The sequence below is a fragment of the Siphateles boraxobius genome, unplaced genomic scaffold, assembly GCF_051911475.1.
Source record: "Siphateles boraxobius isolate OS27281-9 unplaced genomic scaffold, OSU_SipBor_1 35, whole genome shotgun sequence".
Lineage (NCBI taxonomy): Eukaryota > Metazoa > Chordata > Actinopteri > Cypriniformes > Leuciscidae > Siphateles > Siphateles boraxobius.
The window spans coordinates 13599929-13744107 of NW_027508975.1; the positions used below are offsets into that span (position 1 = coordinate 13599929).

The 144179-nt window shown below is 40.6% G+C and overlaps 3 protein-coding genes and 1 long non-coding RNA gene across 4 annotated transcripts in view; 3 read left to right on the forward strand and 1 right to left on the reverse strand.

The window, feature by feature from the left end:
- Positions 1-53234: 53234 nt before the first annotated feature.
- Positions 53235-99479, forward strand: pard6gb (par-6 family cell polarity regulator gamma b). Its single transcript, XM_077196469.1, has 3 exons — positions 53235-53620; positions 60214-60436; positions 96762-99479. Exons 1-3 carry the CDS (start codon positions 53546-53548, stop codon positions 97769-97771), a joined length of 1308 nt encoding a protein of 435 aa, XP_077052584.1. The 5' UTR covers positions 53235-53545; the 3' UTR covers positions 97772-99479.
- LOC143702527 (uncharacterized) lies at positions 99451-100281 on the reverse strand. The gene is made up of 2 exons (XR_013190461.1): positions 100159-100281; positions 99451-99700 (listed from the first exon to the last, which is right to left on the reverse strand). It is a non-coding gene; the product is annotated as an uncharacterized LOC143702527 (long non-coding RNA).
- A 13-nt stretch (positions 100282-100294) lies between these two features.
- bloc1s4 (biogenesis of lysosomal organelles complex-1, subunit 4, cappuccino) lies at positions 100295-108564 on the forward strand. The gene is made up of 5 exons (XM_077196470.1): positions 100295-100600; positions 106284-106355; positions 107325-107426; positions 107507-107641; positions 107742-108564. The coding sequence occupies exons 1-5, from the start codon at positions 100295-100297 to the stop codon at positions 107835-107837; spliced, it is 711 nt and encodes a 236-aa protein (XP_077052585.1). The 3' UTR covers positions 107838-108564.
- Positions 108565-140769: 32205 nt separating this feature from the next.
- Positions 140770-144179, forward strand: part of asns (asparagine synthetase) — a 25120-nt gene continuing 21710 nt past the window's right edge. Inside the window, 5 exon segments of the mRNA XM_077196710.1 lie at positions 140770-140806; positions 140809-141017; positions 142220-142376; positions 142379-142453; positions 142545-142730. Of these exon segments, the coding sequence (XP_077052825.1) occupies positions 140770-140806; positions 140809-141017; positions 142220-142376; positions 142379-142453; positions 142545-142730 (664 nt within the window).

The following is a 144179-nucleotide window of genomic DNA, read 5'->3' on the forward strand; positions in this document are numbered from 1 at the left end:
AAATAGATTTATTTCACGTTATCTTGATATTTGGCACAAGGTTTAGCCGGGAAGTGCAAGACAACCCAAAAGTGTGTGTATCGCACCAAAGTGATTTGGCAACCCTTTTATAGAGTCTAAAGCAAAGCATGCTGGGAACTAGAAATCTTCTGTGACTCATTCAGTTTGAGCTTAATGTAATCAGTTATTGTTCACATAACATTTTTTTCTGGTAAGTGCAATGAACTTAGTATGAACGTAGTAATACTTGAGTGAAATTAACTTGTTTCATTTAGTATATTTGACTTTTAGATGTAATTGCAGTTTATGCTGGCCAAAACAATGTTTGACATTTTTGTATTTTCTATTACTTTCCTTTTTTTTACCACTTACATTTTGCTTAATAAAGCACTTACTTGTGCAAATGGCTCTTCAACATAAATATGAATGTGTTATGTCTCAAAAACGTCTCGGTTACATATGGTAACCCTCGTTCCGTGAGGGAGGGAACGGAGACGTAGGTCATGACTGACCAATAGGAATCTCGCTAGAGAGGGCCAATCTACTTCGAATGAAACAAAAACAAGCCAATAGACATTGGCGTGCAATCATTTGCAACAGCTGTGCAGCCTCGCAGCGCGGGTATTTAACAAGCAGCTGGTGCGATTGCACACTAGTTTTTTGCTGAGGAGCCAAGCCTGAAAAAGCTGGCCGCCCCGGCGGGCGGCAGCAGATGTGGCGACGGGACCTACGTCTCCGTTCCCTCCCTCAGGGAACGAGGGTTACCATATGTAACCGAGACGTTCCCTATCGGTCAGTCACTACAACGTAGGTCATGACTGACCAATAGGAATCCCTACCAAAACGCCACAGCCGCTGCACCCCATCCAGCGCCCCCATGCAAGCCTCTACACCTTCTTGCCTGGAAGGACGATAGGCGGAGGCTTACACAGAGCGAGTCTGACACTGTTGTTCCGTGATAACCCATACAGTGAGATATTGGATAACACTGGCAAAGCGTGCCCTTTCTGTTTAGGATGGAACGCTGCGGAAGCCACTTCTTCAAAGATTTATGTGGAAATGCATATGGACTAGCCCGAAGGCTGTACTGCATATGAAATAATGGGTGACTTAGCCCAAGGGAAAGACACGGGCTTCCGATAGGAGCAGCCGTGGAATATACACATATGGGATCCCCGTAGGGCCACACATATGGAACCCAGCCCAGATCCGGTTCTCAAGGATTCAGCGGATAAGGGCGTGGCGCCGGACGCTCCCCCAAGTCCGGGCCGAGGGGTAATGGAGGACTCGACAGGTTTTACTCTGGAGCAATAAGGGTGCACAGTAGGGTGCAGCAAGCCGACAGAGCCAGACCCCTCAGTGCTTCTACCCGTTTAAGGTGAGAACACAGGAGGAGACCGGCTCTACACGTAGGCTATAGTATCTAGCGAACGTGTTAGGTGTTGCCCAGCCCACAGCTCTACAGATATCGGTTAGCGAGGAGCCACTTGTCAGTGCCCAGGAGGATGCAACGCCTCTCGTGGAGTGTGCATGCAACCTGAGCGGGCAGGGCACGCGTTGTGCTTGGTAAGCCAAGGCGATGGCATCCACTATCCAGTGGGCCATCCTCTGCTTGGAGACAGCCTTTCCCTTCTGCTGGCCTCCGTAACAGACAAAGAGCTGGTCTGAGGTCCTGACGCTTTGAGTTCTGTCCACGTACATACGCAGAGCGCGAACGGGACAGAGCAAAGCCAGGGCTGGGTCTGCCTCCTCCAAAGGCAGCGCTTGCAGGTTCACTACCTGGTCTTTGAAGGGAGTGGTAGGAACCTTGGGCACATAGCCAGGCCGGGGTCTTAGTACCACGTGGCTGTCACCCGGGCCGAACTCTAGGCACGATTCGTCGACCGAAAATGCGTGCAGGTCTCCTACCCTCTTGACAGAGGCCAGTGCAACCAGCAGCAAAGTCTTCATGGAAAGAAGCTTTAAGTCTACTGACTGCAGAGGCTCAAAGGGAACATCCTGAAGTGCTCGAAGCACCAGGGAAAGATCCCAAGAGGGTATGGAGGGGGGTCGAGGAGGATTTAATCGTCTCGCCCCCCTAAGAAACCTGACGACCAGGTCGTGCTTTCCAACTGCTTTGCCATCTATGTGGTCGTGATAAGCTGAAATAGCGGCAGCATGTACTTTGAGGGTGGAGGGAGACAGTCTACGCTCCAACCCCTGCTGCAAGAAGGAAAGCACAGACCCTATCGGACATCTTCGGGGGTCTTCTCGGCGAGAAGAACACCACTCGACGAACAGGTTCCACTTCAGGGCGTAAACACGTCTCGTGGACGGCGCCCGTGCTGAACTGATGGGATTAAGTACCTCAGGGGGTAAGTCACCTAAAACCTCCGCGTCCCGTCCAGGGACCAGACATGGAGTTTCCAGAGGTCTGGACGCGGGTGCCATAGGGTGCCCCGTCTCTGAGTCAGAAGGTCCTTCCTCAGAGGAATGGGCCAGGGAGGGACTGTCACAAGGAGCATGAGTTCTGGGAACCAAGTCCGGGTGGGCCAATAGGGAGCCACCAGAAGGACCTGCTCCTCGTCCTCCCTGACTTTGCACAGTGTCTGCGCAAGTAGGCTCACTGGGGGAAACGCATATTTGCGAAGGCCCCGGGCCAGCTGTGTGCCAGTGCGTCTGTGCCGAGTGTTCCCTCGGTCAGGGAGTAAAACAGCTGGCAGTGGGAGGTCTCTGAGGAGGCAAACAGGTCTACCTGAGCCTCCCCGAACTCTCTCCAGATCAGCTGAACCGCCTGGGGGTGGAGTCGCCATTCTCCCGGGAGCACAGCTCATGATAGCTCGTCGGCCACACGGTTGAGCAAGCCGGGGACATACATGGCTCGAAGCGACCTCAGATGCTTCTGACTCCAGAGGAGGAGATAGCGGGCGAGTTGCGACATGCGACGGGAGCGTAGACCACCTTGACGGTTGATGTACGCAACGGTCGCAGTGTTGTCCGTACGGACCCTTACGTCCCTGCCCTGTAGCCGTCTTTTCAAGCGGGTCAGGGCGAGATGTACTGCTAGCAACTCGAGGCAGTTGATGTGCCAATGCAGTTGAGGGTCCGTCCACACCCCTGACACTGCATGCCCGTTGTACGTGGCACCCCAGCCGGTGGCAGAGGCATCTGTGAATACCACAGCATGCCTGGACACCTGTTCCAAGGGGACTCCTGCCCGCAGGAACGAGGGGTCTGAACACGGGCTGAAGGTCTGGCGGCACTCCGGTGTGATTGACACCCGGTGAGTGCCATGATGCCACGCCCATCTCGGGACTCGGCCGTGAAGTCAGTGCTCAAGCGGTCTCATATGTAGCAGGCCGAGCGGGGTTACCGCTGATGCTGCTGCCATATGCCCCAGGAGCCTCTGAAAGAGTTTCAGTGGGACCGCTGTCCTGCCCTTGAACGTGTTCAAGCAGTTCAGCACCGACTGAGCACGCTGCTCTGTGAGGCGCGCTGTCTGGGCGACCGAATCCAACTCCATACCGAGAAAAGAGATCCTCTGCACAGGGGAGAGTTTGCTCTTTTCCCAGTTGACCTGAAGACCCAACTGGCTGAGGTGCCTGAGCACTAGTTCCCTGTGTTCGCATAGCTGATCTCGAGAGTGTGCTAGTATGAGCCAGTCGTTGAGATAGTTGAGGATGCGAACGCCCTGTTCTCTCATGGGAACAAGGGCCCCCTCCGTGACTTTCGTGAAGACACGGTGGGACAGGGACAGCCCGAAGGGTAGGACTTTGTACTGATATGCTCGAACCTCGAACGCAAAGCGCAGAAATGGCCTGTGTCGAGGAAGAATCGAGACATGAAAGTACGCGTCCTTCAGGTCGATCGCTGCAAACCAATCTTGGGGACGGATGCATTCGAAAATGCGTCTCTGCGTGAGCATTTTGAACGGTAGCTTGTGGAGGCTCCGATTCAAAACTCGCAGATCCAAGATCGGTCGTAACCCACCACCTTTCTTGGGTACAATGAAGTAGGGACTGTAGTGCCCTGACCTCATATCGGCTGGAGGGACCGGCTCTATCGCATCCTTCGCCAGTAGGACTGCGATCTCCGCACGCAAGACATGGGCATCGGCTGCTCTCACTGTAGTGGAGTGGATGGCCCGAAACTTGGGGGGACGCCGGGCGAACTGAATCGCATAGCCGAGCCTGATGGTTCGAATGAGCCAGCGAGACGGCCTGGGGAGCGCTAACCAGGCTCGCAGAGACCGTACAAGTAGGACCAAAGGAACCGTAGGCGTACCCGGAGTGGGGCAGCGAGGTGGAACACAGGGACGCGGCTCGGGAGGCTCTCTCTGGGAGGCGGCCCGTAGCGGGGTCTGAGTGTGCTGTGCAGCACTTACCTGGTTCCACGGGGCAGGAGGTGCGGGAGGCGGCTCGGTGGCGTTCTCGGACCGTACGCAGCTGCCGGCTGGCGATAGAAGAGGCGGATGAGAGTGGTAAGGATTCCGACCCCCCACTGCTCTCCGGGCCCTCTTCGGACCCAGAGATGATAGAAACTGCTCTTTTATTGAAAATTTGGGTACCGCTGGTTTTAAGGCCAGCGGCGGAACACAAACAAAACGAAACAAAGGATTTTCCAGGAACCTTTGCAGGAACGTGAGTCTCGACCTCAGCTCCGAGATGGTCATCTTCCCACAATGGGTACATGACTCATCCACGAACGCTGCCTGTGCGTGTTCGAGGCCCAGACACACAAGGCAGCGGTCGTGACCATCTCGCGACCCCAGGTAACGACCGCATCCAGAAACACACAGATAGAATGTCATCTTGAAAAAGACGCAAACTATCTGTGTAAGCTCTTTTAGAGACTGCTCTCCTTGGTGCTGAAGCACGCAGGGGAACGGTCACGGCGAACACAGACAGGAATGTGCACCTGTCTGTGCGCGATTCTCTCTCGCTGGTCTTACCAGCCTTGAAAACGGCCGTTGAGCGCTTTAATCGCGCACCTTACCAGCCGTAAAAACGGCCGTTGAGCGCTTTAACCGCGCACCTTACCAGCCGTGAAAACAGCTTTTTTGTTTGCTCAGTTTTAAAACAACAAACAAAGAAGAGAGAGAGAGAAGAGAAAAAGACCGCTCGCGCTGCTGTGCCGTCACGCCCGCACCAAAGTGGAGAGATCCAGAAGAGGCTTGCTTTCAAATTCACTCTGTTCAGCATACGAAGTGCTTGGCTCCGAAGCAAAAAGCTAGTGTGCAATCGCACCAGCTGCTTGTTAAATACCCGCGCTGCGAGGCTGCACAGCTGTTGCAAATGATTGCACGCCAATGTGTATTGGCTTGTTTTAGTTTCACTCGAAGTAGATTGGCCTCTCTAGCGAGATTCCTATTGGTCAGTCATGACCTACGTTGTAGTGACTGACCGATAGGGAACGTATTTTCTCAAATCAGTGTCAATTAACAGCAGGTTTCCATTGTTGCAACTTAGACCATATAGTGTGCCAACATGCCCAAGTTTATGATTTCTTGAACAATAAGGCTGGAAATAAAACTGAAGTCTATGTCTACAGAAACTTTAAGACTTTAAGAACCCAACTGAGAAATATAACTGGAGTAGAAAATGACAACTGTCTTCCTTTACTTAGTTGAACCTCTAAACAAAATATTCCACACCGCTCTCCTGTTTGCCCCCAATAACATCACGTATTTTCCTTTAAAAAATTTCAAACCAGTGGGGAAAAAAATAAGACCAGCATGCTGTCAAACAAGCATGAAAGCTCTCTAGCTCCTAAACCTACAATCTACCCTACTGTGATCATCAGATGTGCAGCAAACACAAATGTGCTTTAATCTGTCTGTAAAACAACAGCAATAGTTGACAACTGACAACAGAATCAGTCTGCAGAATGTTTTTCCGTCTGTATTGTATTTGTTGTCGCTTTAGTCAATGAATAGACTTCATTAAAACCCGTCTGGGCCAAATATGATGTTATAAATAAAAACCAGAACAGTGTGTCAGTAGAAAACAAAAGACATTTGTCACTGTCTATGAATAGTTTGTAAACCATTAAAATGTTTCACTTTATACAGTTGTCTAGCATCTAGACTATCAAAGACACACTAAGCAATCCATCATGTTATCAACACCAAAATAATGGGTGCTCTCAGTGTCACATGGAGAGAAACATCCAAATAAAACCTAACAAAAGATGCCTTATTCAGTTGGATACATTGTGTACAAGTGCTTGATTACAAAAATAGTGAGTTGAAACCCTATTTGGAGTGTATTCTTGTTAGTCGCTAAGCTTTTACTACAGTATGTCAATGCATGAGCTGTATTAGTTACGTCAGTTGGGCTCTTGAAGTCGGGTGAGAAACCTCAGGAATGCTCAGCACCCTCAAACGCTGTGCCTTCCCTTCACTCTGAACTCGAGTGGCCCGCATGTGAGATTGAGGAAAAATACATTTGTTGGGCACAGAGAGGACTGCATGGTTTAAAGGGTGGAGAGAAAGATTTTAAAGGAGGCTAAGAAGGGGGTGGACGGCCATTGGAGTTCAGCGGGGGTCTTTATGGTATGGGAGACTCTGGAAGTCATTAAGGTGGAGTGAGATTTGGTTTGAAAAGCATGACTGCTTTATCGCTACCCTGGGTTAATTAAGCAAGGCTGGAATGTCAGTTCAGACAATACATCATAGTTGTGCTGATGTATTGTCGATTGGGCATTATTGGAGAAGCCCCGGGCAACGTAGTTCACAAAGGTGCCGAAAAGTGAAATTAAATCTGCCCAGACTTACTGTCTGTAAATATTTTGCCTGCCTTATAAAAAAAAAAAAGCTTTAAGTGTGTGTTGTTTTCAAACCTGGTCACATGATGTGGCTATAGGCAAACCAGATGGTAAATACAACACCTATCATTCCTTATTTTGGTCCACGAGATTTAAACAAACTATCCCTTGCCCTAGTTTTTTTCCCCACATTTAAAGGGGTCATGACATGAGAAATCAAATGTGCCTTTATCTTTTGACATATAAGAGGGTTTTGTTCCATTAAAACATCCTGAAAGTTTCATAGCTTAACATGTCTTCATTATAAACAAAGCATTTATTTAATCAAGCTCCAAAAATGGCACGTTTTGATATTGCGGGATCTGTGACGTCACACGGGCAAATACGTTTGGATATGCCTGCCTCCAGAGCAAGACATCAACGAATAGTTATACATCATTGCAGCATAGGCCCCTCCCACTAGTGCTCAGTCACTTAACGAATGACATTTGCCTAAACCGGATGTGAGCGGTCATGGAATCAAGTGGATGGTTCATTTTAATGGCGTCCCGGATAACGACGGAGGATTATATGTTTTTTTCCGAGTATTTTGTTTTGTAAACGTGTGTAACGAGATTAGATGTAATGGAAGAAGGAGGCGGGAACCCGGCGAACATTCAACAAACTTTAATATCAAAAATAAAACAAATACAAATGAAAGTAAAAGACAGCAGCCCCTCACGGACGACTGCTATCACATATAACAAAACAAGTCCAGGCCTGGCCTCCCTCTATCTCCACTGTCATCGTGCCTTCTTTTACGCTTCCACTCCTCCGTGAGAGATACGAGACTGGTGTGTCGCGCAGGTGGCGCTCATCAGTAATCGCACCACCGGCCTCATGATGCTCTCTCACGCCCTTATCCTGCTCGCCACAACGTGTAATTAAGAGACTTCGCAAACAAACTTTTGTTGAAAAATGAAACAGCCAACTGTATTGGATCTGACAGCAGCTGCATCACAAACCTTAAGTAAACGATTTCATAATGCTCGGTCTGTAAATTACAGTTTAATATGGATAATCTTTTCAATGAGTGGGCGTTGATACTATTTCTTATGCAATGATGACGTTAGCCAATCATAACAGTGGTCGTTTACTGACAAACCTCAATGGGCGCCCTTTCAAAATGGATCATTTCAGACAGAGGATCTGAATGAAGGCTGAAAATAATTGTTTTTCTGCATATATATTTATTTATTTGTGGTGAAAAACTTTATTAACATTATAAGTGAACCTCAAGGAACATATTCAGTGTTCCATGTCATGACCCCTTTAATATGATAGTGCCAAATTGTCAAATGACTTTTAAAAGATTAAATGGGCAAAATAAAATTTTGCTCAAAGGAAAGTCGGTTTTAGCCCATTCATTCATTTATTTATTTATTTTTTATAAATAAATAAACAAATAAATAATGGGCGAATGTTAAGATAAATTGTATTTTTAAATTATTTTTATGTATTGATTCAGCAAAAATAAATAAATACAAATATGTAAACTATTTCTTTAGTAAAACTATACCAATCTATATTTTTAGTAAAAATAAATAAATAAATAAATAAATAAATACATAGACTATTTGTCCATTTAGTTATTTTTATTTATTTTTTATTTGAAGATTTATGAGTTTGAAAATTGTCCAGATTAAACCTCAGAACAAAATTAAAATGTTGTATCTTAAATAGTACATGTCCCACAGTGTTGTGCGTGTCACCTATCAAATATCTCACTACAGATCTAAACGGTTACTTATTCACCTCCTCTACCCTTTCTCTGTGCACTTGCTTTGCACTTAAAAGAGGAAGTTCCAAAGGCTTTTTTACACTATGCATTGATACTGTGCTTTTGCACGGGATGTGTGAAAATAGTAACGTTCACATCAACTGGAACTTTACAAAACTGTTTAACATTAATGTACAGCCTGGGGCAGGGGTCCATTTGATATAATTAAAGATGCTGCTGCTTAATTATCTGTGGTTAATGCTGATCTTCTTATGTATGTTTGCATTTTTCTGCAGTTTGCTTAGCTATATAGTTGACTCAATTTCTTGCATAATCCGTTTAGCTAGTTTTTAAACTTAGCTAACACTACTTTCCTAAACAATCAGACTTACGGTAAAATTGAGCTCTTTCGACTTGGCTCTTTGACAAGGAATTAACCACATTTATAAAAGTGAAGTTGTTGTTTTTTTGGCATCAATGTTTCCATGAAGAACTTTCCATGTATCATTTCCATTGTACAAAAGTTTGTGTGTATTGGAAAAAGGTTCTTCAGATTATACTGAGATGTTCTTCACACTAAGAAAAAACAAAATGGTTCCTTTAAGAACCCTTCACTGACGGTTTTTTGGGGAACCTAGAATGGTTCTTCAATGGCATTGCTGTACCATTTTGGAACATTTATTTTTAAGAGTGTAGCCACCAGAACACCTTGGCAACCACTAACAACCCATCATAAATCCTTAGGTACTGCATAGCAACACCATGGAAACCATATCCAAGTCATCGCAAGTTTTGTATGGTAAACCTCATGTTTCTTCAGAAAGGTATAAATCTAGTTATAGTTCACGTTTATTCAATTGTGATGCAAAACTTGTGCTGCATTAAAATACACAGATCATTCATTTAGTCAGTAGATTTACTGTGATTGAGCTTCATTTCCCCAGATGTCACCCCTCATCAGGTTGTCACGGTGTGAAAGGAAGAGGCTGACCGTGCTTCCTGTAGCAGCCCAACAAAGGAAATGAGGTCACAGCCTCAGCCTGGTGAGGAAACTCTGCTGTTATTATTAAAAATGAATATGGCTGTTTCTGGATTTGAACCTGAACCATGTGTAAATTAAATACAAAACCAATGCATTCCCTCAGCTAAACGTTTCAAGCCACGTGCTGTTTGTCAAGTGTTATTAGGCAGACAAAAAAAGTTTGAAGCATTGTTCTACTTTCAAAAGGGCCCAGGGATAAGTGACAATTCAAGGAGTTAGCGGCTGAATCTGACTGAATTAATGAGATTTTTCACAGTTATTATAACAAGCCCTGCACAGCCGGTTACAAAACACGCTACACTCGCTACTGTTTCACGACCAAATCAGGAACAGCCCCCATATGTCTCTCCTGCTCACACTCTTTATTTCGTTCTCTTTCTTGCTTCATATCTGTTTTTCACTGTTTCAGACAGACAAACAATTACTGATACATATGCCTACTGTGAAAACTGCTTTAAATGGGCTTGAAAGCAATTACTTATTCACTGGTGCTTAGGAACAGGAAACAAAGAGTGCAAAAGGGTGAATCTCACAAAACCTGTCAAAAACATGCCTGGGACATTGTTTCATCCCAAAATCAAAAGAAAAAAATGGGAAAAATACATTTTTCTTTTAAAAAATGAAAGAACATTTCATGTAAAATACATTAAGATTTTTTTTCCATTGTTATATTATCCTAATAATGTAATGACATTTGAACACATTAGCCACAAATTCACATTATAATGTAAAATGAAACATGATTATATTACAATATCAAAATTGAACATACATTTATTAAGCTAATTAAAAGTATCTAAACATTTGAATTTTATTAAATATTAAACATGACTATTTTTGCTTAAGGTGCAAAAAGTGCAAGGTCTAAAATGTGTTTTTTAAAAGTTGAAAACTACTTTTAACATGAGTGGTGCATTTTTAGAATGCACGATAAGCTACAAAAGACGCGAGGGCAACGGTTAAGACTTCCGTCTAGTGCGTGTTTACATTGAAAAACAATGGAAACTCTTGCCCGCCTTGTGATGCCGCGATCGACTTCGAGTCTTCATCTGGAGCGCCGAATGAAACACGCGGGGCATCAGAAGATGAACCCGGTAGAATCACCGCAGCACTCGCGGGTTGCAACACTGTAGAGGGGGGCGTGGTCTGGGGACGCATCGTCGGATTGTCCCACACCGTCACCCTCAAGTCACCCTGTCCACCAGCCGAAGTACAGCCTCTCGTGGAGGATGTAGATCGGGGTGTGGATGAAGGGGACTCTCACTCGAATGAGATCATTGAGTCTAGACCTTAGTGTTGCGATGGCCATGTTCCCACAGAAGGAACATGAGTCATCTACAAGCGCTGTTTTAGCGTGTTCTAAGCCCAAACACGCAAAGCAGCGATTGTGCCCATCAAAGGAAGACAGGAAACGACCGCACCCAGAAGAACACGGGCGAGACATCTTTAAAAAGACGTGCCACGTGCAGCTCTTTTAGAGGAAAACTCAGCGATGCTGAGGCGACCAGGGAGAAACACACAGACTGGCAGATCACTGCTCAGATCGCAGGCAATGTGAACTCGCACCGCCTTCACACCAACACCGGAGAGTTCGCTCGTCTCGAAGAAGATGATGTCACAGGATTTGGCTTGTGGAGTGAAGAGAAGCTCTTGGCTCCGAAGCGAAAAAATATCTGCATGTTGCCGGCGTCCACCTTTATACCCACGAGGTGGGGCGGAGATACGCTATGCAAATTCCGCAGACCCATGGCATTTCATCGCCATTGGCTCGTTTTATAATACACGAAGATTATTGGCTTTCTAGGTGAAACCCCCATTCTCCGTCATCCGACGTAACTCGGAGTGACTACGAAAGGGAACTCAAATCAACAAATTATGCGCTGGTCTCTCTTTGTCCAACATTTTAACCTGGAAATTCGCTTTAAAAAAGGCAAGGATAACGTTTTGGCCGATGCCCTATCACGGTCGTTTAACTCTGAGTAAATCTATATTCTATGTAGATTCTTTGTGTGTGAGGGTGTTACGACCTGTGTTTATGTAGCTTATTGTTTTCTTTATTGCTCTGTTCCTCTTCTCTCTCTCTCTCTCTCTCTCTCTCTCTCTCTCTCTTTCTCTCTCTCTCTCTCTCTCTCTCTCTCTCTCTCTCTCTCTCTCTCTCTCTCTCTCTCTCTCCTCTCTCTCTCTCTCTCTCTCTCTCTCTTTTTTTCTGTTTGTCTGATTTCTAATAGGTTGCCCAATGATGGGGTGTATGAACGCCATTGCTTGTCCAGTCGGGGCGTGGTCCTTATAAGGACGCTGCTGGCAGCCGTCTCGGAGCTCATTGTTGGTTCGGGTTGAGAGCTCCGGAATCCCTCCTCCGGCCGATGATCAAATTAGTGTTGTCAAATTAGTTTTAAGTGAACGTGCATCCTGGTGTAACATCTGAACCTATCTTCCTTATGTCTAACAACACATCCTTAACAAATGTGAAGCGTAGGGGTGTCCTGACTTATTTATTTTGAAACTAGTTTGAGCTCTGTTTCTTTGGTAGGGAGTTAGGTAAGCTAAAAGTATTTTTTTTTCATATTGGTTTAGGTTACTTATTCTCCCCTTTTTTCTTTTTATATTTTACAATTTGGCCTTTGGGACACCCTGAAGAGATGCTCTTTATTCCACTTGTTATCTCTTAAATAAATTTATTATCTTTTCTGCTTAATTTTGTGTAATTTGTTTGATTATCGACCGGAGTGATTCGTTGCTGGGATTCCATACCACAACCCAAAATTATTTATTACGCCTCTTAAATGTTTTCCGATTTCCCCTAGACACGGGGCGTAATACCTTAAATGCTAAATTCAATGTACTCTACCTTAGTTTTTCATGTTATGTTATGTTGGTATGTAAAGACATAAGATCAGCAGATCTTAAACAGATTCTTAAATTTGTAATCCCACTGTCACGGTTTGGGTTTGAGGAGATGAGGCGAGAACTCAAACGCAGAAGAAATAAGGCTTTTATTAATCAAAAAATAAAACAAAAACAAACAAAAACTACCCCGAGGGGGACAACATAACATGACTTGACTTGACCACAGGAAGAACACACAAGGGTAAAAATACCATGTACAAATGACAACGAGCACAGGACTGCAAACACAAGGAGAATAAATAGGGAGCAAACAAGGCAGGTAATAAGGGAGGGCGGGTGGGACAAATTTACCAATAATCAGGTAACAAGATGGGAAGGAGACAATGGACAGGAGAGCACATGGCACAAGGAAACACATGGCAAGCCATGTGCTCACACCAAACATGACAAAAACACAAGCTGCGTGCTACACAGTACAAGACAAAACATGACTGAACGCAATCACATTTTAGTGTCACTGTCACTAAATATAGATAGATCCGGGTCCCTAACACCCGAATATGTGATAGTGACTGGCAAAACATTCATGCATTTAAGGGTTAATTAAAGAGTTTGTTCAGTGTCTTTGTAAAGGCTATTCCTCTATTAGGCTATTCCACAATTGGCACATAATTTCTATTTTGATTTCCTGCCATAAAATGGAACTAAATGTGTTAAATATAAAAGCGGATCATGGCATTAATTACAGTTAATTATTTTAATATACTAATTTGTGGTTTATAGATTTAACACGGCAAAACTTAAATCTTTCCAAGAAAGTAACCCCCTGCGGTAGCCCCGGGTGGGAATGACTCTTTTAGAAACTTTTCTTTGTAAGGCACTAAGACAAAGACAAAACTGTACAAAGAAGATGTATAGCCCCACTCTGAGAACATCACATTCAAATATTTGCCTCTATTTTCTCTACATCTCCTTTTCCCCTTCATCTTTTACCACCCCAATCCATCCATTTTTCATTCAGAATTCCTCTTGACACCAAAAATAGGGGTCCCTTTAGCTCCCCTGACGACCTGAGCCCTCGGCATAATCTGTGATGTCATAGGGCACGATCCTGTCACCGTGGAAACGCCACTCTAACAGCAAGCGTTCCCAGGCGTGTGAGGTTACGCAGCCACTGTGTGCCGTGTAAGGTGTAGCCTCACTCTGCATATGTTTGACAATGTGGCCTTATTTCGAGGTTCCTCTCACACCAAACCATTAATTCTTTTTAATTAGCTCTGGCTGTCCACTCCAGAAGACCTCAGACATAACGAGAGCTTTTAGGCAGAAGAAAAGGGAAAAGAAGGGGGTGTCGTTTCAAGTGCAAAAAAAAAGAGGCACAGTCTGGCAGTCATGTGACAGGCCTCACGTATCTGAAGTGATATATGACTTTCAATATAACTTTGATATTGATTTTTTAATAGGATAAAAAATAGGGAGATTGTTTACTCCAGGACATTTTTCTTTTGAAATTATAATTTTAAAAGTTATTGCAGTAAGGGTGACTTAAATTGATCAAAAGTGACAGTAAAGCATTTATAATATTAAAAAGATAGCTTTTTCAAGTTTAATTTTTTTTGTTCTTTTGAACTTTCTATTTATCAAAGAATCCTGAAACTACACAATTACAAAAAAATATTAAGCAGCACAACTTTCGACAAAATATTTTTGTGCAGCAAATCAGAATATTATAATGATTTCTGAAGGATGATGTGACACTGAAGACTGGAGTAATGATGCTGAACATTTTGATTTGCCATCACAAGAATACATTACATTTTAAAATATATTTTCATACAGTAGATATAAAATATATAGCACAATATTACTGTTTTTATGACAGGGTGGCTGTAATGAAGCGCCCAACGAAAGGGAACAAAAACAGTCTTTGATAAAATAAACTAGGAACACTCGGAGAATAAATAACACAACCATGTTAACTTTGTCGATACCGGACAACGTACTAAACAAAACAAAGGGCTTACATACACGTTCAGGGAGTAAAGGATCAAGGATAAAACGGAACAATTGTGGGAACTGATAAACAATCAGGGGACAACAATCACTAACTAGAGAACTAAGACAGGCAAAACAGGAACAGAACACAGTAAAAACGAAAATACACATTATATTTTACAGAATTTTTTTAATGCAGCCTTGGAGATTCTGGGGTTATTGTAAATTTAGTATGAAAGACAGAATAAGACAGCAGCGGTTTTGAATTGTGCAGGACAACAATATAAACCTAAATTCCACCGAAATTACCGGGAACAATTTGTCCCAGGATTTTTTTTTCTTCCAGGCCTGTTGCTGTCAGCGTTTCCACCGCGAACTAAAGTACTGTGAAGATTAGGCAAATAGTTTGGTGACGTAGGACTGCGCGGTACTTTACAGTTCCTGCTGGATTCCATCCTCTGAATTTAGCCTGAACCTCGTCGTCGGCCCATCGTCTTATTTTTTTAACTCCATTGTTGATACGTATAGCAGACAACTGTTACTGCACGCACCACAACAGATGGTGGTTGAAATAAAATGCTGGGGGGAGTCAACCAATCAAAATGCGGCATGAACCAATCAGCATGTTCAGCGTCCAAGTCACACCCCTGAAAGTTCCTGAACTTTGAAAAAGTACCACCTCGCGTTAACAGGGACTTTCGGAGGGGGAAATATTTACCCGGAACTTCATTTAGATCCTGGTTCCTGTGGTCTTAACTCACGGAGTACCACCCCAATGTCCCTAGTTCCTGGGGAAAGTTCCTGGCTATAGAAAATTCCTGCTGGAGAAAACTTTTACTGCTAAACTTTTGACTCATAACTTTATAGGGCCTTTGTAACAACTTCTCAATATGGCAACTAGCCCCATTCCTCCATCCTTCAATATTTTCCACATGGATGACTCATTTTCCTGTCATTAGACAGTAAGCATTTCAGTGCTTTAATCTCAGAGTGACCCATTACCAATTACCAATGAAATGGACTTCTTTTTTCATTTCACTGTCTGTTTTATGCAGATAGACATAGCTGGCCCAACAGTTTAACATTGTATCTTATTGTATCAGGTCTTTTTGCAAATGTGTGTATGGTCAGCCACATGAGCACCACCCCACCCAAAACCACAATGGCCATCCACAGTTGATGATGTGACTCTTGATATACTAGTCTATTCAAATATAATAATCGTTTAATACCCTCTGAGAACAAGTGAATACAGGCAATTGTTACATAAAAAAGAACATGATATTAAAATTAGAGGTTTGTAGTTTTTTGTCCATGTATGTCAGCTTTATATACTGGTGTATTCATAAAAGTTTACATAAATCCACTTTTTTTTTAGATGAACGTTTATACAGTCTTTCTCTTCCGGGAAAACAAAGCACACATGACTCATCCTGCACAACACATATTTTTATCCAATCACTCTCAAAAAATAAGAAGGTCCCTCCTGCTAACAGCATATGCAATAACCTAATATCAGTGTTGTCACTGTTAACTAAAATGATTTAAAATTTGTTTTTGTTAATTTAAATAAAGCTGAAATAATATAAAATGTAAATATTACATGAAAAAATTGGTCTTGGCAACTAACTGTAATAAAATCAGATGAAGTACTAAAATTACAAACTAAAACTGAAATAATATAAATTAAAACTAGATAAAACTAGAACTAAGTGCTCTGCTATTTACACAGCAGCATGTACACCATTGAGAGCCATGAATCTGTTGTGCAGACACAGACAGAAAATGTCTTATATCAAATCTGTACTTTTGGGTGAAAGCACGAGCGATTGGTCTCACGTCTCATATCTCGGACTGATTCATGCTGCCTCATTGCGGGGGTTTGGAAGGACAGATGGCCACTGTGGGAGAGAGAGGAAAGAGTCTTGCGGGTGGAGGAGGATCTGTCCACCTCTCTCCCTCTCACTGCCAACACCGTCAGTCATGAAACACAGCTCCCCCTTTCAAGAACAGCCTAGAAACATTTCACCGTGAGTGACACGAGCACGTTTGCCATACGGGTTTTGTCCATCTACTCCCACTGAGTGCACATAAAAGGATTAAGGAGTTGCGTTTTTATGTTCATTCTCAAGACAATTTGAAATGATGATTGAACTTTTGGTGACCCTGATGTGTAGAAAACACCTCATCGTTTATTTTCTATGCATTTGTGAGCTTGCCTTGGAGTCCTATCTTAAGTGGGACAGAGACCTTTTAATAATTGTCAATCTGGCACACTGCACACTGCTTTGTGGGGCCACAGCAGTAGGTAACACTCTTTATCAAGCATCTAAAATTATATATGTGTCTGAATTAAGAGCATTTAATTAGCTCTGGTATCAGAAAACAGACTTCCCGAAACAGGTCAAAATATATATGGTTTCTTAATTTCTTAGACATCTCATCCCACTCCTCCATTGCTAATTCCAAAATGTAATTTTAGAGCTAGTAACGGAGGCTTGAGCCATTAGAAGCAGACTAATGCAGTTATTAATGCAGTTGTTAGAGAGAGAGAGAGAGAGAGAGAGAGAGAGAGAGAGAGAGAGAGAGAGAGAGAGAGAGAGAGAGAGAGCGAGAGAGCTTGAGCATGTGTGAATTACCTGAGTCTTTGTGTCTCTCAACAGTGTTCGGCAGCAATGTCTCTTAGCGAAACTGTAATTTTATCTGCTTCAAGAACAGAGCCGTTATGGCTAGTGAGAAATGTCAAGTAGCTTTCAAGTTGCTAAACTATTTTACTGATAAAATCTTCAGAGCAGCACTGACTGTGCGAGTGTGTGTGTGTCTGTTCTTTATGTGTGCGTTTGGGTGGGAGTGAGAGCGAGAGATGTTTTTATCCTATTGTTTACTCTATTAATTTGCTTGGTCAGTGTCGTTGTGGGTTTTGGTTCTTTTGCTGTTGTAGGCTGTAAGGACCTTTAAATAACTGAAATAATTTGGTGAAGCGATATCCACATGTGATGCAGGGCTGCCAACTCACGCCACACATGTATCATTTTCTCGCGCAGAGAGACGCAAAGAGGACACTGACACCGACAGACAAGACAGATCAGGTTACTTTTTATTTAAAATAAATACTCAGCTCTCAGATTCTGTCAATTTTATTACGAAATTCATACAATAAATACCGTTTTGGCACTTGTAAATGTGATGTGACAGATAGGTGTAGTGCCTCAGTTTATGCGGCATGTGAAACGCTCTAGTTAATACAAACCAAAATAAACAGAATGAACAATTTGTTTAAAGATATAGTACAACTTACCGAAATGAATAGGCCTCATACATCAATCTGTGTTTTTCAACCGCGGGAATAGGTCAATAAAACAGCTGGAGAACAATGTCACATTGTTACCTCAGGAAAGCCATTTAATGACCATAGCACGTTAGTTGGCTAGAAAAAAAATAGCTATAGAGAGGAGTAGTTTGCTAAATATGTGCACTACATTACATATTTATTATATTTTTTACTTGTATCATTAAAATAGTATAACGTTGTTATTATAATAAAAACGATCATTATATTTAATTTGAGTTATTTTTAACCTTTAATAATAATGCAGCTGACAGGGCTCTCAGTGTGTTACCAGCATTAGGTGAGTAATTTTTCTCTTCAGAAAAATTAAAATGTATCTACTGTGCCTAATATTTATCCACATGAATCGATATCGAATCAAGATTGGAATGAAATCACAAGAATTGAATTGTAATAGTGAAATTTGTGTCAAGTAATAATAAAAAAGTAGCCTACGAGTCATTGTACCATGTAGCCAAAACATTGTAACATGCTGTCACTAAACTTAATAAAATTCTGTTCAGTTACCACATGTTATGACAATCACAATATACCTATGAATATCAGTGTGAACATTCTTCAGAACATCTCCTTTTGTGCTCCATGCATGGAAGAAATTAGAATGTTCATTTTTAGTATAACTGTCCCTTTAAGAACATGACTGCATGTTGCAACATACTCTGACTGTGACATGACTGAGTCTCACTTAAGCCTTTCTATGAGAAAAATGCTGAAGTTGACGTTGTAAGTATATTTTATGCCTATGGGCGAACTGCCAGAATGAATATCTTTCTCTCGCTCTTCTTCCCCCTTCATAAGGGTACCGGGTGCATTGTGGAAATCCGTTTATGTTGCCCTATCTGGTGAGTGATCTGCGGATAACTTAATTGAATAATTCTATTGAAAACGTGCCATCAGGGAGTATAAGGTTTCCCTTTAAATCAGTGAACTTTAATCGGGTAAGTGGAGGCACTTCCTGTTTGGCCTGTGAGCCGTGCAGAGGCAGTGATGGGCTCTTCCTCCCACAGGGCCAAAGGCGGCCTCACGTTTCTCACACAGGAACACGCCGCCACACACTTTAAAACCCACAGACTAAGACCTTATAATCTAGCAGAACTGCAGCATTTGACACAGATTTCGATACAGGTTGTTCACTGAGAAACAAAAGCAACAGTATGTTTGTGTTGAGACTTCACAAACACTCATTTAATGTTTTTATTGTTCAATCTCCTTGAGTAATTTCCTCTTTGCTTAAGTAGATAAACCAGAAAGCTTATGGTTGTAATTAATTTGCATTCGTTTACAGTTCATCTGTATGGGCTGTCATGATTATCGTAAATTCTGACCTATATTGAAACATAACGTAGTCTGATGGGATGCCATATGTTCCTTGATGGATGGTAAAATACTCTTCACCAGGTGTCGCTAAAACCTGTATCTCCTTATTAGCAGGTATAGGTGATTTAAATTTGTATTTAATTATTTCCTTATTTTTGGAATAGCATGCATAAAAACCCATATTACCTGACAGAAATGCAGGAACAGCTGTCCTGACAAATCACAACTCACTCTGTAACTGCTGTAGACTAGAAAAGTAAGGTGGCCCAGTAGTGCACAATACAACGGAAATTTAAAAAGCAAATTTAATTCACAACACAATGAAATTAAGCCACAACACAACGGAAATGAGCCACAACACAATGGAAATGAGCCACAAGACAATGGAAATAAGCCACAAGACAACGGAAATAAGCCACAACACAACGAAAAAAAGCCGCAATACAACGGAAATGCTCCTGACCACCAGAGGGCTTTCAGAGCGCGATAACGTTAGTTTTCCTTGCCATTGTTCTATAGAGTCGGCAGTCTAAAAATATATCAACACCACGATAGTTTCAACAATATGTAGCTAACCATTGTATATAGACATTTATTAGGCTAATTCAAAATCAACTATGTGTATTATAGCTGCATATGTATACTCTAGAATGCTTTGACCAGCTTCCACAGCGCACGATCGCTAAGAGAACTACAGGTGACTTTTTTCCAATACCTCCCTTCATGTATTTACAGTAAACAATTATTTTTAGGAAATTTCTGTAATATAATATAATAATATAATATAATGTATAATATAATTTCATATATTATATGAAACATTTCATTTTAATATAATTGTAATATTTCAAAGGTTGTAGTTCCTAACCAGACTTACTAGGTGAAATTGTGCCAATAGATATGCACAGTACACAATTTGTTTTTCATAAAAACAAACATTAGGCCTACTGTAATTCACCTAAAGGTTTTTTTTTTTTTTTTTTTTTTTTTTTTTTAAAGCTTGTGGTAGGTTTCTAGTGACCAGACTGACTTATTACAGGTGAAATTGTGCCAATACCTTTATGTAATTCTGCAATTCACCAAATGGTTTTTATTTTTATTTATCAAATTATAAGTTTTAACCGCTTGGTGGAATTGCCAGACGTTTCCTTAGGGATCATGCGCTGTGGAAGCAGGTCAAAGCATTCTAGTAAATATGCAGCTATAATGCATGTAGGTGATTTTGAATTAATAAATGTCGATATACAATGGTTAGCTACATAATGTTGAAACTAATCGTGGTGTTGATATATTTTTTATTGATATTGCTGACTCTATAGAGCAATGGCAAGGAAAACTAACTTTATCGCGCTCCGAGAGCCCTCTGGTGGTCAGGGGCATTTCGGTTGTGGCTTTATTTCGTTGTGTTGTGGCTTATTTCCGTTGTGTTGTGGCTTATTTCCGTTGTGTTGTGGCTCATTTCCATTGTGCTGTGGATTCATTTTGTTGTGTTGTGGCTTAATTCCGTTGTGTTGTGGATTTATGTTTGCTTTTTAAATTTCGTTGTGTTGTGCACTACTGGGCCACCGTAATAATGAAATGAAAAATGCAAAAGAGAGTAGGTCTGCACGTCTTTAGGAAATCAGAAATGCTTTGCATGTCAATCATTTTAAACATTCTATAGTCACGTGGTGAAGGTTTGACTGCCTTTGTGAAAAATAAGTGCACTCAACTGTAATGAATGTTCACTTATAGTGCACATCAAATCTTAAAAGTATATAGATATGCAGATGATAAAAGATTAATCAAATTAAAGGCAGCTTAAGTTAAAAAAAATGTACCTTGTGATATATAATTTAAAAAATTTGCATCGCGCAGGTGGCGCTCATTAGTAATCACACCACCGGCCTCGCGCCATTCTCCCACGGCCCTCGCCCTCGTCCTGCTCGTCACAGTTTTATTTAAAGTACATTTGAATCATGTATGAAAGAAATACAGTATACTTAGTTTGGTGTGTTAATAACATAATAACATGTAAAGTAACTGATTATTATTTAACTTGTGCATTATTATTTGATATACATTTAAAGTTAATATATTTTAAAATGCACTTAACTTCATCAATACAAATGTGTAATTAAATACATGAAATAAATGAATATAATTTAAATACAATGGAAGCATATCATCTACCATTCGGCAGTACACTTTAACCACTTTAACCTTTAACCTTTAACCAAAATATAATTATGAAATTACATATAAAGGTGTACTTAAGTCTGCTTAAGTAAAAAAGAAAAATAATTTTAAAAAAACACTATGCTAAAGTGTACTTGTTTTTGACATTGGTGGTTAGTGTTAGCCTCTGCTGGTAGATTTCATAAGTACACCACCTGGTTCTAAAAAGCATACTGACAGATTTTATTTTATATTTTTAAAGGGGCCTTGTGAGCAACTGCTATTGAGATGAATGGGAATGTTAATCATATTCCCCAGGTTTTTATAGCCCTCCTTGGTTTTAATTTGCTGACATGGAGTACAGGGTTTTGAAAATATGTTTGTTGTTACGTTAGCAAAATGTTGAAAGTTACCAAAACATCAGAAATTTGTACTACCTTTAGCTTGTCTTAAAATGGCTTATCACTAACTCCACCTGCTACACACGGCCACACTAATCGTTTTATCTGCAGGAAACAGCAATAATGCCTTGCTAATGATAAATGCAATAAAAGTTAGTGGTTTGAAGTGCTGCTAGCCCTTTTTTCCTCTACCTGCAACAACATTAGCAGGTTTGCTAGTCTAAAAAAAAACTCTCACTATACTCTCTCAATAGTCCGTCCAAACAAGGGCGTAGGTTTAGGGGGGGACGCTAGGTACTTGTCCCAATCAATATTTTGAGATGACAAATTTGTCCCCACCAATATTTAGCAAGCTCCTTTGAACTGCTATTTTGATATTTGCGCTGCATTTGGATCTTTTCGCTGCTATTTGGATCGATTCCAACGGCCAGGACGACGACAGTACAAGATACGCCGTAATTTGATTGGCGGCGGGGTATCTGACAGGCAGGCTACACGCACGGGCCGGGACTACTTTTTGTGCTTGCACTCACTGGCAGCGAGCGGGTTGGGTGGTGTGTGCCTGTGTGTGTGTGTGTGTGTGTGTAGACACATGTGCTGGAAAAATATGTTGGCAATGTTAAAAAGGCAAAAGTTAACACTGTCGGTTATTCAAATATAATGAATCATTATTTGATTGATAATATCCAAATAACAATATCTGGTAGGAGGGTTAAACTTGCTAGCCATAGGATAGACTACAAAATTAATTTACCATTTTGTATGCAGGAAAAGATATAGCATCAAACCACAACAGATTTACATTTATTCATTTAGCAGACACTTTTTATCCAAAGCGACTTACAATTGAGAACAATAGAAGCTGTAAACCTAGGATAACAATATTCAAGTTTTATGACCCTTCCCAGTTTAATCTAATGCACTTTTTTTTTAAGAATAGAACGGGGGAGGGGGGGATGTCCCCACCAAACCTGAGACCAAACCTACGCCCATGAGTCCAAAAGAATTCCTTCACTCACTTGGGTTTATTTTCACTTGGGAAAGATTTCTGTGGGACATAATTGTGTTAGTCTTTGAGACCCAAACAATGTGGATACTTGATTGTCTTTTTGTTGTACACCGGATGTGCAAAGCATGTGCAGCTAAGTGTTATTGCAAGCGGCAGTTCATGTAAATAAAGCCAGAGAGAGGCAGAACCTGCAGAAATTGTGTTCTTTGAAGATCGAGAGATTATGAGACATTCAAATGTGCCATATTCAAGTACCCTGCATGTACGCATGAAAGGTTGATGGATCTCTCTCTACCAGTTAACAGGAGCGAGCATGCAGCAACGGGAAGCGGTGATCAATCGCAGGCAGCCTCTCAGAGTGCATTTATTAACATCTCCCTCACAAACCAAATTAATCCAGCAGTAATGTGGATTAATGGGCCTGTGCACAAAGCCACAGACAGATTGGGCCTCCGGTAAGCGCAGCCACTGCAGTGCCGAGTATTAACTTCACAAACGGCTTCCTTTGTTTCCTGTTTCTATCATATGTGTTAAGATCCAATTACTGTGTTTGTGCGGAGTTGAAGAGAGACTGGTGTCCTGCAAAGACAAAGGCTGAAATACTTTAGACAGCTTAGGAGCAGATTCACTGTTATTATGACTCCTTAGCACTGTTGTGGTTTATTAGCCACAGCTAGCATTGTAGCATTGTGTGTGTGTTTGTGTGTGTGTGTGTGTGTTGGGGGGGGGGGGGGGGGGGGGGGGTATACACTATTGTAAAGTGTATACACTTTACAATAAGGTTCCATTTGTTAACATTAGTTTATTCATGTTAGCATAACAATGGAAAATACTTCTATTACTCTTCTTCTATTAATCTTAGTTAATGTTAATTTCAACATTTACCAATACATTATTAAAATAAAAAATGTATATCTGTTCATATTAATTAGTGGAACTATGAACAGTTGTAGCCTATATTTTTTTTTTATTAACTAATGTTAACAAACTACTGTTACAAATGCATTGCTCATTGTTAGTTAGCATTAACTAATGTTAACTAATGGGACCTTATTGTGAAGCATTAAAAACAATTAAAAATTAAATAACTAATAAAAATATTCTCTCTCTCTCTCTCTTTCTCTCTCTCTCTCTTTCTCTCTCTCTCTTTCTCTCTGTCTCTCTCTCTCTGTCTCTCTCTCTCTCTGATTAATTGGATCAATCGATTAAGCTTATCATTAAATTAATGGAATTGATTTTAATTTGATTGTCAGTCCTAGTTATGATTAATAATTTAATTGAATAAATTTAGCTTTGTATAAAACAATCAAAGTCTGTTTCATGTGCTCATTTAGATAGTTTAATGGTTGAATGGCACTATCTGTGCTCTCAGGTGGAGAAATACATATATATTATGCAACATTGCCTTGGTATTTGACAAAGATGTATCCATTTTCTAATTTTTCACAGGGTGTGTGGCTTGTGTAGCTTAGAGATCATGCTTCTTTTCTTTTAGAGCTTTTAACAAAACCCTTCCTCACTACGGTTGTACATCATTACAAACAGACATTAAACAGCATTAAAAAGACCAAGTTATCTCCTAAAACACAGTGTCTATACAGTATTTGAGCGATTGATTTTCTGAAGTGTAAGACCTACAGCGACCCAAGCAGAGAGGAATGGGTTTCTATGGGACATGCTCATTAAATGCTCATTAATGCTGCTAAATTGTATCTGCCAAATCCAATGAAATGAGCACCGGGACGGACTTGCTGGGAATTTTTATTAATCTATTAGGGATAGCTGATATAATCCCTGTTCGCTTCCAAAATAGTTATCTGGTATTTTACGAAATGGGGTGAAATAATGGAACATGGATTAAAGCCTAATTGAGGTGTAATGTAGGTTGTATTTCAGATATATATAGCCTATGTAAAAAAAGCCTCACATCATTAAACTAATTAATATCTATGAGCTTAATAAAAAGATGCAAGACCAGTAACTACACTGAAAGTGACACACACACACACACACACACACACACACACACACACACACACACACACACACACACACACACACACGCACGCACGCACGCACGCACACACACACACACACACACACACACACACACACACACACATTCATTTTCTCTGATGAATAGAAGGATCAAAATAACTTGCTGAGTTAAACTGTTAATTTCTTTAAAAATAAAAAGAGAAAACAAAAGTAAAATCTTACTGACCCCAGACTTTTGAATGGGTTGAAATCTCACCCACTTTTTATTAGACTTTTGTTTGAAGAATTTGTCAATGTTGCCTAGGAAAAGCAACTCAGACATTAAAGTTATCTCATTTGTGACTTTTATTTCCTAGTGTGTTTGTGTGTGTGTGTGGTGCATGAAGTGTTTGCGCCCATGTTTTTATATTTAAACACTTTTTTTTGTAGGAGAGGAAACAGAAGTTTGCTTTCCGGTGCTCTCCACTCAGCTCCACAGACTGAGCCTCTAATTAAAGTGATTTGTGACTCATTTGCAGTATTACAGGTTACAGATGGAACCGTCTTGATCTGCCAAAGCTTCCTTTCAGCACAGAGCGATCCACTGAACAAGGATAGAGAGAGAAGACAAATAACTAGATTTGTAAATTTTCAAGGTGAGTATCAATATCAATCCTTGGGCTGAAACGTGAGAAATGGAAAAAGATGCACACACTCTTGACACCTGGTTTTGTTATAGTTTTATATAGTTTTATGGTTTTATATAGTTATGTTTTTTTTTTGTTGCCAAATTGGTTTGGAACAGTTGTTGAATAAACAATTGAACTGACAAATTATGCCTGCCTATATGTTTGATTGACAGTTTTATTGATCACTGAGATAGCATTGACTTGGAATTAAGCTGGTTCCATATAAAAATTAAATTTGAAAAAGTAGCTTAGATATAGTAAACTACTTTTGTCATATTGCTGTAGCTTAGCTTGCTACATTTCCCATGGTGGTAGCTTCAGTGTAGTGAAGCTACATTTAATGTAGAGTAACTGCTAGCTTAGCTCACTACATTTTCTAAGTAGCTTGCCCAACACTGATTTCTCAGTTCTGTTTTCTCATTGTTTGATCGTTCTCAGGGGTTCCTTGTTAGTCATTAGCCCTCATGTTTCCATAGTTCCTTTATTGTGTATTGAAGTATGTAATCCTTCCATGTTTCAGGTCTTTTCATATTGAAGTTTTGTTCATGGTTTGTTTCATGTTTTGGAGTTTGTTTATACTTTTGGATTTTATTTACACTGTAAATAAACTGCACTTGGGTTCCCTTTCGAGGGCTTTGCGTGACTGAGTCTGAAGCACTACTGTCAACTAGTCCAATGGAATGAATGAAGCGTCACGGGCGGGTGACGTCATGACCAGGAAGATATAAAAGCACATCCGGTGCAATGCTCGCGTTAGCTTTTGTGCCTCAGCAAAGCGCTCTGTGTCAAAACTGTCTGTTATATTTATTGTTGTCTGTCTCTCATTTATATTGTTATTATGGCGAAACAACTATTTAAAGCCTGTGCTTCTCCTTGCCCTCGTTATATCACGGGTCGAGATACACATGAGCTTTGTGTAGTTTGTTTGGGAGTGGAGCATGCGATGTCAGCCTTAGAGGGGGCTGACTGTCAGCATTGTGAGCGTCTCCCGCTCCACATGCTCCGCTCCCGTCTGTCCACATTTGAGGATGATGGACAGGCTCGCGAACCTCGGGGTTCTGGACCCGCGGCTGCCGAGGCAGCTCGGAGAAGGCTCACTTGGGGTTCGCAAATGGATCTATCGGCGGGGTTGGAGACGGGCTCTGCCTTATCTCCTCCTTTACCCGAGGGATCCATTGCTCTCTTGCCGGTGTTGGAAGCCCGTGCTGTGCCTTCTTCCCCCCGGGAAGAGAGCCCGATGCTTCAGTACTCTAGCTCTGAGGAGGTACAGTTACTGAGCATCGGTGAGAGTGACACAAACACTAGCAAAGAAACAATAAGGGGAGAGGATTCGCCATCCCTCTCCCCAGCAAATGAGGAGCTTATTGAGGTGATAACTCGTGCTGTAGATAAATTAAGCATTGACTGGCCAGCAGAAAAAAGAGATTCTTGTCCTAAAAGCAAATTAGACGAGCATTTTCTCACATCTAATGTTTCATCTCAATCACGGGCCCTTCCATTCTTTCCTGATCTACATAGTGAGCTATGTAGATCATGGAATAAACCATATTCGTCGCGTCTTTTTAGTCCCCATTTTCACACATATTCAAATATAAGGGGGCTGAAAGATTTTGGTTATGGGTCGATGCCCCCAGCGGAACAGACGCTCGTGAGCTATCTGTCTCCTGGGTCAGCATCGTCCCTGAAGGATCCCGTGTTGCCGAATAAACCACTAAAAACCACATCTAATTTAGTGGGTAAGGCTTATACGGTAGCAGGTCAAGCTGGAGCCTGTCTGCACACGATGGCAGTGCTCCAAGCCTATCAGGCAGATCTGCTGGGGGATATCGATAGGAGTGAGGGAGTTAGTAACGACGAAATTCGAGAACTTCGTCGGGCTACAGATCTTTCTCTCAGAGCTACGAAGGAGACCGCACGTGCTATTGGGCGGTCTATGGCAGCCCTCGTAGCTACTGAGAGACATCTTTGGTTAAATCTTGCAGATTTTAAAGATAAAGATCGGGCTTTCTTTTAGACGCCCCTATGTCTCTTTTCGGTGACTCGGTGAATTCGGTTGTTGAAAGATTTCAAGAAAATAAAAAACAATCTGAGAATTTTTAAAAATTCCTTCCTCGCCAAGTCCATCCCCCTGGGGATGCTGGGCGTGAGCATCCCCAGCCAAGCTCCTCGCACCTCGCACCGTGTGCATCAGAAAATAAGTGTTGCGTCTCGTGCTCCCCCGAATAAATCTTGGGGACCGAGCCAACACTCTCAGTCGAAGTCGGCTAAGTCTAAGCCGGATCTGAGGACCATTCTTATGGATAGGAAGGCTGTTCAAAAACAGTCAGTTCAGTTGTTTCCTGCCAATATGCTTCAGGTCGCCGAAGTGGCTGTTCCTTTAACACCAAAGACCACTCTCGAGAGACTGGTACCATTAGTAGATTTTCTAACAGAGTGGAAGAATCTGGCGAATATATCTCCTTGGGTCCTGCAGATAATAGAGAAAGGTTACAGAATCTAATTCGGTTCTCCTCCGCCTCGTTACAACGGGGTGTTACTCACGGTAGTACATCCCGAGCAGGCTCTGGTAATGGAGCAAGAAGTAGAGTCTCTCTTAGCAAAGGGAGCTATAGAACAGGTGTACTCCCCCGACAGAGAATCGGGGTTTTACAGCCGATACTTCATTGTTCCAAAAAAGAATGGGGGGTTGCGTCCAATTTTAGATCTCCGTTTGCTGAATCGTACAGTCATGAAAATGAAATTCAAGATGCTCACACTCAAACAGATAGTGACTTAAATCAGATCCGAGGACTGGTAGTCACGATAGATTTGAAGGACGCTTACTTCCATGTCTCCATCCTCCCTCAACACAGGAAGTTCCTGAGGTTTTCTTTCAGGGGCAAAGAATACCAATATCGGGTGCTTCCATTCGGTCTAGCTCTGTCACGTTCACGAAGTGCGTAGATGCAGCTCTGGCCCCGCTCAGGCTGCAGGGCATAGGCATTCTGAACTATATCGACAACTGGCTGATTCTGGCGGAATAAGAGCAGTCAGCAGTTCGGCATCGAGATGTCGTTCTCGCTCTTATGAAGAAATTGGGGTTGAGACTCAATGCCAAGTAGAGTGTGCTTTCTCCACTACAGAGAACCACTTTCCTTGGTGTGGTATGGGATTCAGTCACGATGCGGGCCACATTATCGCCCGTTCGTGTAGCTGCTATCATCACAGCCACAAAAGAGTTGAAGCTAGGCCAGTCACGCACTGCAAAACAGTTCGAGAGGCTGTTAGGCCTCATGGCAGCGGCGTCCAATGTGATCCCCTTTGGGAATTTTACCGCCAAGCAGAAGTGGATCTGTTTGCATCTCAGCATACGACGCACTGTCCACTTTGGTTCTCCCTCACGCAACCAGCCCCCTTGGGGTTGGACGCAATGGTACAGACGTGGCCGAGGGTACGTCTGTACGCATTTCCCCCTGTTGCTCTGCTCCCAGGAGTTCTGGAGAGAGTCCGCCAGGACGGAGTAAGTCTATTATTAGTAGCTCCACGCTGGCCAAGTCGAATTTGGTTTGCGGACCTAGTTCATCTCCTCGACGGCCCTCCTTTCGAGATACCTGTCAGGAGAGACCTTCTGTCTCAGGCAGGGGGCACAATATTTCACCCCCGACCGGAGATTTGGAACCTATGGGTTTGGCCTCTGAGGGGGCCCAAGTTTTAGAGAGTGGTCTCTCGACTGAGGTATTTGAGACCATTCTTAGCTCGAGAGCTCCAGCCACGAGGAAATTATTTATACTTAAGTGGAAAGTTTTCACATCTTGGTGTCACCAACAGCAGCGAGATCCAGTTAACTGTTCAGTCAACACAGTACTTGAGTTTCTCCAGTCTCGTTTCACGTCAGGTTTATGTCCTTCTACCTTAAAGGTTTACGTGGCGGCCATTGCGGCTTTCCACGCCCCTGTGGGTATTACATCTTTGGGTCACGACCCCCTGATTATTCTTTTCCTTCGTGGCACCTTGAGACTGAGGCCTGCAGTTCGAACTAGGGTACCGGCATGGGATCTGGCGATAGTTTTGGAAGGCTTGTCTGGGGCTCCCTTCGAGCCCCTAGAGTTGGTTTCAGAAAAATTTATGTTGTTCAAGACTATCTTTCTGTTAGCCATTTTGTCCCTAAAAAGAGTCGGAAACCTTCAGGCTCTTTCTGTGTCTCCCACCTGTTTGGAATTTGCACCGGGTACGGTTAAGGCGTTCTTATACCCTAAACAGGGTTACGTCGCTAAGGTGCCAACCAATATTCCAAGGCCTATTGTACTGCAGGCATTCTGTCCTCCTCCGTTTACATCTTCGGACCAGGAAAAACTGAATCTCTTGTGTCCAGTGCGAGCACTGGACACTTATGCCCACAGGGCTGCCCCGTGGAGGAGATCTGATCTGTTGTTTGTCTGTTTTGGTTCACCTAAGAAAGGTCTTCCTGCTTCTAAACAGAAAATCAGTAAGTGGATAGTCGAGGCTATTTCTCTTGGATATGAGTCCTCTGGCCAGCCATGCCCTTTGGTGGTCAGAGCCCACTCTACCCAAAGTATGGCGGCCTCTAAAGCCCTCTTATCAGGAGTTTCCCTTCAGGAGGTTTGTGATGCGGCGGGTTGGTCCTCGCCGCTAACATTTGTGAGGTTTTATAGCCTGGACCTGGAAGCTGCCCCAGGATCCCAGGTGCTTTTTACTTAATTTGCCGACAGTCTTATCATCTGGCATTTTGTAATTATGGCGTATTGGGTATTATCGTTCCCAAAGCGTCATCGACGCATCGCGAGTTCCCTTGAAAGGGAACTTCTCAGGTTACGACTGTAACCCTAGTTCCCTGAGAAGGGAACGAGACGATGGGTCTCCCTGCCATACTTCCTGCATCCCTGGGATCGACTTTGCTTCAGCTCTATAAGCTAACGCGAGCATTGCACCGGATGTGCTTTTATATCTTCCTGGTCATGACGTCACCCGCCCGTGCTTCATTCATTCATTCATTCCATTGGACTAGTTGACAGTAGTGCTTCACACTCAGTCACGCAAAGGCGTTCTCAAAGCGTCATCGACGCATCGTCTCGTTCCCTTCTCATGGAACTAGGGTTACAGTTGTAACCTGAGACGTTTTCAACTATAACTTGCCTCAGTGGACGTTACAACTTAAGTAGGCCTACATCTTTATATGTATTTTCATAATTACTTCTAATGTCTTTGATTTATGGTTAAAGTGTTCTTCTGAATGACCTGGCAATAATTTAGGTTAAACTAAAATATACTTTAATGTAATTTCTATTGAAATTTAAATATTGAATGTAAAATCAAATTGAACAGTTACAATTATAATCAAGTTCTCTACATGTATGTGTACTTCTTTCAAGCATGACAAAAGATTATTAAAACATAACTATTTAATATGTACTTTTAAGTAAAACATTTTCATTTCACATTACAAAGTTTTTTTTTTAGAAGTGTGTTATAAGAAACTGCCATGAATGTGCACTCTCTTTAAATGAAACTGTTTAATGAAATAAAAGGCCACCTAAGTGTACTTAATGTACTTTTAAGATTTGAAGTACACTACAGGTGCACACTCCATACAATTAAGTACACTTTTTGACAAGGGCATGACTAAGAAGAAATTACTAACACAAAATGCAACAAAACGCAAAGCACAAGAGATACAAGGAAATCATAGAAACAGCATGTAAACGAAATGCCATTCGCTGTCGAAATCATTTTCTTTCCATTAGAAACCCCCCAGGGTCGGCCTCTCCACTCAAGAGTGCATGAAGGCACTCTAACCTACTATCTACACCACATACGTGCACAGTCTCAGTGAGGTGAAGAGAGCAGCCGTGAGAGAACGACACTTCACGGGCAGCCACATCCTGAGGAAGAGAAAGCAACATGCTCAGCGCAGGCCATGAGAATGTCAGCCACTGGAAAGAGCTGGGCTCTCACACACACAAACCAGACACACCACGAGAGCAAAGGAAAGAGGTGGAGGTGCAGAAGAAAGGGAGTGATAAAATGAAAAGGTAGCAAACAGAGGCATGCTTCAAAGACCAGAGCGGAAGGGTGCAGATCGCTGCAGGGCAGACACATTATAGCCACCGTGACCAACCTCTCTCTCTCTCTCTCTCTCTCTCTCTCTCGTTTGTGAATGAGGTAAAATAACATTCTGTGACAATGATGCATTATACTACACCAATATAGAATTGTTCAAACCATTGGTACATTTGCTCAAAGGCTCAATTAGCCTGCTTGCTCTCCTTATGACTGAAGCCATTTGTCTGATAAGGGGGTGGAATCTTGAGCAAACAATGTTCCCTTCTCAATCGGGTCATACAACACTACTGAAAACCTATACGGTATGAAATACGGCTAAAACATGAGGCGTATCAGTGATCGCTCTGGGAATACTGAACATTGTAATAACAACTGGTTATTGTATTAACAGTTCGCTCCACCTGAAGGCCCCTAGAAGCAAAAATGAGATTAAAATGGTTTTGAGTGTAGTAATGTTGTCTAAACTTAAGCAGGCTTGATTCAATGCACTTCTTGCATTATTTGTTTTGAATTACAGTACATTGAAATGTTACCGAGTATTGGCAAGATTTTGTGGTGTTGACTGGAATATTACAAGTCATAAGTCACTAAAATCTTAAAGTTACTCTCATCATAACAGCATATTTTAATCAGGCTGTGAACAGAAGTCTTACTATTGAATAATGTTTGTTAGCTCCTTTAGGATAATTAGCATGTATCATTATGTTAATGTATGTCTTCTTGCTATACAAGATAATTCTACAGTATTGTAGTAAGTTTATGTTTATATATTTGAAAATCAGAGATAATTATAGTTATTTTTCAAAAAGGAAATAATAATAAAAATAATAAAATAATATCTTCCTAAATATTTATGAAAATCAGGAATAATTAATATAGTGATTTTTCAATCATTTCAAAGCTATTTTAGTGTTTTATAAATATTTATAATATATAATAATTATACTTAAATAATAATAATAATATATGACAAAAACTTCAAAACAATACTGTAGCAAAAAGCATGCATAATTATGGAAAAGAGATGATTACAAAACACTAAAAATTTTACAATGTTTTTAATGTGTTTGTAATTATCTTTTCCCTTTTATCTGCTTCCAGCTTTGTAAGAGCAATGACTAATCTCTCTAAATACATTTGCCACACTGTGAGATTTGTAAACTTTTTGATCCTAATTGGTATGCTTCATTTTGTTTTGCAAGTTATCTGTTGCTAAATATGACATAACATAACATTTCAAAGTAAAATTAAGAAAAGCTATAATCTAATGTATAACACTGTATAGTTTTCTGTGAGGAAAACCTCTGAAGCTGATCTCTTGACCTACTTCTCCAGTCCAGGCCTTGCGATGCAGTTAATGGAAACCAGACCCTTCTCGTCCATCTTCCACCACTGACACCTTGTAACACTCTCTGGAGGTGTGTGTGTGTGTGTGCACACGTTCACACCCATATGTTCCAGCAGGGGAGCTGTGGTCAGGAGAGTCGACCTATTTTCTGACTTTCTGCAGAGTCTGTAGCCTGCCGGCCTCTTTAGAGCAAGGGTAGACGGGGCCCTCGGCCATATGGGCAGCCCCCTGTTTTCCTAGTGGACCGCCCCGTGGTGTGACAGTGAGCTATGAAGGTACTCTCAGCACCACATCTGCACATGAATCAGGGGTTACCCTGAATCTGAATGCAACACAAGAAAGCCTCACTATATTGATCATACCTTTGGGATATGTTCTAAACCACTAATTTCAAAATGTTACGCTTAACTCGTCCTGAACCATTACAATAACAACGAGTTATTGAACTAATGATTTTCACCTGGAAAACAATAAAATGGACACTGAAGGAGGGACCTGAATCATATCTAGAGACCATCATGATTTCAAAACAACAATCTTTATTTTTCTTAGTTTCACTTTCAAGCTTTTTGTTTTTCAGTGATAAGTTTTCAGATTCTCTTGTGTTGTTTCTATTAGTTGTTGCTTTTCATATATATATTATATATAGTTTCCTGTGCCCTGTATTTACATAACCATTCAAATGTTTGGGGCCAGGAGGTTTAATTAAATGTTTTTGAATGTCTCTTGTGCTCACCAAAGCTGCATTTACATTTTTAAACAGTTTTGCAATGTTTAGCCAGAGATTGAGTTGAGTTTTCATGGCCTTTTAGTTGGCATGTTCCTGTTTTTCCTTTGTCTTCTGGGCCGTTTACACAACATAGTTTTCAACTAAAAACCTAAAACCTTTAATGCATTTTGGCGGTTCATTAACACAGCAACGCCGTTTTGGTGGCCTAAAAACTTTTGAAAACAAGATTCAAAGCGCAAGTTTTTGAAATGATAACGTTATTGTATCTGTGTAAACTACAAAAACGCATATTTGTGAAAACGCTGAGTGTTCAGTCTATAGGGGCGTGGTCATAGGTGGAGTGTGTGTAAGGCGGGGGGAGGCTTAGCCAGGTTTCAAAAATGAACGGGGACTTGGGCCAAAGGTGCATCTGCACATTTAAACTAAATCTAGAAATAAAATGAAAAGGTGGATTGCGGCATTAAATTTAAATCTGCTCATGTTGCATCACACTTTTTTCGAGTTTTACAGTGTTGCGCACTATAACCAAACACACATGACTCCGTTGAGCTTATGAATGCAATGGCCAATCAGAGGCATTAAGATTAGTAATTGCTGAAACGCTGGAGTTGTGTTCAATGCGCAAGCTGAACACTGAACACAAAGTATCTTGCGAATACTCTCATCATAAACCGATAAACAGATTTAGTGCGTGTGCTCCTGAGAGCTTTGAAACTAATATAAATAGTTTTTTTCTATTTACAACGTATTTTTGCAGTGTTGAGCAAAGTAGCCAATCATAAACATATCTGATGATTTCTTGAACGCAATGGCCCATAACACGTGTTTAAATTCTCAAACACCAAAAACTTTTTGTCCAGCGCTGAGATCTGCACACTCAAAGCCACTCGTTATAATTTAACTTATAACAAAAAAGTGTAGACATTATGTAGGCTAAATAAGATATTCATTGTACAGTCAGCTTAGTTGATTAGCAGATCTGTGTGATGAATTAAGATGAGTGATTGACAGATAAGTGATTATGAAACAAGAGCTTTCAAGCACGCTTTCTAGGTGATAATCTATTCATAATTTGAAGAAAATGTATGTTTTTCTGCATTAGGTAAGGCAATGGTTAGGCTATTTATTATTCGAACTGGCTTTTCAAACTATATGTTCTTTCAGTTCATTGTCTGGTATTATCTTTGTGTTATTTATCATTTTAAATGTTTAAAGAGGCATTTTGAAAAGTAGAAAAGTAAAAAAAAAAAAAATTTACATCTAAGGAAAAAACAAAGAGCGTGTGAGAGAGTAATGAAAACACAAAGAGAGGGATTCTGGGAGGAGAAGGAGCAGACATGAGTGTTGTGTTTACCTCTGTCCTCATGGGGCCTCTGCTATGTGCTCTCTGGGAGCCACGAGGATTTAAGGGAGTACTAGAGAAAGATGGGTGGGGGAAAGCGGGATGAACAATGTTCACTCGTCCACTGCACTCTTTCAGCTGTGCTACCCCTGGCCTGTTTTGTTCGCCGGAGGCCGCTGTGAAACCCATTAAGAAATGGCAAGTCAGGCCCCAGTGAGACAACAACACAAACCCCTTACCCCCACACCAGCTCCTCTGTACCCCAAAACCCCTGGCAACAAAGACAAGGGCAGGAGGGGAGTGAAGCGAGGGAGAAAAGAGGAGGAGCACTGAGAAAGAGGACTGCACGCTTCAGTGGCTCCTGCATTCAGGCGCCATGGCCCCGCGCTGCGTGAATGCGGCCGAGTGTTTTCAGTTCCCCAGCAAACTTTCACCTCGACGTGTCAGAATAAACCGTACAAATGAGCGCAGGAAAGTGACAGGCTGTGAAAGACATCCTGAAAAGAGGGAGAAAGGAAACAACAGCACAGAGAGGACATAACTGGAACGAACATTTTCAAAATGTACCCAGAGGAAAATTGTATTGCTCAAAGTTTGCTCTTTCAGAGCTCAGGAGACTTAATGGAGTACTAAACTATTATTTTTTTCTTTTTCTGAGAAACACAAAATTCTCATTTGTTCTTCATATCTTTGCTATCGCTGATGTTAAAAGAGAACTCAGTTGGAAATTTTAATATGTAAAATCTGGCATATTTGAGCACAGTTTGAAACATTGTTGAGATTTTTTTTCTAATATTTTTATTCACAGGAGAAATACCTGAGAATTACGAAAAGGCAAAAGTCTCAATTGTTCTCCATTTGATCTCACTGACTAGGAGAAACAATTGAGATGTTAAAGAGATCTCATTTGCGACTAGTAATGTGTGAAATCTCTAACTTTGCAAACTTGTGTTGATGTTATTGAGGTCTCTTCTGATACTTAAAAGGAGACATTTTTTAAAATCTGTCTTTTGATTGCAAGCATGCTGGCAGATCTGAGCACAGTTTAAGACATTGTTGAGATCTCCTCTGAAATTGTAAGAGACACATCTCACACAGAGGTCTTTTTCACAGAAGAATGAGATAATAGTTGAAGATTGATAAACAGACATGGCATGGATAGAGGAATTATGACCAGACTCCTGTGAACAGATGGAAGAGGACTCATGAAAATGACCACATGTTTGTGCAGGCCTAATGGAGAACACATGCAATAGGCTACTTTAATGAGCCCAAACAAGAAGCATTTAGAGACAGCATGGAAGTGATCAGAGCTACACAGTGTTTGGTGGTCTGTGTGTGATACAGTGGCTGTATTAAAGGGTTTGTAAAGTGCCTACGACTCTTGAGGCTGAGAGAATGAGTAGTTAAAGACTCTCTGGGAGTCTCTCTGTCTCTCTCTCTCTCCTTCCCTAAATAGCAGGGCACTTATTTACTGCCCTGAGCTTCTGGAGATTTATGTTGCTTTGTTGCAGTCAGACTGGCGGTGTGGGACACGTTTCAGCTGGCTCAGACAAATACACACATGCACAGACTGCTTAGATTAAACACTGCTCATTGGAATAGGACTCAGGCCCACCTATTAAGAAAAATTAAGAAATGCTGGAAAATTGTTGAGAATACAGTAATAATACTGTGAACACAACTAAACCTACAGTAACATATTTTACGCAAATTCTACTGTATGGGAACTGTTGAGGATACAATAATATTACTGTGAAAACAGAATTAAAATATTTTATTAGTGGATGTCTTTTAGATCTTTTATTCCTGAGGATGGTCTGTTTACCGAAATGTTGCGTATTAAAGCAATAAGTGATTCAGCAAGTTCAAGTGGTGTACAAGATTTTAGGTTAACAAAAATATTATGCAATTTATCGGTCACGAAAAAAAATACCTATCAGCTGGTCTCTAGTTTAAATGTAAGTTGCTTTGGATAAAAGCGTCAGTCAAGTGCATTGATGTACTGTAAATTAAACAGTACGCTGCTGTTCCACCTGTATCTGTTTAAAGATGCAGAAATACAAATATGTTTCTAATTGAGTCCACATCATAGCTTTCACATTTGGTCTGAGTTTGAATTTTGTTTAAGTTGTATTCTGAGTTAGTGTTGCACTGTTTTCTATGAAGAGCCAAACAAGACAAAATTCAGTCTGGCACTCTCACACACTTACATTCTCCTTTCACATACATATATTTCTACTTCACTTTGCATTTGGAGAGTCCTTAGTTTACTATGCACAGACTTTTTTTTTTAACAATCAATAACTCTTAGAAACAGCAGAGAGCGGAGAATAGCTCTAACCCATGTGGGACTCCATCCATGCAGCTCCCCTTCAAACAAGAGGTAGGGTGGTGGGCAGGTCACTTCCTGTCCTTCGATAGACTTTCACGATCAGCCCTGCTGGATCCATGAGGTGAGTAATAATGCGTGTGCCAGCCGCGCCCTTGTCCTGCCATGAGTCTCTGCTGCTTACCTGTCTGACAGCAGGTCTGTCCCACTGAGAGCTCCCTCCTTCACATCTTTATTAGTCCTATAAATCTACCACTTGGATGGATCTAGGCTGCTTTAGGGTACTGATTACTTGAGGTGTGTGTGTGTGTGTGTGTGTGTGTGTGCGTGTGTGCGTGTGTGCGTGTGTGCGTGTGTGTGTGTGTGTGTGTGTGTGTGTGTGTGTGTGTGTGTGTGTGTGTGTGTGTGTGGTGCGCGCGTGCATTTGTGTGATTCAGGTATACCCTATATTTTATATTATACGAGGGCCGTTTCCTCAGAGGAAGCAAGGAATATGCAAGGAAAAATTGGATGAGAAAATAATCTATAATTAAAAAATAAAACAACACAAATATTACCAAATGTGACATTAAAAAGTGTATAAATCACTAATTATTCTATAATGACACCACGAGGTAAAGGTACACTGGGAGTCTCTCTCTCTCTCTCTCTCTCTCTCTCTCTCTCTCTCTCTCTCTCAATATTATTTATACTGGTAAAAATGAATAACTGGGCATTGATGGGAAAGGGCAGAACTGCAAATTCAGTAGTATTGACAGCCAGCGCAACACCAGTATTGATGAAGGCAAAGGCAGCAGGAGTGGGCCCTGTGCAAAAACGTATATAACAATAAACGTTTCTGTATCTAAAAAAGATTGTTTCGATCAAAAGTTTGGAACAATTACGATTTTTTTATGTTTTTGAAATAAGTCACTTGGAGTCCTTAGCTCGACCGACTGTGGTGATGGTATGATCAATTAAGACCTAGATGGAGTCTGACTGCCCGAAAGACAAGGCGACGCAGAAGGACCCAGAGACCAAGGCAGAGTCGCGGTAATGATCAGCCGAGGTGTAGCCAGGGTAAGTGAGGACTGGGGAAGGAGGAGCCGATGGAGCCGCAGGGGTGGAAGTCTGTGTTGAACGAAGCGACAACTAACGAGGTGGAGCCAGAGGGACGAGGGAGTCCGGTGGAGCTGGAAGGACGAGTAGGATCTCTTACACCACGTTGGAGCTGAAGACTGGGAGGCTTAAAGTGCCCCTATTATAGATTTTTGAAAATGACCTTTCATGTAGTGTGTAACATAGCTCTAAGTGAATGAAAACATCCTGCAAAGTTTAAAATCTGAATGTGCACCGTATATAAAGTTATTGTCTTTTAAAAGTAAGAGTCGTCTCTGAGTCAATGAAATGAATCATTTTTCAAACGAGTCATAAGGCATTTCATTGTGACGTCAAAGCGAAACATTAACATATTGCCCGCCCACTTATTGCGCACGCAGACACCAGGGAAAATTTTAACCCCCTCATTCCTGTGGATACTGGATTTCCTGACGACTGCTTCTCAAATCTCGGAGTTCAATGCAGGATTCGCAAACCGCTTGCTCTTGAAAGATGGTGTTCAAAGTACTTTGTTTTGAGTTTTATATTGTGTTGGTCTCCTGCTAACTGGTTAACTCACATTATTACCATCTTACTGAAATACTTCTGCTAATCAGTTGTGGGCCACCCTTACCTAAAACTGTGTCTATTCATTCAGATTGTCTGTCATTCTCACTACTTTCAGGAAAGATTAAGCATGGAGCAAGATTTGTTTTTCCAAAGTTTGTTACATCAGTCATTGACGCTAGAGCTCGGCTAATGTATACACTGTTACTGATACAGTTTCCACGTTCACCGCAATAAATTAGAAAAAAAAATCGGTAAATTAATAAGTACAGTTAAAATAATGTTATTGCTGATGATGAGGAATTGAGGAAATTGCAACATCTCATAATGTACCTCAAACTGAGTAGTGTATCACTGAGAAACGTCCTGCTCAAGTCATCCTTGCGATGGAGGTTCGGGTTGACTATTTCTTTCAAAGTATCATCATCGGACAGGCGCTCAGATTGATATGGTAAAATCAACGTCATTGTTCGTTACTGTTTAGTTTACGGGGTAAGAAGCCTCAGGACAATCAGAGCTGGCGTTGTTATGGCAATGGGCGTTTTTGTTTTCGACACGCGTGGTGTACGTGGTAGACCAATCACAACAGACTGAGCTGTCTGGCCAATCAGAGCAGAGTAGCTCGCAGGAAGGAGGGATTTAGAGAGATTGCTTCATCTAAGAATCATTTAAAATGTGGTGATGTGCAAATGTATATTATAAGAAAAAGAAACAGTTGTTTACCTTTGATGCATGTAAACCTGTTGTAGGAGACTCCAAAACAACATTAGGAAACTTTAAAATAGCATAATAGGGGTACTTTAAGGCATTGTAACATCACTGGGCTGAGTCAGCAGAGGAGAAGGAGCCGAGGAGCTGTACCGGACCAGCATAGCTTACACAGAAGAACTGGATGGCTTACATGGAGGAGGAGGGAATTGGAGGATGAGTGGGACCATCAGTGACGATGGAGACTTGGCGCTGTGTGAAACCATCAGTGACAATGAAGACTTGGAGCTGGGCAGGACCAGTGGTGATTAAAAAGACTTTTGAGTTGGGCAGTACCAGCGTCGACAATGAAGATTTGGAGCTTGTCAGGACCAGCGGTGATGAAGCATGTCTTCTTCGTAGCTAGGCAATACCAGCGACAACGAAGGAGAAGACTGGAAATTTGACTGGACCATCAAAGAAGGAAGAGGTTCATGGGTGCGGACAAGGGTGGGAAGTGGCTCTGCCGAATCCCAGTCAATCAGACACTCTTTGTCATCCAATTCCGCTAATACTCCCACAGGCACAGATATATAAACCGGCTCGCACACCTGTGGCTGCAGGCTCTGGCTCAGTTGCGGGCATTGGCTCAGGCACAGGGTCAGTGAATGATGACATTAACATTGGGTGGGCACACTCCAGACACCAGAGAATGGCTTCTCTCCATGTTCTGTCCTTCAAGTCTGGTAAGTCTGTTGGTCCGTAATAATTAGCTCCAACTCACTATATAGATTTAATAGTCTCATCATCAACATAAGAGCGTAGGGCAAGCCTGCAAATGCGAGTGGTGTACACCAAAATAGGGAGCTCTTCACGGACGAGGGAGATAAAGTCAGCTGCTTGATTTTATTAAGCCTCTTTTTTGGAAACAAATTTTATTTATTTGTTTTTTAAGATGAAGGGTTTCCTGTGACACAAGCTGGTGTTCGAAACTGGATCAGCAGTAGAATCAACTTGCATCATATATGTTTTAGTAACATTCGAGAGAAACCCAGCAAAGCATGTTATTACCTGATCATCCTCTTTAACACTTCTTTCCTTGCTTTTGCCATCTGAAAAGGACTTCCAGGCTTAGTGTGGCTGCTTGTTTGTATCATTCACCCCTTGAGATATTTGCCGCCTCTCATCTGCCATATTGACCCAGACTGGCTCGTAGTACAGCACACATTTTCTGCGAGAGCTTTGATGTTCTCTCTCTGAACAGTAAGCTGCACTCAAACAGCGCCAGCTCGGCCTGCATGAGGGCGTCAGGAGACTGATGAGGTTGTCGTGATGATAATGAAAGAAGGCCGCACTGAACATAAGATAATCTAGATGAGCCAGACGGAGATCCTCAGAGAGAAAGAGAGTGGGAGAGAAAGTCCGAGAGGTAGAGAGGTAGAGAGAGAGAGAGAGAGAGAGAGAGAGAGAGAGAGAGAGAGAGAGAGAGAGAGAGAGAGAGAGAGAGAGAGAGAGAGAGAGAGAGAGAGAGAGAGAGAGAGAGAGAGAAAATGAAAAGAGAGGTATGTTTGTAATTTACAGGAGGGCAAAGAGAGAGCTAATTAACCCTGCTTCCTAACCATGTCACAGGCCCCTGGAGTATCAAACAAGAGGAAATGGCCTTCTACAGTGAATTAGACTACACTTAGGAAAAATACCCTCCTTTGAGTTTCTGACATGAGTGACTATTTAAAACTATCAGGGAAGAGTTGTTTTGAATTTGAATGAATGTGCTTTGGTTGATAACACACTTTGTTTTGTGTGGTTATTGGCAGACTAGGAAATGTAAATCATTGAGGTTTTAGTGTCCATGTCACTAAATGACTCATAGTATCAATAGGCTTGGTCTACTTGGTCTTGGGCAACAAATGTCAGAGCTGAGGCCTGGTGGTTACTGCATGTGAGATGATGTGATCATGCTAGTGATGCAGGTTGGAAACGATTTCAGACTGAAATAAAACCTCATGTGGCTGATTTGGAAGGAACAATCACAAATGATTCTAACAGAGTTTGATGTTAACATGTTGCTAAGCTAAAAATCATAAAAAATAAAATGCACAGACAAATGTTCCGGACAAAAAATATTTTTAGGTGAACTATCCCTTTAAGTGAACTTTCATGACTTCTTTTGAATTCACTTTTAAAAAGTGTGCACTTTGAAATTAAAACTTTTACTTTAAAGAAAATTATAAATCATTATGTTTTAATTATCGTTTGTAGTGCTTAAAAGTGCATTTATTTTGATGTGAACTGACATAATAAAGTACATAAAGTACTGGACACTTTAGTGTCTTTTTTAATTAATATTTAAATTATGTGTTAAATTGCAACTTAAATATATTTAAATACAGTTTCAATAGAAATTACATTAACATCAATTTTAGTTTACCATAAATGCTTATGTCAGTATATTCGGGAGTACTCTTTAACCATATTTATATATAGACAATGATTATGAAATTGCATATAATGATATACTTAATTCAAAAAATGTGTCAAAAAAAGCACTCCAGAGTTCAACTAAATGCATTTATTATACATTTAAACTATAATACATTTTCATTCAATTGCAATGTGAATTAAGTGTCTGAAAACATTACATTCATGCACTTAAGTATATTATTTCTATAATAAGTATGCTAAACAATACAAACCATTGCTGAACAATACATTTACAGTCTCTGATAATCTTGATTAATTTTAATTTCTATACAGTTGTAACATTTCACAAACAACATTGTATTTATAAATTAACATTAACCTAGACTAATAAATGCTGTACAAGAAAAATGTTCATTGTTAGTTCAAGATACCTAATGCATAACGTTAAAAAAAAATGAACCTCATAACGTGTAGGCTACCGTTTCTCTCAACTCCTGGAGGAATTGTCACACTACATTGTAGGATTGCTTTCTCTATGCAGCATGCATGTGATTTTGCATTTTAATTTTACCTAGAGAGTGTGTCCGAGGCAGCAACTTTTAGAACAGCTCTCTTTGTACCCATCATGCCTTAAGTGAAAGACGAGTACTGAGGAATGTGAAGGATACCTCAAGAGAAAGAGGAAGGCATATCTGAGATTGTGTAGTGCTGTTAGTGTTTAATGTTCACTCCAGTGGCAGACAGACCCACTGCTGTGTGTTCCACACATCCTCCAGCAACAAGCATCCTCATTACCATGCCTAAAATTACCCTTTGACCCCTGCTCCAGATGGCTTGTGTTTTCATTCTTCGGGAAAAAAATGGAGAGTGTTTTGACACCATCAGGCTTCAGGCACGGGAACAAACCCTGACAACGACAAGCTAGACGTGGCATCTAGACATATTGTGCACTGCTGCTTCTCTTGCCTGAGCGTGTGCATATTGTTACCGTTCATTAAGAGAACATCTGCATGCTGTTTGTTTGTTGGCAATATGTACAATGGGGAAAATATTCAGAAATAATGACCTTGAGCTTGGGAAAGGTACTATACAAATAAAACATGTTGCTAAGGCAAACATCACAATTATTATTGTGCAAAAAATCTCTAACCCTAATTATTAAATTTGACATGATACCTCAAATCATGTGACTTGTTGAGAAGAGGTGCTGTTACTTTTCTAAGCAATCAGACTGTGATAAAATGGATGATAAAATATTACCCTGATCTGGTGCTCAAGAAACATTTCTTGATTACCAATGCTGAAAACAGTTGTGCTGCTTCATATTTTTCTGGATTTTTTTTTTTTTCAGGATTATTTGATGAATAGAAAGTTAAAAAGAACAGCATTTTGTAAATGTCTTCTGTCATGGATCAATTTAATACATTCTTGTGACATACAAAACACAAATTATTGAACAGAAGTGTACATACTTATAATGATAAACGATGCCATATAACTCTTATCCTTAATGCTCGCCAAGGTTGTATTTAATTGATACAGTAAAAACAGTAATTTCTTCTTCTCTTTTTTTTACAATTTAAATTTTCTATTTGATTATATTTTAGAATGTAATTTATTCGTGTCATTTTCAGCAGTCATATGATCCTTCAGAAATCATTATAATATGCTGATTTGCTGCTCAAGTAACATTTCTTTATATTACCACAGTCAGGACATGTTTTATGAAGGATATGAATGTCAACAAACAGGAATTTACTCTTAACTTTGCCATTTAAAGCTGGACATTTCGACTAAGCAAATACAACCAATGCTCCATTTGTTCTTCTACGTGTTGAGACAGAGAATGCTCTTCACAGGGGATTGGATGGTGGTTGTGCCAAAAACAAAGAGGTCCCATTCAAAAGTCTTCTCACGCCATCATCGCTTCATTCATCCCTCTGTCAGGACAGACCATGAGCGCCGCGGTGAAGAAGAACTAAAGTCAGTGGAGCATCAGCTGAAATGTGGCCCTAATCACAGCGGCCTGTGTAAGAGTATGAAGACGCTGAGATCATCTATATGCTTTAAACAAACTCAAGGTTTTCAAAGAAAGGAATAATTTTTTCCTTCCTCTTTCGATTGTAATCATTCTCTCCCACTAACCCCTTTTTGCTTTTGCTCTTTGCTGACGTTCAGGAATGTCTCTGTGTGTGTAAGTTCGAGGGGATATTTACTTCTGAAATAAATGGTAAAGAACAGCGTCTTCTCTCCAGGAACCTTCTGACAAGAATTTATCACAGAGGTTCTTTCATTCTTCTCCTTTTGGATACGCATTCATGTGTGCAGCTCAGGGCAGCTGGCCACAAGTTCCTTTAAAGTCAGCATGAAACAGAAGTTGAGATAGTCTTTTCTTCCCTATGTGCAACAGCTTCTTGATCAAGGGAAATGAGGGCAGAGCTTGATTTGGTCCACTGGGAATTGATTGGTTTGATACTGCTGTGATGTCATGTGATTGACAGGTTGTCCCGCCCTCACGCTATAGTAAACACATCATCAGAGAAGAGAAGTGATGTTGTTGCAGTAGGGAAGGGGGAGTTGTTTTGATTAAAGATAATTCATTAATTGATTGATTGATTAAAGAAAATAATAATGTGCACAGATAAATCGTTTGTAATAAATATCCCATCCCCCCCCCCCCAACAAAAAATTAAATGATTTCATGGTGACTTTAAATCGGCGTGTGTTAACTATCAGCTTGTGCAGCTGGCTGAATGAATCACATCAACACAAACAATAAAACACAACTCACTGAGACACATTATCAAGTAAAGTCTTCACCAGTTATCAAAATATGACTAATTACATGCAAATTGTAGTCTGCGTACTGTAATCCATATGCCCTCTGTATGCCCTAGCCTAGATACCTGCACGTGAGGAGTAAATATTGTAGAGGTATCTAATTGTTTCAGCGGAAAGTGAATGCTAAACATCGCTCATGGCGCATGTCCCGTTCCTGTCAAAGATTGTTTTGGTCTACATTAGCATCAGAGGCAGAGGAAAATGTCATTGCTCTGTTATTGCTCTGTGATGCTCTTCCATAGATCAGTAGACATATTAGAGTTTCATTGACGTTTCTTAGTTTCAGATGTTTGTCTTTAAATTTCTTAGAAATAAAAAAATGCAAGAGACAGTTGTTGTCATACAGTAACAGAGCTAGGCCTATACATTTAATTTGATTTGCACAGATCAAAATTTGGTCTCGGGAGATTTTGATGGGATATTTGGGATGTTGGGATACTTCTTTCTAAACTCCAGAGGATGTAAGATTCCTGGGGTCTTTCTTTATGATAAAAAAGTGTAGACTATATATTTACACTACAGTTCAAAGATTTGAAATAATTAAAATGATTTAATGATTTGTTTTTTTTTAAATTTGTTGTAAGTTTTATTATTTTTGGGAAATAAATACTTTTATACTAAGGACGCATTAAATCAAAAGTGACAGTCCTAAAGACATTTATGCTTTTACAAAATATTTGTATTTCAAATAAATTATGTTCTTTTGAACTTTTTATTAATATTTTATATTCTATTTAAAGAATCCTGGAAAAAATCTAGGCCTATCATGTTTTCCACAAAAATATTAAGACACACAACTGCTTATTGATAATAATAATAATAAGAAATGTTTCAATAAGCAAATCAGCTCATTAGAATGATTTCTGACAGGAGTAAATGACTGCTGAAAATATATTGGCAACCAAACTCGCAATATGACAAGATTGTTCTTAACCACAATATTACAGTATTTAACATTAGTTTAGTAAAAAAAAAAAAAAGAGAGAGAATATATCCAGTAGGCCTACTTATTTGCAAGATCAATAGGGATTGATTTTTTAACCAGGCTAGTAACTATATATATATATATATATATATATATATATATATATATATATATATATATATATATATATATATATATATATATATATATAAAACTTCAGACCATTTATTCCTATGTAGATTATGTTTTAAAGGTCTCTAAAAATATGCCAGAAAGCCCCCCATCTCATGGTTTTATGTGGTGTTCTTTGTCTGATATGTGCTTTATCTTATAGGATCTGTCTCCCCCTAGTGGTGCGTAAGTGGTTCTTACGTTTCTCAAACAATCACGAGGAAAGAACATAAATATTTAATATTTGATTAAAACAGTGCTTCAATTTCATGGTTAAACAAGGTAAAAAATAAGTTCCTCAAAATAACACTAGTTCTTCTGTGTGTGCTGTCCAACACTTAAAGCTGTCTGAACCCTCATTTCAAACATTGACAGTCCAGTAACGTAATGGCATATTTGTATGGATTTTGCAGGCACTAAAATCTATTATGGAGCCACAGCCTTCAAGACGAGCTCCTAAACGCTGATATCCCTAATGATGAGCTTCCCGTCGCTGTTTACAGAGTCCAGCAAATGCCTATTAGAGGCTGCATACAGGCATGACTGCAGGGGTCGAAGCCCCTTAACCTTAATCTTGTTTAATCACTCTGTGAGACCAGTCAAAACACAAATGGGATGCAGATCCCAGATCAGCCCTGGTCTAATAACCATTGCTTAGTGACAAGTGTGACTGACCCTGGGACAGTTCAAAAGTCTCCACATCCGCAATGGCAATCAGAGCATTTCTCTCTGATCTCTGTCTTACATCTCGAGTTACACATAAAATGTGTATGTGAGCCTCTGTTTTGGCCTGGGTTTTAACACAGCCCTCTGGGGTTATAAGGGGCCCTGCAGCAGTGAAGCAGAAGGCCAGAAAAATACACTACGCAAATATGCAAGTGCAAATACAAATGTTTTGCATTGTAAGAATGGGGCTCTGTTAAACATAGCCTACTTATAGTAACATACTTTGGTACACCGAAAAATGAAAATTATCAAATAATTTACTCACCCTGAAGCCATCCTAGATGTATGACTTTCTTCTTTCAGCCAAACACATTCTGGTCAGATATTCACAATTTATCTCAGCTTTATAATGGAAGTGAATGGTATTTTGTATTTTGAAGCCCAAAAAAGCGCATCCATCCATCATACAAGTAATCCATACGGCTCCAGGGGGTTAATAGAGGCCTTCTGAAGCAAAACGATGCGTTTTTGTAAGAAAAATATCCATAATTATAACTTTACAAACTGTAATCACTAGCTTCCGGTAATGTCCGTCCGTGCGTGCATAAGACAGTCGAGTTCCGGTGTATGATGTAGGTGAGAACAGACGCTTGAGGTCTATGGGTCAAACCAGAGAATGTCTAATATGGGGAGAACTTTCACTCAGTAAACTTCCGGCTTCTGAACTGGTTGCAGTTCCACTCTGGTTCCATATGAGGCCGCTCACAGGACGAGTGCAGAATGAGTGAGGTCTATGGAGCTATACCCCTCAAATCCCCTTTTCTCAGGATATAATTTTTTGTCTAGCAATTTGAATGTTGTATTCGAAAGGAGATGCAAAGAAATTACTCATTGCTGGGTGTTAGATTTTTTAGAGTCACTCATTTGCTTTCAAAAGTCTTTTAAAATGGCAATGACGTCAAACACATCATTCCACCACTGATACTGCTTTACGGCAATCCTTCAGTCCCTTTGGTGCTTTCGCGCTCTGCACTCTCTTTTCTCTCAAGGCATAGACAACACCGCTGACACAGGTAAGTACAAGTGCTAGAAGAGTTTTTGTTTTGTTGTTTTAAAAGACCACGCCAAAAATACACACACACATTCTGGCCCCGCTTCGGATGCCACGATGCCATCAAGCGGTATCTCTGGTCGTAATCAGTCCTTCACTGACCAATCAGCATTCATTAGCAGAATGCTAGCGTGTAATGGGCAACAACAACTCAACCTGTAAGAAATCGAAAGGACATAAGTACTCGTTCATTCAACTTTCGACCTATAACCCATGTTGAACTTGCAAAATCTACAATCAAATCTGAGATTTCTCAAAGGCAATCGGGTGAAAGAGACAAATTTAGCCGTCTAGCTCCATAGACTCCCATTCATTTTGCACTCAGGGCGATCGCCCCCCAGTGGAACTCTGGTGGAACTACAACCAAAATTCGGTACAATAGGGCTTAATAGGGAGTGAACAGGCTCTCCGTAAAAGGGCTCTGGGTCAAACAAATAGGTCTGGGTAACAAACGCAAGCTCCTACAACATTTCTCTTTAAAAATTCTCGTTTTAGACTTGTAATTTGTGACCTGTGTTTTGTTTTGCTCTGTCCTTTGCACTTCCAAGTTCATCAATATGTGTCAACAGGTGTGGTGCCGCATTCTGACCCCCGCCAAATTATTACCCCCCTAGTATGGTAGGTTTAGGATTAGTTGTGGGGGAGGGGTTAGGATTAGGGGTAGGGTTAAGATTAGGCAATCAGATACTGATTTCAACGAGGGAGGTAATAATTTGGCAGGGAGTCGAAATTCGGCACAACACCGGAACTAGACTCGCATAGCTATAGGTTTGCCACCCGTCCCTCAAAATACGGAATCGTCCCGTATTTGTGAAATAAACAGCGCGTCCCGTTTTGAATCAATACGGGACGCGGTTTGTCCCGTATTCCCGATAGTGTTTCCACCCGTCCCGGTTTTTCCGGGATTTTTCTTTTTTTTAACAGCCTGTCCCGGGAAATTTACACTTTATACACTACGATGAATAAGCATGTTCAAACAGCGCGCACGACAGAGAGGTAGAGAGCGCGAGACCTTGCGCGTTGTGCCAGCATACCGAAATCCGTATCATGTCTCTCGTGTAATTGCTCAATCAGTGTTTCAACCGCAGATAGACGTCAATCAGCTTGTAGAAAAGCTATTCATTGACTTGTCAGAAGAGCGCACTCGCCACCAAGTGGACAGGGGTAAGAATTACAGTTACAGAGATCACCCTCAGTGAAATCTGTTAAAATGACGGGCAGCTTTCAGATTTTTAAAAATCTAAAAATCCGTAAATTTTTAGTTAACGCGACCCATGGTACAGCGTTACCGTAAGCCAGTGATTGTTATAGTTTATAAAGTTATAATTATGGATATTTTTCTCACAAAAACGGATTGCTTCTCTTCAAAAGGCCTTTATTAACCGCCTGGAGCCGTATGGATTACTTTTATGGATGGCTTCAAAAAACAAGGTACCATTCACTCCCATTATAAAGCTTGGAAGAACTAGGATATGTTTTAATATGACTCTGATTGTGTCTGGCTGAAAGAAGAAAGTCATATACAATTAGGATGGCTTGAAGCTGAGTAAATTATGGGATAATATTAATTTTTGAGCGAACTAACCCTTTAATATGAAATCTGTTGTTACTGTGGCATTAACGAATCCCAGTACTCAAGGGGGCGATATAGTTACATTTAAAACGATCTGCTTATCGTTCATGCAAAAATGCAAATTCAGTCAACATTTGCAAACCATGTCATTGCAAATGATTTGGAATATGCTGCTCAAGTCAAGGACTATAGTACTATCATGGTGCATTTTGTGTACTTTTTTTAAGGCCCGTTCACACCAAGAGCCATGACTACAATGATAACTAAGTTAGTGTCCATATTCGGCAGATATTGTCTGCAGCTTTAAAGTCTATTTTATAAATGCATGTTATAGATCTAATTGTGAACAATTATTGTGACCCAATATCAAAATGTCATTACTGGACCTTTTGGTTTAAATTAATAAATACAATTGCCAGAAGAAAGCTAATCGTCTGCTATAAACAAACCAAACCATGGTCGCATGACTTCAACATCTCCACCATTACGCTTCCAACAACTCTTTCAGTCTTTATTTAAAAAACATTTCCCTGAAAGTTTGCTATGAGGCTGTAAAATCAGACCAGTGATTAAATGAGTTTTCCTGTTTGGCTGATGTTTAATATCCCTGACAACCTCTTTATAGTCCCATTTAGACAATTGTTAACAACCACCTTTTTCAAGACAGGTAAAAGCTTTAAAAAAATCACAATGAGGTATTTCTAACGTATTTTATGTTGTAGAATAAAACATGAAAGTATATTTTGCGAGTTAACAACAGACCTTAATTGTTTCAGGCATTCAAACAAAACCCCATTTGAAATAACTCAAAGACTTTAGAACCAGAATCAGAAGTGCTAAATGCTTACCCGTTTCCAGGGTTTGGTCTACAAAAATATTTCATTCTTGCATCACTTTATTGCATGGAAAGGTCACCCAAAAATGAAAATGTTATCATCACTTACCCCCAAGTTGTTCCAAACCTGTATGAGTTTCTTTTTTTCATGTTGAGTTTAATACAAAAGAAGATATTTTAAAGAATGTTGGTAACCAGACAGTTGATGGGTGCCATCATCAACTGTCTGGTTACCAACATTCTTTAAAATATTGTATTTTGTGTTCAAAAAAGAAACTCATGAGGGTGAGTAGCCTAAATGGCAATTTTTGGGGGCGAACTATAGCTTCAAAAGCTTAGCGGCCCCTATAACCCGGCCTCCATTTGTATTTGTTAATCACTGTTAACACCATGCCATAAACCTGTAAAAAATGATTGTGATTTTAACGGTAAAAGACTGTAAAAATGCTACAGTGAAAAACTGTTAATTGGTTAACAGAAAGTTTCCTTACTATACACGGTAAATAACTGTGATATATGGTACATTTAATGTAATTTGACTGTAAAATACCGTTAAATTTACAGTTTTTGGAAGTATATATAATGGTACATTTAATGTAATTTTACTGTAAAATGCCGTTCAATTTACAGTTTTTGGAAGTGAAAAAGAACAAGTCATTGTATAATTTACAGTGAAAAAATGTAAATTGACATTCCCACAATTCCCTGCGTGACACTTCACATTTAATGTTTTTTTTTTAAATAACTGTTTCTTCATAATTTTCTTAGTTTTTTTTCTAATCAGTTATGTACATTAGGGCCTTAGGAAATTAGGGAATAAATTTCTTTAAAATGTAAACGGTTCAGTAGATTGAACTGCTCTATGGACCACAGGCTTATTCATAAGAGATGCACTGACATAATAAACTAACAGAACATAACTGAAACGGTATGATCCTTGTGTAGGCCTAGTTGCCTTAATGTGAACATTTAACTTGCCTTAGGGACAGTAACTATACCAGAACCACGTCACACCTGAGCTAAACAGACGCATTGCATCAGTGATTTAGCTGGGTGAAGGAGGAAATCTCCCACAAAAACACAGCAAAGATAAGAATGGAGTATAAATAGCATAACGTTAATGTGTGCAGTCTGTGCACTATGTCTGAACCAATTTCATTCAGTGGACTTCAACTGCACGGTCTAACACAAGGCACTTTCTTTTTATTGTGTAGCAGTGTCATCTAGCGGTCAATGTGAGAACAACCAGTAAGGCCACCACCAGTTGACGTCTGATCGATCGCACGTAGCCTACACTGTAAAAAACAAACAAACAAACAAACAAACTTTATGTATTAGATAACTTGTAGAAGATATTTTTAAGAATATATGTAGACTAACCAAACAGTTGATGGACCCCACTGGTAACACATCAAAATATCTTCCTTTGTGTTCAACAGAAGACATTCTGTACAGGTTTGGAACAACTTGAGGGTGAGGGGTAGACTGGGTACAGTTGAGGTACAGTTGAGACACCTTAAATAACTTGCGTGCGCAGCAAGCACAACTTGTGATTTTTGCTGTGCACATGCGTATTAGTGTCCTCTTTGATCGTGGGAAATTTGAACAACGGACGCATCTCCGATCCGAAGATATCGGCAAAAGTTTTTTTTCTAAGATAAGACACTTCACCATGCACACTCCACAATTAATAGCTTATTATCCTTATGTGACTGTTAAACGTAACTGGTGTCATCACAAACGTTATTCTGTGCCCTAAAAACTGGCATATTTCATGGTATTGTGTCATGCAAGATCATTGCAAAATCTAGAGAAATGTGCGAGGTGGCCAGCGGGGTATGGTTGAGACACACGTGTCTCAACTGTACCCGCGATAGATTTCTATTAAGAAACACTGTTTAGTGTTATGATAACAGGTTTAACGTCGTAATTAGCCAGCATAGGACGCAAATGAAAATAAAATTTGATATTTGTGATATTTAAACTGTGTATTATTAATAAATATATTGTTCCTGTTTTATATATTTTAACCAGTGCTAATTTAAATAAAATGAATGAATTTAAATGGATGAATAAATAAACATGTTGGCCAATTGTTTTTTTTTCTTTATTTGTCTTTATTTATTATATTTGCAATGAACATTTAGTTACCTTTACATCATTAAAAATGGGTGTCTAAACTGTACCATACTGTCTCCACTGTACCACATATGGGCACAGTTGAGAAAAAGTTAAGACAAAAAGCACCTTATTTTTATGAGATAATTGTGGAAAATATATACTACTTATGGGTATTATTGATTGACATTATCGTAGTCTACAAGCTAATGAAATGTCATGTGGCATGTCATGTAGAAATTCACTTCTTTGCAGTATCTATTTTTGTGTGAAAAATCAAAACGCAAAAAAGTGTCTCAACTGTACTCAGTCTACCCATAAATTATGACATAAATTTCATTTTTGGGTGAACTACCATTTCAATTGAGCATAAGAGACAATTTCATTTAATTAAACATGAAAATCAAACTATCTACGTCCTAATATGTTTATCAAAGTGTAATATTTTGAGTAAGCTAGTGAACTCCTTGTCACAGAATATTTTAGGTAGTTTTGAGATCACGGACAAGCATAAACATATTTTGTTTTTTATTGGCCAGTGGAATGTTTGCCGGAGAAGTTACTAAAAAAACATTCTTGGCCAGAGCAGCTGTCGGGAATCGGCGCCTGAGAGCCGCTTTCCTGCAATGCTGCACATCCCGACAATCTGTAATGTCCGTAAAATTAACATCGCCTTCTAAAAAGAGTGCGTTTATAGTCCCTTTACTGTAGTAGCCTATGTAATGTTGTAATCCACATTCATATGTGATGTTAGTGAGGAGATATAACAAATCCTACTATGGCTAAGGAATGGGTCGCTGCTCATTAATAATAATAACGTCGAGCTAAAGTTGCTTGGTAACCTTCCTGGATCGTCCAGTCACGTGAAGCTATTATTCATAAGCCAGCCTTCACCGGAAAGAACCGCCTTGTTTTCTGAGAAGAAACTGGTCCCGAACTATTATTTTGTTATTTTGAACAATAAAGAGCAATTTCCATTTTAGGATTTCTAATTTCAAAAAGGAAAAACAAGATTCAAGTTTTTGTGTTTAACTGAACATTCACTTTGCCAGCTAATTTCCGCCCACTTACTAAGGTTCACTTTTAAGCCAATCATTACCCCTACCGGACTAGCGTCACGTTATGTATTTAATATTCATAAGTAAAGCCTTTACCATAGTAGGACTGGTAAACTCGTCGGATTCGTTGAGAGAAGGAGCGATGATGTCATATGTGAAAACTTAACCCACTCCCCCTAGTGAGAGGCGCTGATTTGCCTTTCACATAATTTTCTGCAGAAGTTTTGTGAAGTGACCGAGACACCGCGCGACCTCAAGTTAAGAAAAAACTGTCATACAGCCTCCGAGGACTAACTTTTCCGCATCTGGAACGTGGATATTGTACGTTCAATAACGGGACAGGCTTATAAATCGAGCCCATCATCCTGGACGGGCTGAAAAGTTTCAAGCGAGCGAAATGAACCGGAGCTTTAGTAATAAATCGCAATCTTTGCGTAGCTTGAACATGAACGCCGTGGAAGTGAAAAGCAAGGTGAGTTGTATGAAATGCATGCTGGAAAACTATTTTACGAGAATAGTTTCGTTGCATAGTTACACGATGTTGTATATTTTTAGATGGGAAAAATGGGGATGGCTAACTTTGGTTAGCCCATGTCAAATCATATTATACCATATGAAGTAGTAGCCTATAGTCTTTGTATAGTATTCATTTACTTACGTCAATTTAAAATAAAGTTTCCCTCTGCTTTTGAGAATTGCGTTTTGTTTCATCAGCGTTTTTCTGCTTAACTTTTAGTCTGCTCCTGTAAAATGAGTTGCAACACAACCGTTTTGGCGCTTGAACTGTCATATTAATGTATAGTGTTTATGATTTTCATGACTTTAGATATCCAAAATTATATAAAACCTTCAAATTATCAAGCACAAATCCTGTTTCAGTCGTACTAATCTGTAGTCTGGCTGCAGCATGTGGCTTTCAGATGGGAACTTTCAGCTCTTTTGCATTCTCTCTGAAGTTGTGTGTGTGTGTTTGTAATCTTCACATCAGGACAGGTTAAATACTGTCCTCATTTCCAGCTGTCCGAAAATAGTATTCTAACAAAACAAGGACACATTTACACATTTGACAAGAGCAAACACGAGAGCTGATTCATTGGGATGGGCTCTTTTATTTGTGTCAGTTGGACAAAGTGAAACGTTTTAGTTTCTTCTCACTTACAGCACATACTGTAGCCTACTTAAAGCCACCATTAACATTGATAATTCAATAAACTCATGAGGGACATGGGATTAAAGGGATAGGTCACGCAAAAAGGAAAATTCTGTCATCATTTAGGCTAATCACCCTCAAGTTGTTCCAAACCTGTATGGTTTTTTTTTTATTTGGCTGAAAACAAAAGAAGATATTTTTTGAAGAATGTTGGTAACCAGATAGTTGACTGCATTCGTTGACTTCCATAGTAGGAAATACATATTATGAAATTCAATGAGTGCCGTCAACTGTCTTGTTACAACATTCTTCAAAATACATTATTTTATGTTCAACAGAATAAAGAAACGCATACAGGATTTGGAACAACATGAGGGTGAGCAAATGATGACAGAATTTTCATTTTTTTGGGTGAACCTGTCCATTTATTATGTCTGTCTCTGTCTGTCTGTCTGTGTGTGTGTGTTTTCTGTCTATCATTCTATTGTAATAGTTCCCTTGAAGAATAGCATGATTTTCATTTATATCATGATGATAGATTTATCATCACTCAAAGTGGAGCCATAAAGGCCTTTCATATACAGTAATTGTTATATTTGCCTGGGGAAATATCTGACAAAGCTTCAACCAAGCCTTCACAGAAATAATTCTATATCTGTCACCGCTTGTACTAATGGTGGTGTGGACTATACATCTGTTGCAGCCAAGCTGATGGAGACGGTATCTATCAAGGCGCTGTCAATGATTCATTACATGTCTCTGCTTTCCCAGTTGAGATCTCTGTCACTTTATTCACTCTATATTCAAAAATAAATGAGAGTGGCTGAAAAAACTCAGTTGTCTGTTGAACTAGACTTTGGCTAGACAAACTTTTATAATGTGGTTATGGATGTGATGGTCCTAATTGTTGGAATGTGTGGGCGACGTGCCCAGATCCAGACTCCGTTGCCATTGTCTGATTATTATTCGCCTCTATTATTCAGTCGTGCTCTAATTCATAACAGGGGTTGAAATCCCTGCTACTGTTGTCAATGAAAGGAGCCACTGTTTGGGGTCTGTAAAGACAAGAGGGCCCCATTGCATTTTTCTTTTCTTGGAAGATTACCTATAAATGTTGGAATGGTGTCTGTGGATCAACCCGCTTTCCCATTGAAACCTGGAAGAACCAATACTCGCCTCCCAAACAAAAGTAGTGGATGGATTTGTGAAACTTAAACCTGTGAGGCAAGAATGTTTATGGAATTGTTAATGTTATCTAAGATCTTCCTGCTATGATGTTTGGAACACTGTTTATCAACCACATCTGTATCAACATCACAAAGGATATGTTACTCCACAGTGATGCAACGTTGTGATGTCACTAATCTCTCGGTATCACACGTAGTGTTCTTTATGATGTCATTACCCAGTTCTGGTACATCACAATCAAGGAAGGGTGGTTCAGAGAGGAACTCTGATGGTGATAAGAGTGCGTGAGGGGGTTTCTGAAGTGAACCATGAGCCAATGTTCTTTTGTGAGGAGCTGTTTTTTTTCCCTCCCACCACTTTATATCTAACGTGTCTAGGGCTTTGTACATCTTCCAGAAACACTCCTCCAACTGCTCTTTCATTTCCTTTTTCCACTGACCAAGCTGGATCTCAATTGGAAGTGTACTCTTTGGAACGCTAAACGGACATTTGATAAGATTGGGTTTTGGGTACTGTTGAGTGTCACACAAATATTTAACACAAAGAGCTGTGTATCTGGCTGTAGTGCCGTGTTTTGACTTGCCTGAACCTGTCAGTGTTTGAGGACTGATAAAGTGTTTTCACCGTTCTCATATTACTCAGGATTTCGATGTTGGAAATTGTGTATGTTATGCTCTGTGTAGGCCTGTATACTCAATTATCTGAGGTCATGTTATTGTTTTTAGGCTTGAGTTTGCACATGGATAACAAAAAATTTAACATAGATTCAGATTTACACTGTGTCCTAACCAGATGCGATAAGATTCCAGTGACAAGCAATTTGTACACACCAAACGTGTCGAGGGGACATGACGTGTGAAAATCAATCAGATAACACAAAATCCGGAAGAGCACGTGGCTCATTTGCAATGGAATTAATAAGTACATAATCAAATTACTAAAAATTAAACCATTTTAACATTATCAAAAAAGGCATGCTCTATGATTTTCTAACTTAAAGTCATTCCAAAACCAGAATTCCCTGCTGTTTGTCACATATCATTCTTGTAGCTGGTTAGAACAAAAAATCATGTAATCAAAAACTAACTTAATCATGTGCCGCAGTATGGTGAAGAACTGAATCACAATTTATGCTACAATTTATTATATTTAAGCAGGGGAAATATCAAGAAAAATCTAATTGGTACTTTATTGGGTTTTTATGATACCACAATGTAGTGTTTGATTTGTATTAATAAAATTTCATCTTGATACCACGGCAAAAATAAATATGTTATTAAATGAAGGCGTGGTTTCACAGACAGGGTTTAGATTAAGCCAGGATCAGACCTTAGTTCAATTAGGACATTTAAATAGCTAGCATTTGTAAATGTGCCTTAGAAAAAAAACATTAATGGTATGCATCTTGAGGAAAAAAACAATGGCACTGATATATGCTATTTTAAGATATGTCAATGCAAGTTGCTTTCAGTTAAAACCGCTCAAACAATAATTTTAGTCTGGAACTAGACTTAAGTCTTGTCTGTGGAACTGGGGATAAATTTTTTTTTTTTACCTTTTAATGAATTATTTCTCAATCAAATAAATATTATGCTAGTTTTTCATATTGTTATTCAAGTAAACTGTAAGAAACAAAGAAATAATGTTGTCCTTGGCCTACAACCCTCCCATATAACTCCCAATAGCAGTAAGAAGTGGCCAAGCCATTAGTGTTAGCAAAATAAAACATTGTCCGAATGTTTCTGGCTCCTAGTGGGGTTATCTATGTTTAAATAACCTAACCTGATCATTTTACTCTGACTTTAACAATTTGAGCAGCGTATTCAATAACGCTAAATTACAACTGTTTGCTGAAGAAACCGTGACTAACGTTATTAGTGACTCTCAGAGAAAAAACAACAACACAAGGATGTCACCATTTAATGTCATTTTAAAACAATTTGTTCTTCACATTAGAAACAGAAAGACTGGAATGAAACATGTCCTTTATTTATTTAGTCAGTGCAGCAGCAGCTCTGATGTCTTGCTGATATATGGGTTAAATTCTCAAACTTACTGTTGGCGGCGGTGGGATGGATGTTTTTGTCTACAATTGGGCACATTGTCACATGCAGTCAACTTGATCACACACCTGCCACCCCAGAGACCCTCTGAGTGTATTTCTGCTGCTTCACATTTATATTTCATGTGCTAATGACAGGCTGCCACCAGTTAATGTAGGACTCTGGTTCTAGGGGCATAATTACATAGAGCAGCACAGTCCAGGAGTGAATGCTGGGATTCTGCAGACTCAAACGCTGCTGTGGAAGACAAAGTGAGGCCTGTGTTTTTCAGGCTGGATGGGACGACCCACGCATTGAATCAAGACTCGCATCTGCGTGTCAGTCACGTGATTCGAGACATAAACTCAGCTTGAACCCTTTAGTGAAGGGGACAGGCAGTTGCCTCTTCCGAATGTGTAGGCGAAGATATACTTAACGGCCATAGCCTAGTGTTTAGAGCTAGTAACCAAAGGTTTGTAGGGTTAATTCCCACACAACAAGTGATGCTTGAACATATTTGATCTTGGTCATGGCACTTCAAACCAGGTTGACTGACTTTAAATGCTGCCATTATGTGATGGTGTTGTTTAAAAGTTTGTGTGGAGATAAAGAGATCTGTTAGACCACATCCCAGTCAGTGCTATTTTATTATTATTGATATTCCTTTATAGTTTATATTAATATTTTAGATTTTTATTTTTTATTTAAAAAAAATTCTAGTAAATATATCTTCTTGTTTTATTTATGCAGTTTTTATTTGTTTAAAAAAATCAACTTTTAGTTGTAATTTTAATTTCATTTTTAGTTTTTAGAAAATTTCAACATTTCTAATTTTTATTTAGTTTAAGATTTTCCATCTAATGGCCTATTTGTTTTATTTTAGCTTTATTTCAATAAATACAATTTTTCTTAATAATTTTAGTTAATAACAACAACAGTGATCCCAATTTGCATACTATCTGTCCTATAGTGTTGGATTATTACTTTCTAAATCATAGTACATGAATTGTTTGTTAATGGCATAGCTACACACTTAAAAAAACATTGCCGAGGAAAAGTAATGACGTGTCCTGTCATTGTGTGCATGGACCTGAGTGTGTGTTCTGAGAAGATTGGTTGGGTTTGTTCACCTGTGCAGGGGTGATATCCGCTAGTGTGTGTTGTTGTGGAAGTTCGCTCTGCTTACTCATCATCCAGCATTGTGCTTCACTCTATTGTGTCTTAGGTCCCTGTTTGACTCCATTTCCTCATTACAAACAGCAGAGCTGCAAAGACAGCCAAGAGGCCTGGCCAAAACACTCTTTATCTCTCAGTGTCAGTGTTTTGTGATTTCTGTCATGTCTGAAGGTGAAATAGATTAATTGAAGGCCAGTATCATATATAAGTCTCTTCAGTTTTAGTTAGGTGGTGTCGAAACAGACATAAGATGACATGTATTAGGTCTACCTTTAGTTTGGTAACTGGATAAAATGAGGTTGGTGTCACTGTGATTTTAACCTTGATAATTTCAACTGTGGTTCTCAAGGTGCTGGAGAATGTGGAAATTGTAAACCTTTGTTTTAAATCTTTCTTTGGCTGGAAGGTGGGCTGTTTTCATTGAAGCACACGCACACATACGTGTAGACAGTTACACGCACACAGAGATCACACAGCATACTTACAGAAATATTCAGGACTCAGGAGCTTTTGTCGTCAACACTGCCCTGTGACTTATATTAATAACATAGCTTTGCTACTGAAAAGATGCCTTATCTCAGCAACGAGGTGGAAGCATCTCTTTTTTTTTAAAGTAATTAAACTCACAGCTTCACTATTAGTAGAGAAATACAATTTACACACGCACAATCTGTCCCTCACTCTTAATTCATTCAAATACATAAATGCAATATTACTGCAATGCTTTGTCTCTTTGTCTGATTTAAAGTGGGAAGAAAGCTAAATCTAATGAACTTTAACTTGTCAATTCTAGCAAATAACCAATAATGATACTCCATATACGCAGAGTATGCATTCTGCTTAAGACACCAACTAACAAGGAGGACGTAAGCAGAGCAGATTGCATAAAATTTCGGAATAAGATCGTATGAATAATTACGAATTGGCAACCAATTCGCCAAAGCATATACTATGAGAGTGCGTTCGGTCGATCGATACAGACTTTTTTCACATGTTTTTATGCTGGCTACAAATGCACACTTTAGAGAATCTAACAGCAGGATTTGCAAACGTTTGCGAGGCGCATGTTATAAAATAATACGATATTCAAAGACTTTTGAATTATATAAATGCATATTTGCTGGTTGCCGAGTGAGAAAGTATTATAGCTTTTTTTTTCTCCTTTCTATTACTAATACAAATGCAAATGCATTAATACATTTTCATATATCGCTTACTTTCTTCTTTACTGTTTACTTTTATGTTGTAAGACCGTACACTGATGAAGAACAGCACTGTCAAAATAAAAGTCCTAGTGCTGTCAAAATAAATGTCTGCCTTGTATTGGCTTATCAATAAGTATGTAACTTATTGATTATTCGAAAATGCCAAACATTGGCCAGTGTATCGGCCAGCCAGTAATCCGTATCCCCTAATCACAAACGACTGGAAAGATCCGTCAAAAGCCTTATAAATATCAGAGTAGTGATGTTTTTTGACAGCATGCTGACTTCTGCGTTTTTTTTGCAGTATGGAGCAGAGTTCCGCAGGTTTTCAGTGGATCGACTAAAACCCGGCAAATTTGAGGAATTCTACAAACTCATCATGACAATCCACCGGATTGCAAACATGGAGGTGATGATCGGATACGCCGATGTTCACGGAGACCTCCTCCCCATCAATAACGATGAGAACTTCTGCAAGGCCGTGTCCACCGCACACCCCCTGCTGCGACTCTTTATCCAGAGACAAGGTACGAGCTCTCTCACTTCCCACCTACATCCCTTTATTCAAGGTGGATTTTCCTGCTTCATTTGAAGCATTGTCTGGTGACTCGTCTTGCCTGAAGATCTAGTTGACTAATCAGTCTTAAGGAAGCCTTGCATACTTCTATTTGTTTCAAGTTCTTCTGACCCCAATTGGAAATCGGTCAGTTAGGGGTTAAAAATCTTGCAGAATGCAGAGTATGAATTAAGTAAATACTAAGTAATACAGAGTGTTTCAGCCCACAATTTCTGTGGTCCTGTGGTCAGGCGAAAATACTGGAAAATAGGTTCATGTAATCTGTGATTGTATGCTGTGTTTTTTTTAAGCACACAGAGACACAGTCCCAAACGTGGCCCTGTGTGCAGTTATGTTGTCACCAGCACACATGTGTGTGTGATAGAACCGCTGTGGTCTGGAGATAACTTTCTACAGGAAAGGATGCTGGTTTTGATGGCAGGGAAGAGAGTGACAGTTCTTTCCTGTGGAGAGACTCCGACTCTTCCTCTAAATCCCAATGCACCCTTAAAAACAAATCAACATCTTGTTGCTGAAGTGTTACAACGTGTGTTAGATACTTTGGCCAGTCCTTTTAACATCAGATAATTTGTGTCCAATTGTAGTAACTGCTTTCCAAAATGGTTGGTACTAGTGATAGGGCCGATATATTTGGACATTTTGAGATTATTGGTATTGCAAACATGTAGCATGTAGTTTAACAAAAAAATTTGTTAAATAAAATTAGTATTAGTTTGTCTTTTTGTCAATTGCAAAATCTGTCCAAACTTGTGAATAATGCATGGTTTCTGTGTTTAAAGTCAACATTATTTGCCATTTGCAACCCCACAATTTGACACATTTCCGAGTGAAGCCGGATATTCAACAAGAAAAAATTTAGGACATGTCTTTATCAACTGGGCATTGATTGATTGGTGAAAAGTGGGTGGTTCATATTAAAATAGAGCTAAATTTGTTTTGTTAAAACAATTTTGCTATTTGCTAACATTAGTTGAGTGATGTCATTCACTAAAAAAGTTGTAGCTGGACTTCTTTTAAGTCGCTATCACAAAATGTAGATATTGATTGTCAGTGATACATGCATTACCTTTCAAATGTTTGGGGTCAGTAAGTTTATTTATTTATTTTATTTATTAGAGTTGAATACTTCTATTGAGCAAGGATGTATTAAATTGAAAGCGAAAATAAATGCTTTTCTTAAAGAAAAAAACAAAACAAAAAACAGTTGTCACAAAAATATTAAGCAGTAAAACTGTTTTCAGCATTGACAATAATGAGAAATGTTTCTTGAGCACCAAATCAGCATATTAGAATATTTTTTCTGAAGATCAAGTGACAATCAAAGACGACTGGAGTAGTGGCTGCTGAAAATTCAGCTTTGCATTACAATAATGAATTACATTTTTATACTTAACTAGAAAAGCACTATTGTAATAATATTCATCAAATAAATGCAGGCTTGGTAATGGACGACTTTCAGAAACATTACATAATCTTACTGACCCTAAACTTTTACATAGTAGTGTGTTTTTGTTTTTTTTGGTGAACTGGTCTTTGCTGTTCATTTGAGGGTTCAGATCGCTCTGTTCCCAAAGAAACTGCAGCCTATAGAAATCAGGTCACAGTCTACTGGTATGGCGGGCATTTCACACAGACAAAAGAGCCACGTGAAAAGAGACAAAAAAGAGAGAGAGGCAGCTCAGCAAGCTGGGCTGTGCTCATCTTTCCACATCCACAGATAGGACGCTTCTCTTACCGTGCTTTAAAGGCATGAACGCTGCTCTGCAATTATTTGCATACTTCCCATCTCAGCAGTTACACAACCGTAGTCCAGTAATGCCTTCAAGGAAGACACAATGCATACCCTCACTCCAAGAACAAGCTGTTTTTAGTCTTTGACATCTTTTGCTAAAGCAGGCATTCTGGTTCCTCACACTTAGTGTGTTGATTTTTTTTATAGTGATCAGATTTACAATTTTCACCTGGCAGCAAAAACAAAACAAAAACAACAAAAGTAGAAAAATGTCACAGACTTGCATTGAAGTTTCTATGTTGTATTATATTTTGTTATTATTATTAACTGCAGAATTCTGTTTTTGACACCTTATACAAAATTAGATCTCTGCTTTTAAGGTGGTTATAAGCATTGGAGGATTTACATTTAGCTTTTCTAGCTTTGGTAAAAAATCTAAAATGTGGTCAAACCGTTCATGCATGTTAAGCTTTACTCTCTCTTCCAGTCGTGGATTACGTAAGTCGTGTTTTCTTGCGCCAGCACAAGCTTTTAAGTGGTCAGCAGGATTTGTACTATTATGCTAATTAGTTTCTTTGCTCGTAGCTGTGAGTGCCATTCAGCGCTCATAGTGACCATTGTGAATGTTGAACAATGAGGTGCTTTCTCACGATTTGGCTCTCTCTTAACCTGAGCGTGAGTAAGCCCGTAACAGGCAACGCTCGCTGGGCGGTACCGGAGAGTCCAAGCATTCCCGTCAATCATGAGTTCCTGACATAGACATGACTGTGTGTGAGTCAGTGTGAATGAGAGATCATTCCAAAAGCAGAGATACTCCTCTTCAGGAGCCAGAAAAGCCACATTGGTTATGACCACAGATGGATAGGACTGCAGTTTATACATGCAAGCGCTTTCCATAAAAAAAAAAATCAAGGACATTTAGAGTCTGGTTTATTCTTGACGCATTCCACAGCAGTGCTTGTGCCCCAAAATATATTGGAAATCTGACCTCCACATCCACTTTTCGAATGTTTGTCGGTATCATTTATAACAATTAAATGCAAACTGCTTAATTTTCATGCAGCATTTGGGGGCTTATTGTAATAAATATACATAGACATCAGGGATGAGTATTAACCCTTTCACACGTACGTTTAAAATATTCTAACTGACCCCCCAGCGTGAGTTTTTCAAGGCAACCATTATTTAGAACTTGTCACTTTAATGTTTCCATGGTAATGCGTCATTGCTTGTCACGTGACACAGCACAACCACAACACAGCGCTGAATGAATGATGATCTGCTTTTATGTAATTTTTCCTTTTTTATTAAAAATATACACAAACGTATTAGCATGAAACACTGATATTCCGATTGCCAAATATGTGCTAGTGGATGTGTTTTGTTGTTTAAACACCTTTATAACTATCGCGTTAGTTGAGCTGTATGCGCAATGGGCGGCGCCATGTTAGTTTGTTTCACAGTTCAGAGAATCGGATCTGTTGGATTTACAACACGTCAATTCCTCCACTTCTCACGAAATACATGAAAGTAAGTGGCCGGTGAACTGGGAGAAGAATAGGGTAAAATGTAAAGCTACTTACACAATGTGTATCTGATATGAATAAAAGTGTCGTCTTATTATAACTTAATGGAAAGGATTATTATTGCCGCTTCCATAGACATCAGTGTGTATTTTACAAATTCAAAATCATTGTTTTGCTAGTACTTATGTGTTTTTAAGTGTCTGAAACCTAAAATAAACATTTTGTGGTTGAAAACACTCAATAGTTGTGATATAATATGACAGCACTGAGTGCGTCTGTCTCTGGCTCAGTGCCAGTCAACGCGCGAAAGCACGTTTGAATTTAGCAGTTGATCACGTGATGCACTGACCGTTCTAATCACACCGGTGTGATCGTACGCTCCAGGGAACAGCCAAGAGTAATCACAGCGGTGTGATCGTACGTGCGAATGGGTTAAGTTTAAAGGGATAGTTCACCCAAAAAAATAAAAAATTCTGTCATTTACTCACCCTCATGTCATTCCAAACCTATAAGACTTGCGTTAATCTTCGAAACACAAATTAAGATATTGTTAATGACTTGGGTTAAACCACTCGATTCATGTCTTTATGAACTTTTTGAAGCATCAAAGTGTTTGTGTAATGGACTTTAAGTGGAGGGAAAGAAACCTCTCAGGTTTCATTAAAAATATCATAATTTGTGTTTCCGAAGATGAATGAAAGTCTTATGGGTTTTGGAATGACTTGAGGGTAAATGACAGAATTAACATTTTTGGGTGAACTAACCCATTGATTTTACTTCCAGTTTCTTCGGACACTTCTGGTTATTTAATGGTTCCGTTAATGATTCTTTTAGTTTTTTGGGAAAATATTTTTTGGGGAAAATAAATGTATTGCCAGATGATGAGAATTCCATTAATATGTTTAAATCAGTTATCTCAAAAGGTATTAAAATTGTTTTAGAGATAACAAACACATTCCAATAATTGATTTTGATTGAAAAATACTAAACATAAATGGTAGTATCGTTTATTAACTTGCTTAAGATACTCCTTACAGAATGTTTCTTTAATTACATTTTGTCATATAAACAACAGACAACAGTCTCACAAACCTTCAGAACAACATAATCCTGTTAGTTTTAAGCTGTATAATCAGCTAACTGTTTAATTTCACAAAAAAATGGTAATTAAGAGTAGGAATGCACGAAAATAAAAATCTGTCTGATTCAATGTTAAAAAGCAACTAGTGACCGATACCGATATTTGTCACTTGCTCACTTATTTGAACTTTTGTCATTTAAAATAGATTTCTGTTTTAATCAAGTCATCAGTTATCAAATTCAAAAACACATGCATTAAGGTATATACTAGCTAGTTTATTGCTGCATCATCAAATAATTTTTACTGAACATGGATTAAATCCATTTAACATTCAACAGGCCTATTTGGAATCAAACGTTACTGGTTGTGCAAGGCATGTTGCAGTGTAAAACATTTAAAAATGGAACCGTTCTTAACTATTTTCTCTCATATCGCAAAATAAAGTTTTATGGGTCGCTTGAAGTGCCTACAAGGTTCTACTACAGCAACAGTCTTAACACACATGGACAAACAGTTTCTTTAAATGCCCCCTGGTGCCAACAAAGCTCTAAAAACTCACAAAAAACGTTGTATTTCTCTTTTCTTTTTCTTCCTTTCTTTTTCCGCTCCTTTTAACTCTATCAGAGAGGTCACCAGTGGAGACTTCCTTCATTTAAATGCACTATAAAGATGAGAAAAAAACAGCCCAGGCAGTCTGGGTTAATTTCCTTTTCTTGAGTTCAGCTAGACATGGACTTGATCTCATGTAGCAGACACTGAGTCAGACCCAGAAGCAGATCTCACCCCTGCAGAGACAGACACTGGGGACTTCCACACCAGAGTATTGTGGGAAAGACCCACCTGATGTGCACCTGTCCTGGCCTGTGGTTGGCCAGATGCACAGAAACGCCCCCTAGATCTCTGGGTAATGACTAAGCTAGGGTCAGAGGAAATTAATGTAACGGATTCTTGCACATATTCAATGATGGGGAGGAACTAACTAAAAGTAGCAATGCTACTTATTTAACATTTTTCAGTGGTGTTACAGTAGTTTGGCTGTTTTCAAAATGACTTTAGATTAAAAGTCCCCCCATCACATTATATTGTGTACACAGCCGTCCAATCAAGCTGATCAAAGGATCATGTGACATTGAAGACTGTTGTAGTGGCTGCTGAAAAGGCCTTAACATCTAAAATCTTACTGACCCCAAACAGTAAGGTGGTTATGACTCCGTACAATTAATGAGTGTAAATATAAGTTCATTTTTTATGTTTCTTAGTTACTTGAAGTGCGTCTAACTACTTTTTTTCTCTCTATCTCTTTTCTCTCCTTGGAAGTATCTAAGATTAGAGGATTCTTTTGAATTTGCATGTATAGTAATTACTGACGGGAAATTAACAAGATTCATAGGTCTGGGAACATGACCCAGAAGTTTTGTTTTCCTTATGTAATTCGCTCCATCATGTCTTTGTTTGTGACAATAATAAACTGAAGAAAAATCTGCTGTCCTGTTTTGAAGCTTCAGACTGTTCATCTTTGTCATGCAGCATCTGTTGCCTAAAAATTAACATTCATAAGTGTTTTTTTTTCTCCCTTACTGTGAAAGTTTAGAGGATAAAAACACAGACATGTGTTCTTAGTTTTTTTTTCAAGCCCAAATTAGAAATGAAGTTGATTGAGAACACGTCCTGTTCTGTCGGAAGTCTTCAGCGTGTTAGAGGGGTGGCTACAACTTTATGGTCGATGTAAAATAAGGTTATGCATTATAATTTACTCTTGTTCTTTACTTGTTCTTTACTTGTCGTTTGGCAGTATTAAATTTGTGGCCTTTGTTTCTGCTGGTCAATCAATAACCATAACTGACCAATCATGTAAAAAGATCTTGTTAAAAGAAAGTTAAAGGTTAAACAAGTTAAGTTTTGTGTCATGAATACTACTGACAGTCATTTTAACTTCAGTCCCTGAGGTTTTTAAAAACAAACAAAATGTATGTTGTTGAACTGTCTAAATCTGTTCTGGGCGGATGAGCTTCTGGTTGTGGGTCACAGACGTTATTCCTGTGGGTGGATGTTTCTCTATGTAAACAAATTCTTCCTGGTTTTTTTGTGTATGTTGTTACTATTAATGCTCAAATGTCATTCCATAGCCCCTTTCACACAGAGATTCACACAGAGTAAAGACACGTGACATCAATGTAACATGCAGTGTCTCAGCAGCGTCTATAGTTTGCTTATGAGCTGCGATTTCTCTCTCGAGAAACCACGCTTGTGCATTTTTTTCTCTGATTCGACTATAAACGCATTACGTACCTTTTCACTAGCCTGCTTTCACTTCACTTCAGCGTCATCATTACAACACGGCATTGGTTACGGTCTTTGTTCACACATGAGCGTTCCGGGACTGATCCCGGCAATGTTACTAGGTCCCCAACCCGGGATCAATCCCGGCATCAATCCCAGGTCGTGTTTGCGTTCACACAGAGTGTTCTGGCAATTTCCCGGGATCAACGCGCTGTGTGAAAGGGGCTAATGTCTTTACATCACTAATATATTGTATTAAAACCATCGTAATTTGATAATACTGGTCAGTTTGCTAACGGTTTATTTAAAACTTGCTGCTGTATCAAATTGTCCATTCAACTTAAATGAAAATGATTCAATTGTACAGCACTGTAATTCTGCAAATTGGAGTATTAGAAAGTGCAGTGTCTTCGAACTCACTAGTGATCAAGCATAAAGGATTTTTATGTCAAATAATTTACATTTTTTCCCAAATTCCATGTTTTTTGCATGTAACAGAGGTTTACAATTGAAATTAAATTATGGATGAAAATTTGTGATATTGTGTGATAAGCTATTCCTTAAAATGGTTATTGTTTAACTATTATTATTATTATTATTACTTTGAGCAGTAAATTCTAAACAATAGTAATATATTTCTGTCTGAATTTCATGAAATGCTTGTGACGTAATTCAGTGAAGTTCATGTGTTCATGTCCTCATATGGTGAGACTGCAGATGCTGAAAACACCACACAATCATGCATGCTTGATTATGAGTAGTAGACAAAACTGCACCATTTATTCACACAGAGACATACAGACTTCATATTTAATTAAAAGTCTAGTCAAATACTAGTTCATATCACCATTTGATCTTGATTTATTAATCCAAATTTTGCGACATTTTGCATTATACAGTAAATTCTATTTTTATGGTTGGTTTCTGCAATTTCCACATTGTGGAAACCATACTGTGATAGATGTAAAAGTCGTATAAGTCTGTATGAGTGAGGTTGTTCAAGTTCACAATGACCTACTGTAGATACATCAAGGCTGAGACTAAATACAGGACACAGAAGAATATCAACAAACAAAAGGTTTCCTATCTGTGGCTGGTTGCTGCTGTTTTTGGAGACACATAGGCTATACTAAACTGATAAACCCCTCTTTCAGACAACATATAAAAGTTTAGATTTATGTAAATGTAGATAGTGATGTAGGAAATGTGGACAGAGGTCTTTTAAACAAGGTTTGTGTCCCACATATGTGTTTTGTCTGTTTCACTAATGCCAACACTATCACTTGAGCAAACTGACCTCGGGTTAGAAACCACTTAACTTCTACATTTGGCTTCTAAATTTGGCAACTTTTTCCTGTTTTTTTTTTCTGCACAAAGCACCAATTGTAAATCTGTTATTCGAAATATAGACTATAGTTTGACATTTGCATTCTGTTAATAGCATCAAGTCACTTTCTGACTCGTAAAAATCTAAAACAATGAGCTATTGTGGCATTCTTTCATGCTTCAAAAATGAACGGCATTTTGACAGCATGGCATTCGGCCGTGCTTGTTAAAAGGGGTAAATGTCTTTCCTTGCATGCACTTGTAAATGTGCCTTTTAATCTATACTGGAATGATCTTCAAAGTCTGCCTGCTAAAACTGCAGGAAATTGCTTTTCAAGGCATTCTCTGGGATTGCTAGTTTTGAGCACTTTTAATAGCTAATTTTAGAAGAGTAGCACTCTTAGTTTCTTCCAAAGAGGAAGACAGAAGGGGGAAAGTCTGAAAACAGTCCATGAGGGATGTCTTAGACCAGGGGTTCTCAAAGTTTTCATAGGTGAGGGCCAATTTAGTAACCCAACATTGAACTGAGGGCCACCAAAGGGGCGGGGGAGAAAAAGAAAAAAAACTGAAAAGTAAATCCAATTTGAAATAATTTTAATGACCAGATTGCATCTCTACAGTTTACATTTTATTGCAATAAACACATTTTTTATTCATAACTGAGGCAAAACCTGGTGAGTTTTTTTTTTAACAGAAACTTTTAAAATAGAAGCTTACCAAACAAGTCATCATCATTCATATCTATCATTGCCTGTCAGTCGCGTTTCCATTATTGCGGATTTTCGCAAATGTTTTGCGCTATTATTATCTATCTTTTTTAACCCGTAACTGAAAAATGAAAATTAACGGTTGTTGTCTTTTTAAAACGCAAAGTTGAACACCAACATTTTAATTTGAACTGGCAACACCAACTGCTGTGGAAAAAAGTAAATATCGACAGACTTTTTCAGATTTTTGTTTAAATTACTTTTTGCCCTTTATTAAACATTTAAAATATTCACAAATTAATATGGAAAACATGTCGATTTTACTTGTTTTCTAAGGCCAAATTAGAACCTGGAATTTATATTTTTCCCGCAGTGCTGAATAGAAGAGCCATATAGGCTATAGCCTGTGTCTCTGGAACCACAGCCCACAGAAAGGTGATTTATAGGTGAGTTATAGGCAAATGATAATAAATGTGTCTGAAAAAACAGTGAGGCATTTTAATTGTTTATTAATTATTGTTTTCTAAGTGTCGGCTAAAAACATATCTCTATCTCCGCTGTTAAGCAGATGCGCTTTTAGAGAGAAATGCACCTTTCATACGGCTTACAGAATCAGAAGGTATTAGCTTCCGATTCGAATTTGTTTAAAAGTGGACATTTCAAGCTTTAGCCTACATAGGCTATATTTTGTTTCAGTTCTCGCGCTCCAGTTCACTGAGATCATGAAAGCGCGTAGGCTACTGATTGTTTTATTTTATTTTACAAAAGCACAATGTTTTCTTGTTATTATGAGTTTACACAAATAAAAGTAGTTGCGAATAATGTATTATTATTTTCTGTATGATCAGAAATGATAGAGTATTTTAAGTTGTCTCCACTGTTGAGGAAAATGCTAGTGTTCGCGCCGGCGAAAAATTTGAAAGGTAATGGAAACGCGGCTATTAATAAGCCTGTCATTAAGTCACACTGAATATTGATTACTTGGTCAACTACCCTTTTAAATTGCAATGAGATTTGTGGTGCTGTTTTCGGCCGCTAAACTCGACTAAACGGATAGATTCATTTTTTCAAAGCAATGTACAGTTTTAACAGTTTTACAGATGTTTTTCAGATGTTATCGCGGGCCGCCAGAAATGGGGCCGCACTTTGAGAACCTATGTCTTAGACCATTACGTGAATAGTACAGAGGTGTCACAATCGAACAGTGAGAAGCTGGAGAAAGCTCAGTTTCTTTTGAAAATGAGTCATGGACTATCTTAATGATTGGTTTTCATTTTGATAGTCATGGACTGTTTATGATTGGTCTTCATTTTGATGACTTCATATTGATTCTTAAAATGATTCTTCTGTTAATGTGTGAACGAAACTTCACTAAACAATACTTGTAGCACGACTACCATCCAACAATTGCATAAAGCTTTGAGTCTTGTTACCTTTGATTTGTGGCTTTCAAAGTCTGTAAACTTTATCATGACATTCATTCAATAAAACTGTTTTGGCACTCTTTAATGTAGTGAGTGGTAGCGCGGAGCGCACATGAACCAATCATCTCTTCCTCTTTACTATAGTATAGCATGAAATAAACATCAATGAACATCAGAAGGTATGTTTAAAGATACAGTACATTTTGTCAAAATGTATCAAGTCGAATGTAATCGCTCAATAATTTTACAGTTGTAAACAATGTCACGTAACTTCCATAGCCTTTTTTTTAACAACTTTAACAAGTTCATGCACTTTATTACATATAGTCATTCAATTTTACTTGACCTGTTAGTGATGTCTTCATTGTTTAATGTAAGTTTGAATAAATCTTGTCATGAATGCAAATTTTTATTAGAGCCACTGTTTAAAAATGTCAAACGAATTGGAAACATAATTATATTAGGCTTGCAGCGATAGTCTGTGTTTCCGGTGTTCAGTCGCAACACCGGTTACATCAATTGCCCACCACGGCACCACCACTGTTGTTTTAACATTTTTTTATTTTAATAAAAATAATTAGAGAACAGACACTACAAATTAAAAACCGAACATGTCTGCTCAATGCAGCGTGAGCTGAACGATAGTCGCAGCACACATCAGCAGCAGGAGTCAGATTTAATTTATCACGAGTGTGAGGAGCTTACTGACAAGACGATGGCGGGAGATTTGGTTTCAAAGTGCCAATATTTGTCAATATTTGGGATTTAAGCCCATTGCTAAAAGGGGAACCTGCAAAGGATTAGTTGTTTTTTTCTAGATGTGTTTTTCATAATGATAATAATGAACCCACCATTCAAGCAATTGCCATCCCCAAATTGGTGCCATTTCATGCATTCATAACGGTGTGTGTCCACTGGTGCGGTGCAGAGCGAGCTTTTTCAGTTAATTCCAATGGAAGCTCAACTTTCATAGGAATTAATTGAAAACGCTCGCTCTGCTCCACACCGTTATGAATGCACAACTCGGAGCTCTGTAATTTGTTTACGTTCATTATTATTGGAATGTTATGTGCTTTTAGACATGAGGTAATTTAACCCAGTCTCTCATGATGCTTTGTAGACTCTGCTGTGTGCGTTCACTGCTGCAAGCATTTTGATTTTCATTGTTTTGCACACGCATCTTGAATCTTCACTACAAAGTGTTAGTTTTAATGTCTTTTGTAAAATGCTCGTGCCCTTAAATGAGTTAGTTCTCCTGATGTTTCATTAGTGAATCACTTAAATAGCGGTGCTTTTTACTCCTCGAAGGTTCTGTAGTGTTTTCTTCTGCTTCCCCGTCTGTCTGCAGCAGCAGCCAAGCATGGGGAACCGTTTGCACATCTGGCTGGTCAAGGCAGCAGAGCCCAGTGGCTTCTGGGAAATCTGTAATGGGAGAATGCCTGGCCTTCCACACATACAGCTTACCCACAGCTGTTTGTTCTCAGTGTGCCGCCACCACGAGCAGGCCTGAAAAATCACTGAACTCGGAATTCAGGAGCAGAAATTAATCTCGCCTCGCTGTGAGATTATTACATCCATGATTGTTTTGATAAAGTGTTTATTTGTGCCAAAAAGCTGCGTTCCTTTCTGTGCTGTGACTCTTATGTAAGGACAGCAGTGGATTATGCAATTCACGTGCTGCTGGCGAGCAAAGTCGCGTTTGGTCGAGTCCTGGGACAGAGGGCCAGTCCTGCTAAGATTATTTTTGGCACTCATGGAGCAATAGCAGGACTATGTGTTGCCTCTTTCATATGGGAGAAGATAAATAATAAAATTACACTAGAGGTTGAGTTCTTCGTATTCTGGCTGAGTTTAAAGCGTTAGTCACAGTAGTGCGGCTTCACTCCTTTTGTTAGCGGTTACTCTGGATAACGTGCTGCTTTTGTCTGCACAGTGGAGACGAGCCTGAGGCGGTGCCATTAACAGCAACGATTCTCGGAAACATCATAAACGTTATTCATAGATTGCCTTTATTTATTTGTTTTTTAGAGGAGATGGCAGCTGTCAGGCCATCTTTGATACAGAAGTGTCTCTGTCTGTCTTTCCAGTATAAGTGCTGACCTCTCCAAAACAGTGGGGCATAGCAGTCATTTTAGCGGGATAGTTCACCCAAAAATTAAAATTAGCCCATGATTTACCCACCCTGAAGTCATCCTAGGTGTATATGACATTGTTCTTTCAGACGAATACAATCGGAGTTACATTAAAAAATGTTCTGGCTCTTCCAAGCTTTATAATGGAAGTCAATGGGTATATTTTTTTGGAAGTCCATCAAGCGCATCCATCCATGATAAAAGTGCTCACAACGGCTCTGGTGGGTTAATAAAGGTCTCATGAAGGGAAGTGATGCAATACTGTAAGAAAAATATCCATATTTAAAACTTTATCCACTAAAATAAGCTTCCGGCAGATGGCCGTACGCAAGTCGACTTATGCCAAAAGAGTAACACTTGACCATGTATGTGCATGACGTAGGATGTAGGGGTAGTGTAAGCTTTGATGTCTCTCGCGGTTCAAACAAACAGGGCTGGGCAACCGCGTTCTTCATATATTTATGCATACAATTTTGTTTGAATTTAAATTAAACTTTTGTCGCCACTATTAGCACCACAACACAATAACAAAAACAATGTGATTTTACAATGGAAGCAATATAATATAATGTAAAGTAAATGGGGGATTTACATTACATTGGAGGATTTAAAAACAGAAATGTGATGGCCGTCAAGTAATTAATTGATAGTGGGCATGCCCTATGGTGCGATGTAAAACCATTCACTGATGTCTTGCTCTAGAGGCAGATGTGACGTCACAGATCCCACAATATCTAAACAAGCTGTTTTTTCAAGATGTTTTAATGGTACAAAAATATCTTGTATGTCAAAAGGAAAATCTGATTTCTCAAGGTTATGACCCCTTTAAAACCTGTGTATTTTTTTCTTTCACACTAAAAGCATGATATTGAACACTTATATTGTTCCCCTCTTGTGGCTATACTTTTGAAATCGTGAGTATTTTAACATTTACAAATTGACACATTTTCTCTTCCATCTTTAGAAGTGACTTACTATAACAAAGGGTTTTTTTTGTTTGTTTTTGTTTTTTTCTGAGCCCAGATGGACCACTCATACTTGGTCAATCAAAAATGACCACAAGCAATCTTCAATCTGCATCTCCAGACTATTTCATAACATCAGGCATGAGGACTTTCCTCTGTACTAAGATATGAACAAACATTTCCACAGTTGTTCATCCAGGGTACAGTTATTGGCATAGGCGGAGGGAGAACCAGCTCTAGGATAAGTCTAGAAGCGATTGCTCCTTAAAAACACATTAAAATAGAATATCATAAAATAGTTTTATACACACATAACATGTTTTATACACACACAAAATGTGTCGCATATCAGCAGCTTGCACATCCCAGTATAAACACTCTTGTTATTAAAGTGGTTATGTTCACAAACCACTATAAATTGAACAGGCAAGCATATGCGTGATTTGGCATGGCAGACAGTTCTAATAATAAATAGCCTAATCATTGCCTTACCTAATGCACTGAAATATACATTTTCTTCAAAATCTGAATGGATTATATTTTGCCTAGAAAGCGTGCATAAAAGCTCTCGCTTCATAATTACTAGCTATCACTCATCTTAATTCATCGTGATCTCACAAAGTTCTCCTAATCGACTAAGCTGACTGTACAATGAATATCTTATTTAGCCTACATAATGTCTACGCTTTTTTTGTTACAAGTTAAATAATATTTTATTATTTGAGTGCACAACACTCGTAAAACGCGTAAAAGGTGTGATTCTACTTTAGCCGATCTTATTTTACTTTGAAATGTGCGTTTCCTGGCTGGAATGTTTGTTATTGTTTTGGTCTGTGATACTGCACGTTGCCAATTTGCTAATATTCATTGTCCATTGCACTCGTTCCTGTTGCGTGTGCTCAAACTGGCAACCTGTGTGAGCACCTTCCAGTCTGAGGAGCAGGTGGCGGGAGAAACGACGATCTTTATTTTAAATTCGACTGCAGTGCCTATTTCGACCACAGGTTGTCATTCTTACATACTTCTCCTTTAAATGTGCAGGTGCATTTTTGGCCCAAGCCCGCTTTACATTTTTGACCCGTTGCTAGGCCTTCCCCAGCCTTACACACACTCCACCTATGGTTATTGGGCTGTAACCTGACTGATTCTAGTCTCATTTTGTGGTGGTTACAATTGCTCTGTGTTCTTTTGCCAAGTGTAGCCTACACTGAAGCCACTGGATGACTGCTGTAAAAATGAAGTTGATGTTGTGTGGTCCAGCGTGTGTGGCACATTTAAAGGATGCTGTAAAAGAAGGAAAGAGGGCAGACGCTGTGTGAGCTCTTTGTGTCACACAGGTGGATTTTAACGGAAACTCTGACACATTTTCCTGGTGGAATTTCTGAACAGCGACAAGCATAGCTGACATTTCGGATTCACCTTTTGTTGTTTGTTCTTTCGGTTTCCGTTTTAAAGAATAGATTATATTCTTTCCCCTTGAATTTTTTATAAAGTCCCTTTGTTTTAGTAGGCCTTTTTTTCAGCGTTCTGTAAACCATCCAAAATTCCTGGATTCTTCCGTCTTGCGGCCTATAATGTCTCTGTTTTACCACAAACCTCCCTTCTTACAAAGAAAACTTTTCCAGCCTTAAAGGAATATTCCTGGCTCAAAACAGTTTAATCTCATTTGACACATTTGTGGCATAATGTTGATTATCACAAGAAATAATTGACTTGTTCCTCATTTTCATTAAAAAAAGCAAAAGTCTTTATTATTATTCCGAGGCACTTATAATTGATTTAAATAGGGTCAATTTTTTAAGTATTTAAAAGCAAGCTTATAATGTTATAAAGCACTTAAATTATTTTTTTCTGTTAAATTAAAACTTGTGTATTTTATCTTTGAAATTGTTCAACATTTTTGGGTTGTTTTAGGCATTATGTTGTTGTATATAATGACCGAAAAGGTTTTAAAGTGATTGTTTTCCACAATAGAATTAGCACATTATTCACATTGTGTTGCTATGGTATACAAACTGAGTATTTTTAACATTTATAAAGTCGAAATTACAACGTCATGAGTGCTGTTGATTTATTGTTAACTTGTAACATGTATTAACTTGTAACTTGTTTATTGTTAACTTGTAAATCCAGAAAATTCCTTTAAAATCAAGATGAATCTGAAGTAGCGACAGATGTGTTCTTACTATATTATCGAAAAAGAAAAAAAATAATGTGAGCTTCCTGTCGATTGTGGAGTGGTAGGTTTGATTAATTGGAGAAGTCTGGCATACATCACAAGGTCAAAAAAAAAGAGACTTATACATGGTTGAATCTTTCACAATAAAAACTAAACTAAAACATGCATTTACAAAGTAGATGGGGTGAAATTCAACGGTTTTAAACGATTGTTTTTGGCCAGTTCTTGATTCTTCAGGTCAAGGGATTCATTGCTTTAAGAAGTAATGCTTTTGAATCACCAGCCTTGCCTGTAACTGTTCACAATAAGAAACCCTTTTTGGGAAAGTTCAGCCTGCTGAGAAGAACTGACGGTGACTTCTAATTGACATTCCAGCTCACATGGTTCTTATCCAAAAGTGTTGTGTCGAGTGATGCCAAATCGAAGTGAATTCACACAGAGTCATAAAATACACATCCCCACTCACCAAATCAGAAAGTGACTCTGAAAGAATAAAACTTGTGTGTTGTCCGGTGTCTAGGTTCTCTGCCTGTTGTTGCAGGGAGGAAGGAAGTGGCGTTCACCAGGATTCTGGAGGCTATAGTTGTTTATCGCCTGGAGCAGAAGTTTGTGGCTTCTGGATTCGGCCCAGTGCCGTGCGGTTGGACTGAGATTTAAGGCCTCTGCCCTGTTCAGGGTGTGTGCACCCGAAGAGGTGCATTCTGGGTGACGGTGGTTTAGCCACTCTTCTGAAATTTACTCCCGAGGCGCCTGGCTGAGCAAGAGTAGCTGGTTTTTGCAAAGCTTATTCCTGTTCCCTGCTAATTAGGGTTGCTCTCTGGGACGAGACCAGACATGTAGAGCACATGAGCTGTTTATCCTACCACAGCGCTGCTCTTCAAGGGATCTACTCACTTTGATTCAGAGTTTTAAAGGCATGTGTGTGCTTGTTTATCTGAGATTACACTACACTATTTGAAAAGCAAATGGGTCAGTTTTGAATCATGTAGATGGAAAAAAGTACCTGGCGTTACTCTTAAACTGCGTAATCAGATCCGTCTAACAGCTCTCTGTATAAAGCGACATTTAGACGCATGACTTAAATGTTATTTAAATACTCCTTCAAAGACGCCTTTGTGCCCTTTTTTTTTAACGTTTTATCAAGTGAACAACTCCTGTATCATTAGTGTTTTTCCTCCCAACATTCAAAAACTTCTTCAACCTGATTCTTAAAATTCTCATTTGCAGACAGGCAGTCTAGACCATTTCAGACTATTTTTGGTAACAAGATGTGGTGTCTTTCGCATATTCTTTCTGACACAGTCTTCTCTTCCGTTCTCTTTTGCAAATGTTTTCTCATCTCTCAGTCAAGAAAGAAGTCTGAAATCTGCACATGATATAATACTGTTCTAGAGCAGTTCATTTTTAGATTTTTTTTGTCTTTAGATGAAAATATCCTTAGTTTAGTCAGTATTTCATCATGACATAGTCATTCATTATAATCAAATTTACTCTGACTAAAAAGGTATCTTAATAAATTCAGAGAAAATAACATTTTATGTTTATTTAAACTATCAACAGTTGATGTGAAACTATCCTTGAAAACTAACAACTAATAACATTAAGTTTACTATTCATTGTCCGTGCTTTAGTGAATTGTTACAGAAATAAAATATTCACAATGACTTAATATTCTGACAAAGATACGTTCACTTCCCTATTTGCGTGATTTTGTGCAGATATAAGTTGTATATAGTGTAATGTGTGTATACACACACACACACACACACACACACACACACACACACGTATATATTTGTCAGGGTTTCCGTTGTCCGGTAATAACCGGACATTGGCCGGGAAAAAAATTAAATGTCCGACAAAATTAAATCTCTCCGGTTAAATTGTCCGATTACAATTGCCTAATAATCCCGCCCCCTAACACAATCTGAATTTGAGAATAAGCCTGAAATGTATAAAGCAAAAATACACTGACCTTTTGCTATGTTATAAAGGAACAGGCTCTACCGTTTGAAAGTTATTAAACAACATTGCATGCTGCATTTCAAATAAAGGGCATGCCTAAAACGGCTGTAATATAGACCTAAACAACGAATGATTGAGGGAGACGTTTCAAATAGGGCCAGGCCCAGGCAGACTAGCCTTAAAAGCTTTTTTCAGAGGTGGCTTGCATGGCTAACACCACCGTCGGTGTATGAATGAGTGAGTGAATGGGTGAATGTGAGGCAACATGTAAAGCGCCTTGGTGGCCATTGGGTCTGTAAAAGCGCTATATAAATGCAGTCCATTTACCATTTACCATTTGATACGTGTTATTTTATCCAATCTGATTTTTTCTCGTCACCTGTCATTCAACTTTACGCCCTTGGGCCACTTCTGCGAGTGCGCAGGCAACTTCGACAAAACCTTGCTAGGCTGATCACTTTCTTAGAGATAATGGCAGATGTTAAACCAAATTTAACCCGTCATTGATTTACAAAAAACCCCTTTCACAAGGCATTCGCTGGAAAAAGAAAAAAAAAAGGATAAAGGATCTCAGAACGGACCAACCTGATTAACAAATCCGGCAGCAGCCAGTGACAGACTCAACTTGACTAATTAAGAGGCGATATTTGACCGGCATATCATCAACATATCCGTAAAACGAAACCTCTGCCGGTCACTTTGACCGGCACCATTTTTTTCTAGCGGAAACTCTGAGATATATATATATATATATATATATATAATTAATCTCATTAAGATGGTTTGTATGGAAGTTTGTTTCTGCCACAGAATAAAAAAAGGTGATTGTGACTTTCTATCTCACAATTCTGAGTTTTTTTTTCTCGTAATTTAGAGTTTACATCTTCTGACTTTTTATTTTCTCAGAATTGTATGATATAAACTCGCTATTCAAAAAAAAAGTCAGTCTTTATTTACTCAGAATTGGACTATATATCTCGAAATTGTGAGAAAAAAGTCAGAATTGCGAGATAAGCCACTATTATCTTTTAAAATAGTTTTATTCCGTGGCAGAAACAACCAATTATTTAAAACAAATTCTTTCTAGGTTTTTCTTCTTAAGTTTTAGTGCATTGTTATTATCTTGCAATGTTCTTTTTTTCCTCGTCATATTTTTATAAACGACTTATTATATTTTAAAATCCTTTAATTATCAAAATGAGACACATTTTTTGTTTTATCTTCATTGTTGTCAATAATTTTGGCTGTACATTTATATTAGTACCTGTCTGGCTGATTTCCTTTGCATCTCAGACTGTTTTCTATTGACATTGGTGAATAGTCTTCTCTGTAATTAAGTCCTCCAAAACTAGCTCAGGGGTAGAGGTGGAGGGGGGTCATGCCCCCCTCCTAGGTGATTGCCATGGTAACAATTTAGTGTCTGCTAAATGACTACTTACTAAGACAAATCAGAAGGTCACAGTAAACAACCTGTGACTAGGGAACAGTACACATCCTACTGGAATTCCTAATGGAAAAACAAAGACAGGGACCCAATAAGGTGGTCCCAGAAAACCTGTATTCCCTCCATTCCAGTGGATGAGTAACAGCTAGTGACCAGTCACTCAACAGTGAAAGTGAAATCAGGTGAAGTCAACGAACTGGTGTGACGTCATATTGAACAAAATCAGGCCCAAATTAAGTTGTCTTGGAGTTTATTTTTACCGCCTTTGACATTGAAATCTTCTCGGATTAATTTCTTCTGTTCAGTCCGTCGAGGTCAGACGTGAGTGAAGCATGAACACACTGGAAAGCTGCTTTAAATGAAGAAATTAAGTGACACTCGCACTGTTTTTTCATGTTAAATAATGTAAGTTCCTGTTCACACAGAACTCATTTTTGCTGTTAAAAGCACGAGACACAAGAAAAAAATTGCAAGGTCTAGAGACGTCTTTTTTTTTTACTACTTTTAACTTGAGCAGCACCTTAAGTGAAGAAGAAAAATGAACTTCGCTGTGAGTATATTGGGCCCCTTTTCCACCACGTTTCTGGACCTACAACCTTCTGGTAACCAGCAAAGATCTTAAACAACTGTGCCACATCACCCCCTGATTTCAGCTGCAAACCTTTTCATCTCAATTTCTGTCTAATAAATTAGCTGAATCTCTGAGCCAGCGGTACACACGAGGTCATGAGAACTGCAGGAATGACACTGCCACCCAGCTCATTTAGGTGGACTTAATTACAAAGAAGACTCTACACCCCCACAGTTACATAGACACACCCTGTCAGTGAGAGGGCTGTTTATGGATTGTTCACAGACCGGTCGTGCTCCTGCCTCTTATGTTTTTGGGAGGCTGAGGGCCAAATGTATATTAATTTCTGACCGCACCGTCTGTCGACGCATCCCACCCACAGCAGTTGCTTCAGATCCCCCCTTCCCTCCGTCACCCTCTACCTCCCTCTGTCCATTCCTGCATGCATGTGATGAAATGGCTGGAATACTCCCCATCTTCCGGTTGTCTGTGTAAGAAGAGCACACATGAATCTTGAATGAGTTCACAGAAGTTCACGTGGACTATACTGTCATCCATTTTTGCAAAGTTTAGTAAGATTAGGATCTCTATATTTCTGCTTTTAAAGGATTAGTTCACCCCAAAATAAGTTCTGTCATCATTTACTCACCCTCATATGATTCCAAAACTATCTGGCTTTATTTTGTGGAACACAAAAATAGATTTTTTTAATATATATATATATATATATATGTGTGTGTATATATATATATATATATATATATATATATATATATATATATATATATATGTGTGTGTGTATATATATATATATATATATATATATATGTATGTTCACTTTTAGATGCACTCATAATTAAGCTTTGAATAGGACACCAAAAGCACCATAAAAGCATCACAAAGTCTCGTGCGCGATATCCCAAATCTGTTTGTCATATGATATGATTTGTGTGACGAGCAGATTAATAGTAAGTTATTAAACACGGACGATTTTTGCTTTTAGTTGGCTGTTTATCATTGCGAACAGATTGAGTCAGTAAGTTGAGCTTGAGAAGCGGATAATTTCGCTTTGTGAAGTAATCATTTAGGCAGGGTTTTAAACTGGATCAACTGATTAATTGAATAGACTACCATTGGAATCGAGAATTGTCCAATTTTACTGGTATTTTAAATGTTGGTGTCGTAAACTGATTTATTTAAATACAAGTTTACATGGGTCAAAAATAATGAAAACTGTTAATTTTTGTGGTGGGGCCACGAAATAAAAATTGAACCCCTGGCCAGTAGAAAAAAATCCTTAGCGTTGAGGCCTGAATTATAGTTTTAATAATCAAAGTGCCAATGAGATCTTGTGCAAAAATGTGGATTTGTCACCATGTTTATGTAATAATTTTGTGCGCGTTCACATATGACACATGAAGTCCTATTTAGCATTCAGAATCTTGGGCCACTATGATCACAAATGTAGTTTAGCCAGTCATGACAGGTCATTTACATTAGTCTTAAAGGTACACTAAAAATATAATTCTAAAATTCAGATAGAGGGTGGAAAATGGTCACGTAAAAATGTATGCAGTAAGAAACCTTGACTAAAGGCCCGTTCATACTTAGACAAATGTTCAGTGTGAAATTTAGTGCAACAAACATTTTAATTTGAATGAACGGCTGTTAATACATCTGTTCAAACATTTGCATGCAGTCAGTAGGCGCGTTCCATTACAGATTTGCGCAAGAGGTTATGTGTGTTATCTAAGCATTGATGACAAGGAAAGACCCTTATTCTTGAGAGCGGTACATATGAGGTGTTTCTGGGTGCTTCTCATATCTGCTTTGAGGTCTTGATGTAAACCTGTAAATGCGCAAAAACGGTTTCAATTGCAGTTTTGTGAAATATTTATTTTTCGAATTGCCTGAAAAACCACCTCATGTGAGTTTATGTTGCGATTAAATGGGAGTTTTTGCAAAATTTACGTGTTTCCAGTGGGCATTTTTTCAATTCGCAATTTCAATTTGCACAATTTGAAGGGTAGTGGAAATGCGGCGTGTGTGTGACAGAAAAGTGTTGAAGATTTTTTCTGTGAAAAAAGCTAATCAACTAAAAGAAAATTGTGCTTTTGGTCAAAAGAAACAGTGAATAGGAACCAGCTTTTATCTCTGTACTCTTCTATTTGGTGTTGTTTGGTAAGTACCATAGTGAATATATAAAATCGGAATGGCTGTTAAACATATGAATACTGTTTGACTTTCTTTATTCTTCATGATAAGTTGGTGTCCGAAATGAAAAGTTGCACTGCACTTTGTGTGGAGTAGACAGGATAACCAGAGTATTACTGTTTTTTTTTTTTGCACTTTCATTGAGTCTCTTTTTTTTGCATTGGTCTGAACAGACTAACTGAATGCAAAAATCATGCAGGATATTTTATTTTGGTGTGAACAGGCTTTAACAGGTAAATGTTACAAAAATGTATACTGGCCTCTTAAAGTTGTCACTTCTAATTTTCTCTCATTATATTGTTAACATTAAGCGCATCAAAAAGTGAACACACTTGACCGCTGATAGATTTACTGCAGCCTTTAGCTGTAACGTGAGAGCCAAAGTTGGCTCAGGAGACAATTTAATCTGTCATCTCTCTTACTCAGTCTCACATGAATACATACAAACCTATGACAGCTTAAAGAACGCAGTTTAAATTGGCTTTGTCTGTATGTGTCATGCTTCACAGCAGTATCCCTCATGTGAGCAAACAAGGGAAATGAATCTGAACTCTTTGTTTTGTGTTTGGTTTGTCTTTTTTGTGTGTAGGGGGATGGGGAATGGCTTTTTGGAAATCCTCCTTAAATCCTTTCATCTGTAGTGGTTGGACAGACCACATTCCTCATGCCTTCCTGCCTCTTTCATTGCAGTCTATTGTTTAAGCCATCGTACAATATGTAATTCTGAAATCATACTGGCCTATTAGTGGTTTGCAGTTGGATTTCTGTAAGCCAATTTGGCTTAAGCATGCTAAAAGAGGGGTGCGGGGGTGGACGCATTGTGGACGTTCATTTAAAAAAACAATTAGACTCTGTGAATGGTGGGGCACGAATGGAAGCCACATATATAGGTCAGAGACCTTTACAACAATGAGCTCCCCCTCACTGTGAGGGCACCTGACAAATAATGGCACTGGAGCAGAGGCGTTATCTCATTGGTTGCTGGGAGACTGGTGAGCTGTCATTTAGGTTGATCTGATTGGCGTGGTCCCAGTTCCACTCTCAGCTGCTGACAAACAAATGTGACGAGGGAGGGAAATGTACCGGACTGCATCCCATTACATATACCTTGTATCAAAAGCTCAAAGCTTTGGGGTCGGTAAGATGACCCTCGCCCCTGTGGGCAGTAGTAGACACTTAATTTCTGAGAGATCTTAATTTCCAAACATGCTCAGATTTGGGACATAATAATTACTACTACATAATGCAGTATGCACATTGGGACACTGCACTGGTTTCAGTATTTGTATAGAGTGGTGCAGGTATGACATCACTTTGTAGGCAAAAATGCGGAAGCGAGTTAGCATTTTAGCACATCCGGTTCAATCGTCCCGAAGTCAATGGGTTTTTTGAATGGGGTTTTTGTTTAATGGCTGAAATAAGGAATGTGCTGATCACAAGCTCAAGACACTTTCACGTTTTATTCCATGACATAAAATATATCAATATTACCCCACTCGTGATTTTTTTTTTAAGCTGTTGTGTGCTTTGAAAAAGGCGGTTGCTAACATGTGGCTAAATGGGTCTACAGAGGCTGTCAAGGAGATTAAACGTCATCAGGCTGAAAAGATAAACTCAGTCTGCTTTTATGGCATTGTTATGCTTAAAATTGTGCTCTTACAAACTATCCTAACGTTCTGGGAAAATATTTTTAGATAAAAACAGAAAGAGTTGTCGGAAGCTTAGTGATTGTGACGTTAAATTTGTGGGGCCGTGGTGTAGTTCGTTTATAGCCTACCTTTAGCTTTTTACTTCTGGCGACTGCATGGAATGCTGACTGATGGTTGGCCTACAAAATGATGTCATACCTGCACCACTCTATTATCTGCCTTAAAGAAACACCAGGTAACTTTTAGTCTTGGGGTCCCTCTACAGTTGGGAAACAGTATTGTCCTCTACTACTGTCGTAAACTCTGTCATCCTACATGCACGTGCATTTGTTGACAACCATGATAGCCCTGAACACTGTAGGAGGAGGTCACATGCAGGTGTTCTGCTTGCGTCGCGTGTGAAATGTCTTCATCCCAGGTACAGTGGCATATATTTCAGCATGTCATATGAATATAATTTCATGGGTTTTATTTTTTTTCTAACGACAAATGATCGCGATGATCACGTTTACAAGCCAGCGTCATTATAGTAGCCTAGTCTATTGGTTACCGTTTTACTGAATCTATCAAAAACTAGAATATTGTTTACTAGCTACCAGATTGATAATTCGCTACTCTATCATTTCTTGACTCATGAAGATAAACTGAGGATAAGATAGCTTCCGTAACATAGTCAGGCAGACAAAAAAAACAAAGAGATAGTATGCAAGCAATATACTTAGGGGGCTTTCACACTGGCAGTTTAGTTCGGAACGGGGCACGGTTCGCATGAAAAATCTAATGTGAACGCTGTCATGGGACCCGGGTGCGCACTGGGGTACCGAACTCGAGACTGCCTGGAGGAGGTGGTCTGAGTTCGGTTGCTCCCGAACCGTGCTGCGATTCGCGTGTGTGTGAAAGCAACACGGACTCGGGTACGCACTTGTTCAGGAAGTAAAGTATCCTGCACATGCGTTTTAGTCGATTATGATGTATTTAGTTAAATAAAACACGTAAGGGATGAAGATTTACCCTGGATACGAGCAAGAGTGAGTCTGCAGTGTATTCGCGCATAGTGCGTGCAATCAGGGCAACAAATTAATGGAAATCCACTGTCTCCTCAAAAGGGTCCATTTGCAAGCAGCGGAAAGACAACTTATGCGAAAAACACACACAGTTAACCTGCGTTGTTTACTCAGCTATGAATAATAGCACCAAATTAATAAAAAACACAATATATTGACCCGCGTCGTGTTTTCTATCATGCGCCGTGCACGTTTGCAATGACGTAAGATGCACGCAAACGCACCAGAGTTCGATAGAATCAAGTTGAGTGTAAAACAAGGCCAATGCTGCGGGGGGCGCCGGGAACAATCGCGCTCGGCTTCGGACCGCAGCAAACGAGCCCAGTGTAAAAGCCCCCTTACTAGTCCAAAAGCATGACAGCCAAGTCCGCATCGGTCGGGCACCCCTCCTCCTCCTTCAGCTCACGCCAGCGAGAAAACGCTGGCCCAATGTTGATCCTCGTTCTGCCTTTAACGCGATCACTTTCTCTTTTTCTCTTTTTGCTTTGCTCCAATAAAACCTTTGCTTTCTTGTTTTTCTGTGCTGCTTCGGCCATGACTATAACATTTGGCTCGCACGTCCGATTTTAAGAAAGTGGGGGTGGTGGTGGAAGTGACTTTTATGCCGTAAAGCAGTCGAATTTTGTAGTTCCCTTTGTTCGCCGGTTACTACCCGAAACCCGAAGTTTAAAAGTATGATTAAAAACGCTACAGACCCGGTCAGGCTATAGCAGACGTGTCATTCAACCTATTGTAAGTCGATGTACCATCACAAAAGAATTGGAAATATATTATGAAGGTTGAAAAGTTACCTAGTGTTACTTTAATGAGAAATCAGAGAAGAAGAAAAAGACTAAATCCTGCTTGGTCTTTACAAATAGGATCCATGGATAGAGGTCTTTTCTGTTTGGCCACTGAGTCTGAAATACTTTGCCAAATCTGTTGGTTGTTGCTTGCCAATTAGCAGTGACTTTTATCTACAGTTACTTTACAGTCCACTGACTAGAGGGTTAGCGAAGTAACAAAGTAACCTTTAAGTGGTTTGGGTAAGGGCACAATAACGACTGAGCACAATTGTGATGCTAGTAATTCTTTCTTGTGATAGAACCTGCATTTTTAACCTTTAGGCTTCAGAAGTGTGTCATGGATCTGTCTTTCATCTAATGACTTTGATTCAGTGTGTAACTCCTTAGTAGATACGATTCAGTTGCCCAGCTTCGAAAACAAAACAGATTCATTTCTCTGTAGAAATCTGTGGGCCACCTGCAAATCTCTGCTGCCATGCAGTTCATGAGTTCAGCTGTGAATGTGGGAGAAGCCAGTTAAACCAGATGCAGTTCAGGCTGAAAAATTGACAGCTTGAAGCGTTTGATAGGACCTTTGGCTGAACCTGCTGTAGCAAAACTCTGGCCATGACGTGTCATTATATTTTTATTATAGAACATGAAATGCAATTTTACGCTTATGTTTCTTAGGTCATATTTTGGTGCTCTTATTTCAAAATATTAGATAAGAACAATTTCTGATAGTATCTTGCTTTTAATGCATTTGGACCTTATCTGTGTGAGCTATTGTGTTACGTGTTATACGTGTCTACACTTGAGGGTCATCACGGCAAACAGAGGCAGCGGAGTGAGGTGGAATCTGATATCTTGGCACACAATTTCAGCAGGTCTGATTCAGGAAGTGGGTTGTGAAAGGGAGTGTATTGAGTACAGGTGTGGAAGACCAGCCTGAACGTGCCCAGACCTTGAGAAGACTCTCTCAATAACAGCAGGGAGAAAGAGGCCTGTCCTGACGAGACAATGCATTACTGTCTCATGTGGCCAACACTCCTGGCATCAGCCATAAATCTATTTCATGTAGTTGTAATTTTAAAAACTCTTGTTGTTGAATCTTTTACTTAGACCCCTGATAATTTACCTGCAAGTCTGTTTTTGTGTGGGAATGTGACTCAGTACCCTCACCAAAAGTAAACATAATTCTTCCCAGAGTTTGAACTTGCGCTGAGTGCAGTATGTTCGAATTATTTATGTGAAGACTGCAGCATCACTTTCACTCATAAACCGCAGTATAATTCAAAGCTTAGACTCTGCAGAAGAGCAAATCGCAGTGAAAGCATTTTTTTGCTGTGGTTTGGAATAATTTTCATTGTTGGTTTCGCAACATTGTTTTTTGCCTTGCATTGCGAATAGTTAATCTGTAATGAAAGATAAAAAAGTATAGCTATGTAGTTACTGTTTCCAAACCAACATATCCTTTTTCTTCTGCATTTTCCATTGTTTCAGCTTTTCTTTATGTTTAAAATTTGGTTGTTAATACGAATGTGTAAAAGTAATGAAGTACTTGCAAAACATGTGGCTATTTAAAAAAAAAAAAATCTGTAACATCTAATTATAGTCCAGTAAAAGTATATTTTTAATATTTTTCATTTTTAATATTGTAGCAATGCTTTGTGGATTGCCAGCAGCAGAATGTACAAAATCTTTTTTAAAAAGTTATAAAATGTTATAAAATACAGTGTAGGTGATATTTGAAAGATTGAAAAGGCTACTGTTCATGTATGGGTAATTATTCTGTAATGTGACGTATTTCAGAGTGAAACAGGATCTTCAATGAAAATTCAGGATGCCCTTGGCTGAAAACTAAAGCCAAAAAACTTTTTATATATATATTTTTTTGTGTAATTGTATTAATATCAGATTTTTAATTAATTTCATGAATTTTATATGAATAATGAAAAATTTTAATGAAATTAAAATGAAAGTAAACTTTCATTACAAACTTTCTAATTAATTAATCACATTTATTTAATAATCAACACTAATAAAACAGCGAGTGATCTGTCACACCGTATTAAAGAGAGCCAAAACAACCATTTATTTTTTACATTTTGGGGATAAAATAGACAAAATGTGAAAGTTGACACTGTTTCTTATTAAAAGTAGCAAAGCACAAATCTCAATGCATTTATTGGATGTCTTGTACACAACAAATGTTAAGTTTTGTTCACGGATCAACAGAAAACCGCATAGACTAAAAGATTGATCTTGAGATTTAACAATCCTTATTAGTATTGATTAAAATTGAGAAATCTATATTGTCTACCCAGCCCTAGAGTCCTTCAAAACACTTTTGGCCCTAAACCAAAAAATTGCTGTTACGGCCAAAATTTTCCTAGTAGTTTAGCTTGTTTTAGGTGCTATGAATTTGGTTTCACCCCATTTATCTGATTAGCCTAGTTTTTCTTTCCTCCACAAACAGCTTTAAAGGGACAGATTGCAAGTTCCATTAACACCTTAATCCTCTCTCATTCCTGCACCCCCTCTAAACTCGTTGCTGTTTGGTGTCACCCGTGACAGTGAAAGATTAGAGAGCAGATCTGGAACGTCTCACTTAGCAGCTTGTTTGGGGGTTGGGGATCATCTCAAAAGCAGGATGATTTCAGAGCCAGATGAAGACTCACCCCCTCATCACTGATGGCTTGACCTCTGTGAGCACCGCAGGAGTACTGTGCAGCAGATAGCAAATCAGTGGGTTAAAGGGAGTAAAAGGAGGATATCATTGTGCCGTCCACTTGCACTGTATCTGTATGTTTTTTTTTTGTTGTTGTTTTTTTTGCATGATTTGTGAAATTAAGTTATTTAAAGTGTCTCCTTACCACAGTAAAGTGATGTGAAATAATATAAGACTTAGATTTTATATATAAAAGAAAAAAAAAGGTTAATAAAAAACGATTTGGTGAAACCTGAGTGGATGCTTAGTTGCCAAGATAAAAGCATCACCACCACCTCACAAAAGTATATTTTTATGCAAATGGCCAATTTCCAAATGCAGTTTTTTTTAAAATATATTACCTGTTTTGTTCTTGATTAATTATCTCAGCTAATTATAACTATTCCCTTGCTTGTCTTGGCAACAGATGGTGACAGGTGAATACGAACTAGGGGTGTGCCATATCATACCGTCCACGATAATACCGGCATACATTTTACATGATAAAAAAGTGTTGCGAAATATCGCGAACCAATGATATAGCGACGCGATGACGTATGGCGCATTTACGCTCCCTAGCACGAACAACAACAACACCTGTCAGAGCGCAAGAGCAGCCTGTCAGCCTCCGATGACGATTTAGCAATTTCACAAACAGCTTGAGTGTTCAGCGGGGCTGCCGACGCACGTCTTCTCTCGCACGCGTTTAGGAGTCGGGACATGACTGAATGGTTTCTTGCACAATCGGGCCATCAGTGCATCGTAACTAAAGTTTATAATTTTCAAGTCTTCTTAATTCTTATCAGTTTAAACATTCAAGCGGTTTTAAACTATCCAGTAAGCTACTCGCACACTCTCTGAGAGAGTTGCACTGTGTGCATACATAGAGTAGCCTACAGCTCGAGAGAAACGAAATTTATTTTTCACGGATTATATCGCTTTAATGGGGGGAAAAACGCAAAATTGTGTAAAACTTCCAGTCTTGGTAAATATACTCATAAACACAGTTGGTTATGTATAAAACGCATGTGACAGTGTGACAGACAGTATAATGAAAACAGCAATGGATCCGTGCACTAGCTGTAAAAGTGACAGCAGCCATAGGCAATGCGTCTGTCAGTAATGTTGTCGTCAAAACAACAAAAGATAGCTTTAATTGTAATGAATGAGAATTATTAGCCTATGTATATAATTTAATCAGGAAACAGAACTAAAAGACTGTTATTTTACATTTGATTTCTTTATTATGTTTCTGTAGTATTTCTGAATACTGGTGTTAGACCTACACACATTTAACAATTAATTCAAAGATTTATAAATCAAGCTTCCTTGTGTTGTTTAAACTCTTAACAACAAAATTACCACATTGTAAAAACGCAATGAGTGAGCAAACATTTAGGCTAGATAAACATAATAAGAACATTTTCAACAACCAAAAAAAATGTCTATATCGTCATAAATATCATTATTGCAACTATTCTTGAAATTCATCAGGGCTGAAACTGTTCAGTTTCCTCTTGCTCATGTGAATGAGGTCATAAAAGCACCACCAACATGCACCATAGCGTGAAGAGGGCAGCCAGTGCATCCTGAACCATGTTCTGCTTCCTGACAGTCATCCTCAGCTCCCCACATCTTTTCCATTCTGTCTCTTGTCAGCACCACACACACTACATAACCAAACATTTACTTTCATCCTCAGAGCTTTGTGTGATTTCTTTTAATAATCTTTATTTACATTTCTGTGGACTTTATGTACTGGCAGCTGCAGTGATTATGTAATGTAATGATAGGACATGCTTAGTTATGTGTTGGGCCTAAAGGACTCTTGGCATTCATGTCCTAAACTTGGCCACACTTGCAGAACATATGGGGGGTGGAGAACAAGGTTAAACACTAAGCATATGTTTCCATGCAGAGATGGCTTATGTGTAAAGCTACATTGAGAAGCATGTGAATGGCACAGTAGACGTACTACCTGTACATTTGAGCTGAAATCCTCTCCAGAGTAGAGTTGGTAGAATGTCTAGAATAACTTTCGTAGTTTGCCTACCTATTAAAAGCAGTCCTTATGCAAAGTTGCAAAAAGATTGTAAGGGAGTTTATTCTCCCGACACAGTCTCCACCCTTCACCGCTGCTGCTAACTTCTCCCAGATGTGTTCGCCAGTGCACTGTGGGTAACACGAGTTATAACCCATAGGGGTGTGTAGGAGCCTGCATAGAGAGCTCTGCTGAGTGTGCACTAGTAAAGGAGGGGCTTCCTCCTTTAATCTCTCTCAGGGCTAGAGCGAGAAGCCAAAAGCCATCGCTCCATTCAGCCAGGGAAATTTGAGTGCGACGGTTTAAAGCAAACACAGATGGACTCTCCCAGGGGGCTCTGTCTGAGAGGACATTACCCTGATCCTGCACTGCGGTGAACCCTCGGGTACCTGTGTCTGCTTTATATGTATATGATCAGATAATGCAATTCACATAAGAGTTCCAGAGTTACATTTAGCATGTAGTTTGGTGATGTTATGGAAATCAACATTCTGTTTGTCTGGGTGCTATATATCCTCTCAAACAGGGTATTGTTATGCACAATTGCTTTAGCGCTATCTGCCTCTCAATGCTAATGCACATTATTTTATTCACTCAAGAGCATTATTCAGCAGCAATTCAAATAATAGACCCCAGACAGGAATTTGTGCAGGGTGTCATGGAAATAGGAATGAGAATCGAATTGGCAGTCTCTGCAGAACACACAGTAGGAATTGCAGGAGAAAATGGGAAAATAAACCCTGTTGGGTGGCATAATGATTGGCCATAAAACTCTTTTGAGGCCTGCTTTTATGAGTGTTTGTAAAAATCCAAAAGAACTTGAAAAAGACCCTTTAGGTGTGGAAGTCAACGAGAGAACATAACAAAGGCCTGAGACCTCGCCTACTCCTCTTTCCCACACCCACCCATGGGTGACTGATGGAGACCATACCGCTTTACCGACAACTGATGAATTATGCTTCAAATATGTTGTAGGTCATCTCGGTTAAGTCGTGAAGCAACTTCTGCATTCCTAGTTGAGGCACTGTGTGGTGGAATGTAGGGTCTATTCCTTTCTGACCAGGCTCACCCACCACATCTCCAGTGACCTCTGCCCTGACACTGGGGCCGGGCCCCTCCCCGTGGAGTCCAGTCAGGTGACTGCAGTGCCAAGGACAGCACTGAAGCGTTACTTCATTCACTTGAGTTGTCTATTTCTGATTGACAGCATATGAGAAATTCGTTCACTGGTTTCTTTGTGCTGAGTTAACAGTTTGCAGGCTTTGTTTACTTTATTTCTGCCTTAATCTCAACAATTCTGTTATTTTAATGCATGTTTTATGTTGTTTTCTGGTTGTGTGTTTTATAGGTGAGGCTGAATATCCTAGATATTCTGTTTTAACATTAGATTATACAGTAGTATAATCTTATACAGTAGCATAATACAGTAGAACACTGTATTAACATTAGAATAGAATTTTTGAATTGTATTATACGAAAATTTAGATAATTGTCAATTTTTTAGGTTTAATCTGTTAAAAAAAAATGTTATAGAATACTTTATTTTAAAATTGTTTTGTTGGAGCAAAGTTATGCCTGTAATAATAAAATGATAAAACAAGGGAGGACTGTGTCACTCTCTCGCTGTGCGTGTGCATGCGCCATTCACAGATAGTTTCGTTCTTAATTTAAAGGTCAAAATACCTGTTGAGTAAAGTGTAGAATTATTATCAAAAATAAACTATAAATTTAGTGTTTAAGTTATTGTGCCATCAAGCAGTCAGGACATTTCCATCAAAATTGGGAGTTTTGTATGCTGATCTGCTTTAATCTAAATACTTTTTTTCTTGGGCTTTGCAACCTCAAGACTAATTAGGGTTTGGAAATCAATGTTGTTTTCCAAAAAAAAGAAAAGAAAAATAGTTTTGCCCTTGTGTTAGTATTGTGAATGTCCATAACCTCAAATTTCAAGTATCTTCCATTTAGTGCCTACACCTTTTTAAATAAATAAAAAATGAATGTGGCTTGCTGTATTTGTTTGTACAAAAGAATGTATGGAATGATTTAGGCACATTGTTAATCACCATTGAATCACCATCCCTCTCTTTTATGAAAATATCCATTTAATGAAACTGCTTGGGCAACATTGTTGCCTTCCTTGAAGCTGTAGTCTTTGTTTTCTGTCTGGTAGGCACTGTGCCATTCACTTTCCCTTGGAAATGTCTGGAAACTGCCCTTTGATCACTGAGCTGAATTTATTTTCCCATCATGCATCAGTGCAGTGAGGATTACTCTGTCAGGAGTAGTTTAGGCTTGGTGACTAAGTGGCTTGCCCTCACTCTAAGTCCCCTTGGAGGTTAAAGAATCCACACTGGGTCCATGCCGATACCAGTCTGGACTGGACACCAGGAGTCAGAATGGAAAATCCAGTGGATACTAGTTTCTGCCAGGCAAAAAAAAAAAAAATCTAGTGCTCTAGCTTGCAACTCCCAGGCTCCAAACTTCAGGATTAACGTATGAGCTTTGTCTTTGCTTACAAAGTAAGTCCCACATTAGTCCCTAAGTCCCTACATGTTCTGCTAGGTGTTCATAGTTTTTCTCAGAAGACAGTGTGTACATTTGGAGAGAATGGCACCCTTCTTAATGAAGGCCAGAAGCAGAAACACTTCAATGTGTTCCCTATCAAGAGACTTGCAGTTGTGGCTGAAATTCCAGGTCTGACATAATAAAGGTCTGTCTGGACTCAATCAAAATAAGCAAAGAGCCAAACTAAGAACAACTGCATCTGGATGCTTTGAACATTCGGAAGCTTTGTATAAGCATTTTAAAAAATTGATTTTAGAGTTATTGAACAGAGGGTGGGCATTTTCTTGCTTTGAACTCATGCTGGGAAGTCAGATAAACTTGCACTGGAAACTATGCCTTATATCCAAAGCGAACAGTCCAGGTGTGGTTAATGGCCGTCTGATGTAGCACAGAGAGGATGTTGTTGGACTAAGTTATGTTACAGTTTAAAGAGAAGCCTTATTAAAACACTAACTTGGTAAGCATGTCCTTGGTCTTATAGGACATTTCAATATTGCACTTCTGTTTTAAAATGTGTTGTCTTTTTCAGTAAGACTTTGAGAAGACCTTGTGATCACACTTGATCTCTTAATCTATGTGCTTAAGTATTATGCTGTTCTTGCCACACTTTTCGGCGTATATTAGATAATGCAGATAACACTCGTATCACTCGGTCCCACGGGCAGCTTTGGGGCTCTCTGATCACTATTTCTGTGAGGATATATGCATTCCTACCAGGACATTGTTATCATTCACTAATGATAAACCATTGTTTACTGGGAAACTCAAACACCTTCGTCATGCCAAAGAGGATGCTTACAGAAGTGGGGATAAAATCTTGTATAACCAGGCCAGAAACAGATTGACAAAGGAGATCAGAGTTGCTAAAAGGAACTACACTGATAAACTGAAAAACCAGTTTTCATCCAACGACCCATCATCAGTCTGGAATGGCCTGAGGAATATCACCAACTACAAGTCACCATTCCCTCGATCTCTGGACAATCAACACCTGGCTGACGATTTAAATTCATTTTACTGCCGGTTTGAAAAGCCCTCATTCACACCACACACCCGGTCTGATCTGCACTTCACACATTCACCATCACCTCCTGCACTCCCATTATTACTCCCCCCTCCTGTCATCCAACCTGAGCTTAAGGTCTGTGTGGAGGACGTGAGCAGAGTCTTCAAAAAAAGAAGACTAGGAAAGCCTCAGGCCCAGACGGCATCTCATCTGCTTGTTTAAAAGCCTGCGCTGACCAACTGGCCCCGGTCTTCACGCAGATCTTCAATAGATCATTGGAGCAGTGTGAAGTTCCCTCCTGCTTCAAACGCTCCACTATCATTCATGTCCCCAAAAAACCCAAAATCACTGGATTTAATGACTACAGACCTGTCGCTCTCACGTCTGTGGTCATGAAGTCGTTTGAAAGACTGGTGCTGGCCCACCTGAAGGACATCACCGGACCCCTGCTGGATCCCTTTCAGTTTGCTTACAGAGCAAACAGTTCTGTGGATGATGCAGTCAACATGGGACTGCATTATATCCTGCAACATCTCAACAGACCAGGGACTTATGCAAGGATCCTCTTTGTGGACTTCAGTTCGGCCTTCAATACCATCATGCCTGGTCTTCTCACAGCCAAACTGACCCAGCTCTCTATGCCATCCTCGATCTGTCAGTGGATCACCAGCTTCCTGACGGACCGGCAGCAGCGAGTGAGACTGGGGAAACACACATCCAAGACTCTCACATTCAGCATTGGCGCCCCCCAAGGGTGCGTTCTCTCCCCACTGCTCTTCTCCCTGTACACTAATGACTGCACTTCTAAAGACCCCACTGTCAAGCTCCTGAAATTTGCAGACGACACCACTGTCATCGGTCTCATCCAAAACGGTGACGAGTCTGCTTACAGACTAGAGGTTGAACAGCTGGCTACCTGGTGCAGTTATAACAACCTTGAGCTGAACACGCTCAAAACAGTGGAGATGATCGTGGACTTCAGGATGAACAGCCCAGCACTCCCCCTACTCACCATCATGAACAGCACTGTGGAAGCAGTGGAGTCATTTAGGTTCCTGGGCACTATCATCTCTCAGGACCTGCAGTGGGACAGTCACATTTACTCCACTGTGAAAAAGGCCCAGCAGAGACTATACTTCCTTCGCCAGCTGAGGAAGTTCAACTTGCCACAGGAGCTGCTGATTCAGTTCTACTCAGCCGTTATAGTCTGTTTTATGCACTTCCATCACTGTCTGGTTTGGTTCAGCTACCAAATCAGACATCAGGAGACTACAACGGACAGTCCGGACTGCGGAGAGGATTATTGGTGCCCCCCTGCCATCCCTCCAGGACCTGTACTCTTCCAGAGTGAGGAAGAGAGCAGGTAAAATCATCAGACTCCACTCACCCTGGACACCTCCTGTTTGAACTGTTACCGTCAAGACGGAGACTCAGATCACTGGCCACTAGAACATCTCGGCACAGGAACAGTTTCTTCCCACAGGCCATCTCCCTTCTGAACAGTTAACATATCTCCCAAGGCATATGCCTGTAAGTGCAATACTCCCACTGTTTAGTGCAATATCCTAAAAATTCAGGTGATATTTATATTTATATTTATTCATACTATAAAATACTGTAAATAAAAAAATACATTATCTGTAAGTGTTTAGTCTGACAAAACCCAACTGTGACCATATATTTTTTATAGTATTTTCATATTTTTTATAATTGTATTTGTATAATTTGTATTACTATTTGTATTACTATTACTTGTTGTATCTGTGTTTGTATATGTGCACTGGAAGCCTAAGTACCAAGGAAAATTCCTTGTGTGTGCAAGCACACTTGGCAATAAAGCTCTTTCTGATTCTGATTCTGATAACCTTCTGCTAAATACTTTCAACATAGATCTTTGTGTTCTGTCAGTACTTAAGGTTACATTTTTGTAATGATGCTATAAGGTGGCCTCATGTTTTGGTTTAGTGTGCCAGAAAAATCGTTACATCATAATACATGTAGTATCTGAGGGGTATAAACCGTCTTGCAGGTCTGATTAGATTTGCATGCTTGTCCTCATCCACAACTTAATATTAAGCTTTACCTTTTAACAGTACTAAGGCTGAAGTTTATCACACTAATCTGAGCTTCCTTTACCACAGGGGTGTCCAATCCTGCTCCTGGAGTGCCATTGTCTAGCAAAGTTTAGCTCCAACCCCAATTAAACACACCTGAACCAGCTAATCAGTGTCTCACTAGGCATACTTGAAACCTCCAGGCAGGTGTGTTTAGGCAAGTTGGAGATAAATTTTGCATGACAGTGCCCCCCCAGGACTGACTTTGGATACCCCTGCTTTACCATGTTGATGTACATTTCCATATTTGTGGCTTAAAGGGATAGTTCATCAAAAAATGAAAATTCTGTCATCAGTTACTCACCCTCATGTTGTTCCAAACCTTTAAGACTTGCTTTCATCTTTGGAACACAAAATAAGATATTTTTGATGATATTTTTATTTTTTTTAAGATATTAAAATTCCATTGACGGCTATGCAACTACTACCCTGATGCTTCAAAAGGTTCATAACGATATTGTAAAACTAATCCATATGGATTGAGTGGTTTAGTCCAAATTTTCTGTAGAGACATTTAGGCTTTTTATTCACATATAAACATTGATCAGTGAACATAAACAGAAGCTCAGATTTCATTTAAAATATTTTCATTTGTGTTCCGAAGATGAACGAAAGTCTTGACGGTTTGTAATGACATGAGGGTGAGTAAACGATGGCACAATTTTAATTTTTGGGTGAACTATCCCTTTATGGAAACGGTCCTTCTTTGTACTTTATGAGACATGTTGTATCACTAGATTCAGTTGTAATGAATCATAATTTGAAACTTTAATCCACTTAAGCATTAACAGTCATCATTTTCGTTTACTCTTGCAGAAGAGGTTGACTACAGCAACTTCGGCACCAGCACTCTGACTCGGAAAAAGAAGGCAGTGGTCACTCTTCGAAATGACCTGAACCGCAAACGGCCCCACATCCGCATTGGCATGCCTCAAGACTTCCGTCCTGTATCGTCCATTATTGATGTGGACATCCTTCCGGAATCTCACCGAAGAGTTCGACTCTACCGGCATGGCTCAGACAAGCCCCTTGGATTCTACATCCGTGATGGCACCAGTGTTCGTGTTACACCCCACGGCTTGGAAAAGGTCCCGGGTATCTTCATTTCCCGCCTGGTACCTGGAGGCCTGGCCGAGAGCACTGGCCTGCTGGCGGTCAATGATGAGGTCCTGGAAGTCAATGGTATTGAGGTGACAGGAAAGACATTGGACCAGGTGACTGACATGATGATCGCAAACAGCCACAACCTTATTGTGACCGTGAAGCCGGTGAACCAGCGCAACAATGTGGTGCGCAGCAGTCGTATCTCGGGCAGCTCGGGTCAGTCATCCGACAGCAGTGGTTCAGTGGGATACCCTGCCATCACCGCTCCCACCGGTGCCACCGCCATCTCTCATGGCTACAGCCCAGAAGATCTGGAGAGTGATGAGGAGTCGGACATCGTAATTGAGAGCAACATCAAGCGGCCATCACGACGCTCCAATGCCTCAGTGGCTTCAACTGCATCCCGGTCCCAGACACAAACAACCATCGTATCCCCACCCAGCCCCCCTACACGACCCCAAACGAGACCTCCATCCACTGTGTCCACGGCCTCTTTCCACTCTCAACCGAGCTTTAATGGCACAATGTACAATAGTTTGAGTTACAAGTTGCACAAGGACCTTACCCTCCAAAACAACCCCTACCACAGCAGCAACCCCGTTATGCGGGAAAGCAATGGCAGCCTACACAAAATCCTCAGTAGCCTGAGGACAGACCCCCGTCACAGTCTGGCTTTACCCAGAGGAGGGGTTGAGGAGGATGGCACAGTCATCACTTTATAATACAGTCACATATAAAATCCAGCCCACCCAGAAACTCGGCTTTTCAGCCTGGGACATCAGACTCAACTTTGAACCTCACCCAACTTTAAGGGTTTTGTAAAATGAATAATTTAACAGAAACAATATCTGGAATTTTACTCTTTTAATTTTTTTTTTTTTTTTGTGTGTGTTGTAATGTCTTATGTAAAAAAAATTGTCCAATTCAGTGGTATGTCTTTTTGCAAGCAGAGACACTTTTTTTTTATCTTGTCTATAAGTGTTTCTCAGTTCTTGTTTAATTTTAATCATGTTATCTAAATGTGTCTTGGGACCAGAAATTGGGTTTAGACCTATGTGTGCGTACTGTTGTCTTCTGTTTACGGTTTGTACCTGAAAACAAACATTTGTTCCTGGTATAATGAAAAAGCTGATTATATTATGGAAATGCCAAAATGAATTTACTCTTAATCAGCAGCCCTCTTTTTTTTGCCCTGTCTAATTAAGTTAATAACTGAATAGAATTAATAATCATTATTATTAACTTTCAGTAATGAATGTCTGCTGTATGTGTTTAATATGTGCAGTAATTCACAATTTGGCGGATTCCCTCAGAATGTTTGTTTCAGAATATTTAAATATCATTTGTGTCAGCATTACGAAAAGGCTTTTTGGAAATTGTGGATGTTTTTATTTAGATGAGAATGACATCTTAAACCATCACTTTTTTTTTTTTACTACTACAGTATGTTCATTTTGGCCTTGTGGGATTTAATTTGACTTTGTTTCCGGTTTATTTGACTGCAGTGGAGTGTAATTGGTCATCACATATGGGTATTTCACACTTGTATGTCCTCTTGAAGCCCTCTTGACTTCAGGAGTCCAGTGGAATGTTAGTTGGTTCCCTGTGTTTTATTCTGTACACATATTTGCTGTCACCTCACTGTTAATGAACCCTCGCCTCTGACCTCCACTCAAATCTCCACTGCTGAACAGACTGCTGCCTCATACTAGTCATATCCTTAATGGATTTAATGTTAATGCTGCCACTGAGTATACAGTCCAATCAAACTTCTAGTATAAAATTAAGTCTTATATCATTCTTTTTTTTATTGGGAAGACACCAGTTCATTCTTAATTTTGTTTTATAGAGAGAGAGTCTGTGGAATACATTTGTATATAATTTGAAACCACTGTGGATGTACCTTCCTTTTCCTTTTAGGTTGACTGCATTGAATTTGTCTGCTTGAACAAAGACTTGCCTTCATATCCACCATTTGTGTGCCTTATTGCCCTTCCTACAGACATAGTTCACTCAAACAGACTAAGTATTTTGATCTGACCACTGGAAATATTTTTATTTTGGTAAAAGCAAGGGCATGTTATAACGTGTCAAAATACATTTGTTCTATGTCGCCATCTGTTGGTCACTGCCTGAACTGCGTCTATTTAGCTATGAATCACTTGATGTTTTGCATTAATTATTTGGCATTCGTATCATTGTTGTTGTCTTGGATCATCTGTATGTCTGTGTATCATCCACACTGAATAAATTGAACAAATTCAAAACAGGATGAGCTAAAAAGGAGATTACTTTTTAGGAGAAAAAAGGAGATTACGTCAGGCAGTCAAGCCACACTTAAAAAGGTAGTTACAATACAAAACACATGTAAATAATGTCTATATGGTTTTATATATGGTCTAAAAAAATAAAATTGAGATGGACAAAACACATTCTGTAGTGTTCTTTACATTCATAGTTTTTGTTTAGATCAACAGCCAGGCATAAGAATGCATTGCACAACAATTTCCTGGATCCTTCATGAACCATATTGATTGAAATAGTTTTAAATATCACTGGGAAGGAAACTCTATCTATTTGTCTGTCTTTCTGATTTATTGTCGAGTCAAATATTTGCAATTTTTTAAATAATCTATCCGTTTGAGTCTCTGCTTTGACCCGTATAGAGTGCCGAAGTTATGACGTCACTTTGTAGGCCAAAACGCGGAAATGAGTTAGCATTTTAGCACTTCCGGTTCCCTCGCCCTAAAGTCTGGGTTTTTTGAATGGGTTTTTGCTAAATCGCCTGAAATGAGGTCTGTGGTTAACAAAGCCTCTAAATATTTTCACGTTTTGATATATGACATAAAACACACAAGTTATAACCTGCTTGTGTTTTTTTTTTTAACTTTATTGTGTCTGCTTGTTGTTTTTTAAACTTTATATAGGCTTCAAAATGTATACATTTTTGATTAACTTGTAGAGATTATCTTGATAGACAAAACGTGTAAGGGTCACAACTCTTTGTTGAACACAGATCTTATTTTTTGCGATTTTCCAAAAGTCTATGGGGAAAATGCATAGCTTTTCGATCGAGGGAACGAGTTGTCCTACAAAGTGACGTTATAACTTCGGCACTCTATTATCACATGACCAACATGTGGCCAACCCGGTCTCTGATTGGCTATTAAACCTGCGCATGCGCACATGCTGCTCTGCGTTCATTTTCACATAAACAAGAACAGTGTAGTAGTGGATAGAGAAACATGGAGCATCGCTTTGACAGGGCAGCAGCGGTGCTGTCACCCCTGGAGGAGTCCAGCGCAGAGGTGAGCAGAGACAGCGGCATCGTGTCCCAAAGCGCCAGCAGCTTGTCCATGGTGAGTGAGGCCCTGAGCAGCGGTACCGTGTCTCAGAGCCCGAGCTTCGGCGCTGCAGTGGCCCAGAGTCCGATCTCAGCAGCCGGAGAAACCCAGGACCAGACCGAGCCGGAGCAGACACAAGACGACGAGCTACTGAGACACGCGGCCATCACATACTCCTCTTATATCAGAGCCAACGCTGAAGAAGAGGTAAGGACACAGATGCAAAGTCCTTCTTTGGCATGCCTGTTTAACATGATTATGCATAAACTTCAATACACACAATAAAAGCAGGATAGAAAAAATGTCAGTATATCATCATCATCATATTTTTCATCATTATTATTAGCCTATATCCCATATAAGCGAGCATGTTTTTCTTCTGAAGATTTGTACTGCTCTGATTCGGCTATACTGCAGCACGAATTTGTGACAATATGATCTTGATACAACAGTTATTTAAACAAGAAATAATGATTGATGTTAACTTGTATATTCAACACCGTATTGCCAGTTCCCTGTCTATAATTTGTCTCCACCAAAGAAAATCGTTCTAAAAGCAGCCACAGCATAATGAACTTCTGAGTAACACCCAGTAGTGATGTTTCATTCCTGAATGAATCGGAATGAAGGATTCAATTACTCACTCATAAACACACTAGTCCTGCGTCCGATTATGCCTACTTCTATACTATATAGTAGGTGAAAAACTGTATGTTAGCTGAAGTAGCATGTCCGAATTCATAAAACAGTTGGTGAAAAATACCTGGATGACCTACTAACATTACTTTTTGAGATTCTGAAGTTCGCATCCATTGTACAGTCGACACTTTACTATCCCATCAGGCTACGGAGAAGTGAAGTAATGCAACTGACACAGTAGGTTTGATGACAGTGGCAACATGCATGCATGCATAGCAGTTGTGCCCTTTTAGTCAGATTGCGGTGCCCCGGAAGTAGGGCTGCAGCTATCGATTCTTTTTATAATCGATTAATCTAGCACTTAATCGATCGATTAATCGAGCACTTAATCGATCGATTAATCGGATATTTTTTTATGTGTGTTTTATTAACAGAATAGTTATATTAAACTTGTGTCTATTTCAGTTAAAGCTGTTATAAGTTATATACTATAAGTTATATAGTATGCAAGTTATAAAGCTATCTCATAAGTGAATTTTCCTTTAAGATGTTATAATATAAGCATCTAAGCATATTTGTGTATTCTGGTAGTTTAACGCTGAAGAAGAGCTGTAACGTGACTTGTTGTTGAACACGCAGTAAAAGCTGACGCACTTGTTGTTCCGTGCGTTTTAGCTGAAAAATGAGTACTCCGAATCTTAATTAAAAACCAACAGGCTGGGCACTTTCGTTTTTTGTTGTTGTCTGGAACTATTTGGCAGACGTGAAATACAAACAAGGTCTTGCAAAGACTGCAATACAATATTTGTTCCTCCATCACGTCCCGGTGTGTAGCCTACAGTGAATGCATGCTGAAATTATTGTTGCGTGGCTACATAAAAGTTTAAGCATATGTGATGCATTGGTCTGACTGGTGTGTGTGTGTGTGTGCGTGTGTGTGAAGGGGTTCTTTTTTTAGGCTATACTCTCTTGCAATTGAACGTGATAGTTACGTTTACTACTTAAAAATGTCATCAAAGCTAAAAATCATATCTAGTCAAACCGCATCACGACATCGCTGCAAATACAGTATGGGATTAAAATCAGCGAACATCAGACTATATACGTTACCTTGTTTCAGCGAGTTAAGTGTATTAATTGAATTAAGTGTGTAATGATCCCACACTTTAGATAATTTCTGCCGTTTATATACATATTTATTCTCCGCCATCGCGCCAACTAAATTCAAAATATACAGCTTCCTGAACAGGTCCGTGTGAATAAACGGTCCGTGTGAAACAATCAAATCCCTGCGCCGCGCGTATAGTGCAATTTAACGCATAGGAATAGGAATTTAACGAGGCTTCGAGGCAGAGTTGTTGCCTCGAGGAATTTTTGTAATCGAGTAACTCGAGTAACTCGAGGAATCGTTTCAGCCCTACCCGGAAGTAATTTCAACATGCTTTCTATATTGAAGAAATATGTTTTAAAAGTAGTACGTTACCTACTTATGGATGCACCATTGGTCTTACTAATTGTACGCAAACAGTAGTTTGTGCATGTATGCACGTGTCAGCATTTGTGAATTAGGCTGATTTGGTGATTTTATTTATTTTTTCACGAGAAGTTTCTTGTACAAAAACAAATAATCTATGCAATTATTAGTGAATGAGACCAAGTGTCTCCACCTACTGGTATAGCGATGTAACCTGCAGAAAGTCTCCCTGAAAACTTTCCACAACTAATGCCCAAACACATACACTGAATTGGTAAAATTGGTACATAAACTGATAAATTGAATATTTGAATGCCATTTCGAATGAATGGCAATTTGCTTTAGATAAACCATAGTGCGTGACACATGTTGGCTTGCAGTATGTGGTTACTCCCATGAGTATAATATCAGATTATTTCCCTGCTTAACAACATGTTATAATGCTATTTGTAATAAGGTGATTATGATGGAAGTACAGTTGTGATAGGAGTCCTCTATTTAGAAAAAGAAAACCCAGTTAAACAAATATCACATCTTTTATTTGTTAAATCATCTTTGTTTGAGAAAGTATGGGAGCCTTTAAGATCAGTTCATATAAAGAGGTCATAAGTCAGTTGTTTCATAGGATTAAAATCATGTGAGTTTTAGCACCCCCTGCCTAATGAAGAACATGAACCCGGGTTTGGCCATGCCTCTGTTGAAAAAGTTTAACCGGGCTAGATAAGATTATAAAACTATTTCTGCAATTGGATAGAGAACAGTGTAAAGAATTTCAAAACCACTGTTACTCTGTGTGGAAGGGGGTTGCAAAGAACTCTAGGTGAGCGTGTCATCAGCACACAACTCTAGCACTCTAGCAGAGTCCACCATCATCAAATACTGAACAAGAATGTGTCTATCGCAGGATAGTTTGAAGAAAACCATTGCTTTCAAAGAAGAACACTGCTGCTCATTTAAAGGGTTTGTTCACCCAAAAATAAAAATTATGTCATTAATTACTCACCCTCATGTAACACAATTTTTTTTTTAATGAAATCTAAAGGGCTTTCTGTTCATTCCATTGACAGCTGCGCAACTACGACATTGACGCTTCAAAAAGTTGATGAAGAGATTATAAACTAATCCATATGATATGAGTAGTTAAAGGGTTAGTTCACCCAAAAATGAAAATGATGTCATTAATGACTCACCCTCATGTCGTTCCAAGCCCGTAAGACCTCGGTTCATCTTCAGAACACAGTTTAAGATATTTTAGATTTAGTCTGAGAGCTTTCTTTCCCTCCAATGAAAATGTATGAACGGTATACTGTCCTTGTCCAGAAAGGAAATAAAGACATCATCAAAGTAGTCCGTGTGACATCAGTCGGTTAGTTAGAATGTTTTGAAGAATCGGAAATACATTTTGGTCCAAAAATAACAAAAAACGACGACTTTATTCAGCATTGTATTGTCTTCCGGTTCTGTTGGGGATCCGCGTTCAGTGACGCTGCTGACGTAAGACGCTGCTGACGTGTGTCTGGTGCGCCCGAGCTTCGTTTACATTCTGAGGGAGACGCACGCTGGAAACAAAACAATCTTCACAAACATGTCTAAGGATTTCCACACAGAGGAAGACTTGCATTTTTTTGCCCAGCCATATTTATTTGAACCCGAATACACGGACGCACCAGATACACGTCAGCAGCGTCTTACGTCATCAGCGTCACTGCGGACTCGTGAACGCGGATCCCCAACAGAACCGGAAGAGAATACAATGCTGAATAAAGTCGTAGTTTTGGTTATTTTTGGACCAAAATGTATTTCCGATGCTTCAAAACATTCTAACTAACCCACTGATGTCACATGGACTACTTTGATGATGTCTTTATTTTCTTTCTGGACAAGGACAGTATACCGTTCATACATTTTCAATGGAGGGACAGAAAGCTCTCGGACTAAATCTAAAATATCTTAAACTGTGTTCTGAAGATGAACGGAGGTCTTACGGGCTTGGAGCCACATGAGGGTGAGTCATTAATGACATCATTTTCATTTTTGGGTGAACTAACCCTTTAAGTCCAAATTTTCTGAAGAGACACAATTGCTTTATTTGATAAACCGATTGAATTTTGGATTTTATTCACATATAAACATTCATCAACGCACACATCAGATCTGGTAAACGGAAGCTCCAACATGTTCGTTTGATGTGAAAAAACCATTGAGATTCATTCTCATGTGTTACACAGCACGTTTGAGTTTCAGGAAGAACCAAAGAGGTTTGTTCTTGCGATTCAAACCGGTTCGGTTGACCTTTAGTTTATGTTCGCTAATGAATGTTTATATGTGAATAAAATCCAAAATTCAATCGGTTTATCATAGAGCAATTGTATCTTCAGAAAATTTGGACTAAACTGCTCAATTCATATGGATTTGTTAATGATCTCTTTATGAACTTTTTGTAGTCTTGTGGATGAATCAGAAGACTGTTGAAAGAATGTTTGGTGGATGGAAGTGTACAAAAAAAAATTTGTTTTAGTATGAGAAGCATTTATTTGGTAAAAACCAAACAATGCCTTCCATAATAGGAACCTCATGACGACTATAAAGGATGCAATGGGATAATTGTTTGTGGCTGATTTATCATTGATGAAATTATAGCCTAAATTCTATGTTACAATAGTAACCAGAAAAGTTAAGTGGAGAATGGCCCAAGTCCTGAATGTATCATAAACGGAATGAATTTGTTGGGTTCTGTCAAACTAAAACTAATCCTGAATTCGTTCAGTCTCAATCAGTAGAATATAGATTATCAACTTTCTGTCAACTCAGGATTTAATTGAGTATGTGTGCACATGAAAATGTCACAAATTCAATAGCTGTGAACAGCCAATCACATGGCTGTGTGAATCCACAGAAGCTCAACTTTAAGCAATTTGTATATACTTACTCTGAAATGTATCTATAATACACATTATTTCTATATATTTGTTCATTTAAACTAAAAGCTTAATATTACTTGCCAAACTTTAACTTTAATTGCTCCCATATAATGGATTAAAGAGATATTCACATTTAGTCATTTACTCACTTTTGTCATTCCAAACCTCTATGACTTTCTTCTGTGGAACCCAAAAGATATTTTGAAGAATGTTTTATTGAATGAACAAAAAACGCTTTTCTAAAAATATCTTCTCCCTCAGAGTCTCTTCAAAGCATCTGTATACTTGACCTATTGGAACACAGTGTAGTTATTCAAGGGATTTTTCACCCAAAAATGAAAATTCTGTCAGTATTTACTCACCCTCATGTTGTTCCAACCTCGTAAGACCTTCGTTCATCTTCGGAACACGATTTAAGATATTTTTGATGAAATCTGAGAGCTGGATCACTCCTCCATAGGCTTCTTAAGGGATTGACACTTGTTCCCTGAAAAGTTATTAAAGGCATCGTTAAAATGGTCCAAGTGACTACAGTGGCTCAATCTTAAGTTTATCAAACGACGAGAATACTTTTTGTGCGCAAAAACAAACAAAAATAACGATTTTATTTCAACTATTCAAGAATTTTCATTTTTGGGTGAACTATCCCTTTAAGCTTAATTTGTCAAGCATTATATGGGTTAAATAAAGACTCACTTGTTCTCTGTGCTAAATTCTTAATGGTCCTCTGTTATTTTTTTACAAGGCAACGAAGCAACTGTTTATCCCTGTAACTTTCATATCATATGCACACTGAGTATGTACAGTCTATCATGTGTTTTGTTTTCTTGACGTTTATCACATATTTGCTGTGCAGGTCCTGTGCTTGGAGAAAAGCCTTGAAGAAATGCTTACAAGAGTTGATGAGTTTGTTGGTATGCTTGATATGGTAAGATCAATGTCTTTTCCCCCATTTGTGAAGTTGCTATTAAAATTAAAACTAAACTGAAATATAACAAATAAATTAAAGCTTATTAGAACAATACAAAATGAATAAAAATGAAAAAAACTCTTAGCTAAATCAACAAAATATAAAACCTGTAATTAAAATGATAATGAATTATTTAATATTGTTTAAATAACACTAAAAAAACACTGTTAAAACCCAGTAAAGACCCCCTCCCTGAAATACTGTATATAGGCTTCTATATATATTCTTATGTATAAAGACCCATTAATTGTGTGTGTGTGGGGTGGGGGTTATTTATTAAATTGTAATAAATTTGCTTGTATATATTGTTACTGTACTAAACCTAAAGAGAATTATTAAAATGTTATCTAGAAAATAATGAGCTTTGTATGAAGTATCCACTGTCCACTAGTAAAATATCAATAGATGAAAAGAAAATATATTTAAAGGCCCACTGAAGTGCCTTGGAACAGCTTTGTATGATGCATTGACGTAATTTCCACTGAAACAGGAAACTAAGGCGGGACATATTGAACGGCTCCTACCCCTTTTCAAATTATATTAGCTAAAAAATTTAAATTGATTTCAGGGGGCCTTTAAGGCCCTGTTTACACCTGGTATTAATGCGTTTTAATCTATCTGATCTCAAGTAAACGAGGGAGACACATACCCGTTTGCACCTGGTGTTTTAATCCATCTCTATTGTCCACTTTCAACCACGTCTGTCCTGATTTCTTCTATGGGGCGGGTAAATGTATGGGCTTTTTCAGATCTTTCGATCTAATGGACGAAATAAGCTCACACATTTTACATCTTCCCTCATATATACCTCAGACTCTGTTGTGGCCCCCTTAATGCACTGTTGCCAAAGGTGTTGAACTGACCAATCTGCAAATACTTGAACTGAAAAAGCATGCTAGACTTTGATAACTTGTTGTTTTTTTTTAGATTCGAAATGACACCTCACAGGTGGTCAATGAGAACCTACCACAGATACAAAGAAAATCGGAAGAGATGAGAGAGATTTACCGAAAAATTGACAAATTGGAGGTACTAACTTTAAACAATGCCTGAATGGTTATGGATTGACATTTTCTTTTGTTGCTTCAAGTGTAGCTTCTAATTCTCAGGGCTTTGTCAAAATGGTTGGAGCCAATGTCAATGCAATGGAAGAACAAGTAACTCAAGTTGAAGGTGAAGTTGGAACCCTACCAGGCGCCTTCAAGAAGATCTTTCGCACAATGGCCGTGCCAGGTTTTTTAAATGTGAGCTCTTTATATGTGTATATACTGTACATGCTTGCCATAGTATTTGGCATAGAACTGGCATCAATTGCTCACTGCCTCTTCTTTTTTTCTTCTTCAGAAACCTGCAAGCCCAAGAAGGCAATCACAAAGACATCAAGAGCTTCCCAGTGTATTTAGAACAGACGATTACTTTAAACCTCAGTCTGAGCAGTAACGGAGAGATTATCGTATTGACTTTATGAAGTACCGACCAAGACCAGGGTTCTCCAACATCAGGAGTGCTGCCTGCTTTCAGGTGCAAACACCTGCTGGGATTGCTAACACAAACATTTCACAGTCACTCTATCTGCAATTTATTCAAATGAATCCTGATCAAAGCCAAGTGTTATTTTAATAGGCAGTCTAATGGCAGCTAGTTTTATAACCAACAGAAGCTTTGGTTTTAAATAACTTATTTTTTCTGAAGTGCCTCTCCAGGAAGTCTGACACTGTTTCTTATAATTGGGAAAGCATGCTTGGAAAATGTCAGAACATTAGTTCAAACATTTATATGATTTTTATTCGAACTTGTACATAGTTTTACAGCTTTATAATTGTTTTGCCCTTTGTCTTTTCTTCCAGTGCTTGAGATCTTTTTGCACTATTTCCACTATTGCTATTTATCACTGATATATCTTATTAAGGTCTAAAGTTCGATGCCTGGCACATGTTGACAATTAATATTTAATTAATTCATATAACCAGTGTAATTGACTCTGGGTTATTATGTAGCATTCAGTGCCGCACTAAGCCAAACAATCGCCACAACAAATATTGTTTTTCATGGACCATTTACTTTTATACTAATGTCCATGGACAGTTGTTATGCTAATTGTTACATGATGATAAATGTGACTAATGATTGTCTGTTTGTAATAAATTTCCAAATGTAGCCTATAGTATAACGTGACTACATTTCATTACTGATCAATTGTTGTTTTTGGTCAGTTGAACAGCTTTGTAGAGTATTCCACAGATATTATGAGAGTTTGCTTTCATCTGTTAATGTTTTGTGAAATTGTAGTGGGATTTACAAAAAAATGTGCATGCATGCACATTTATTTGTTGGAAGGATATTGATATTGAACCAGTGTTGAGCCAAAAATGCAACCATAACATTGGATTAAAAAGCTGTATTTTATAGGTAAAGAATACAAGGCTGATAAAGAATGCAAGCATTTTGAAAACAGTGGGGAAAAGGTGTATTTCTTTCTGTTATTTACATTACATTACATGTAGATCTGAACCAAGACACAAGAGATCACTCAGCATTTAGTTCAGCACTTGTTCATGTTATATCGGTTAAAATTAATTGTTTTTCTAAACTCCAAGTGATTACTCCAAACTCATACCGATTACATTTTTCATGTGTTCGTAAATAGTCTGTTTCACCAACTAAATGTTATTTCGAACAGATTAATGTATTGATTCAGTCAAAACCTGCTGTTCACAAAGCGTTAGTCAATTACTAGACTGAAAGCCTTGTCATTACTTTTTCAAAAATACAGAGGGGAACAGTTAACAATTTGCCATACAAATAAAATGCCTTTAAAAAAACCCATAACACAAAATAATAAGTAGGTCGAATCTTTAAACCGGTTCATTTAAATAAACCGATATGATCGGACTCAAATGCTACGAGGAGGTGTGTTCGACATCGGCTGCGGCTGGATGTAACCAATCGGCGAGAGCTGCCGCTTGCCTTTGAGGGAGGATCTGAAAACGGAGACGTGTAGTCAGAGACTTTCTGCTTCCCATGGTGTTTCCATACTTTATCAAAGCTCAAGTGAAACAAATCCAATATTTGTTAAATACACAGACATTTCAGATACGTTTCCATGTAATACTTTATGTATGCTTAGACAGCAACATAGTGTCGGCCCAGATGCGCATCTGGTACATGTGGATTCCATGCGGGCCGGATCTGGGCGACACAATGTTGTACTGTAGGTACATCTGTCCAGGCCAACATCTAATGTCTTGATGCCTTCAGCTGGGGATCCCAGAAAACCTGCAATAAAAGTAGTACAGTTCAAAATCCATCATACATACATCTCATCTGTATATGGCCGGGCTATCCAATTGGCGGGCCAGGTCCGGTCCGCCAATCATCTCCATCCGGCCCGAGGGCACCCCAACCTCCCTCCTCTTCTTTTCCTGGCGGTGTGGCTACATTTGGTTAGAAATGCGCGTGCCCGCAGTGGCGCCTGCAGCTGTACGGCCATACCCACTGTGTGTGTACCATGAGCGCTCCGACTGACCTGAGAAACGTTTTCAGCCCAAATAGTTCAGCAGTTATCATGTGTGTGTCCCGTATTTCTGTCGACTGAACCAGCGATATCAATCATTCCTGAATTAATCATTCTCTGGTTCGATTATTTCCTTTCCATGAATTGGCCAAACGCGCTTGCATAACCGTCTGAAACAATTCCGATTCGTTCGGACCGTTCTGTCACTGAATCATCTGAAGCGGTTTCTCGGTCAGTAACAACAAATAGAGAACAAATATTGCTGTTTTCCGTTGTTTCACTAGTTTACTTTGAACTACGCAGCGCGGCCCAGTGGATAACGGAACGCAAGCTTAAAGGAGTTGCGTTTACTCCCAGTCCCGGACACTATTATTAAACAGCGTTGAAACATCCAGTGAGAAGCGTTTCAGTCTGACACATCTCTCTGTTACAAACCACAAATCACTTTGGTTTGTTGGCTCCAGAGAGCACGGACGTTTGTGAACGCAGGCCGGCCACGTCCCCGCGTGCTTCACTCTCTCCAGCTCAGTCATCTCCGGTCCTGTTCGAGGGAAATCAGCGCCCCCCCACCATGTGGCGGGCCTCGTCTCCTTCGACGGAACCAGCGAGGCAGGACTAACTCCGATGCTAAATGCTTTGGAATCCTAACAGCAAAGCCGGCGAAACAGGCCTCTCAGCCCCGCCCTGCGGCTGATGCCCAACGCTAGCTGAGCGCTTCCCGCCAAAGCCGTCCTAGCACACAAAGGTAAGAGAGGGCGTGTGTCCCGTGCTTGCCGGACCACCCTCAAAGAAGCCAGCAAAACTTCCCACAACCCCCTGTTCAGTTCAGGCGGCTGGGGATTTTATTATTTTAAACAGGCCCGCAGCAGTGAGCGTCTTGGCAAACATACGTTTGCGTCTTAGCAAACATACGCCGTTTTCACGGAGACCCAAATAAAGCACACGAGCACAGCACATTGGTTCACGGTCCCCCTTCACTAGGCGGCCCCTCCCCTGTTGTAACACTGACTTCCCCACACGCAAATGCTTGTGCAGTCAGTCCAACATTCAATGTGTGCACAAAATCACAATATATGGGTTCACAGTCCCCCTTCACCAGGCGGCCCCTCCCCTGTTGTAACACTGACTTCCCCACACGCAAATGCTTGTACAGTCAGTCCAACACTCAATGTGTGCAAAAATCACAATATAAGGGTATCAGGTCCCCCTTTGTTAGGCGGCCAGTCCCAATCAGTGTCTCAAGCCCTAGCCACACGGGTTATAGCCTGGCAAGCTATCCCTGATGTGTCGAGTTGCGTTATAAACTATAAAGTGAGGCTACTCGCTCCAATTCGCTCGCAGACCCCCAAAGTTTCAGGCAGTTCTCGAGACTTCGGTGAGAAGCAACGTGGGTCACATGCTTCGCACCGATGTACAGAATTCATTAGCAAAAGGGGCGATAGAATTAGTCCCCCCTGTGCTAAAACATACAGGTTTTTACAGCCGCTATTTTCTAATTCCGAAAAATGACGGCGGCCTCAGACCCACTCTTGATCTGAGATATTTGAACAAAGCTCTCATGAGACGGCCGTTCAAAATGTTAGCTATCAGTTTCACAAGCACAACACATGGGTTCACGGTCCCCCTTCATCAGACGGCCCCTCCCCCGTTGTAACACTGACTTCCCCACACGCAAATGCTTGTACAGTCAATCCAATAGTCAATGTGTGCACAAATCACAATATATGGGTTCACAGTCCCCCTTCACTAGGCGGCCCCTCCCCTGTTGTAACACTGACTTCCCCACACGCAAATGGTTGTGCAGTCAGTCCAACATTCAATGTGTGCACATCACAATATATGGGTTCACGGTCCCCCTTCACTAGGCGGCCCCTCCCCTGTGTAACTGACTTCCCCACACGCAAATGCTTGTGCAGTCAGTCCAACATTCAATGTGTGCACAAATCTCAATATATGGGTTCACGGTCCCCCTTCACTAGGTGGCCCCTCCCCTGTTGTAACACTGACTTCCCCACACGCAAATGCTTGTACAGTCAGTCCAACACTCAATATGGGCACAAATCACAATATAAGGGTATCAGGTCCCCCTTACGTTAGGCGACCAGCCCCAATCAGTGTGTCAAGCCCTAGCCACACGGGTTCTAGCCTGGCAAGCTAACCCCGATGTGTCGAGTTGGGTCATAAACACTATAAAGCGAGGTTACTCGCTCCAATTCGCTCGCAGACCCCCGAAATTTCAGGCGGTTCTCGAGACTTCGGTGAGAAGCAACGTAGGTCACGTGCTTCACACCGAAGTACAGAATCTATTAGCAAAAGGGGCGATAGAATTAGTCCCCCCCCCCACCGCGCTAAAAAATACGGGTTTTTACAGCCGCTATTTTCGGATTCCGAAAAAAGACGGCGGTCTCAGACCCATTCAAGATTTGAGACATTTAAACAAAGCTCTCATGAGACGGCCGTTCAAAATGTTAACTATCAAACATATCCTCGCGCAAGTGCGCCCGGAGGATTGGTTTGTCACAATGGATCTGAAAGACGCTTACTTTCACATTCAAATAAATCCTCGTCACAGGCCAGTCTTGAGATTAGCCTTCGAGGGCCGGGCTTATCAATACACCATTCTGTCGTTCGGTCTATCGTTGGCACCCTGTACATTCACGAAGTGTGTGGATGCAGCACTTTCTCCTCTGATACATCAGGGAGTGCGCGTGTTAAATTATCTCGACGACTGGCTGGTGCTGGCACAGTCGAGAATCAAGCTATTAGCTCACAGGGATTTGATTCTCGGCCATCTAAAATATCTGGGTTTCACAATCAATGTTTCAAAAAGCAAACTAACCCCCAGCCAGAGCGTGATCTTTCTGGGCACAGTTTTAGACTCGAGAGTTATGACAGCGCGACTCACACCAGAGCGCGCGCTCTCGGTGCGAGCGCTTGCAGGCACTTTCAGATTGCGCGAGCGCGCGCCACTGAAGAAATTTCAGAAACTGCTTGTTCTCATGGCAGCAGCATCGCCAGTACTCCACATGGGATTACTGCGCATGCGCCCCGATGCAGCATCGGCTGAAACGCCGTGTGCCAACTCATGCATGGCAGTCAGGCAGCTTCCTGGGCGGGCTCAGAACTGGCGACACGAGGGGGTGAGAGTGGGAACAATTCCCAGGAGGAAAGTGGTTCTTACAGATGCATCCAACCTGGGTTGGGGAGCGCTGCACGAGGGCATGCCTGCATCCGGCCTCTGGTCGAGCACGGAGCAGAGCTTACTAGGGCTGAAACGATTTTCCTCGAGTTACTCGAGTTACTCGATTACAAAAATTCCTCGAGGCAAAAACTCTGCCTCGAAGCCTCGTTAAATTCCTATGTAAAATGTAATTCACTATACGCGGATCTATACTATAGCGCGTGATACATTTTGAATTTATTTGGCACGATGGCGGAGAGTAAAGATGTCCATAAACGGCAGAGAATGTCTAAAGTTTGGGATCATTACATACTTAAAAAGGAAGACGACAAGGTGCAATGTGCCTACTGCGAAGTAGACCTGGCATACCACAACAGTACGACTTCAATGATTCAGAATCTGAACCGAAAACATCCACTCCATGCTCTCACCAAGCGTCACTGAAACATAACCTATAGTCTGTTCACACCGAACGCCAATAGAGCGTCAAATAAGCGTCTATCGCGTCTAGTTAGACGCTTAAACAATCGTTCGAGTAAACATTTTTCAGACACACACGCATACACACACACACATGCACCCTCGTCTCTCTCACGCGCCAGTCAGATCAATTGCGGCAATGCATCACATATGCTTAAACTTTCATGTAGCCACGCAACAATAATTTCAGCATGCATTCACTGTATACACTGCGACGTGATGGAGGAACACATATTGTATTGCAGTCTTTGCGAGACCTTGTTTGTATGTCACGTCTTCCAAATAGTTACAGACAACAACAAAAAATGAAATTCCCCAGCCTGCTTCTCCAAATCCACTCGTACTTTTGGGGAAGACATTTTAATTGGCTACCAAAGTAATTGAGCATAGAACATTGTTGGCACTTATACTAAAAGGGTAAAAATTGCAATAAATAGGCCTAGTTTTGGAGCCAAATGTTGGAGTTGGAATAAGTTTTTTTTGTTTGTTTTTTGAGAAATAAAAGCCAAATGCTTGATCATTTTACAGCCACATCATTTTCGTTATGCATTATTTGTTTTAGTTGTTTAAAAACACTCAAAAAATTATCCGATTACTCGATTAATCGATTAATCGATCGATTAAGTGCTAGATTAATCGATTACAAAAAGAATCGATAGCTGCAGCCCTAGAGCTTACATATCAACTGTCTGGAGATGAAAGCAGTTGGGTTGGCCCTGAAGGCATTTCTGTCGAACCTCAGAGGTCACCACGTCTTAGTCCACACAGACAATACGTCAGTGGTGGCCTACATGAATCGCCAGGGGGGCATCAGGTCAGGGAACCTGCATGCGATGGCGAGAGACCTCCTTTATATGGGCACAAACCAACCTGAGCTCTCTGAGAGCAGCGCATATCCCGGGCGTCCAGAATGTGGGCGCGGATATGCTTCACGGGGCAACACTCCCCTCGGCGAGTGGTCCCTGAACCCAAAGACGGTCAGTCTGATATGGAAGGTGTTTGGCGAGGCCGAAATCGACCTTTTCGCCTCGAGAATCAACACCCACTACAAATTATTCTTTTCGAAGAACAGGGACGCGCTGGCCAATGTCTGGCCCAACCGTCCCCTTTATGCCTTTCCCCCCCGTCTTGATGATTCCACAAGTCATCAAACGGGTCAGAGAGAGCGGGTGCCCAGTCCTTCTGGTGGCCCCTCTCTGGAAAACCAGACCGTGGTTCCCGGAACTGGTTCAGTTATCGGACACAATCCCATGGCCTGTCCCACTGAGGAAAGACCTCCTCACACAGGCGAACGGGACATTGTGGCATCCGAGACCCGATTTATGGGCCCTCCATGTTTGGCCCCTCAACGGGTACCCAAGGACCTTCCTGAGAAGGTTTTAAGCACTATATCTGAAGCCAGGGCCCCGTCGACTCAGCGCCTGTATGCTTCAAAATGGTCAGGTTTTTCCAGCTGGTGCTCGAAAAATCAGGCTGACCCAGAGTCATGTGAGATATCTGTGGTTCGCTCATTCTTAGAGGAGCTGCTGGACGTGGTTTGCTCTCCGTCACGCTCAAAGTGTATGTGGCAGCCATAGCAGCACATCATGTTCTGACGGCTAGCTAGTCAATGGGAAGAAACGACCTGGTCGTAAGATTCCTGAAAGGTGCGAGGAGAATGAACCCCTCCAGACCTCCGTCTGTGCCGCCTTGGGACCTCTCCACGGTCCTGGGGGCTCTGAAAGGTTCGCCTTTCGAACCGCTCCAATCGGTTGATCAAAAAACCCTCTCGCTGAAGACCGCTCTCCTTATGGCGTTGGCATCTATCAAGCGAGTGGGAGATCTGCAGGCACTCTCTGGTAGCCCTGCATGTTTGGAGTGGGGTCCAGATGACTCTATACATATATAAAACCTGCTTTGGCCGGTTATATTCCATACATATATAAACCTGCTTTGGCCGGTTATAATTTCATATATAAACCCACTGGACTGGTTATATGTTCGTATACTAATAACCCCGACAGTGTCTGGGTTCATTGGTGTAGTATATTGGGTTATTTCTAACTGTTGTATACTATTTTAGACCTGACGGTGTCTGGTCTATTTATACATAATTATGCGGTTATGGCTTGTTCTGTATGCTCAGGGGTCCTGAGTTGCAGTGGCAGCCAGTTACTCAGTGCGGCGTTTTGGATGGCGTCCCCACTGCGTATAGCTACGCAATACGAAGTGACTGTTCGAAAGGGAACTACTCGGTTACTCATGGCAAGTAACATGGCAAGTTGTCGCTTCAGTCGTTAAACCTGCTATAATGGCGAATTCGGGGACTATTATAGACTGAGGTCACGCCCCCTTGGCGGGCTCTGACGTGTATGACGCAGAGTGTTCTCATTGGTCGCACGTCAGAGGCGCCCGCGCCATTGGATGTGCAGTTGCCGCAGCGCAGCCCATCAGCGAGCCAGACGCTCATGTTCTAGCTGTGCAGCTGCAAATGCGCTTTACATAAAGGCTTCAGTAAATCGAGGAAAAGGAGTTTCCCCCACTGCATATAGCTACGCAATACTCGTTCCCTAACTCAGGGAACTGAGGTTACGTGAGTAACCGAGTAGTTATAACAGCGGAGATGGAGGCGGCGATCTTTGAACAACACGGCTTGGCTTCTGCGTGATGAAACTCAAATATACCGTTCCAAGCCAATTTAGGGTCACAACTATTATTTTTCTTGGGATCATTCCTGATGCATCCCTGGCAAAAAAAAAAAAAAACTATTTCCTTTTATTTTATTTTTATCTGATACCTAAATCCCTACCTGCCTGAATCACTAAGTTTTGGGGTACCCCTATCTGGAATTGGAGAGATCGACATGTCTTTCCACTCTGTTCTAGTGGGGGTGCCTACACCCTGAAGCACGGCCTGTCTCCAATGACGTATACACCACCCAGAATCCTGCTGGTACTTGTGAATATCCACTCACTACAGGCCCTTCCTGCTCCTATTCAAGAGTGCGTCCAATGCACTACCAGCGACCCTCTAAGTGTCCTACACTCTGTTCTACTGGGAGTGCCTACACCTGGAGCATGACCTGTTTCCAATGATGCATACACCACCCAGTATCCTGCTGGTCCTTGTGTATATCCCCTCAATATAGGCCCCTCGTCTCCCACTCAAGAGTGGGTCTGATGCGCTATCACTCCTCCTCTCAACCTCTTCCACCCAGACAATCCTACTAAAATAATAAAATCTTCCTAACTTATTTGTTGATTAGCCAGGGATGTCATTAAAGAATAATTGCTTATGCACTCTCCACCATTAACTGTTAGGGAATTTACTGTTAAAGACCCAAGGACCAGACGTGATTAATGAAATACCAGGAGTTAGACATGCAGTACATTTAAGACAAGAGTCAGAATTATAATAAATTGAAGAATTGTTTTACTGAAGATAGTTTGCAGTTTCATCAGGCAGAAGTCAGCTTCAGGAATCACAAGGAGTTTGTAGGCCGCTCCCCCTTACATTTACAAAAATCACAGCAATTATACCCTTCACCAAAGTCTAAGCTATGTCATTACTTCAGGTTGAATGATTCTGATTAGCTAAGAAATAGATAAACATAGTAAATTTCCACACATGGACTGATAGGCAGTAGCACATCTCCACAGTATGTACGTCTGCCACCAGGACCCTGAGTTAGGTACGAGTGGCCCTCAGAGGTCACAAGACTGTGAAAACAAGACTGTAACAAGAAAACAAGTCAGTCAATCTCCAATAATGCCACCTGTTCTTTAACCTGTAACCAAGAATACTAATGGCGCTTTTCCACTGCATGTTACGGTACGGTACGGTTCGGTACGGCACCTTTGGCGCTTTTCCACTGCATGGTACGGTACGGTACGGCTCGCTTCGGCTCGCTTTAAATGGTACCACCTCTGTTGAGGTTCCAAGCGTACCGTACCGATACTAAAATGTGACGTGGAAGCAGTGTACATCACTGATTGGTCAGACATCAAACCCGCTAGATTTAAATAGCCAGTAACAGCCACCGCTGTAGCACCTGTTTTAAAACTACTTGCTTGAGTTGCTTGAAGAAAAAAAACTTCTAAAAAAGAAATGGCTGAATCGTGTTCAGTGGACGAGAAGCGCAGACGTTCCTCTTGTTTGTTCCCGAGGAGCGGATAAACTATAACGATCAGTCATAATCCCACACACTTTGAAGCGGAATTAACTGCAGTGGAAAAGCAACCGAGCTTAAGCGAACCGAGCCGTGCCGCGCCGCGCCGAGTCGTACCACGCAGTGGAAAAGTGAAGCGAGCCGAACCGTGCCGCGATGAACCGAACCGTACTGAGCCGTACCGAGCCGTACCATGCAGTGGTAAAGCGCCATAACACAGACACACAGCTTCTTCAAGGTTGGATTTGGTCGGGCTCTAACTATAAACAGGAGACTCTTCCCAAAACATTCAGATATGTTCTTTCTCTCAGTTAGAAGACACTTTAATAAAGAACAGTTAGTTAAATGCTTTAACTAAGATATTGTCACTTAAACTATTGGTTCCAATTACCCTTGTGACCTATAGCTGTTATGATGAGCTAGAAGAACATGAACTACTGTATATGTTTTAACACGGTGAAGACCTTTCTCAAACAAAACGAGTCCATATTTCATAATAAGGCTTAATAAGCCAGCTCCGTTGCTGTATTCCTGGCATGGGCCAGACCCTTCAGTCACCTCTCAGATATCAAATACAGACATTAGAGAATACATGAAGAGAACATTACGTAATCACACTGGTAACTTCTATAACTTCTAAGTAAAATGTCACAAGCTTAGAGAAGTCATTTAACTCATTTAATATGTATAATACCTTGATTATAATCACTCATTAGATATACTTTGAAGTGGCAGTGGATTCCAGAATCTACCCCCTTCAATATGATCATGTTCTTCTTCATGCAATGCTTTTAAACCATTCAAGAGCGACAAGACAAAAGAGAACATGCTGTCTGTGAATGTCCTCCTAACACACAGGACCCACAAAAAGATGTGCGCCAGAATCGACTTCTCTTTGTCGCTTGAATGAGTAATAACACAATTATGCCAAAATGTCAGTTTTGTTGAGTACCCTCTTAAGTGCAGTCTTAAAAGTGTTAAATAAAGTCTTAAATGAATGTAAAAGTTCTGAGAAAATGGGACGCGAGTGAGATTCGCATGTGCAGCAGTGACAGCAGAATCAAAGAACACAGGTAGAAAATTACTCACTGCTCTTGACTAAAGAACGTTTGTAGCTTTAATAAGGATCAATCTACATTTATTTTATAATGTATGCAGTTTAGACCGTAAAGTGTTTGATAACTTTATTTGATAACAATTTCTGCACATTTACCTGTTAGACAGGTAGAAAGGGCACAGGTACATATTTTCATAATTATGGGCTTATGTAAAGATAGTTAACTTAAATTTGAAGTTGTTATATTTTTTGGATCCTAATTAATGTTAGATTTGATAGCTTTCAATTATACTGTAATGTTGAATGGTGATAATTAATGTTAAAAATAAATAATAATAATAATTGAAGACATCAGTAGCAGTATTGGAATCCATGATACTGGACTTCATTCATATAAAGATGCCATTAAACATTATTTAAAATATACTGTCTTTATGTTGTTTCTACATTACATTTGGAGATTAACTGGTAAATTATTACATTAAAAACTTATATTAAAAACAAGTTATTTTGTGCAATCGCAACAAAATGATCCCAATATAAAAACACCAATAGACCAAGTTGAGCAAACATTTAGGTGAGATTTGCAATGGTAATTGAGCAATGTTTATATATGAATAAAAGCCTTAATTAAAACCTGTAATTTCCTAGACTTTGAATGGATGGACAAATTATTTTAGATACTATTAAAAATATCTATATGACAATAGGCCTATATACGGCGGTCCTTCTCTGTGGTATTGAAAACCGATACATTTCAAGGTATCGTATCAAAATAGTGTAGGGTGACACAAATTCTTGCAAATTTTCAAATGGTGCTGTGACTGAAAAAAGGTTCGGACAACCTGGGCTATATGCTACCATCTTGTGTAGCCCAAACAAAATATCTATATTGCAGTTTTATGAAAAAAATATTTTATCAAGATAAGATTCCCCCTTTTTGCACATTATTAGGAATTCTATCTGTAACACCATTCACCACACCTCAAGTTCCCTATCGGTCAGTCACTACAACGAAGGTCATGACTCACCAATACGAATCTCGCTAGAGAGGCCAATCTACTTCGAGTGAAACTAAAACAAGCCAATACACATTGGCGTGCAATCATTTGCATAAGCTGCGCGCCCTCGTCAGCGCGGGTATAAACGAGCAGCTGGTGCGTTTGCACACTAGCTTTTTGCTTGGGAGACAAACACTTTGATGTCTCAGCTTACAGTTGAAACCAACTTCTACGAGCCTTTCTGGACCTCTCCTTCCCGGTGCGGGCGTGACAGCACGGCAGCGCGAGCAGTTTCTCTTTCTCTCTCTTTCTTTTCTTTGTTATTTTAAAAACTGAGCAAAGAAAAAAGAGCTGTTTTAACAGCTGGTGAGGTGCGCTTCAGAGCGCTCAAAAGCTGTTATAACAGCTGGTAAGGTGCACCTGGCAAGCGCTCAAAAGCTGTTGTAACAGCTGGTAAGACCTCCAGCGAGAGAGATCCAGCGCACAGACGGGTGCACTTTCCCGTCTGTGATCGCTGTGGCTGTTCCCCTGCGTGCTTCAGCACCAGTGAGAGTAGTCCCTAAAAGAGCTTACACAGATAGTTCGCGTCTTTTTCAAGATGACGTTCTATCTGTGTGTTTCTGGATGCGGTTGTTACCTGGGATGCTATCATGCTCCTGGGATGCTATCATGCTCCACAACCAGTTGAGCTGCCAACGGAACGTTCAGGACCATCCTCGAGATGTGTACTGGTTGTTTAGTTCGGCGCTCCCTGTGACGACCAGATGTCGATCGCTGCATCGGAGGGTGGGTCAGACCTCTCCGCGGACGACGGCTCGGAGCCGCTGCCTCCTTCAGGTGTGGCCGCGGTGCCCGAGTCGGACCCGGAGATGATGGCCATGCTTTCCCGGGCCGCCAACAGGATCGGGCTCGTGTGTAACCCTCCACCGTGTCCCGAGCCCTCGAGGTTGGACTATTGGTATCTCGGGGTGGCGCGCGCTGGTTCTCAGCAACCCACCCCAGTGCCTTTCTTCCCGGAGGTGCATGAGGAGCTCACAGGGACGTGGACAGCACCTTTTACTGCCAGAAACCGTCTCGGTGGCTCCTCCTCCCTCACCACCCTTGATGGCGGGGCAGCTAAGGGATACACGCGTATCCCGCAAGTGGAACGGGCCGTTGCTATGCAACTGTGCCCTAACTCCACTTAGCGTGGAGAACCGTGTCTTCCTTCCCGGGCTTGTAAGTACTCGTCGGACCTGACTGGCAAGGCTTACAAGGCCTGTGGGGAAGCTGCCTCTGCCATGCACGCCATGGCGTTGTTGCAGGTTCATCAGGCCAAGGCACTGAAGGAGCTGCACGAGGGTGGTCATGATCCACTAGTTCTCCAAGAACTTCGTGCCGCAACTGACCTCGCACTCCGTGCGACGAAGGTCACTGCACGGTCAGTGGGTCGTGCGATGTCCACACTGGTGGTCCAGGAACGCCACCTCTGGCTGTGTCTGGCTGACATGCGGGGGACCGACAAGATCAGGTACCTTAACTCCCCCGTGTCCCAGACCGTCCTCTTCGGCGACTCGGTCGAGAACTTCGCCCAGCAGTTCTCGGCTGTACAGAAGCAGACTGAGGCCATTAGACACATCCTGCCGCGGCGGGCAGCTGCTGCCTCCACCCCACCGCCCTCGGCTCCTCGGTCTGCTCATCGCCATGGGCGTCCGCCTGCGTCTGCCCCTGCTCCCGCGCCGCAGCAGCAGCCTCCATCTAAGCGGTGCCGTGGAGCCAGTCGCAGGCAGGGTGCCCCGCCCGTCCAGGCCCCCGCCAAGAGGGGCGGCAAAGTCAAGGGTCAGCGGCCCTAGGATGGGCGACCCAGAGGTGGAAGGGACTGCTCTCCAGGAGACGATGACTGCATCGCTCCCTCCCCCGGAAGAGGGCCGGGTAGTAAATCCTTTGTTTCATTTTGTTTGTGTTCCGCCGCTGGCCTTAAAACCAGCGGTACCCACATTTTCAATAAAAGAGCAGTTTCTATCATCTCTGGGTCCGAAGAAGACCCGGAGAGCAGTGGGGGGTTGGAATCCTCACCACTTTCATCCGCCTCTTCTTTCGAGAACGCCACCGAGCCACCTCCCGCACCTCCTGCCCCGTGGAACCAGGTAAGTGCTGCACAGCACACTCAGACCCCGCTACGGGCTGTCTCCCAGAAAGAGCCTCCCGAGCCACGTCCCTGTGTTCCACCTCGCTGCCCCTCCTCACTGCCCCCCCTTGGTCCCGCTTGTACGGTCTCTGCGAGCCTGGTTAGCGCTCCCCAGTCCGTCTTGCTGGCTCATTCGAACCATCAGGCTCGGCTATGCGATTCAGTTCGCCCGGCGTCCCCCCAAGTTTCGGGCAATCCACTACAGTGAGAGCAGCCGATGCCCATGTCTTGCGTGCGGAGATCGCAGTCCAACTGGCAAAGGATGCGATAGAGCCGGTCCCTCCAGCCGATATGAGGTCAGGACACTACAGTCCCTACTTCATTGCACCCAAGAAAGGTGGTGGGTTACGACCGATCTTGGATCTGCAAGTTCTGAATCGGAGCCTCCACAAGCTACCGTTCAAAATGCTCACGCAGAAACGCATTTTCGAATGCATCCGTACCCAAGATTGGTTTGCAGCGATCGACCTGAAGGACGCGTACTTTCATGTCGCGATTCTTCCTCGACACAGGCCATTTCTGCGCTTTGCGTTCGAGGGTCGAGCATATCAGTACAAGGTCCTACCCTTCGGGCTGTCCCTGTCCCCCCGTGTCTTCACGAAAGTCCCGGAGGGGGCCTTGTTCCCAAGAGAGAACAGGGCGTTCGCATCCTCAACTATCTCGACGACTGGCTCATCCTAGCACACTCTCGAGATCAGCTATGCGAACACAGGGACCAAGTGCTCAGGCACCTCAGCCAGTTGGGTCTTCAGGTCAACTGGGAAAAGAGCAAACTCTCTCCTGTGCAGAGGATCTCTTATCTCGGTATGGAGTTGGATTCGGTCGCTCAGACAGCGCGTCTCACAGAGCAGCGTGTTCAGTCGGTGCTGAACTGCTTGAACACGTTCAAAGGCAGGACGGCGGTCCCACTGAAATTCTTTCAGAGGCTCCTGGGGCATATGGCAGCAGCAGCAGCGGTAACCCCGCTCGGCCTGCTTCATATGAGACCGCCTCAGCACTGGCTTCACGGCCGAGTCCCGAAATGGGCGTGGCATCACGGCACTCACCGGGTGGCAATCACACCGGCGTGCCGCCAGACCTTCAGCCCGTGGTCAGACCTCTTGTTCCTGCGGGCAGGAGTCCCCTTGGAACAGGTGTCCAGGCATGCTGTGGTATTCACAGATGCCTCTGCCACTGGCTGGGGTGCCATGTACAACGGGCATGCAGTGTCAGGGGTGTGGACGGACCCCCAACTGCATTGGCACATCAATTGACTCGAGTTGCTAGCAGTACATCTCGCTCTGAGCCGCTTGATAAGGCCGCTACAGGGCAGGGACGTGCTGGCCCGTACGGACAACACGGCGACCGTGGCCGTCACTTCAGCACGGGCGCAGTCTACGAGACGTGTTTACGCCCTGAAGTGGAACCTGTTCGTCGAGTGGTGTTCTTCTCGCCGAGAAGACCCCCGAAGATGTTCGATAGGGTCTGTGCTTTCCTTCTTGCAGCATGGGTTGGAGCGTAGACTGTCTCCCTCCACCCTCAAAGTACATGCTGCTGCTATTTCAGCTTATCACGACCACATAGATGGCAAAACAGTTGGAAAGCACGACCTGGTCGTCAGGTTTCTTAGGGGGGCGATACGATTAAATCTTCCTCGTCCCCCCTCCATACCCTCTTGGGATCTTTCCCTGGTGCTTCGAGCACTTAAGGATGTTCCCTTTGAGCCTCTGCAGTCAGTAGACTTAAAGCTTCTTTCCATGAAGACTTTGCTGCTGGTTGCACTGGCCTCTGTCAAGAGGGTAGGAGACCTGCACGCATTTTCGGTCGACGAATCGTGCCTAGAGTTCGGGTCGGGTGACAGCCACGTGGTGCTAAGACCCCGGCCTGGCTATGTGCCCAAGGTTCCTACCACTCCCTTCAAAGACCAGGTAGTGAACCTGCAAGCGCTGCCTTTAGAGGAGGCAGACCCACCCCTGGCTTTGCTCTGTCCCGTTCGCGCTCTGCGTATGTACGTGGACAGAACTCAAAGCGTCAGGACCTCAGACCAGCTCTTTGTCTGTTACGGAGGTCAGCAGAAGGGAAAGGCTGTCTCCAAGCAGAGGATGGCCCACTGGATAGTGGATGCCATCGCCTTGGCTTACCAAGCACAAGGCGTGCCCTGCCCGCTCAGGTTGCATGCACACTCCACGAGAGGCGTTGCATCCTCCTGGGCGTTGGCACGTGGCTCCTCGCTAACAGATATCTGTAGAGCTGCGGGCTGGGCGACACCTAACACGTTCGCTAGATACTATAGCCTACGTGTAGAGCCGGTCTCCTCCCGTGTTCTCACCCTAGACGGGTAGAAGCACTGAGAGGCCAAGCTCTGTCGGCTTGCTGCACCCTACTGTGCACCCTTATTGCTCCAGACTAAAAACCTCCAAAACCCCTCTGCCTGGACTTGGCGGAGCGTCCGGAGCCAGGCCCTTATCCGCCGAATCCTTGAGAACCGGATCTGGGCTGGGTTCCATATGTGTGACCCTACGGGGATCCCATATGTGTATATTCTCCACAGCTTCTCCTATCGGAAGCCCGTGTCTTTCCCTTGGGCTAAGTCACCCATTATTCATATGCAGTACAGCCTTCGGGCTAGTCCATATGTATTTCGACATAACTCTTTGAAGAAGTGGCTTCCGCAGTGTTCCTTCCTAAACAGAAGGGCACGCTTCCCAGTGTTATCCAATATCTCACTGTATGGGTTATCACGGAACAACAGTGTCAGACTCACTCTGTGTAAGCCTCCTCCTATCGTCCTTCCAGGCAAGAAGGTGTAGAGGCTTCCACGGGGTCGCTGGATGGGGTGCAGCACCTGTGGTGCTTTGGTAGGGATTCCTATTGGTCAGTCATGACCTACGTTGTAGTGACTGACCGATAGGGAACATCTCGGTTACATATGGTAACCCTCGTTCCCTGAGGGAGGGAACGTAGACGTAGGTCCCGTCGCCACATCCGGTGCCGCCCGCCGGGGCGGCCAGCTTTCTCAGGCTTGGCTCCTCAGCAAAAAACTAGTTTGCAATCGCACCAGCTGCTCCTTTATACCCGCGCTAACGAGGGCGCGCAGCTGATGCAAATGATTGCACGCCAATTTGTATTGGCTTGTTTTAGTTTCACTCGAAGTAGATTGGCCTCTCTAGCGAGATTCCTATTAGTCAGTCATGACCTACGTCTCCGTTCCCTCCCTCAGGGAACGAGGGTTACCATATGTAACCGAGACGTTTTCTAACATTAAAAACACTACCATCAGGGAAAAGTGTACAGATGTGGTTATTGATCAATTCAAGTTTATGATGTAGACAATTGTAATGAATATCTGTTTTTAAAAAACAACATAACCTTGTTTTTTAGATGTAATTTAATTTACCACTATGACCAGCAGGCTACCAAGATGCTTCACAGGGACCAAATTACAGAAACGTCCTATCTTAAAGGGTTAGTTCACCCCAAAATGAAAATTCTGTCAGTATTTACTCACCCTCATGTTGTTCCAACCCCATAAGACATTCGTTCATCTTCGGAACACGAATTAAGATGTTTTTGATGAAATCTGAGAGCTGGATCATTCCTCCATACTAGTCCATAGGCTTCTTCAGGGATTGAACATGCCGGCCTCGAAAAGTTATTAAAGACATCGTTAAAATAGTCCAAGTGACTACAGTGGCTCAATCTTTAGTTTATCAAACGACCAGAACACTTTTTGTGCGCAAAAAAAAAAAAAACGATTTTTTTTAAGCTATTCATTTCCTTCTCTCTGGGCCTCGAGTCAGGTTACTAGTTTAACAGCGTACGCTTCTGTTGTTGTACGTCACACGCATACACATGACCAGCGTCGGCCAATAGTGAGCCTACGTGTGACGTAGCTCTACGCTATTACACTAGTTTAACTGACTAGAGGCCCAAAGAGAAGGAAATGAATAGTTAAGTCGTAATAAAGTCGTTATTTATGTTTGTTTTTGAGCACAAAAAGTATTCTCGTCGCTTGATAAACTTAAGATTGAGCCACTGTAGTCACTTGGACAATTTTTATGATGTCTTTAATAACTTTTCGAGGCCGGCAAGTGTCAATCCCTTAGAAGCCTATGGAGGAGTGATCATTCGTGTTCCGAAGATGAACGAAGGTCTTACAGGGTGGGAACAACATGAGGGTGAGTAAATACTAACAGAATTTTAATTTTTGGGTGAACTATCCCTTTAAAGAGACAATTCTGTCATCATTTACTCACCCTCATGTTGTTTCAAACATGTAAAAGTACTTGCATGCTTTTACTGTACAAATGGTATGTGTTGTGTTGCGGTTTATTTATTTATTTTCAGTACATACTTGTGTGCAGCCATGTATGCAGCCATATATCAACTTTGGCCATCAAAGAAGCCTTTAATAAAATAGCTAAGAAAGATACATTTACAGATGACACTGCATTGACTCCCCTTTTAAAGTGCCAATTTAACCCTTCTTTACTTTTATTTTCTTTTTAGATAAGCAGGTTTCTCTTAGAAAGCTCCTAATGTATCATACAATACAGTACATATTTAAATGATCAACAATACAGTTTTATTTATTTTTTTGCATTCCCCATAGCGCAAGGGTCAAACTCATTTCCAAGAGGGCCACTGTTCAGCAGAGTTTAGATCCAACCAGCTCCAACATACCTGATCCAGCTAATCAAGCTCTTCAGGCCAGTGGCCCTCCAGGAACAAAGAGTTTGATAGAGTTATAAGCATTTCTTAACACTTAAGAAACAGAAAATACAACACAAGTACCAGAGTTTAGTTAAACATGAACGTTTCTGAGTGTCCATGGAAAAGTGAAAAACCAAACTGACTAATCACAGCACGATTCTGTACGCATGGATAGCAAATCTTTGTCAGGTGATATTGATAATGTGCTTGTAGATGCTGTTTGAAAGAGGTTTCAAGGTTACACATTTCCTAATTTTAACAGAATTCAATTCGTCTGATGTCTAGTAATTTGCTTCAAGAATCAAGACCTGAATGTAGTGTTGGGGGCCTTCCCGGAAAATGCTTACAACTAAACACTAAAAACATTGTGCATGAGCATCCTCTACTGCCCGATTATGATTATGGTAATGTAATATTTTTTCTTTGGCTTGTGGAACTAATGGATCACAGTTTGGGTGAATAATTTAACACAATTTAAATATTTGAATTGGGCAAACACTTTATTTCTGTGGAGGCCTGTATAAAGTTTGTGCACATCAAATTTGGTTTATCTTAGGCTTCTGTGGATGGTTATATTTTTAGCGTGCTTTGTCAATCTATTTTAATCTCAAATCGCTTACATTGTATTCTTTATACTGAATTCCTGCATCAGCTCAGTTATAACCAAAATTCATGGGAACGTTCTCTTTAGGTTATAAAACTGAAGCCCAAAAACAACCTGCAGGGAATGTTCTGGGAACGTTCTTTTTAGGTTATAAAATAAAACAAACAAAAAACCTGCGGGGGAACTTTCTGGGAAAGTTGTCTTTAAGTTACAAAAAAAGAACCAATAGAGAACTTTCTTATTTGGTTTCCCAAAAAAATAACAAAAAGGGAACTGGTAGGCTATAATTCACACATATGAAATATTAAACTAGTTTACAACAAAAATCCACTTACAAATATGCAGGCAGCTATCTCTCTGTGTTTTTCCAGGCATCTCCCACGTGATTTTAGAAAATCAGGTAAAGAGGTCGTAAAATGCCTATTCCAGTTTTAAAACACATGCATAACAATAAACACACATACTGATGAAACTAATTCACTCCAGCTTAGCGGCTAATATTGGCAACTGTTACTTTCAAGAATGAGGAAGCATAAATCAATTATCAGTGGCAAAATATGTTTATGTATTCTTTTTTCTTTTTTTCCCTGCAGTTGCTTCTTAAAGCCGCTTCTCAAAGTACCATTAAATGTTAAAATTAATTTAAAATAATTAAAAGTTCAGAACTGTATTTTTGTGATATTGTTTACGAATGGTTGGACTCAAGAAGACATAGTATGATCATCAAACTAAACTAAACAGGCTTGTATTACTGGTTCATTTGTTTATCTCCTGGTACATCTCTTCAATGTCAATCATGCAAGTCAGTGAACCCGTTTTACAAAACTGTCGGTTATTAAAGGGATAGTTCACCCAAAAATGAAAATTCTATCATCATTTACTCACCCTCAAGTTGTTCTAAACCTGTATGAATATGTTTCTCCTGCTGAGCAGATATTTTGAAGAATATGGGTAACCAAACAATTGATGGACCCCATTGAATTCCATAGTATAGGGAAAAAAATGTATATGGAAGTCAATGGGGCCCATTAACTGTTCGGTTTCTGACATTCTTCAGAATATCTTCTTTTGTGTTCAGCAGAAGAAACATTCATACTGGTTTAGAACAACTTGAGGGTGAGTAAATGATTACAGAATTTATTTTTTTAGGTGAACTATCCTTTTACCTTCTTAAATCTAGCAAAGGTGCGTGTGTGTAATATATATATATATATATACTATATTGCCAAAAGTATCGGGACACCCCTCCAAATAATTTAATTCAGGTTTTCCAATCACTTTCATGGCCACAGTTGTATAAAATCAAGCACCTAGGCATGCCGACTGCTTCTACAAACGTTTGTGAAAGAATGGGTCGCTCTCGGGAGCTCAGTGAATTCAAGCATGGTACCATGATAGGTTGCCACCTGTGCAATAAGTCCTTTCGTAAAATTTCCTCACTACTAAATATTCCATAGTCAACTGTTAGTGGCATTATAACAAAGTGGAAGCAATTGGGAACAACAGAAACTCAGCCACGAAGTGCTAGGCCCCGTAAAATCACAGAGTAGGGTCAGTGCATGCTGAGTCGCACAGTGCCCAGAAGTCATCAACGTTCTCCAGAATCAATAGATACAGACCTCCAAACTTTGTATGGCCTTCAGCTTAGCTTAAGAACAGTGCGTAGAAAGCTTCATGGAATGGGTTTACATGGCCGAGCAGCAGCAGAAGAGTCTTCCCAGAAGAGTTCCCAAAGGGTGGGCCCACTCCATATTAAACCCTACGGATTAAGAATGGGATGTCATGTTCAGTGGCGTCATGCCCATTCAACGTGCCCCCTCATATTTTTCCTCCCTGATAATTTTTTTGATTCCTATTATGCTCCATAATTACCAGAGCCTATAACGACTCAAATGTAGCCTATTCTCAGGAATTTGATTTTCCGGATTTTCCGATTTGCCGGAGTGAAAAGGAGAGGAGATATGAAGACATAACAGGCTGACGTGCACTCAAAAAAATGATATGTTGGACTAACTTAACTTTTTTATGTCAACAGAATGCACATAACTGGGTTATGTTTGATTTAAGTAACATTATTTATTTCGGTAAACGTAAGTGAATTACTTAAGGTAAATGCAATGTTGTTTAGTTGAATCAACTTACCAGTCTTGGTTTTGTTTTAAACAATAAAGTTAATTAACTACAATTATCCTAAAATTATTTTTTTTAAATTCATCCAAAATAAATAATCAATTTTCATTCTGTTCCAGTTTTTTATTGAATCCATTCAATAACAATTCTGAAAACTTTCAACCAAAATTCCAACAAGAATAACTTGTACAAAATATGTAATCTCAAAAGACTAACTTTACTTTTCAAAATGTAAAGAATCTGCTTATTACAAGAAAATAAAAATAAATAAAAGCATGTTGTCTTTAAATTAAAGGATTTATAAAATATTCACATACATGTGTTATACTTGAAAAATAATAGCAGTCTTCTTTTGCCTCCTTTTAATTGCATAAAAACAAAACAAAAAAAACAACAGTATTATGTATGTACTGTATGCAACAGTATGCAACATTATGGAGAAAACAAACTCCATTACGCCTTCCTGGCTCTTGGTCCTGACATCCAGTTACTCCTGACATCAAGTTACAGCGTTTACGAAAGGAGTTTATTTTTCAGGACCTGGACCTTGTTTGAAAGCTTGTGTGCATCTAGCTCCATAAAAATCTTTTGAAATACTTCAAAAGTGTACCTCAGGTCCTGTGGGTAAGCCAAGTTTAAAGTGTAAATTAGACCAAGCATCACAGAACAAGCATTAGCCACATTGTTCAGGTTTTCGAGTATTTGGACGCCTTCAATGATAATGCCGACATCTTCATAAGCGTCTGTAGCATCTGCCCCTTCATGTACGATGACATAAATGCCTAGGGTGGTGTTGCGCACTGAAGTTTGGGCTTCATCATGTTCAACATCCTAAAAAAGTAAAACACAAATAGAAATAATTAATAACAGATCTGGGGTGAAAGTGGGAGTTGGTTGTAAAGAAACATACAATAGGTTTTTTTTTAAGTAAATAACTTAACAAGTACTCCTTCACAAGGTTTGTGGGGTCTTCGTTCATGTAAACCGTAAGGGCTTTCAAGATGCATTCCCGTTTTTTTTCGATGGTGTCATTCTGAAAAAATTTGAAATGAGCATTAGTTAGCACTTTGCTTTTTAGACTTGTTACTCTACCTGTAACATTTTAAGTAGCATTATACAGATTATTCCACTGTGATGTTTTCATTCAAGTCAAGTTTGTCATTCTTGTGATTACATGAAGAAACTGAGAAAGATTAAATCCAGAAGAGCTGCGTCAACATCTCCAAGACACCTGAAGAAACCTTCCTGCAAAGCTAACTGAAAAACTATGAGCAAGTGTACCTGGACAAAAGCAAAGGCTGGTCACACCAAGTATTGGTTTTATGTAGTTAATAGAAGTTAAGTAAATAAAATCTATTTATGGCATTATGTTTTAAAACAGTACAAAAATTACTGTAGCTTCGCAGGAAGGTTTCTTCAGGTGTCTTAGAGATGTTGACGCAGATCTTCTGGATTGAGTCTTTCTCAGTGTTTCTGTTTCTTCATGTAATCATAGACAGACTTGATGATGATGAGATCCAATCTCTGTGTGGATCATATTGGCTATTGTCAGACTCCTTGTGCATATAAAGATGTCACTGGATTATTACAATTAATGGCAAAAAGAATGTTTGGAAATGTAAACCGACATTTTGTACAGACACACTGCAGTAAAAGATTTAAATACCTGTCTTAAAACCATTTTTTTGGGTTCTGTTTCTCTTGGCCTCAAGAACATCCTCCACGGAGTCTACAACTTTAAAATTTTCCCTGTAATATTCTTTACGCTTAAATGCAGAGGCTAGTGGACCACCATGCTTTATTGCTGTGAGTAAAGGATTTGTTGTACTTAAGGATGTAACAAGGTCTTTGACTAGAAACTCATCATTGTCAATCCTGTGCTTTTGTAAGGTGTCTACAATAATTCTGTATGACAAAGGGAAAGAAGCATCACTCAGTAAATAATGCAAGTCCTCCAACAACTCATCGACAGCTGTGCCTGGGACATGATAGTGATTCTCAAGCTTCAACAGCAAGGAAGCAAATTTTAGCTCTACCAACTTTGGCAAGTTCCCTGGAACCTCTCCTGTATCAATACAATCGGAATCCTCCTCTAACGTAGATGTATTGATTTCTTCGTTTGAAAGAGTGTCATCAGATATTCCTCTTACTTCCTGTGTTTTCACTATTCCTTCCTTAAAATCAGTCAACGAACACTGACAATGTTTTCGCCTCTTATGTGAATTAAATGTGCTATACACATTTGATTTAAACAAGCATTCCTTAAACATACAACTTACTGTCTCATGACTGCGCAAATGCTTATTTATGTGGAGAAAGTAATCATTTACTGAAGGAATGTCAGTAACACCACAAACATGACAATTTATCTTTGTACTTTCGCTAGAATTTTGCTTTTGAGGTTGCTGCTCACTACCATGTGATCTGCATAAGTGGGACCGCAGTGCATTCCAGGTTTTAAAAGTGCATGGACAGTAAGAATATGCGCATGGATATGCTTGTCTGCGGCCATAGTGTCCATGTACCAACCTGAAGTGTTTTAAAAGCTTTGATCTTGATGTGTGAGACGAGCCACAATCTCTGCACAGCCACATGTAGGACTCTAGAACTCCAAAACTCTGTGAGAAAAAAAACAAGATGTAAGTCACCAAAGAATAATAATGATATAAACAACACTGTGACACTTTATAATAACGTTCAGTTATAAGTGACTTAAAAGTTATTAGTTAATGATAAACTAATAATTTACAAAACATGTCTATATTCACATATGATTAATACGTGCTGTGCTAACATTTTATGAATGTTTTGTTAAATTAGTTATAAGTCACTAATAAGGTTATTAGTTAATGATGAACTAATCATTTACAAAACATGACTACATTCATAAATGACTAATAAGTGGTATGCAATTTTTTTTTTATTTTGTTAATTCAGATATAAGTAATTTATAAATTATTAGTTAATACAGGTTTATAAATTATTAATAAGTGGTATGCTATACAGTAAAAATCTGTATATCCATGATAAATAGTTTACACTTTAGATTAGGCCTAACCACCAAGCTTGTATTACTTAGCTAACATCAGATGCCATCTTATTCACATGTCAAATGTGTTTATAGCTGTTATTTGGGTCTTCCAAAGTTTGAGAGTTAACATTTGACATTAAATAAAAATGCTCAACACCATTATTTGAGACAGTTATTAAAACTGATAACATTACTAAAATGTGAAAGTGCTTTGCTTTATACAGTAACGTACACACAACAATCTGTCAACACATAAATGGAGAAACTCTTATTAACTAACAATTTAATAAGTTATTTGTGTCTTTGTGTGAGGAAATTCACATCAAAGTTAACAAGTATGCATATTATAAAAGATCGAAACACACGAATGTAACGTTATGCCTAACGTTAACTAACAAAAATGCGAAAACCAGACGAGGAACGCGGCAACTTCATTAAAATAGCCTAACATACAAAACACGATATCCGCGATAATCTACTGACAGCTTCTAGCTTATATAAATGCATAAAAGTAAAATACCTCACCTCTGTGTCCACAAAGACAAAACGTTGATTGTGAAATGTTGCATTTGACTGCACAAAATGGCGATGAGGGAATTTGAGTGAGCTGAAGGATCGTTGGATGTGCTTTCCATCTGCGCATGTGCAAATACAGCTCCACCTGCTGACCAAAGTGCGGTACTGCAGAAGCAACACAACTGCATTTCATTCATTTAACACAAGTGAGCTGTGTAAATGGGAAATATCACTTTTTCTAATTTTGTCAACACAACTGTTTTAATTTTAATGCACAAACGTAAGAGCATTATTTAATTTAAACATAATTAGATTCTTAGGACCAACAACTACCAATTTTCATTTTTTTGAGTGTGCGTACAGATTTTTTCCTTCCTTTCCAAGTATCAACAAGGACGTATTTGCGTTCAGCTTGTTCACCTGCTCAATTTCGTACCTCAGTCGCTCTCGCGCTACAGTGGTATCGTTGTCAGTTGACAAAAACATCGCCGTTAGGCCACCAGTAGGACTGGCCGATATCGATATAAAAAATATATCTATATATTTTTAAATGTGATATGGAATTAGACCATATCGATATAGTTCAAATTTGCGCTATGATCCTTGCTCCAAACAAGCTGCTGACTGCTTTTGTAGAAATACATCGTGCATTCTATCAGTTGCAGCTTCTGGCGCCTCCGTCTCAACAGCATTAGTGTAGACTACAACGCGACCAATACTCATATCAAATGTTAGCGCAGAGGAACGGGACACATCAGTTCAGTGAGTTCACAAAAGTTAATTATTTGCATGTGCTTTAAAGCCTTGCCGGTTACATGTCATTCACTGCAGATGCGCTTCTAACATGCGCTTAACTGAGCGCGAACACCCGACGTGCACATGCACTAAAAAAGCCTGTCTAACAGCGCCTGGTTACTGGACTAAGTTATCTTTCGAGTCTTATTTCGCTAATACTCTCAAATACACACAAGGTTACACACAAATACATAAGGAAAGTTGGTTATGTCTAAACTGAAAGCAAACCGAGAAAATTGAGAGAAATCTGCTTGTCAAATTAGACGCGTTGCGTACAGGTCTTAAAGAGACAGTAGCCCTAATAATAAACATGCAGCCGCTTGTCCTTAAAGGGATAGTTCACCCCAAAATAATAATTCTGTCATTATTTATTCACTGCAATGTTGTTCCAAACCGATATTAATTTATTTATTGTGCTGAACACAAAAGAAGATATTTTGAAGAATGTGGGTAACCAGACAGTTGCTGGTCCCCATTGACTTCCATTGTGAAAAATATACTATGGAAATCACTGGGGTACATCAACTGTTTGGTTACCCACATTCTTCCAAATAACTTCAACAGAAGAAAAAAAATTATTCAGGTTTAAAACAACTTGAGAGAGTAAATGATGACAATTAAATTTTTTGGGAGAACTATCTATTTAATGTTAATAAAACAAGAAAATCTGTATATTTTCCTGCTTTTTTGTCCTTAGCCAATCACATGCCTGATTCTTTTGGATGTGTAATAAATCGGTCAGCATCAGCCCACCCCTTTTTCCTAATATGGTGTCTGTGTATATCAAATCAGCACTCTAGAATCTTTGCTGTGTATGTTCAAGCAACTCACTCGTCTCGCACGTTGAGCTGGCAATGTTTTACATATGGTCTTGAAGTGGTAAGTGGGCAAAGCAACAAATCGACATTTAATTAGTTATCGGATGATATTAAAAGGTAGTGGGATTATTTGTGGTTGACCTGGAAATTTTAACTTGATCAAATAGTTATGGATTTGATATTAGCTGCGAATTCAGAGCATTAACTTAAGTTTTGTCAGTGTAACGTTATCGATAGCTAACCTAGTCTAACCGTCAGAAAAGAATTGCCTCAGATTGTGCCCCCCCAGAATTTTGGCTTGCATGACGCCCCTGGCCATGTTCATGTGCTTGTGAAGGGAGACGTCCCAAAATTTTTGGCAATAGTGTATGTATAATGTATTTGTGTGTGTGATATAATGTAAACAATGACATGTTTAGAGGCTCTTGTCAAGTGAACATCAGTTTTTGTTCAACTGAAACATGGAAACATACTCGGTTACTAACGTAACCTCGGTTCTCTCTAGAGAGGGAACGAGTACTGCGTAATATATTACGCTATGGGGAAAACCTCTTTTCCACGATATATTGAAGCCAAAAATTATCCTTAATTTTGAATTAATGTAAAACGCTGTGCAGCAGCATGCAGACATAGGCAAGACGGCTTGCGTGCCTATTGGCTGCCCTGCGGCAACAGCAGCAGCCTATCGAGAGAGGCTCTGCGTGACACATATCCAATGGGGGCATTTCGCGCCCATTTCGTCTCATTTGGTCTCGCCCTATAAACATAGCTCGATTAGGCTGGTACAACTGGTTTTGTAATCGCCGAAGCGAACCAGAGCTACGTATGCACAGCAAGATACACAGTACTCGTTCCCTCTCTAGAGAGAACCGAGGTTACGTTAGTAGCCGAGTACGTTCTCTTACGAGAGTATCTCTCGTACTGCATAATATCTTACGCTATGGGGAACACAATGCAAAACGCCGTGTGTACTGGGATCCGACACCAAAGTCCCAAGGGCAGTAGCCCGGGGCTCATATATTGCATAATCACCATAGACTCACAGAGAGTCGGAGAAGAGAGGCTGCAAGCATCATTCCCCATGAAATAGCATCCTACAGGAGTTAGTTATGTTAACAGTGTTTCACGCAGACAGGGTGAACGTGTTCAGCCTGAACTGGGTAATAGTACGAGTTATTCAACACCCATGGAGCTGTTTTATCGCTCAGTGAACGATGCACAAGCCAAACTCAGCATCTGGGCCGGCACAGCGGGGCAGATAGCACTGAATTCTATACCGACAGAAGCTTGGCTTGTAAGGCGGGAACCTCTAGGTTGTAAAACCTTATAAATGTAGACGGCGAGGCCCAGCCCGCGGCTGTACAGATATCGGTAACCCAACTATACCGCGCCCACGATGAGACCACGCCTCTCGTGGAGTGCGCTATGACACCCAAAGGACTCTGCAGGCCCTTAGAAGTGTAAGCCAGTGCTATGGCGTCGACTATCCATCTGGATAGGCTCTGTTTTGATGTGGCCAGTCCCATGGAGCGTCCGCCAAACAAAACGAAGAGCTGCTCAGTCTGTCTGAAGACCGACGAGCGGGACACATAAGCTCTCAGTGCCCTGACAGGGCAGAGGAGACTCGCATCCTTCTCCTCATCACGAACCGGGAGGGCGCGCAGGGAAATAACCTGGGCCCTAAACGTGTGTTGAGGGATGTGGGCACGTACCCGTGCCTTGGTTTGAGTACGACTTTTGAGCCATTAGGCCAAAACTCCATGCATGACGCGCTTACCGAAAGCGCTTGCAAGTCCCCTACGCGCTTCACTGAAGCGAGAGCCATAAGGAATATTGTTTTGAGAGACAGATGTTTCATGTCTGACAAATGGATTGGCTCGAATGGGGCACCTTTCATGGCTTCCAAAACCGTAGAAAGTTCCCACACAGGGACTGAGGGGGGTCTGGGAGGATTCAGCCTCCGAGCTCCCCTGAGGAATCGCACGACCAGGTAGTTTTTCGCCAGTGACTGGCCAGACGTCGGTTTTGCAAACGCCGCTATGGCCGCCACGTATACTTTGAGCGTGGATGGGGTTCTGCCCTTATCCAGCAGCTCCTGAACGAAGGAGAGCACTTCCGTAACCCCGCAGTCTGCGGGTGAAAAGCCCTGAGCTTGACACCAGGCAGAGAACACTGACCATTTTGAGGAATAGAGCGGTCTAGTGATTGTATTTAACACTCCCTCTGGGAGGTTAGCGGGTACCGTTGATGGCCCATTCATGTAGGGACCATAATTCCAGGCGAGGATGCCAAATCGAGCCCTTTGTCTGAGAGAGGAGGTCTCTCCTCACCGGTATCGGCCACGGGGTAGTGCTGGGCCACCATATTAGGACTGGGAACCAATTCTGGTTTGTCCAGAGTGGAGCCACGAGTAGCACTGGGCATCCATTTTCGGGAGGCGGGGGAAAAGCGAGACGGGGGGAAAGCATAGAGGGGGCAGCGGGGCCATACGTGGGCCAGCGCATCCCTGCTCTTGGAGAAAGTTCGGACAGTGAGTGCTTTCTTGGGACGCGAACAGGTCCACCTGCGCTCTGCCGAATGTCTCCCACAGCAGTTGGATCATCTGCAGGTGCAGCGACCATTCCCCTGCTGGGACATTGTTTCTGGACAGACGGTCTGGTCCCAGATTCAGGCGACCAGGCACATGCGCTGCTTTCAGTGAAAGCAGGTTGTGCTGAGCTCAGACCAGGAGGCGTTCCGTCAGCCTGTAAAGGTTTCGGGACCTGACGCCACCCTGGTGATTTATGTATGCCACCACTGACATGTTGTCCGACCAGACTAAGACGTGGTGGCCTTTTATTTGGGGACAAAAGCGCCATAGCGCGTTGTCGACTGCCAGCATTTCTAGACAGTTTATGCAGAGGTGCTTTTCCAGTTCTGACCACTGGCCGAAGAACGGTCTGCCCTCGAGCAGCGCTCCCTCGAGGGAGTCCCCAGACTCATGCCTGACTGATACCAGTCGGCTATTTTACAAGGTTCCAGAGCCGAAACGCATTTCGTGTCGACCCTGAGGCGAAACAGACCAGAGGTCCATGCCCGGGGTGGAACTCGCACTTTCAGCCATAACTGCAGTGGGCGTATGCGAAGCAGGCCCAGCTGGAGTACTGAAGATGCCGAGGCCATGAGGCCCAGCATTTTCTGAAACCTTTTGAGCGGGACTATAGAGCCGCGGCGAAAGGATTTCGCTGCGCGCTGAATGTCCAGTTCTCACTCTGGCAACAGACGTGCTGTCATAGACAGCGAGTCCAGCACTGTTCCCAGAAAAGAGATTTTCTTTCTGGGAAACAGCGAACTCTTCGCCCAATTGACTGTGAGACCCAGATTCTCGAGATGCTCGAGTAATGTGGTTCTGTGTTCTATGAGCTCTGAATGTGATCGAGCTAGAATCAGCCAATCGTCCAAGTAGTTCAAAACTCGCATGCCCTGAAGTCTCAGGGGTGCGAGGGCCGCGTCCATGCACTTCGTAAATGTACGGGGTGCTAGGGATAGGCCGAACGGTAGGACTGTGTATTGATATGCTTGCCCTCGAAGGTGAATCTCAAGAATCGCCTGTGACGTGACACTATTTGTATTTGGAAATAGGCGTTTTTCAGATCTATTGACATAAACCAGACTCCCTGGCACCCTTGCGCGAGGATTTTCCTGGTTGTCAGCATTCTGAACTGGCGCTTCATAACTGCGAACGAGCGAACTGTAGCGAATAGCCTCTTTTTATAGTGTTCAACACCCATTTGGAAGCTTTGCCCACGCATCTGCGTGAATAGCTAGGGGTAGAATGAAATCCGGGCTCTGGCCTATAGTGGCGGCTGCAGAGCTTCGGTGTGCTGAGACATAAACACTTTGTTTATAGTGTGCGATGCGGGAGGCGCGCCGATCACGGCGGGCAGCCTGGTCGCGCTCGAATTATCGATGAGAGGTTGTGGAGAGAGAGCGAGCGGGACAAACCCCGTGGGGTTGAGCATGTCTGTGAAGGAATGTGGGCGCGGGACGGCGGGCACATTCACAGCACTGAGAACACCGTCGGCTTGTGCTGACCCAATGTGTGTCGGTTTCGTTTTTACAGAAAACGAGGGACACGCATCGTGTAGTGTTAGTGGGCACAGTGTCGTGGGCACATTCACTACATTTTTGCACAATCGACATGATTCGATTTTATTTGTGCTAGCCCTGAACTGTGGCGGGTTGTGTCTGTGTGTGGGAATGGGCACTGAGATGTGGGCATTCTTACAACACTCATAACACCATCGGCCGTGGCCGGAATACCAGAAAATACACTCTTTTGGGATTTATCTGGGTCGCCGTAAAAATGGCATTTGTGTGCAGGCAAGCGGGCTGTGGTGCCGGCTTGTTTACTGCGAAATACACTGGAACAGTCACATTGTTTGGAACTGAACGAGCGAGAAGTTTCGGTGGAGTCTGGCCGCGGCGAGACTTAAACACAGTGGGTCTTAACTGACTGTATGTGTGTTGGTTTCGTTTTACAGAAAACGTGGCACATGCAGTGTGTAGTGTTTGTGGGCACTGGGTTGTGGGCACATTCACTACATTTAATGCACAATGACATGAGTCGATCTCATTTCTGCACTGTGGCGGGCTGTGTTTGTGTGTAGAAATGAACACTGGGATGTGGGCATTTTTATTACACTCATAACACCATCGGCTGTGGCCGGAATACCAGAAAATACACTGCTTATATGATTTTTCTGGGTCGCCGTGGAAACAGCATTTTTGTGCAGGCAAGCGGGCCATGGTACCGGCTTGTTTACTGCAAAATACACCGGAACAGTCGCATTTTCTTGTAACTGAACGAGCGAAAAGTTTCGGTGCAAGTCTGGCCGCGGCGAGACTAAATTTTTATCTGCTGCGAGACCTGGTATCGAACACGGGTTTCCCGTGCGAAGGCTTTGGGTTTCGCCACTGAGCCACAGGGGGAAACGACAAAATCTTGAAATAGCTCGAGCAGATAAGAGAGCATCATCACAGTTTGTGTGTGTTGGCGTTTGCAGGCGTGCGTGTTATACAACAGGCTCATTTTCAGACATTCTCAGCCACTGAAACTAAGAGGAGCTGAGAAATGTTTGAGAAATGGAGATTGGTCCGGCCTCGGCGAGCTATCACGGGCTGGAGAAGGCTCGGGGCTGTTTCGTCGACCTCAATGGCGGAAGCGGCGGCAGACGGCGGCCGCTGTCCGTCGGTGAGGGACTCGAGCGATGCCGGTGAAGCTGGCGGGCGAACCGGCGAGCTTTGGCGGGCAGGAGAAGGCTCGGGGCCGCGCTGGGCACGGCGCTTTTACGGCGCGGCGCTACAGCGGGCTGAAGTGCAGGCTCTGAGAATGATGCCAGGCGAGTCCTCAGAGTCACCATCGGCAGTAGCTCACAGTGAGGGCATCCGCCGTCGACAAGAGCGAGAGCCGCATGATCCTCACCCAGGCAGGAAACGCAGATGACATGGCGATCCTCTTCACTGAGTGTGGCTCTGCACGATCTATGCATCTTGAAAAAGACGCAGCTCTTTTAGGAGAGGGAGAGAGACAGTGAAAAAATGTGTGTCGCAGCGGCAAACACACACACACACATGCACAAAAGGATATAACGCTGGAAAGCGTAGCAGGTACGGCGGCTAAAGGCGGCGATGCCAGTGACTTCAGACTCAAGGCTCGTCCCGCTGTGTGCTTTTTCTCAGACAGCGTGGCTTCTCACTCCGGATCCAGCGATGCGGGGATGCTTCGCTGAAGAGATGAAAATCAGTTGTACCAGTCTAATCGAGCTATGTTTATAGGGCGAGACCACGCCCTTTCTGGCGGGACGTGACGAAATGGGCGCGAAATCCCCCCATTGGATATGTGTCACGCAGAGCCTCTCTCGATAGGCTGCTGCTGTTGCCGCAGGTCAGCCAATAGGCGCGCAAGCCGTCTTGCCTATGTCTGCATGCTGCTGCACAGCGTTTTACATTAATTCAAAATTAAGGATAATTTTTGGCCTCAATATCTCGTGGAAAAGAGGTTTTCCCCATAGCGTAAGATATTACGCAGTACGAGAGATACTCTCGTAAGAGAACTAAAGAATATTGTTAGTATTACCATGGTACGTTTCCGAAAGACATGGTACTCTGTGGTCTTGTGTTGAGAAATTTGAACATTACTTGAGTTCCTTCTAGTTTTGTTAACACATTTTATGTTCTTATTAATCTGCAGCATCAGAATGTGTGGTATATGGGCTGTGTTTGGTAGTGATGAGTGTCATTTTGGGATTGCACTATTGCCATGAAGATCGCTCATCGTGGTCCAGACGCTTTCCGCTTTGAGAGTGTCCTTGGTTTCACCAACTGCTGCTTTGGGTTTCACCTCATCGCTATTATGGACCAGCTGTACGGCATGCAGCCTCTGCAAGTCAAGAAGTTCCCCAACCTCTGGTTATGTTACAATGGCGAGATCTACAACCACATCAAGGCAGGTACTAGGTAGCTGAACGATTCTGATGTTTTTGCATTTTAGCAGTTTTAAATTCTGATTATATCTACTGATAAACTTTTTTTCCTCTTACATGACTAATATCTCTTATCCTTCATGGTATAACTTTGTCACCGTTAAATCAAAATGACAATTTTTTATGGAATATTGCAGTTTATTAAAATAATTTATTCCATGCACATCTTTTTTTATTATTATTAATGTGCCCTCGTAATCTTTAATCAAAATATCTTCCTCTCCCACTTGAGACATCTTTTCTCTTTTCTGATCATGCGTTTACTAGCGTGATGGCGGAACAACCCCTCACTCGCACGGCGATTCAAAGATCTAATCAATTACAGATGGACAAAAGTCCCGCCCAACATTTTTGAGAAGCCATTCACTCAGCTATATGTCACAATAGGGAAGAAAAGACTATCAAGACTATTTCATGCCGTCTTTAAAAAAAGAAATTTGGACCGGAAGTTACGATCAACTCTACTTCAGTGTTGTGATGTAATTTCTGAGTAAAATGGAATTTTAAATAAGAAAAATAGAGGGTGTGGCTTGTTTTTTTCCCCCTCTTGGAATTGGTTGGATCTAGAAAAGTAGGCATTCCTTTCAGCTTGTTGTCAAAGCTTGCAGCAGAATGACAGTTCGAGGGGATGTTTTACCCAAGCCGTCAATCTGACATCACAGAAGGAAGGCCATTACAAAGGGGAAGTACAATTTCAGATTTTGTTTAAAAATTAAAAAAAATTTTTTTTGTCTTTTTGTGTTTTAACTTGCACTGTTGACTTGTTTATCACAAGACCAGTATTGTGCGCTAACAAAGTAAATCCGTCAATTTTTTTTACATGCCGCCTTAAAGGACAAGTTCAGAATTTTATAAAGCATCTTTTGCAGCGATTTTTGTGTGAGCATATCAGTGAACACGCCAGACCACTCTGTGAGTTTCACGTCTATGTAAACTAAAGTTTAATGCGTTTTATGAATGATTCTTCCAGTGCCCCTATGAAACCATTGTGGACTTGGAGGGGGGGTGCTAACACAGAAACCTAAAATTCTCGGGACAGCAACATTTGTCCAAATTTCAATCTTAACCGTTCTGTTTCATCAGAAACGATCTTAAAACAGGGCTTTAAGTGTAAAATACTGAACTTGTCCTTTAAACACCTGTTGTCCAATCTTATCCGATATAGCTGAAGAATTACTTTGAGTTTGAGTATCAGATCAAAGTCAACAGAGAGATCCTTCTGCACCTGTACGATCGCTTTGGAATCGAGAAGATGGCCTCCTTGCTAGATGGTGTATTCGCCTTCATCTTGTTGGACACTTCTAACAGAAAGGTTTTCTTAGGCTTACCTATGGCGTGAGACCACTGTTCAGGCTGCTCACTGATGATGGATTTCTAGATGTCTGTTCTGAGGGCAAAGGTATAATGAATCATGTAAAATGGACTTGTTTTTTTGCTCACTTTGAGCAACCTAAATTACAGATGTTTTAACTTTGATCTAATTCAAACAGGTTTGACCGATATTACGCACTCCATGTCGACTCCTGCAAAGATCACTCCGTTCCCATCTGGGCAGTTTGAGGCATTTAACTTAAAACTCAGTGGAAAAGTGAAGTCTGTTTAGATGGATCGCTTCCACTGTCTCACAGACAAACCCAAACACGCCACCTATAACAACCTTGAGGGTCTTGGCACAGGTAGATGTCATATTCACCATTAAATATACTGTAATAGATATATCATATTCAGCATAAAAGTTGTTATATTTAAAGTGTGTTTAAAGGGTTAGTTCACCCAAAAAAGAAAATTGTAATTTACTCCTCCTTATGTTGTTCCAAATACATAAGCTTTTGATCATCTTCAAAACACGAGTGAAAATATTTTAAATGAAATCTGGGAGCTTATGTCTCTACATTGACAGCTATGCAACTACCACTTTGACTCTTCAAAATGTTCATAAAGAGATTGTGAAACTAATCCATATGAATCGAGCGGTTCAGTCAAATTTTTCTGAAAAGAAACTTTCATTTTATATGATAAACAGATTTAATTTAGGTTTTTATTCACATATAAACAGTGCTCGAAGTGGGGCGGTACTCAACGGTACGCAGTACCGTCACTTCTACATTTTACTCTTAAGCATACCTGCACTTTTTCTTGCGTACCGCTACTTCTCGCATGTAGCTGGTACTCGACAACTGACAGAAAAAGCGCCAGTGTCACGCCCGTTGATATACTTCGTTAGCAGTGCGTATGCAGTGCGTATTTTTTCGCACCCATGTTAACAGGTTCGAGCTTTCACACTGCACGCGCGTGCGGTCCGTCAATGCGCTCCTGGTGCTGTGCGTATACAGCAGTGCAGAGATCGTTCCGAGTGTATTTTTGCTGTGGTGCACGCGGTGAATTAAAGTGACAGCTCATGGTTCGTGGTCAAAACACAGATTGACATGAAAATATAATAATCTCACCATAAATGCATTTAATTAAATAAAATGTACTAATCTAAATGTATTTTTGGACTTGCAGACTTGGAGGAGTTCCGTTTTCGCACGCACGTGCACACACGCACGACTTGTTTTAATAGGCTACATTTATGTTGTTAATAAATAACAACAAGTTTTGTTATAAGTTTTGTTTTTCACTGTAGAAATCTCAAATGTCATGATTTGCCAATGCAAGAGAGTACCGGCACCTTTCTTTTCCCACTTCAAGCACTGCATTTAAACATTCAACTCACTCTTCAGATCTGGTAAACAGAAACTCTAGCATGTTCGCTTGACGTGCAAGACCAATGAGGTTCTTTCTTGTGTTATGTAGCACGTTTGACCTTCTGTTTATGTTCGCTGAAAATGTTTATATGTGAATAAAAGCCTAAACTCAATCAGAAATTAGGAGTGTTTCCTTCATGAAAATTAAAATATTTTAAGTCTGTTACAAAAATGAATATTGAGAAATAAAAATAGGACATGTAAAAGATGCCTATGAAAACATGAATGTATGAATAGAAGAAAATAGCTGCTAGATTATGATGCATCAACGTTATCGAAAAAGAAACATCTAAAAGGAATAGATACTTGAGGTAAAGCTGAAGAGTAAAAGATCACCACAAACTGAAGCCCTTTCTATGACAAAGGACATGCGAAAGA

Excerpts from the sequence above, each read along its gene's own strand:
- pard6gb (XM_077196469.1), top strand. The coding sequence starts at position 53,546 with ATGAACCGGAGCTTTAGTAATAAATCGCAATCTTTGCGTAGCTTGAAC. Across the intron at positions 53,621-60,213 it reads CCGTGGAAGTGAAAAGCAAG|TATGGAGCAGAGTTCCGCAG; the intron begins GTGAGTTGTATG and ends TTTTTTTTGCAG. Across the intron at positions 60,437-96,761 it reads ACTCTTTATCCAGAGACAAG|AAGAGGTTGACTACAGCAAC; the intron begins GTACGAGCTCTC and ends TTACTCTTGCAG.
- bloc1s4 (XM_077196470.1), top strand. The coding sequence starts at position 100,295 with ATGGAGCATCGCTTTGACAGGGCAGCAGCGGTGCTGTCACCCCTGGAG. Across the intron at positions 107,427-107,506 it reads GAAAAATTGACAAATTGGAG|GGCTTTGTCAAAATGGTTGG; the intron begins GTACTAACTTTA and ends TCTAATTCTCAG. Across the intron at positions 107,642-107,741 it reads CCGTGCCAGGTTTTTTAAAT|AAACCTGCAAGCCCAAGAAG; the intron begins GTGAGCTCTTTA and ends TTTCTTCTTCAG.